General features: G+C 37.6%; 10 protein-coding genes and 1 long non-coding RNA gene across 24 annotated transcripts in view; 6 read left to right on the plus strand and 5 right to left on the minus strand.

Moving 5' to 3' along the window:
- The first annotated feature begins 10,321 nt into the window (after positions 1-10,321).
- Positions 10,322-12,114, plus strand: LOC115213179. Its single transcript, XM_029782114.1, has 2 exons — positions 10,322-10,916; positions 11,033-12,114. Exons 1-2 carry the CDS (start codon positions 10,322-10,324, stop codon positions 12,112-12,114), a joined length of 1,677 nt encoding a protein of 558 aa, XP_029637974.1.
- Positions 12,115-13,468: 1,354 nt separating this feature from the next.
- On the plus strand, positions 13,469-14,122 carry LOC115213180. The gene has a single exon (XM_029782116.1). It carries the CDS (start codon positions 13,469-13,471, stop codon positions 14,120-14,122), a length of 654 nt encoding a protein of 217 aa, XP_029637976.1.
- A 9,382-nt stretch (positions 14,123-23,504) lies between these two features.
- LOC115213016 (zinc finger protein 728-like) lies at positions 23,505-29,588 on the minus strand. The gene is made up of 2 exons (XM_029781913.2): positions 29,461-29,588; positions 23,505-26,193 (listed from the first exon to the last, which is right to left on the minus strand). The coding sequence occupies exon 2, from the start codon at positions 26,025-26,027 to the stop codon at positions 24,462-24,464; it is 1,566 nt and encodes a 521-aa protein (XP_029637773.1). The 5' UTR covers positions 26,028-26,193; positions 29,461-29,588; the 3' UTR covers positions 23,505-24,461.
- A 188-nt stretch (positions 29,589-29,776) lies between these two features.
- Positions 29,777-37,028, plus strand: LOC115213181 (beta-1,3-galactosyltransferase 1-like). Its single transcript, XM_036503482.1, has 5 exons — positions 29,777-29,894; positions 34,153-34,221; positions 35,084-36,046; positions 36,494-36,545; positions 36,944-37,028. Exons 2-5 carry the CDS (start codon positions 34,155-34,157, stop codon positions 37,026-37,028), a joined length of 1,167 nt encoding a protein of 388 aa, XP_036359375.1. The 5' UTR covers positions 29,777-29,894; positions 34,153-34,154.
- Positions 37,029-37,193: 165 nt separating this feature from the next.
- Positions 37,194-38,787, plus strand: LOC115213182. The gene is made up of 2 exons (XM_029782118.1): positions 37,194-37,895; positions 38,116-38,787. The coding sequence occupies exons 1-2, from the start codon at positions 37,194-37,196 to the stop codon at positions 38,785-38,787; spliced, it is 1,374 nt and encodes a 457-aa protein (XP_029637978.1).
- Positions 38,788-51,965: 13,178 nt separating this feature from the next.
- LOC115212973 (zinc finger protein 708-like) lies at positions 51,966-55,119 on the minus strand. Of its 2 annotated transcripts, none has more exons than XM_036503736.1 (2): positions 54,276-55,119; positions 51,966-53,567 (listed from the first exon to the last, which is right to left on the minus strand). In XM_036503736.1, exon 2 carries the CDS (start codon positions 53,384-53,386, stop codon positions 52,178-52,180), a length of 1,209 nt encoding a protein of 402 aa, XP_036359629.1. In that variant the 5' UTR covers positions 53,387-53,567; positions 54,276-55,119; the 3' UTR covers positions 51,966-52,177. The 2 variants fall into 2 exon arrangements, with proteins under 2 accessions (XP_036359629.1, XP_029637697.1); XM_029781837.2 differs by having other exon boundaries at positions 54,223-55,119.
- Positions 55,120-58,893: 3,774 nt separating this feature from the next.
- LOC118763855 lies at positions 58,894-79,277 on the plus strand. The gene is made up of 3 exons (XR_004999609.1): positions 58,894-58,926; positions 68,111-68,247; positions 79,076-79,277. It is a non-coding gene; the product is annotated as an uncharacterized LOC118763855 (long non-coding RNA).
- On the minus strand, positions 66,401-73,007 carry LOC115213183 (zinc finger protein 431-like). Of its 2 annotated transcripts, none has more exons than XM_036503752.1 (2): positions 71,880-73,007; positions 66,401-68,746 (listed from the first exon to the last, which is right to left on the minus strand). In XM_036503752.1, exon 2 carries the CDS (start codon positions 68,521-68,523, stop codon positions 67,813-67,815), a length of 711 nt encoding a protein of 236 aa, XP_036359645.1. In that variant the 5' UTR covers positions 68,524-68,746; positions 71,880-73,007; the 3' UTR covers positions 66,401-67,812. The 2 variants fall into 2 exon arrangements, with proteins under 2 accessions (XP_036359645.1, XP_036359646.1); XM_036503753.1 differs by lacking the exon at positions 71,880-73,007 and adding an exon at positions 69,822-69,869.
- A 578-nt stretch (positions 79,278-79,855) lies between the features above and the next one.
- LOC115212974 (zinc finger protein 708-like) lies at positions 79,856-88,892 on the minus strand. Of its 6 annotated transcripts, none has more exons than XM_036503747.1 (2): positions 88,633-88,892; positions 79,856-81,029 (listed from the first exon to the last, which is right to left on the minus strand). In XM_036503747.1, the coding sequence occupies exon 2, from the start codon at positions 80,853-80,855 to the stop codon at positions 80,058-80,060; it is 798 nt and encodes a 265-aa protein (XP_036359640.1). In that variant the 5' UTR covers positions 80,856-81,029; positions 88,633-88,892; the 3' UTR covers positions 79,856-80,057. The 6 variants fall into 6 exon arrangements, with proteins under 6 accessions (XP_036359640.1, XP_036359641.1, XP_029637698.1 ...); XM_036503748.1 differs by lacking the exon at positions 88,633-88,892 and adding an exon at positions 88,471-88,517; XM_029781838.2 differs by lacking the exon at positions 88,633-88,892 and adding an exon at positions 88,217-88,309.
- Positions 88,893-100,302: 11,410 nt separating this feature from the next.
- LOC115213515 (beta-1,3-galactosyltransferase 1-like) overlaps positions 100,303-144,179 on the minus strand; it is a 71,346-nt gene continuing 27,469 nt past the window's right edge. The window contains exons 1-5 of one of the 7 annotated variants that reach the window (XR_003881767.2): positions 119,962-119,972; positions 115,627-115,637; positions 106,226-106,448; positions 100,828-100,968; positions 100,303-100,652 (exon numbers count right to left, since the gene is read on the minus strand). Coding sequence is in view for 2 of the 7 variants with exons in the window: in XM_036503740.1 (XP_036359633.1) it covers positions 131,241-132,265; positions 133,126-133,192 (1,092 nt within the window). In the remaining 5 variants the exon portion in view is untranslated. Of the gene's footprint in view, positions 100,653-100,827; positions 100,969-106,089; positions 106,449-106,572; positions 106,711-115,626; positions 115,638-119,961; positions 132,266-133,125; positions 133,195-134,317; positions 134,406-136,127; positions 136,147-144,179 lie in introns of those variants that run through there. The other 6 variants (XR_004999607.1, XR_004999605.1, XM_036503740.1 and 3 more) reach the window with 6 other exon arrangements.
- Positions 113,966-120,356, plus strand: LOC115213184 (zinc finger protein 493-like). The gene is made up of 2 exons (XM_029782120.2): positions 113,966-114,018; positions 117,803-120,356. Exon 2 carries the CDS (start codon positions 117,994-117,996, stop codon positions 119,506-119,508), a length of 1,515 nt encoding a protein of 504 aa, XP_029637980.1. The 5' UTR covers positions 113,966-114,018; positions 117,803-117,993; the 3' UTR covers positions 119,509-120,356.

Consider the following 144,179-nt stretch of genomic DNA (forward strand, 5'->3'; position numbering starts at 1 on the left):
GTTGTATGTGTGTGTGAGGAAGTATGAATAAGTAATGTGTTGAGTGTATGAGCATGTATGTGTATATATAGTTTATTTTTTGTTTTTTGTTTTTTGTTTTTGGTTTTTAGGTTTTGGTTTTTGTTTCTTGCTTGTTGTTTTTTGGTTTTTGTACATTTTTAAATATGAGAACTTTTATAATAGGTTTTTATATTCAATTGTTTATAGGGTTTATTTTAGATTATTTTAGATTATATATTGATTATATATAGATTATATATAGATTATATATAGATTATATTTTTATTTTTTTACATTCTTTCATTGATAATTTTATTGTTTTAATATTTGAAATTATTTTAAATTATATTTTAAAATATTGCTATTTTTAGATCGAAAATCCACCTGAAGATTGTCGGAGCAGACATGAAACATTTGTAGTGGCGGTTTATTTAATTTATATTAAAATTTTATGTATTGATTAAGTCTTTCCTTGTTTGGTTTTAAAATAGTGGTTTTGTCTCGAATTATATTATATAATATTTTACTATAAAATTGGATTTAACCCTAAATCTGATTTTTCCCTGTAATTTTGGATTCATTCCCTAATATTTATTATTATTATTATTATATATATATATATATATATATATATATATAGGCAAGGAAAAATTATAAAAAGGCAAAATGCTAAGTAAAAGGAAAATTTTAATGAAAATGGGTGTGTAACGAACTTTGTGAGTGAATATATCTTCTCTTGTACTTTCGGGGTACAAGAAAGCAATCACTTTCCATTGCTTTTATATCCAGACTCTACCAGTCAAAGAAACACAAAGCGCAGACGTAAAAAATAGATATACTTTATTGTTTTATAGTGAGAGATCAGTGGTATATCTGATGTCCTTGGTTCTGGGCGCGCAAGGCTGAAAGTTAATCGATTGTAATATTTACAATGTTCAGCCGCCAAAAACAGAACGGGTCGAAAATGGCGTCCGGAGGAAGAAGATGATGTCTGCAACAATTCAGGTTAAAAGTCTTCGGCCAAAAGACTGCTGCTATCAAAACCGGAGAGAAAACGAATTAAACGTCTGCTTCTATGAAAAGCCTGCCGCTGTCTGTCGGACGCTAATGGTCAACGCTTTACGCTCCCTTGCCTCTTTGTTAAGGCTCACGCTCCCTTGCCTCTTTGTTAAGGCTCGCGCTCCCTTGCTAAGGCCACGTCAGCAAGGCCACGTCAGCTAAGGCCACGTCAGCAAAATTCCCTCTTTCGGACTTCGTGTATTCGCGAGAGGGCGTTACGCGCGCGCGCTGTTGTATAGGATCACTACAGGTGTATGGAAAATTTTGAAAAATTAATAATATATATATATATTAATTCAAACTGGTTTTTGTCACAACCGGTTTTCGTCAAGAATTGTAAAGTGAAAAGAAAAAAAATTTTTTTTTTATGTTTGAGGAAGGTCTTTTTTCCCCCTCCTCAAACATTTAAAAAAAATTTCCTGTTTCATTAAGTTTTTATTTCGAACCACGCCCTGCCATAGAGAATTCTCCCTCATGGCGTCTCCTCTCTCTCTCTCTTTCTCTCTCTCTCTCTCCCTCCCCATCTCCGATCTAACACACCAAATCGTCCCCCGCCCCAAACCCCCAAATCTCTCTATAAACCAGCGTTTGCTCTGTCCTTGCCTCTACTCGATTCTCACTGCTTTGCTTCGGATGATAAACTCGGATCTCAGAAATGTGCAGGTAAGATATATATTTTGACGCTAACCTTAGTTTATTACCGTTTAAGTGTTGATCTAACCCTAATATCTTCTCCGTATATTATCTATCTCTCTATCTTCTTCCTCTCTCTATTTTTTATCTCTCTCTATTGTAAACATGATGCCGCTAGCTTCCTATTTGTCCTTTTCGATACATTTTCTATATTCCTCATTTATTTCAGGGTATTTTCTTTCTCCCAAAATTCCCTGAAATGATTTCGGCATTTCTTGTTTCTTTAAGTTTTTATTTCGAACCACGTCCTGCCATAGAGAATTCGCCCTCATGGCGTGTCCTCTCTCTTTCTCTCTCTCTCTCTCCCTCCCCATCTCCGATCTAACACCCCAAATCTTCCCCACCCGAAACCCCCAAATCTCTATATAAACCAGCGTTTGCTCTGTCCTTGCCTCTACTCGATTCTCACTGATTTGCTTCGGATGATAAACTCGGATCTCAGAAATGTGCAGCTAAGATATATATTTTGACGCTAACCTTAGTTCATTACCGTTTAAGCGTTGATCTAACCCTAATATCTTCTCCCTATATTATCTATCTCTCTATCTTCTTCCTCTCTCTATTTTTTATCTCTCTGTATTGTAAACATGATACCCTGAAATATATGAGGAATATAGAAAATATATCGAAATGGACAAATAGGAAGCTAGCGGCATCATGTTTACAATACATAGAGATAAAAAATAGAGAGAGGAAGAAGATAGAGCGATAGATAATATACGGAGAAGATATTAGCGTTAGATCAACGCTTAAACGGTAATGAACTAAGGTTAGCGTCAAAATATATATCTTAGCTGCACATTTCTGAGATCCGAGTTTATCATCCGAAGCAAAGCGGTGAGAATCGAGTAGAGGCAAGGACAGAGCAAACGCTGGTTTATATAGAGATTAGGGGTTTTGGGGGGGGGGCGATTTGGTGTTTTAGATCGGAGATGGGGAGGGAGAGAAAGAGAGAGGAGATGCCACGAGGGAGAATTCTCTATGGCAGGGCGTGGTTCGAAATAAAAACTTAATGAAACAGGAAATTTTTTTTTTATGTTTGAGGAGGGGGAAAAAAAACGCTGGTTACTAAAACATAAAAAAAATTTTTTTTTTCTTTTCACTTTACAATTGTTGACGAAAACAGGTTGTGACAAAAACTGGTTTGAATTAATATATATATATTTTATTAATTTTTCAAAATTTTCCATACACCGTGACACCGACACTACTCTCGGATCACAACATAGTAGAGCTGACCATGTACGGGCCAAAAGAGAGCACGGACATGCAGCCTACAAGAAACCCTCAGAATCTTTCCAGCTTGAACTACCATAAGGCAAACTGGAAACAAATTGAGAAAGAGATCCTCAAACAAAACTGGCCTAAATGTCTCTCCTCGCCAGACATCGACGTGAAACTTCAACAATTCATGTCTGTAATGCAAGCCATATGCTACAAATGTGTCCCAGAGAGAAAGGCCACTGTACACAAGAACAAAATCCCCAGAGAGAGGAAAATTTTAATGAGACGGCGTACAGAAATTTCAAATCGCCTAAACAAACAGATTGAAAGCAGTGAAAAGTCCCGCCTAAAAATAAAACTGTTGGAAATTGAAAAATGTCTGCAACTCTCCCATGAAAAGGAAAGAGCAGACAAAGAAGCCTGGGCTATAGACAACATAAAATCTAACCCCAGAGCTTTCTACAGGTATGCCAAAGAAACAGCTACGGTGCACTGTAGAATAGGGCCACTCCTTGAAAAGGATGGCACACTTACAGGAAAACCAATGAGGGTAAGTGAAATACTGAATGAGCAATTCAAGAGTGTTTTCACTCCACCCCTTGGGCATCTCCAAATCACCAATCCAACTGACTTCTTTACCACTACAGATATAAAATCAGAGGCGGCGACGATAGATTACATCGATATAAAGGAAGATGATGTAATAAAGGCTATAGATGAAATGAAAACAGACTCAGCTACTGGCCCCGATGGATTCCCGGCAATCCTCCTAAAAGCATGTAAGAGAGTCCTAGCAAGACCACTGCAGTTCCTCTTTCAGAGCTTCCTTGCAGCTGGCAAACTTCCAAGAAAACTGAAGGAAGGTAAAATATGCCCCATTCATAAAGGAGGTAGCAGAGCGGAGGCCAAGAACTACAGACCTATCTCTCTGACCTCACACATAAGCAAGGTCATGGAACGAATAGTCAGAAGGAAACTGATCACCTTCCTTGAAGAAAATGACTTGCTGCCCGACACCCAACATGGTTTCCGACCAGGGAGAAGCTGTTTAACTCAGCTCCTATAACACTATGACTGGGTGCTGAAACGGCTGCTCAACCACTCAAATGTGGAAGTGATATATCTCGACTTTGCAAAGGCCTTTGATAAAGTCGATCATGGAATGATATGTCACAAACTGCGTGATCTCAACATAGTTGGAAAACTGGGAGAATGGCTTCATGACTTTCTGAAAGATAGAAGTCAGGTGGTAGTAGCCAATGGGGCCACTTCCATTAACACGCAAATAGTGAGCGGTGTTCTGCAGGGCACTGTTCTGGGACCACTACTGTTCATAATGGCCCTCTCAGACATGCCCTCAGCCACGCAGAGAGCCACGATCACAAGTTATGCAGATGATACAAAAGTTTCACAGGCAATACAGAACCCTGAGGACACTAAACGCCTGCAATGTGAGCTGGACAAAATATACAAGTGGGCTGAAAAGAATAGCAGGCAGTTCAATGCTGAAAAGTTTCAAGCTTTATACTATCAGTATGCAAAACTAAATGCAATACCCAATGAATACACTGGACCCGGAGGAATAGCAATCCCAGAGGCACAATCAGTGCGTGACCTGGGTATTTACATGAGTGATGACGCAACCTTTCGTGTACATGTTGCTAAATTGGCAATGAAATGTAGACGACTGGCCGGATGGATTCTCAGAACATTTAGAACAAGAGAACAAGAAACCATGATGGTCCTCTGGAGGACACTTGTCCTAAGCCACTTTGACTATTGCTCTCAGTTATGGTCACCATCCAGTGTCAAGTTGATCACAGAGCTCGAGGCGATCCAGCGTAGCTACACGAAGAAGATAGCCTCTATGCAGAATGTAAGCTACTGGGAAAGACTCAAGAGATTAAAACTATATTCCTTGGAGCGTAGGCGGGAAAGATATGCCATAATATACATCTGGAAGATCCTGGAGGGACGTGTCCCAAACTTTGGCATCGAGAGTTACACAAATGCCAGAACTGGGCGCCACTGCGTGGTGCCTAGGACTCCAAATTTGCCATCAAGATGTAGGACAAGATACTGTGATAGTCTGGACTTCCGAGGCCCACAGCTCTTCAATATCCTCTCGAAGAACCTGAGAGACCTGCATGGGGTGGATGCAGATGTCTTTAAAATGAAACTGGATCTCTTCCTGTCGGGTGTCCCAGATGAACCAACTTCACGGCAGGAGGTGCAGATGAGGGCAGCTGCATCGAACTCTCTCATGCACCAAATGGCAGTTGCTAAAAGCTTTCGTGAAGTAAAACCATGTAGCAACACCAATTGGCGGTGCCCCAGCATGGCCACAGCTCATGAGCTGAAACTAGAATCAATCAATCAATCAATCAAACCCATTTTCATTAAAATTTTCCTTCTATTTAGCATTCTGCCTTTTTATAATTTTTCGTTGCCTATCATTTCTCCACGTACGGTCAACACAACCCCATCATTTATTGATTTATATATATATATATATATATATATATATATATATATATATATATATATATATATATATATATATATATATACATGTGTATATATATATATATTTATGTATGTATGTATATATGTATGTATATATATATATATATATATATATATATATATATATATATATATATATATATAGCAATAAGAAAATGGAGGGGATCAATAGGTGGTATTCATTCATCAACTTTTAAACATTATAATATGTCAATTTATTTATTTACTAGCAGAGATACCTGGTGTTGCTTGTGTTACATGCAATTGAAGAATTAGACTTTTCTGTTATATTTTCTGTAATGAACTGGAATACTTATGATTCAAATTTCATCAAAATTGCAGATGAGGTTTCTTTCCCTCTGAACACACCCTAAAAAAATTGTAATCGTGACACATATATCGCATACTACTGATTTTTATGTGCATATTCCAAAATTCCAGTCCCGTAGAACCTGTTAAAAGGATTTTGTACCTGAAAAATGGAGGTCATGGAGCTCTAAAATGTGGGAGTTAAGGCCCCTATTGGGGGTGGGTGTCTTAATGTCAACCAGAGAAGTTGAATTTTTGAGAATCTCTTTAACTTGGGTCTTATATCTCATCATCATCATCGTTTAACATCCACTTTCCATGCTAGCATGGGTTGGACAATTTGACTTAGGACTGGTGAACCAGATGGTTGCTCCAATCTTGATCTGGCAGAGTTTGTACAGCTGGAAGCCCTTCCTAATGCCAACCACTCCAAGAGTGTAGTCGGTGCTTTTACGTGCCACCGGCACGAGGGCCAGTCAGGCAGTACTGGTAATGGCTACGCTCAAACGGTGTTTTTTTATGTGCCACCTGCACAGGAGCCCATCCAGCAGCACTGGCAACGACCTCACTCGGATGTTGTTTCACATGCCAGTAAGGCAACGCTGGTAACAATCACGCTCGAATGATGCTCTATATGTGCCACCGGCATGGAAGCCAGTTAGCCGCTCTGGCAATGATCACACTTGGATGGTGCTCTAAGCGCTCCACTAGCACGGATGCCAGTCATCAAATTTGATTTCGATTTCACTTGCCTCAACAGGTCTTCGCAGGCAGAGTTTAGTGTCCTATGAAGGAAGGGTATGCATAAGTGGGCTGGTTACACCCCTGGCATAGGCCACGAGGTTTTGGTCTCAATTGGCTTGCCGGGTCTTCTCAAGCACAGCATATTTCCAAAAGTCTCGGTCATTAGTCATTGTCTCGTTCAAAGGTTGTGCTTCACCACTTCATCCCAGGTCTTCATGGGTCTACCTCTTCCACAGGCTCCCTTAACTGCTAGGGTGTGGCAACTTTTCACACAGTTATCCTCATCCATTCTTGCCACGTGATCATACCAGTGGAGTCATCTCTCTTGCACACCACATCTGATGCTTGTTAGGTCAAACTTTTCTCTCAAGGTACTTACACTCCGTCGAGTATGCACACTGGCATTACACATCGACCGGAGCATATTGGCTTCATTCCTTGGGAGCTTGCGCATGTCCTCAGCAGTCACGGCCTATATTTCACTGCCATGTAGCATGGCTGTTTGTACACATGCATCATGCAGTCTACCTTTTACTCTGAGCGAGAGGCTCTTTGTCACCAGCAGAGGTAAGAGCTGTTTGAACTTTGATCAGGCTATTCTTATTCTAGCAGCTACACTTTCAACACACCCTACCCCACTACTGACTTGGTCACCTAGGTAACAGAAGCTATCAACTACTTCTAGTTTTTCTCCCTGGAATGTGGCGTAAGTTGTTCTCTGCACATTTTCAGTGTTTATTGCTCCTGATCATCTGCCACATACAAAAACTATCTTTCCAGTTAGCCTTCCTTTGATATTGCCACCCTTCTTATGTGTCCATATCTTACACTGGATACATCTTACAGATTTTCTGCCTATGCCTTTTCTACAGATCGAGCAGGGTCATCTACCTGAAGGGATTTGTGGTTTGCCTGCCTTCCTAGTTATTAGGACTTTGGTTTTAGCTAGGTTGACTCTAAGGCCCTTTGATTCTAATCCTTGTTTCCACACCTAAAACTTCTTCTTGAGTTCTGATAGTAACTCAGCAATTAGAGCAAGATCGTCAGCATAGAGGAGCTCCCAAGGGCATCCTGTCTTGAATTCCTCCGTTATTGCCTGGGGACTAACGACTGAACCTTGGTGGACTCCTCGTTGCCAACCCTCACCTTACTGACGGCGTCCCTGTACATGGCTTGCACAGCTCTCACTAACCATTCATCTATCCCTACTTTCCTCATTGACCACCAGATCAGGGATCGGGGGACCTGTCAAAGGCTTTCTTCATGTCAACAAATGCCAGGTACAGAGGTTTATCTTTGGCTAGGTATTTCTCCTGTAACAGTCTTACCAGAAATATAGCATCAGTGGTGCTTTTCCTTGGCACGAAACCAAACTGCATCTCATCTAAACTGACTCTCTCCCTAATTTGTTGGGCTATGACCCTCTCCGTGACCTTAATTACCTGATCCAACAGCTTAATACCTCTGTAATTATTTGTATCTAAAGCGTCACCTTTACCTTTGTAGCAGTTGACTATTATGCTACTACACCAGTCATTGGGTATGACTCCTTCATGTATCACCTGATTAACTATACGGGTGACTAGGCTATAGCCGACACTGCCAGATATTTTGAGCATCTCTGCAGTGATTCCTGATGGGCCAGGGGCTTTCCCTGTCTTCATACTCTTAATTGCTTTATCTACCAAGGTACTGTCAACATGGATAGCTGGTCCCTCTGTTGGGACGACATTCGGCAGACTCTCTTTTTCCCATTCATTTTCTTTATTCAGCAATCTTTCATAGTGGCATCTTCAAACCTCTCTCTTTGCTTCCTCATTTAGTGCAAGTGAACCATCATCCATGCGAACACATTTCTCTCCTACAACATCACGATTCTCTCTCACACACTGTCTTGCAACACGAAATACCTCAAGATTTGGTCCTCATGGTGCAGAACATTGGCAAATATTTTTTTATCTGCTTCCCCTCTGACTAAATAAACCTGCCTCCTAGCTTCTCTTTTCGCAGTCTGATACAATTCCCTGCTACCACCATTCTTTCAGTCCTTCTAAGCCTGTTTCTTTTCTCTAATAGCCCTGTCAACCACATTGTTCCACCACCAATGTTATTTTGGGTCGGGAGGAGACTTTGTACCATCCACAGCTCTGGTCAGTGGCACTCAGCAGGTTGTCCCATAGAAACCTCCAGTTGTCTTCTACATTGTGTGAAGCTATATCCCCTTCTATTTTGTCAAAGGCTTCGAGTAATATGTCTCTAAATCTCTGTCCATTTGCAGGATCTTTAAGCTTCCAGACCCTTCTCCTCCATGTTGGTCATCTTCTGGGCATCTTGAAGTCACTAACTACCAGTCTATGTTGTGAGGTACATTCTTCACCTGGAAGGTTTGGGCATTTATAAGCAGCCATCTTTCCCTTTTTCTGGTGAGGATGTAGTCAATTTGGCTAATGTGTCTGCCAGAATGGTAGGTGACTAGGTGACTGGCAGGTTTTCTGAAGTTAGTATTGCAAACAATGAGATCATTTGCATCGCACAACTCCAGCAGCCTGGTTCCCTTCTCATTGCGGGAACCAAAACCGTAGCATCCATGTACACCATGGAAGCCCCCTGTATGTTGTCCAACATGTCCATTGAAGTCACCAGCCACAAAGAGGAAGTCCCTGTCATTCGTCAACGCAGTAGTCTGCAAGAGGGTGTCATAGAATCGGTCTTTCTGTTCATCGTCCGTGATGACTCAATTAGTTCAGTCACATGGTGACAACTCCATGACAACAAAGTCTGGCTGACCAGCTACAATCTTGGTCAGAGGGAGAAATGAAGCTTACTGTTTGTAAGAATTAGCACTTCCTTCTCTAAGCTTGGATTCGAAATCAAACCCAAGAATCATTGGTCGTCAAATACCAATGCATAAAAAGGCGCGAAATCAGAATTTCTTTGTTCTGACAAAAAGTGATGGATCGTCTCCCTTCGACCTTTGGCCTGAGCCAGGTCAGGCGAAGTTTAACTGAACGACCAGTGACCTACTTTAACGATAACTCTCTTGCGATATATCTATTTTTCTGGCTATTTGAGATTTTATAAATAGAACGGAAAAATCGGTATCTAGAGAGAACCAGAGCTGACGCCTAAATGAACGCCACGCATTTCAGGAGACGACGAGAGAGAATATGCATAAAGGTGACTGTCCTGCATGATTTACTCACACACACACACACACACACACACACACCATCAAACATATTCTTCTTTAATATGTATCATGTATTATGCATTTCTTTAATATGTATTCTTTGCAAGCATTATTTAATATGCATTTTTGTACAAGCAATGTGTAGCATTGCTTACAAATTGATGTAGTGAAAATAAATCTCTAATTTATTACAAAACAACTTATGTATTTATTAATACATCCACGCATCCACTACATTTGGTGACCCCGTAAAACGAATCGCGCCTTCCCCGGAACGAACTTCATCAACCGCGTCGAAGAATTACAGTTTGCACATCACCAGCAACGAAGCAACTGAAAATTCCGACGAAAACAATGGAACTCCCGGAACAAAATCCAGCGGCCAACATCGACATGGCATTCTAAGCGGCGATCTCGTTAAAAATTCCACCATTCTGGACCCACGACCCGACATTGTGGTTTCACCATATAGAGGCACAGTTTGCCTCTCACAGAATATTGAGCGATGCGGCTCGACTTTCTCATGTTATCGGTTCTCTGTCACCAGAAATAACGAACGTAATACGTGACCTTATCATGGCACCACCCGGTTCTGTTTCATATGAAGTTTTTAAAACCACGTTAATAAACAGAACCTCAGAATCCCAACAAAAAAGACTTCACCAGCTTCTGATATCGGAAGAATTGGGTGACAAAACGCCGTCCCAGCTTCTTCGTAGAATGAAGCAGCTTCTCGGAGATGAGACGCTCCCAGAAAAAATTTTCAAGCAACTTTTTCTCCAGCGTCTGCCCTCCAATACCCAGGTTGTTCTCGCGTCTACCAGAGAAAACACATCCCTTGAAGAACTGGCGGAGCTAGCTGACAAAATAGCCGAAGTACCGCACAAATATCCAACGGTATCGACGGTGACGCCAGCCGCTCCCAGTACCAATCCTTTCCGTGCACAAACCAGTTCTTCTGAGATTTCGGATTTGCGTGCATTAATGACGCAGCAAGCTGCGCAAATACAAATCCTCACAGCCCAAATACAAGCCCTAAAGCTTAGTCCCCAGCGTCGAAGCACCAGCCGATCTCGACGAGATGGCAGACGGTCCCGAAGCCCCAGTGCTACCCGCAACTCACATGACACGTGTTGGTACCACCGAACATTCGGAACACGGGCACAAAAATGTACGGTACCGTGCTCGTTTTCCTCACCCAGTTCGGGAAACGGGAATTGAACGCGACGGAAGTTCCTGGTTCGCACCCACACAGTCACCTGTTTTTCGTTTGCGATCGTGTAACAGGCACGCGTTTCCTGGTTGACATAGGTGCGGAAGTCAGCATCATCCCAATCTCCAACACTTCTGGAAAAAGAAAAGAGACATCAGTCTGTCTTCAGGCAGTCAACCATTCACCCATTCCAACCTACGGTGAACAGTCCCTAACATTGAACATAGGACTACGCCGCACATTTCAGTGGGTATTCGTCGTCGCTAAACTGCCGACCCCTATCTTAGGAGCCGATTTCTTGCATCATTTCGGTCTCCTGGTAGACATAAAGAACAGACGACTTGTCGACACCACCACCAAGCTTACTGTGCGCGGTATAGCCGCTCGAATGGACACAGTCAGCCCAACTGTAATGCTTACGACAACGACTCGTCACAGTTCCATTCTGAATGAATATCCAGATGTCGCGCGACCAGTTTTCCATAACCAACCTATCAAACACGACGTTACCCACCACATCAAAACCAACGGTCCACCTGTTGCTGCAAGGCCCAGAAGGTTACCACCTGATCGTCTCCAGGCCGTCAAGTGGGAATTCCAGCACATGCTCGACCTCGGAATCATCCGCGTTTCCAGCAGCAACTGGTCCTCGCCGATACACTGCGTCCCAAAAAAATCATCGACCGATTGGCGGGTTTGCGGCGATTATCGATCACTGAATAAAAGCACTATCAGTGATGCCTATCCGGTGCCTTTTCTTCAGGACTTTTCGAGCTCGCTGCATGGAGCTCGCATCTTTTCAAAAATCGACCTGGTGCGAGCATACAACCAAATCCCAGTCGAACCTGCGGACATCTCAAAGACAGCAGTTACTACACCTTTCGGAATGTTTGAATTCCTGCGTATGCCTTTCGGTTTACGAAGCGCGGCACAGACATTCCAAAGGTCTATCGACATGGTGACTAGAGGTTTGCCTTTCATCTATGCCTACATAGACGACATACTCGTGGCCAGTAACTCGGACGAAGAGCATAATCAACACCTTCACCTGCTATTCGAACGTCTCCGTCAATTTGGTGTTGTTATCAACCCTACTTTGTTTGTTATCAACCCTGTTTGTTCGGAGTTGCTTCCCTTCATTTTCTCGAGCATATAGTCGATAAAAATGGAATTCGTCCCCTTCCCGAGAAAGTTAAGGCCATCGTGGATTTTCCACCACCCACATCTCTCCGCAAATTAAGGGAATATCTCGGTCTAGCGAATTTCTATCGACGGTTCGTGCACCACCTCGCTGAAATAGCGCAACCGCTCACGGATTTGCTACGTCAGCGAACCTGCAAAAATGCAGATATAGCTCTGACCGAAGATCAACTCGTTTCTTTCGCTGCCGTGAAAAAAGCGTTATCTAGCGCTACCATGTTGGTTTATCCAAAACCAGACGCCCCACGATGTTTACTCGTTGATGCATCCGATTCCGGAATCGGAGGTGTGCTACAACAGCTTCTTGACGGTATATGGCAACCGTTGTCTTTCTTTTCTAAGCGGTTAAAACCCGCGGAAACCAAATACAGCACATTCAGTCGGGAATTATTGGCGGCATACCTGGCCGTTAAGCATTTCCGTCATATGCTAGAAGGTACCAATTTTGCCATATACACCGACCACAAGCCATTAGTATACGCATTTAACACCAAGCCGGATCGCCACTCGCCAAGAGAAATCCGCCACCTCGACTTCATATCGCAGTACACGACGGATATACGTCACATCAAAGGGACGACCAACGTGGCAGCCGATGCACTTTCACGTGCGCAGATCAATGCTATCCACACCATGTCTACAATTGATCTGGCACGTATAGCAGCTGACCAGGAGAATGACGAAGAACTTCTAAAGCTCCGGGATTCATCTCTGAAATTTCAGCATGTTCCGCTACCATCATCCACAGCCCATATTTGGTGTGATATTTCCACTGGTTACCAACGCCCTTATGTACCACAGAAATATCGTCGAGAAGTTTTCTCCGCTCTACATTCTCTGTCACATCCTGGTATTCGCTCCACTCAAAAGCTAATATCGACCCGTTTTGTGTGGACCAGTATCAACAAGGATATCAGAAGGAATGGACCAAGTGCTGTGTTGCGTGCCAAAAAGCGAAAATCCACCGGCACATAAAATCACCAATCGGTTCATTTTCGCAACCCGACGCACGATTTCAGCACGTTCACATTGATATCGTTGGACCCCTGCCACCTTCGCAGAACTATTCATATTTGCTAACTTGCGTAGATAGGTTCTCGCGATGGCCCGAAGCCTGGCCCTTATCTGATATATCAGCAGAAACGGTCGCTAAAACGCTGATATCACAATGGGTTTCGCGTTTTGGCACACCCGCAACAATTACCACCGACAGAGGACGTCAGTTCGATTCCCACCTTTTCACCGAGCTGACTCGTCTCCTCGGGTGTAAACACACCCGCACTACAGCTTACCACCCTGCAGCAAATGGCATGGTCGAACGCTTTCACCGCCAACTCAAGGCATCTATCAAAGCAGCTCCAGACAGTTCTCACTGGTTGGAACATCTCCCTCTCATCCTCCTTGGAATTCGATCCACGATTAAGGAAGAACTGGGATATACTCCGGCCGAACTCGTTTATGGCACAACACTCACCTTACCTGGGCAGATGATCGAACCTGTTTCACAAAACTTCCCTGACCCACAACAATATGTGCACCGATTACGGACATCCATGTCGCAGTTATCACCTTCAGGCCCCAGACAACAGAACGTCGTTTCACGTGTCCCAAAAGATATCAACACATGGACTCATGTCTTTGTGAGGAATGATGGGATACCCTCTCAACTTCGACCACCATATTCAGGGCCTTACAAGGTCATCAAAAGAGAACCCAAGTATTTCGTCCTCGATATTGGAGGTAAACGAAATACGGTCTCGATTGATTGTTTAAAAAAAGCTTTCATCGAGGAGGACTTACATTCAGTCCCCTCTTTTCCTCAAACAGACTCGGCAACTCCAGCGAACACCACAGATTCTGCACAACCCCGACACACCAAATCAGGAAGAACAGTTCGATGGCCAGCAAGGTTTGTGCAAGTTTTTCGGGTAAGTTCTGAACTCCTAACGTATCCATATTCCTAATGAACACATAACTGCATCACCCACCCAGAGAAATCAAAGAACATTTGTGTACATAAAGAAAAAAAAACTGTCTGTATGAACTTTTACGGAACATTTCAAAATCGAACTTTGCCGATGAACATTTCTTTCATTTTTGCATGTACATATTTTTTGTTTTCTCTTCAAAATGTTTGCTTTCTCATAAATATATTTTTTTGCTAACTGTATATCCACACACATTTACAAATTTTGTTCTCATGCGTGCTATCACTCGATCTTTTTCGCCACTGAAAGACACCCTGCCTCTATTAGACCTCTAGTAGGTCGAGTAATCAATAGACGCACATCTCTTTCAACGCGCCACCATAATTCTGCCTGGGCACATATACATATTGCCCACCATATAGCACATACAAACTGTAAACCTTTCATGCATATTTTTTATCGTTCAATGTGTAAATTCTTTTTTTTCTGCATGCACAAAAAAAAAAAAAAAAAATACATTTCCAATATCGTTCGATCTCTGTGGCTTTCTCACTAGAATTAGCACTTCCTTCTCTAAGCTTGGATTCGAAATCAAACCCAAGAATCATTGGTCGTCAAATACCAATGCATAAAAAGGCGCGAAATCAGAATTTCTTTGTTCTGACAAAAAGTGATGGATCGTCTCCCTTCGACCTTTGGCCTGAGCCAGGTCAGGCGAAGTTTAACTGAACGACCAGTGACCTACTTTAACGATAACTCTCTTGCGATATATCTATTTTTCTGGCTATTTGAGATTTTATAAATAGAACGGAAAAATCGGTATCTAGAGAGAACCAGAGCTGACGCCTAAATGAACGCCACACATTTCAGGAGACGACGAGAGAGAATATGCATAAAGGTGACTGTCCTGCATGATTTACTCACACACACACACACACACACCATCAAACATCTTCTTTAATATGTATCATGTATTATGCATTTCTTTAATATGTATTCTTTGCAAGCATTATTTAATATGCATTTTTGTACAAGCAATGTGTAGCATTGCTTACAAATTGATGTAGTGAAAATAAATCTCTAATTTATTACAAAACAACTTATGTATTTATTAATACATCCACTACATGTTATCTCTAGTTCTAATTCTGTTCTCTTACAACATCATTCTAAGGTTGTCTGCAGATTACTACTAACTATTTGTTTACGCCAAACTATGTAAAGAAACATTCTACCGCATCTAACTTTCTTTGTATGCTTTTGGATATATCATAACCTGCCCATCAAGGCAAGGTAGTGTAACATAACGGTAAATAAATACTTTCTTAAAACTTCATACATTGTTCATCTTTCACATCCTACAGTATGCAACTATAACAACAAATTATTATCGTTACAACTGCTGACTCCAACATTTCATAATAATATTTACCAATCAATTTCTCCCGCTACATATATATAAACTGGAGGTAAGTAAAATGTTTGATGTTATTTATTTTTCCAATTTCCTGTTTTGATATATAATTACTCTGCAAACAATATATCCAGAATTTTCAACTCTAATGCATACATCACATAAATATAAAAACCACATACAAAATTAGAATACTGGAATAAGCAGATCTGCTTCAAGAGGACACAGCTTGAATTTTAACCCTACCTGCATAATATACATATGCATGTGTGTGTGTGTATATATATATATATATCGGCGAGCTGGCAGAAACGTTAGCACGCCGGGCGAAATGCGTAGCTGTATTTCGTCTGTCGTCACGTTCCGAGTTCAAATTCCGCCGAGGTCGACTTTGCCTTTCATCCTTTCGGGGTCGATAAATTAAGTACCAGTTACACACTGGGGTCGATATAATCGACTTAATCCGTTCGTCTGTCCTTGTTTGTCCCGTCTGTGTTTAGCCCCTTGTGGGTAGTAAAGAAATATATATATATATATATATATATATATATTGCTTCTTCCCCAAGGTATTTTGGCGCCTCTTCCTCCCATCCTCTTTAATTCTTTCTTTCTCTCTCTCTTGGTCATTGCTTCTGTTTTCGGCCCTCCTTCCCTGTGTTTGTGAAATATTTGTATCTCTGCCATAAGGCTTCCTTTCCACACATGCCAGGTGAATTCAATTTGTTCCCAGTCGAAAGACACCTGTTGCAATGTCCTGTTATTGATTTTAATGTATTTTGTATTTATCTTTGTGTAAAATCGTCTGTTTTTCTGTCCTTGTTTTCATATACATTTGATGCTTTCCTCCAAGGAATTTAATGCTCTTAGCTTAGTTTTTCCTTGGGGCTGGCCAGATTGGAGCAATCTCAAGATTAATAGCTGAAATTGCGAGGATGATCTGGTTCTTGACTGAGGATAGAAAGCTTTGAATGACCCATCCTTGTTTTTTTGTATCGTCTATCTGGATGTTTTGTTGTCCCTTTTTGTATCACCTATTTGTCCAGATGTCTTGCATTCTTGTTCCATTTTGTATTTTATACACACACACACATATGTATATACACACATATATATGTAGTGAATCTTGCAAGCATGAAGTGGATTCAATCCATCATAGCTAAATTTAAATCAACACTGCTACAGAACTTTTCCTACGATGGAACAATGGTTTTTCTCTGACAGCAGTTTTATATTTCCCAGATGCCACTAGCTAGGCCAAAATAACGGCTTCACCAATTGACCCTTTCTAACCTCTTCTACTTCCCTAAAGCTAGAATAGAGATGACAAGACCACCAACTAAATCTATTGTTCTAAATGATATATCTATCCTTCTGGATCTTAATATAAGCAAGCACATCCCAAGCAAAAATCAGTCAGTAGCTTGTTGGCAACTGAATAAGGCATTTCATGACGACTCAATTAGTAAGGAAAAGACTGCTAGAATTTAATGGTCAGAGAGAGAAAGAAAAATTTCTACCAGCAACTTCAGATAACGTCCCACACTCTCACTAGCTCAAACTCTGTTCTCTTACAACGTCATTCTATCTCTCTCAGCAATTACTACTAACAACGAAGAGAACCCAACTCAAATATTCTACAGCATCTAACTTTCGCATGCTTTTGGATTTATCAACCTGCCCGTCGAGGCAAGGTATTGTAACGTAACGGTAAATAAACATTTCCTTAAATCTTCATGCATTGGTCATCTTACACATTTTACAACTTGCCCTTTTAATAACAAACTCTTATCGTCACAACTGCTGGCTCCAACATTTCTTTATAATATTGTGTACCAAATCAAATATCTACCGTTACATATATATATAATTGTGTTGCACACACACACACACACACATATATATATATATATATATATATATATGTGTGTGTGTGTGTGTGTGTGTGTATGTATGTATACACCTAAACAAACACATGCACACATACATGTGCACACACACACACCATATTTACAGGAAATGTTGGTTCAAGTCCCATAGGTAGCTTTTAATATTTTACTATCCAAAGGCATTTTCTTAACCCAGTATTTACCCACTATTATTTATAGCTTTATATGCATTGAGACCCACCATTCCAAAAAAGAATTATTTCATGTTCTCTCAGAGTTTATGAATTCTTGTGATGTCGCCAGAGTATGAACATAGCCTTTGGACTATAAAGCACATAAAAAGATACATACATATAAAGCACATAAAAAGGTACATACATATATACGCATGACTCAGTGGTTAGTGTGTCAGGCTCACAGTCATGGGTTAGTGAGTTTGATTCTCAAAGTGGGCTGTGTGTTGTGCTCTTGAGCAAGGCACTTTATTTCACGTTGCTCCAGTTCACTCAGTTGTAGAAATTTCATCCATTTTCATCTGGCATGATTTCTATGGCTGGAAGCCCTTTCTATCACCAACACTAGAGCTGTTGTTATGTCTTTGATAAGACCCAATGATGTCTCCACACAACTGCCAATCACTTTACTGGTGTAGTGGATGTATTTCTTTGTGGTACCCGTAGAAGAGGGATGCTGCCAAGGTAAGATTAGGGTTCACGTAAAAGACACCATTGGAGCATGATCGTTACCAGCATTGCCTTACTGGCACCTGTGCCGGTGGCATGTGTATAAGATTCGAGTGAGATCGTTGCTAGCACCGCCTGACTGGCCCCATGCCAGTGGCACATAAAAGCACCCACTACACTCTCGGAGTGGTTGGCATCCTAGTTTTCCAGTATTTAGTTTTCAATGAACACTGGAAAACTAGGATGCAAACATCCCTTAAAGGATTATAGGTCCTCAGCATGATTATATATATATATATATATATATATATATATATATAGGTATGGTGATGCAAGCATGAAGAATTGTACTCAAACTAAGAGTGTATGAGTATATGTATGTTTGTATTATTATTTAGCAGAAGCAACAGAGTGACTCAAGGTCCCAGAGTCTCTTACGTTGGCACTTATCAAACTAGTTACAGGCTGAAGAATAGTGGGTTTACCTAGCTGGTGAGAATTACATTTTCCTCTGAATTGTTCTAGATTGAAATTTAAAGCATAATAATATAACAATACATACATACATGCATGCATACATATAAGTATGTATGTATTATGTATGCATGCGCGTGACTGGCTTTCACAGTTTTTTGCTTATCACATTCACTCACAAGGAATTGGTTAGTCTGGAGCTATTGTAGAAGACATTTGCCAAAGATGTCATACTGTGGGATTGAACTTACTATCTCCTGATAGTGAAGAAAACACGTCTTAACTAGTCAGTCATGCTTATATCCATGTAGATAAGCAACCAATGAGACACCACATAAACATATACACAAAGGCATGCATAGAAGCACATTAACATATATGCAAATATTGATGCGTACGTGTATATATATATATATATATATATATATATATATCTTTATATATAAAAGTGAAGTTGTGTGTCTGTCTCCTACGATTTAGATTCCTAACTACTCCCACATTTTGCGGTGCAGTTTAACCAAAACCGGGTATCTTATAGTTGTGATTCATATCGAGCCCTTCTGGGTATTAGCGCGCGTCTACAATGAGTCTACGATTTAAAAAAAAATTTACCATCATTTTTTTTCCATTTTAATGCATTTTTTCCGTTATTATATAAGGGAAGTAACTCTCTAAAAATGTCTACGATGAGTCAATGATTTAAAAAAATTTACCATCATTTTTTTCCCATTTTTAATGCATTTTTTTGCTATAACTCTCTAAAAATGCTTATATAGTTATTTCCCTTACAAACCCGAGCAACGCCCGGCGATACTGCTAGTATATATATATATATAAAAATACAGACATAAACAAATACAACCACAATGACATATACATAAAGATCGACACACATGTACATACTCAAGCAAGCACAGACATGTATGCTGACAAACTTATGGAAATATATTCACATACACATACATATATAGATGAACAAACACAGACATAAAACCCAGCCACACGAATTCAGACGTCCACATGTATAGAGATGCACAGACATATATGCATACATATGTACACAGATATACGCACATAGATAAAACGCATGCATACACATACATATAAACAGAGGTACAGGAGTAAAAGAAAGTCGCACAGACATATAAACATAGATACACATAGAGATACAAGCACACAGACAAGTATTGATTAAAATAAATACAAATATGCATATACAAACACACACAAATGAGCACAGGCATAGATATACAGTTATCCCTCGAGAAAACCCGGCAAGTCAAATGAAACCATAATCTCATGGCCTATGCCAGGAGGCATAACCAGCCCACTTATGCACACCTTTTTCTTCTTTGGACACTAAAACTCTGATTGCAAAGACCGGTTGAAGCAAGTGAAATCAATCAAAAGCAAAATGAAAATGAAAATGAAATTCAATGACTGGCATCCGTGCTAGCAGGGTGCAAAGAGCACCATATGAGCATGATCATTGACAGAGTGGGTAACCGGCTTCTGTGCCAGTGGCACTTAAAAGGCACCATTTGAGCGTGATCGTTACCAGCGTCGCCTTACTGGCACTTGTGCCCGTGCTAGTAGGGTACCAAGAGCACCATCCGAGCGTGATCGTTGCCAGAGCAGCCAAGCGGCTTCTGTGTCAGTAGCACATAAAAGGGCACCATTCGAGCATGATCGTTACCAACGTTGCCTTACTGGCACCTGTGCTGGTGGCATGTGTAAAAGGATTCGAGCGAGGTCGTTGCCAGTATCGCTTGACTGGCCCCTGTGCCAGTGGCACGTAAAAAGCACCCACTACACTCTTGGAGTGGTTGATGATAGGAAGGGCATCCAGCTGTAGAAACTGCCAAATCAAGATTGGAGCCTGGTGCAGCCATCTGGTTCGCCAGCCCTCAGTCAAAATCGTCCAACCCATACTAGCATGGAAAGCAGACGTTAAACGATGATGATCCACTATAATGTAAATTTGGAGGAACTGTGGTTGTTCATTTGTGGGTAAGAGGGAACTAATGAGGTGATAAACTTGCCCTTGAACTTTGACGTTGGTATAAATTCATGTTTAACTATCTTCTTAGATGCAGTACATGAAGTCATTTGAAATGCAGAGTTGTATTGTGTGATATTGTTCAATAAATCCTTTGGCTGGATGAAAGTGCCTTCTAGAGGATCCATAAGAGGTTGAGAAGGAGCTGGTAATGCTGGCAATCTTACCTGACCACCTCAGCAGCACATGCCTAGTGCTCAACAAATTCATTCTCACCTTATCCCAGTGTATTTTGCATTCTATTACTCTATCATTCATCTTGTACTCCTATTTGAAAGCTCTAATAGCCTTGTTAATCTTGTCTTCAGCACTTTTTCTTTGGCATAATAAAATATATTTGATATAAATTGTTAGAAATGATAACGGAACAGGGTTTGTACATATCCAACACACTCTGTAAAATGGTTGGTGTTAGGAAGGGCATCCAGCTGTAGAAACCATACTAAATCAGACGGGAGTTTGGTGCAGCCCTCCCCCACCAGCTTTAGTCACACCATCCAACCCATGCCAGTATGAACAATGAATGTTAACTGATGATGTTATGTGGGTGCAAAAAAAAAAAGCTTACAGAGAAATAACCAGTAATTACCAACCACTTTTCACTCTAACTCCTTGATGATCACTTATATGGCTTTTGTAAAGCCAGAGCTACTGCAGTCCTGTTTCCTTATGTCATGCCCCAGCAGACCAATATCCTTAACAAGCTTACTGTTAACTGTTGCATTTAATCATGTGCATTGTGAGAATCTCCTTGATAAGCTGCCTACATAACTTCTTTGTATTCATGATTGTATTTTTCCTGCCATTACACAACATTAATGAACACAGGTGAGGATAAGCTTAAAAACTGAATTGAAGATAGCAAATTTGGCCTTTTTACCAACCTTTCCTCTTCTGAGGATTGAATGCCAGAGCTGCCATATTACTGTGCTGGTGCTAGCACCTGCATTTCTAGCATCCATTTCAGCCTTCTGCCTTCCATCACACATAAGTATGGCCCTGAGACACTTAAACTTCAGCACTTGTCTCAGTCTTCACAACACTAATACTCATCCTTAACTTGTAGCACTCAGCAGTGAACAGATTCAGTGCATGCTGGAGATCACCTTCTGATAAGCTATGTTGCATCTTCTTGCCTGCAAATATCAGCCAACCAATCCTACATTCACTGATTTTGATACTACTTCCACAACAGCTGTACATGTCAATTCAGTTTATAAGAGTTATGAAAGGGAGAGGTGACAATACACACCCCTGCTGAAGTCCTACATGGAAAGGTTTTGACTCAGTACTATTTACCTGAACACAAACATTTTGGCATTCATAAAGAGATTTCACAGCAACCAGAATTAGTTCATTAATCCCAAACTCTGGCAAAATCCTCAATCACCAGTATTATTTATATCACAAAGTCAATTCTGATGTAAGTATAAGAACCTACCATCAGAGACCCTACAAAACGTCCATGGATATTGCTCGTTTTTGGTGCAAAGAACTTCAAAAGTTGCTCCAAAATTTGATAACTGAAAGAAATTTCAAATACTTGGGAAGGGAAGGACTGTTGGAACTCAGTACATCTAAACCCTTAAGCATTTAAACTGGGCATATCCTGCCCAAATATTCTACCTATTTTATGTTCAAGCCAGCTGGATCTGGCCTCTCACACAAGTCATTCTAAAACTAAACAATCATCAAAATCTCAAAGCTATGAGATAATTCATGATAAATTCAAACCATGTGAATGAATAAGCCGCATTACACTTGACAGAGTAATCTGAATGCAAAAAGGTTAATGCTGACATGCAAATAAACTTCTTTACACATTGTAAAACAATATAGAATTGTGTCAATGTTAATGTTTAAAATACCCTCACAATACTATAAATTTTACATCAGTGAAATAATTCTTTACAATTCAGTTTACCTCGATTTCTAACACTTTATAACAAATTTCACAGCTCTAGCATCTCCCTCACACAGGTCATTGTTACTTGTTTCAGTTACATTATGCCTTTCAAATATATCCAGGATATGTCCTTCCTCTAACATAGTGTTGTGCTCTCTTCAGCGGGGAGATAACAGTTTACTCAAAGTAGCTGCTCTCAGCTTCCACCACAGCCTCAAAACAGCTCCAGAACCTGGTTCATGTGTTCCTCAGTGTTCTAGAGAAGATTTTCAAACACTTCTTTGATCTTAGCTTGGTATTGCAGGTAGAGCAGTTGGTGTCTTTCTTAACTGCATCTCCCACACAGTAATCCATGGGATTACAATTAGGGAAATTAGGATGCCAGAAATTGGGGCTGAAGAAGTTGTAGAATACTCCGACCACTTTTGACTCTTTTCAGAGGCATGGCAAAGAATTGAATCCTGCTGCCACACATGGTTTTCCAGCAGCAACCCTCTCAACCATGGATTGATCATAGTCTCCAGCAGCTTCATGTAGCTGTCTGAATTGAGCTTAAGGCCCTATTCAAGGATGTGAGGATGAATTCTGGCATGTGAACACAGCCAGAAGGCCTGCTGTGACCCTTCTGCTGGCCACAGCTTTTGTAGTCTCTGTTGCAACTGTCACATCATGTCTTACATGCTTTACAGTGTTCACAGATCATTGAGCAGCAGTCATGATATCAGCATTTTGACACCCGGTGCAAATTATCATGATACAGGTAACTCTTTTCCAGTATACAAAAGGCTTCCAATCCACTATGTCAACTTTTTCTTAACAACTTTAATCTTTATAATTTCCAATGTTGTTGACTATTCACCAATACATCGAGCTGTTCTTGAACGAAAGAGACAAAAAGTTGCCAAATTTAGCCTGAATATCTTGTACAATTCACCTGAAAGAAGATACAATATAAATAGAGTACTTCCATAATATAACTTATCTTAAATGCATTTATATTTTTATAAACTTATGGTTTCATACTTTATTCCAGTATACTGTCACATTTATATGCACAGAATCATACATTTTCCCTTACAAAACTACTTTAAAATATCTTCCAATTAGTGTGTCATCATCATCACTTAATGTCCACTTCACCAGGCTTGCATGGTTCAGACAGAATTTGTTGAGGCACATTTTCTACCTTCATGACAAAACATATTAAATTAGTTTTTTCTCACAAAAGATTCTTCTAAAATATAGGTGCATCTTGTGTGAAAGTGCATCTTATATATCGAAATATATGTGAAATACTGTGTACCCTATGTAAAAATAGCAGGTACACAAAAGATGCAGTGGAACCTTAGGTGGGTTAGCAGAGAACCATAACCTGAAAAATGCTTGACATACTGGAATAGTTAGTTGTACAGGTATATGAGGATATGATGAATCACTTAAATGGTTCATTAGATGTACATGATAGTATATACCACCTGAGTGATCTAATTAGTATTGGGGAAAGGTGTAGAGAAAGCAGGTTAGCTAGAACATGAAAGAGGTAGGATATGTTCAAAGAGGTATTGGCTTTGTTAATGACAAGGGGTTTTGCCATGGATATAAAATGTAGACTATATGAAATAATTTGTGTAATACAGATACTGAATAAAAGTTGCAGAATAGAAATGAGGTATATTAGATGTATGTGAACTGGCATGAAATACTGAATACAAATTGAACTAATAGAGAAACTTGGTATCAGCCAATGTGTGCAGTGTGCCATGTGCCAATGCACTGGTCTGGGCATTTAATCATAAACAAACAAGAGAAATGGATGGAAAATTCCATATGTTTGATAGAGGAAAAATAGGAAGAAGTGGTAATATCATATATGTCTCACAGATAAGATGATTGTCAGTATGTTGTACAACAAAGTCAAGTCAGCATAGAAAACAAAGGTTAAAATAGGGCTGATTATGATGATGGTTTCTTTCTTGTATGAATTATGTAGTGCTTATTTAAGTTACATTTATGCATAAAAGTCTTATCACAGATTCCACATTTGTGTGTTTCATTACTTGTATGATTTGCATAATGTTTCTTTAAGTCTCTAATACACAAATAGGCTTTAGGACAAAGCTCACACTGAAAGGGCCTCTCTCCTGAATGAAGTAACTTATGTTTTTTCAAAGTAGAACTTTCTGAAAAAGTTTTATTACAAACTTCACAGTGGTATGGTTTCTCTCCCGTGTGGACCTTTTTATGTCTATCTCTGTTAGATTTTAATGAAAATGATTTACCACAAATGTCACAGCTATATGGTTTCTCTCCACTATGAACCACTTTATGGTTCTTCAAGTAATCATTGCACGAGAAAGATTTACCACAAGTTTCACAGATGTAAGGTTTCTCTCCAGTATGAACAGCTTTATGCCTCTTTAAATTTTGACTTCTTGCAAATACTTTCTCACAAATATCACATCGGTGTGGATTAGAAGCACAAGATTCTGCAATATGGACCAACTTATGCTTTATTAAGTCAGTATTATTCCAGAAGCTTTTACCACAAAAGTTGCAGTAGTAAGGTTTCACGCCTGTGTGAACCATTTTATGCTTAGTAAAGTCACTTTTTCTAGGGAATGATCCACCACAAATTTCACATTTATATATTTTATCTCCAGTGTGAACCAACATATGCTGCTTTAATCCACTGTTAATTGGGTAAGTTTTACCACAAATTTCACAGTGGAATGGTTTTTCTCCTGTGTGAACCATTATATGCCTTTTTAGAGTAGAACGTCTGTTAAAAGCTTTGCTGCACACATCACATGTATATGGTTTCTCTGCTGTATGAACAAGTTGATGGTCCATTAAGATACTTTTGTAGGCAAATATTTTACCACAGATGTCACAATGATATGGACTTTCCCCAGTGTGAATCATTCTGTGCTTCTTCAAGTAACAATCATTGAAGAACATTTTCCCACAAATTTCACAATAAAATGGTTTCTGTCCAGTGTGAACCATTTTATGCTTTGTTAAGTCATTTCTTCTGGAGAAGGCTTTGTCACAAAAGTCACATTTGTGTAATTTTTCCCCTGTATGAAGTACCCCGTGTTGCTTTAACACAGCCTTACTCGAGAAAGATTTACCACAAATTTCACAGCGGTATGGTCTCTCTCCTGAGTGAACCAGTAGATGGTATTTCAAAGCACCACATCGCGAGTAAGTTTTGTCACAAATACTACAGCAGAATGGTTTCTGTCCTGAGTGTGTCATTTTATGCATCTTTACTTCACACTCTCTTTTGAAATATTTACCACAAACATCACATTTATATGGTTTGTCTGCTGTATGAGCAAGCTTATGTGCCTTTAAATAACTATTATACAAGAATGCTTTACCACATACATTGCAGTGATATGGTTTTTCTCCAGAATGTTTATGCAGATTATAACGCGAAATGTTAGAAAAGTTTTTACCACAAATTTTACAATGGTAATTTTTCTTTACTGCATTAACTGTATTGTCTCCCATCATGTTGCTATGTTTTCACACACAACTTTTAGTAATAATAATTTGGTTGTAGCTTTCGAAAATATAAATTGGACATTGTAAGTTCAATATTTTGTTAAACTCTCAGAGAATGCCTTTCTTTAGTTAAGAGTCCAACTTAGCGTTTTCATATTCAAGATGGAAGCATTTCCTGAAATACAAAGAAAACAAACATTAACATGAAATCAACTATTATGATATAATAAATTTAAAACTGTACAATGACAGTATCTTTCAAGGATTCCATTTTAAAATCTAATGCTACATCATTCAAGAGTTGTTTAAACTCCCACAACTGAAAACTAAAACATAGATATGCCATAATGTTGTAGACAACATACAATTTCTAGCATACAAGAGGTAATGTTTGTTTCCATGAAATCATGTCTGGACTAGAGGAAAACATTAAAATTATTATTAGTAAACTACAAGCAAAACGCTCCCCGTCCAATGGACGGTGCTGAGTTGTCAAACATTTAAACCAAATTTTCTTAAAACAACTTGTCCGACCATCCCATAGGCCTGCCCTTTGAGAAACACCGACTTAACCTAAATTTGAGATACCAGCAAAAGACGGATTTCGATTGATGTACTTGCACGTACAAATGCATGTTCCCATGGCTTTATCGATCGCATTCTCACCTGGAATCAATATTTGTAATTTTTTCATGACTTATACACGCCCTGATACCATCGGTATCTACATATCAAATCTGAGCGCAATCGGATGCAGGATACCCAAGATCCTAGAAGACACACACACAGACAGAACGGATTTTATATAATAGATATTTCTACAAAGATCTATGAACACACTACATCATGACTGGATGCCCTTCCTAACACCAACCACTTTACAGTGTGCTGGGTGCTTTTAAAGTGCTACTGACATGGCTGTATCTCTGCAGCACAGGCATGAGTGCATTTTATGTGGCACCTATAAAGGACAAGCTTGTATGTATGGAGGACAATGATTTTACTTAGCTTAGTGTGTCTTCTCAAGTACAGCAAATTGCCACAATTTGTTCAAAGGAGAACTGGCAATAGTAACACTCTCCATATGCTGCAACTTCCATAGACGTGAGATGTAAACACACAGTGTGTATGTATTAGGACAGAATAGCTTTCATGAAGCATTGCCTTATATATATGTATGTTCTTGATTAATTTTTTTAAACCAAAACAATGCGTGTTAGAAAAATAATAGTACAAACCATCAACTTGTATTATTAATTTTTATACTTAAAAAATCATTAAACACACACAGATATATATATATATATATATATATATATATATATATATATATATATATATAGGCACAGGAGTGGCTGTGTGGTAAGTAGCTTGCTTACCAACCACATGGTCTGGGTTCAGTCCCACTGCATGGCACCTTGGGCAAGTGTCTTCAACTATAGCCTCACGCCTTGTGAGTGGATTTGGTAAACGAAAGCTGAAAGAAGCCCGTCGTGTATATATATATATATATATATATATATATATATATATATATATATATATATATGTATGTGTTTATCCCCCACCGTCGTTGGTGTGTCTACGTCTCCGTAATATAGCAGTTCGGAAAAAAGAGACCGATAGAATAAGTTCTGGGGTCGAATTGTTCGACTAAAGGCAGTACTCCAGCATGGCTGCAGTCAAATGACTGAAACAAATAAAAGAGTAAACACATACACATACATGTACGTAAATAGATAACGGTACAGTTTAAATGAAACAGTTGCATCATCAATCAAATTACTTCTGAAGAACTGCAAATGGCATGGGCTCTTTCTTTAGACCTAAAAAAAAAGTAACTGAATATCCTAAGAACTAGAGGCAAAATGCAAAGGAGACCTGCAGATCGTATTTAACATCAACAAGTTGAAAACTTTTACTTAATTGATGATAAGTGAAAGTGATGCCATTTTTATCTTTTTCTTTTACTTGTTTCAATCATCAGACTGCGGCCATGCTAGAGCAATTTTTTTAGTTGAATGAACACATTAACACCAGTTGTCAAGCGGTAAGAGTATTACAAACAAAGACATACACACACATCAACCGATGACGGGCTTCTTTCACTTTCTGCCTAACAAATCCACTCACAAGACTTTGGTCAGCCCGAGGCTATAGCAGAATACATTTGCACAAAGTGTTATGCAGTGGGACTGAACCCGGAACTATGTAGTTGGGAAGCAAGCTTTTTTTTCCATACAGTCACGTCTGTGCCTACATAAACTAAAAATGACAAAAAGAAAGAAAAGAGCTAATGAATGGTCATTGGATATTTCCATTTTCTTCCAACTACAAATCTTAATCTGAACATTTTCAAAAAATGTACTTTTCATATAGTTTTTCATGTTTATGACGAATACCACAGTTATTATGCTGGAAATTTATTAGGCGGAAGTCTTGCCAATTTATAACAAAGAAGTTAGAAACATTTAAAGTTACATATTTTTAGCCAATTTTTAGCAGTACCTTCTCGAGATTGTAATATACTCGAAGAATGTATTTGTCAATCATTTCTGCCTGGAACAATTATTTACATTGAGCGACCTGTGGCGTGCATATTCTCATATTTTTGAAATATCAGGGTACCAATTTCGCGATAGAACGCCAAACCCTAACCTTTTCAAAAGATACTGCAGAGCATAGCTCAATTTCATAACATTCCGTTAATATTTTATTTCAACATTGTTTTGTTTTATTTTGTTTTTTAAATAAAAGCCTTCCTTTTTGCTTGTTTGCTTTCATTAAATTTATTTTTCAAAAAACTTATCTAATTTTTATGGTTCCCTTTCTTCAACGATAGTCTGTTGCCATGGCAACTATGGCAGCAAACAGTTCCGACTTCGGCTTGTAAAGGACACTGGATTCACTTCATTAGCTAAAACATACTTTTCAATGCTTCTATCTTGTTAATAATGAATATCTCGAAAAACGAATGCGTTATTCACCATCAGCATGCAAAACCACATCTGTGTGGATAATTTGAAAAATCTTCAAGTGGTTGGAAGAAAACGAAAACGATCCCGGCCATCTCCAGTGTCGATGTTACGCACAATGATTCATGTCAGATAGCGGAAATCACTTGAAACGTCGACAAGGGTAACAACGAGAAAGCATATAAGCCACAGTGCGCACGCATCGGATTATCAACAAATAAAAAGAACTGGAATGACGGTAGACACGAATAGCTGAATAAAAAGTTCTGGAAGTTTAAAAAAATTATTGTTTACCATTTCCTAATCACAGACCTCCGTAATTCCTTGACACAAACTGTTTCAATAAACAGATATAACACTAAATAACGTCTCTCTTTATGCATTACATCATTGTGACATAGCAATAATAAACTTAAACTATATCTGTTAACTACCAACATAGTGACATCAGACTAAAGAGATCTTACCTCAAAAATATTTCTTCTATGTAGTATCTTTCTCATCTTAAACATCAACAACTTAAAGAAGCAACAAGGAAGCTTCTCCAGTTATTCGACTTGTTAGATATAGCAGCCAAATCTCCCTCAAATCACATCCTACTGTCTTAAAAAGAGGAAACATTGGTTAATAGTTTAATATGGCAGCTTGTGTTTATATACGAAATGTTATACTTTTATTTCTTTCCCCAAATAGATAATTTATATTTGATGGGGAAAAAATGAGATGTTCATGACAGGAATGTCTTTGATCATAGGTCAGGGCTTAGTGTTTTTAAACAACTGTAAGAACAACACATCCATCCATTATTAACCACGGTTAATTGAAAATATTTACACCCAACAACCAAGTGGTTTAATCACGATAACAACACACGTTATAGCTGCCGGAAGTAAAGACTAAAGTAAGCGATAATTACCACATGGCTAAACTAAGTAATAAACAATAACATTTTTGTCAACAATCAACATTGACATGTGAGAGAGACGAAATTTACTTTCCGTTTCAGTTTTTTTTTTGTCAGAGGGTTGGGGAGAATAGAGACTCTATGTGGTTTCTTGAAATGCTAGAAATAGAGTCAAAATCTTTTCAAATAATATTTCATCGTCTATAAAAAGCATACTTTGGAAATTAACATTTATGTGTCTGCTAGTATTGGCTTCGGCAGAGGTCTAGAACAGTACGCCCACATAAGTTGAATTTTCTCCGTTTTTCAATTTTTCTTTTACCACATACTTCGAGATGATAGCGGGAGGGGAAGCTTTTTGTGAAAAAAATTTGGTAAAATTACGATTTTCACAAAAAAAAAAAAAAAACTCGAATTTTTTGCGTGGAATCAAGTACCCTGACCTCCTAATATGCTGCAAATCCCATATTTTAGTCCGGAAGGAGGGGGGTACCCCCGCCCCCGGAATTTTCACACACAAAAAAAAAACTCTGAATTTTTGCGTGGAAGCAAGTACCCTGACCTCGTAATATGCTGTAAATCCCATATTTTGGTTCGGAAGGGTGGGCAGCCCCCACCCCCTGGAATTTTCACTAAGGAAAAATATTTTTTTTAAATTCGGATTTTTTGCGTGGAATCAAGTACTCTGACCTTCTTACCCTAATATGCTGGAAATCCCTTATTTTGGTTCGGAAAAGGGGGTGGCGAATTGGATTTTTTTTTTTTTTTTTCGTTGAATGAATTCCTGTAACATGCTAACATAACCCATCCCAACAAGGTAGAAAACCCTAATTGCGGTTCGAAAAATGGAGTGAGGTGGAAGCCTCGGAAGTTTCACCCACTCCCAACATTTTACAGAAATAAAATTTCCTGGGTGTGAATTACATGGTTCGTTATTAAATATATATAGAAAATGTGTATAATTGGTGTATTCGTGTCTGTGTGTGCGCACACAACAATTTCAATGATTTATACGAATAAACAGAAAGTACAGAAATATATGTTCTACATATCTGTTATATATGTCCTTCATTTTCGCATCCGTGAAGTTTTTGAGGATGACGGAAAAGCTATTTGATGCACCCACTAAAAGATTTGGAAATGGGGCTAATGCAAATTCACACCTCCCCTTCAGAAATGTATTTTTCTGAAAAAGTTTATTCTGACATATAAAACCTAGGACTCCAAATAAACTTTTTCAGAAAAATGCATTTTGTCTAGGTGAGGTGCAAATCTACATTAGCACCCCTGGAATTGCAATTAAGCAATTACGACAGGTCAGCAAATGTCGCGTTCTAATTTTTGTTTCTGATCTCTCTCAACACTCTCTCTGCCCTCTCTTTCTCAAAGTTTTACAGCTTCATACCAGCGTTTTAAGAAAAAATAAAAATAAAAGTTTTCCGCGTCTAAACTAATTTTTGCGTGTGTGGGGGAGAAAGATGAACGATTTAAAATAAATATATCTTAATTATAGTGTGAGAAAGTATATATATTCTGATGATAAAATATATTATCTTTCAAAAACATCCCAAATTTTTAGACTATATCGTGTATGTTTAAGAAATGGTTCATTATATATATATATACTAGCTTAAGGTGACCCGCTCTACGCGCGGATAAGAGTGTGGTTGTTATTTTCTGTTGCATCCTTTCGGCACGTAAAAAGCACCATCTGAACGTGGCCGATTGCAGCTCCGCCTTGACTGGCTTCTGTGCCGGTGGCACGTAAAAAGCACATTTTGGTTAATATAACCCGATTTCATTCGGGTCTACTCGGGTCACATTTTATAAGATGAGGAATTTTGTCCTAGAGGTCACGCCTTTCATTTGAGGAAAAAAATAGTTGCCATGCAAACCCGCCAGCACTATTAACATTGGTGTGCATATTTTCAGCACAACCGACCACATAATGCACACATATATATATATATATATATATATATATATATATATATATATATATATATATATGTGTGTGTGTGTGTGTGTGTGTGTGTGTGTGTGTGTGTGTGTGTGTACGCATTATATATACAAACATATACAAATTATATATATATATATATATGAATTGAATTAGAGATAAAACCACTATTAGGCAAATCAAACAGTGAAAAACATAAACCAAAATATAAAAATAAAAATATAATATACAAAATATATAAAATATAAAATTTAATAATTTAAATTTAAAATTAAAATTATTAATTTATATTTATAATTCTTTTAAAAAATATATATAACTATCAAAAAGTATTAAAAAGTTTAATATACATAAATACAGATATATACATTTTGTATATATACATATTTATATATAGAACACACACACACACACATATAAATTAACCCGATAAATATCTGATTCATAATATTTGTTCTCATGATTGTGTGGTGGTGGTGGTGGTGGTGATGATAATTCTGTTTATGAATGCAGAGAGACGTAGACAGAGAGAGTGTGTGAAAGCGCTGTCGAAAGCGGGGAGGGGGAGGAGGTATAGAACGCTGTTTGACGACGTTATAAAGAGAAAGTGAAGGGGAGTTAGACGCTGTGAAACGACGTTATATATAGAAAGTGATGGGAAGGGAGGAAAGAGAGTGGGTGAAGGAGGAAGACAGATACATAAAAGAATGAGAGTAGACTTGTGAAAGTCCTTTTTTTGGCCCTAGCAACGACACCTTTTAGGATAGGGATTTCTAACCTAGCCAACTCACATCCTCACCTCATTTTACAGGTCCCTGTAAATTTTGGAGTCAATCCGATGGGATCTAGTGGCCTTTAACCCGTTCTCAATGCCAAAACCAGACAAACAACTTTTCGGGTTAAAGATGGATTTCCTGACCATTGGCACCTGACCCTTCCACAAAAAGTCAAAGAGCAGGTGTACCAACTTGGCCAACCAGTGGTTGGGACAAGGGACGACGGTCAAGCGGTAATAGATGATGGATGCGATGTACGTTGTGGGTTAGAACCTTTTGTCCAGCCCACTGATGATTCTGCCAGCTCACTGCCTTAATAATAATAACAACGATAATCCTTTCTTCACTTTGTACTGAATTGCTTTGATCTTTTGTTGTTGCCGCCGCCATCGTTATCATCATCATCATTTCTTTTTGTTATTATGTACACCTTTTTCAAGTTTGGTGCATATTACTTCAATTTTCATTGCCTTTGATATCATGATGGGAATGTCATTGAAATATGTAGATGTAGCTAGTTCCATTGGAATGTCACTAAACTCATCTCATTTCTAGAGCAGAGGATCAAGAGCCAGAACATATTGAATGCAGTAAGGGTATCTTAAAGGAACTGAGGATGTAATGGAGTGATTGATTTCAAATATTTCCAATAGGTGGTCATTTATTTAACCTATGGACAGGTGCTGCTGTATTAGAAAGTGATCTTGTATCTGATAACTGTTGCATTTAAAACAACAATCATATAATGATTTTTGAGTCTACTGAAAACTTTAGATTAATCAAAGTTGATTGACAAACAACTGGAACCAGACTTATCATCAAAACTCTTTAGATTGTTTTCAGCAGTGTAGTGTGTGTTCTCAAAAGATATGCCACAAACTGCACAAGCTTGTGCTATTCTGAGTATAAAAGTGAGAACTACACATTCAGCAGATTTAAAGTCTTAGTATTACCAACAAACCCCCTTTATGTGCATCCTTGTCCAGAAGCACCATGACACCCTGGCTTACATAATTAGACATGGTTCTAATCTGCTGTCAGCTTTGCTGTACATCTGACTTACTGAAATGAAACCTGTAAGATAATCCAACCAATCTCAGTAAAATTCTTCTCATGCAACCACTGTTCATATGTTGTTATCGTACACCACTTAACCTTTTCTACTAAAAGTTGCAACAAATCTTTAATGTACACTTTACAATCTACTGTCTCCGGTCTACACTCTTCCACTAAACATTTTGACTGTTTAAAAATGCACATATCCCCCTAGAATCAGATAGTATGCACCTCTTTAGGGTATATCAAATACTGTATTGTAGTGTGCTGGCTCTGTTTCCATGTTATGACCATACTACACGGGCCCATCAAACTGCTTTTTCTTTTTATTTATGTATAAATTCATAAATTGATATGTAATATAACATGTGTCATAGACACAGCAACTTTGAATTATACATTTTAATCTTCCTAATTTCTATAATGTTTTAAAGATTTTGTTTTCTTTTATATTCTTTGACAGAAATGTACCTTAAAAAAAAGACCTTAATCACAATTTGTATTTTGCTGTTTGTATACTGGATATTTCATGGTAAGTTACTTTCTTAGCTACAACAATGGATAATTGAAATTTCTTGAATGTTAAATCCAACATTTATTTATTTAGCTAGTTATTTGTTTATTTACAACTCTGGGTGAGCAATTATCAAAACATTGTGTGGATTGGTTGAATAGGTCTTGATATACTGGAATGATGTTAAGATAGCATGGTGTTCCATAATAAAACCAATTCCAACGTTGTTCAAATAATACTTATTTTTACAGAAGTATATCACAATGTTTAAATAATTATGTAGTGGCTTGCCAGTAGTGTATTGTGGTGTGCAAATGTAGTTCTTATGCACATTAATAAGAGAGAAAAGATTGGCTTCACATGGATGTCAGGAAAAATACTCTGTTAATCATAGCTAACAATTCATTTAACCCAGGATTGGGCTATAACCAAGGAAACTTATCCATTTAAGGGCTTGCTTGAGCATTCGATGTGCATCTCTGATGTATATATTACTAAGAATTGGCTGGCTACTTATTTGTATGGCGAGAAGTGAGGATATTGTGTTCATGGTATATGCTTAGAAAAGTGCGTTGAAAACAAAGGTCGAACAGTGACCAAAAATCCTATATTCATAAATCTCTGAAATCTTCTCAAACTTCTGCACTGATTCTGGCATGCTTTCTCTTTTATAACCCCTCTACACTCGGTAACAACAAGCTGATTGGTTGGTATTCAGGGCATATCTTACTAGACATGTATGGTTTCGATTTTAGGTTTTGCTACAACTGAATACCAGTAAAACACTACAAGCTTTGAATTTGAAATTGCTTTGTGAATCATGTGGCTAGACGAAATTTTCAACAATTCTTAATGTATATACTTTACTTTTGCTTTCCAGATGCTTTTCATTCACCAAAGGATCATTCTTTGACTTATTTTAATGAAAGAAGAGAAACCTTAAAAAATACAGAGATCATTCTTCAATCACAACCAAAAGGATCAAAAGTTGATAAACGTTACTATGACAACCCGCAGCCATATGAATATGACTTTAAAAATCTCATCAATGAACCAGTTCTTTGCAGTCAATATGAAAAAGTATTCCTTCTTTATACTGTTCGTACAATTTACAGCCATTTGGATCGACGAAAAGTACTAAGAAAAATTTTCCAGGATATTCCATATGATTCTTTCTCAAAAGACATTGTTGTCAAACATGTTTTTCTTTTCGCCAATACAAATAATTATACAACTGAATCGCTCATCCGTGAGGAGAGTAGAATATACAGAGATATTATCCAGGATGATTTCCCAGAATCTTATGCTAATGTCTACTTAAAGACACTTATGGCATGGAAGTGGAGTGTGGAGTTTTGTGCCAATGTGGAATATGTTATGGTATCAAATGATGAACTTTTTGTTGACCAGATCAAACTTCTGCCATTTCTTCATTATGATTTGTCTCAAGTTGATTATGATAATCATTTTGCATTTTGTTTTTGCCTTGGCAATGGAATATCAAAGCATAACAAATACAAAAAATTCCGTGATCTCGGTCAGAAAATGTTGTATCAAGGGAAGAACTATCCTATATATTGTCATGGTGTTGGTTACATAGCACATATTAATGTAATCAACAAACTCTATCTGGCATCGTTGAAGAACAAAATGCTCATGCCAGACGATGTTTGGAATGGTGTATTGTCAGAAAAGTTAGGCATCAAACAAAATTGCCACAACCATCGAGTTTATGTATCCAAATATTTTGGTTCCATTTTGAAGTCATATTTGAAAAACCCATTCTTTGTGGCGATATGTGATCATTTTAATAGACCAGAAGCAGCAGTACCATGTCTGCAGGGTATATATAAATCAGTTTCCAAACTGAGAAACAACAGTAATGTTCATAATAGGCTTCAATAACAGAAAAATAAAGGTAACATAAAGACTTGTCCAGGTATTCTGATGTTAAATCATCATGCATTTATTAACATCATTTGTATTATTTCTATTATCATTATTATTATTAATTTTTTCAACAAATGTACTATAGCAAAGATGGTCTGAATGTTCAGTTTTAAAAACATATGGCCCCCATCTCCAGCTATTTTATATTTTAAAAATTTTGGGGTAGTTTAGTATGTCACACCTGGCAGTGCTAAATATTTGGAAACAGGAACAATTCCCCAGGTTAATGAAATGCAATTCTAACTATTTGTATTGGACTGTGGATAGCTTATAAAACATATTGTTATTCTTTTATTTACTTTTGTTATATAAAGCTCTTCATAATTCCATTCACTTTTAGTGTGGAGCCCCTCACAGACTCCTGACAAACTGGCCACCTGCTTGGTAGCAAGGTTGTGAAAGAGAGTATCTTGTTTTGTTCATCATCTTTAAATCTTAAGGTCTTGAAAATTTGTATAACATGATCATTTGTAATGTATAAATTAAGGAGATGCATTTTCCCCCAAGAACTTCGGTACTTGGCATGTAAAACACAAATCATAGAAGGGATTGACCATGTCAACAGCTTGGCATATGAGATCTTGCCAATAAAAGGTAAAATTCTTCAGCCAGTAACTTGTTATTAGGCCTAGGTCTGGAGATTTCTTCTTTCCCATTTTTTCTAGAACAGCTTTCAATATTTCACCAACTATTTCATAATGTTTTTGCTAAACATGCTGGCAGTAGTCCAGCATGAGTTCTTTTAGTCATACAGTTTGTTCACTGATTTCCTCAATTGTTTTCCATACAGATCTTCAGTAGTCCTCAGCTTCTGGTTCGATGAAAATGACAAGGAGATCCAGGAATTACTAGCAAGGAAGAGGGCAGCACATTAGGCCCACCTCACACAACCAGCCTGTCCTGTAAAGAAAACTACCTTTCAACGCACATGCAGCACCCTACAGCGAAAACTCAGAGAAATGCAGAACGAGTGGTGGAACCACCTGGCATGGAGAACCTCAGAGACTATAGAGGCTTTTATGAGGCTCTGAAAGCAGTGTATGGCCCCACCTACCAGAGTCCCCCTGCACAGTTCAGATGGACAGGACCTCCCCGATAACACCTCCATCCTCGCTCGCTGGTCTGAGCACTTCCAAAGCCTCTTCAGTGCTAACCGTACCATACAGGACGCTGCCATCCTTCGCATTCCTCAACTTCCACTCAAAGAGGAGCTCAACAAACCACCCACCCTCGAAGAAACGATTGAAGCCATAGGAAAACTCAAGAGTCACAAAGCAGCAGGAGTTGACGACGTCCCACCAAAAATCTGGAAGAATGGAGGTCCAATGCTCCATGATTTTCTTGTCTGCTGCTGGGAGCAGAGCAAGCTGCCACAGGATCTTCGCGACACCGTCATCATAACCCTGTACAAGAACAAGGGTGAAAAGTCTGACTGCTTCAACTACTGGGGAATCACCCTACTCTCCATTGCTGGCAAAGTACTTGCCAGGATCCTGCTCAATAGGCTAGTATCAACCATCGCTGAAGAAAACCTCCCCAAGAGCCAGTGTGGCCTCAGAGCCAACAGAGGCACAACGGATATGGTGTTCGTCCTCTGCCAACTCCAGGAAAAATGCCAAGAACAAAACAGGGGACTCTGTGCTGCTTTTGTCGACCTCACAAAAGCATTTGACACAGTGAGCAGAACAGAACTATGGCTCATCCTGGAACGACCTGGCTGTCCCACCAAGTTTCTACAGATGGTGATCTAGCTGCACGTGAATCAGTGTGGTCAGATAAGACTCAATGGTGACCTGTTGGAGCCCTTCCCCATCTCCAACGGCATGAAGCAGGGTTGTGTCCTAGCACCAACTCTTTTCAGCATCTTCTTCAGCATGATGATCAAGCATGCAACTGAAGAAATGGAGGATGAGGATGGGGTGTGTTAGGTATCGTCTGGATAGCAGCCTTTTCAATCTATAGTGCCTCCAAGCCCACACCAAGACCCAGGAGAGGCTGATCCAAGACCTTCTCTTCATAGACGACGCTGTCCTTGTTGCCCATACAGAGCGAGCTCTGCAGCGCATCACGTCCTGTCTTGCAGATGCCTCACGGCTCTTTGGCCTGGCAGTCAGCCTCAAGAAGACGGAGGTACTTCACCAACCTACACCCCAAGAGGATTACCACCCACCCCACATCACTATATGTGGTACCAAACTGAAATCAACTCAGCAGTTTACATACCTGGGCTGCATCATCTCATTCGATGCAAGGATCGACAAAGAAATTGAAAATAGACTCTCTAAGGCAAATAGGTCCTTTGGGAGATTGTACAAACGTGTTTGGCACAATAATAACTTGAAGAACAAAACAAAGATCAGTGTCTACAGGGCCGTTGTTCTCACCACTCTTCTCTATGGTTCAGAGACCTGGATCACTTACCGCAGTTACATCCGTCTCCTCGAGCGCTTCCACCAACGATGTCTCCGCACCATCCTCAACATTCACTGGAGTGATTTCATCACAAACATTGAAGTCTTGGAGCGGGCCGAGATCCCCAGCATTGAAGCCATGCTACTGAAGTCCCACCTCCGATGGGCAGGGCATGTCTCCAGAATGCCCTGTTTGGCGAACTCTCCATCGGCCACCGTGTGAAAGGAGCTCTGAGGAAGCGCTACAAAGACTGCCTCAAGAAGTCTCTAACAGCATGTCATATTAACGACCAATGCTGGTCAGACTTGGCTGCGGACCTTGATGTCTGGTGCCACACGATCTTCAATGCAGTCAACAAGTTTGAGGAACAAAGAAGAGACACACTTAAAGACAAGAGATGCAGGAGGAAGGCGCGAGCTGCCTCTGACACCACACAGGATGTTACCTTCTTCTGTGGACACTGCTCACGGACCTGCCTTTCCCATATCGGACTTGTCAGTCATGAGCGTGCATGCACGCAATGTGGACAGCCTTCCTGATCTTCGTTCGCTAAGCCAAGCCATTATATATATATATATACACACACACACATCCGGTGGCAAGAAAAAAGCACCAACTGATCGTGGCCAATGCCAGCCTCCCCTGGCCAGCCTCCACTGGCCAGCCTCCACTGCCAGATCAGACTGGAGCCTGGTGCAGCCTCCTGGCTTCCTAGACCCCGATCAAACCGTCCAACACATGCTAGCATGGAAAACGAGCATTAAACGATGATGAAGATGATGTGATGATGATGAGGATAATGATATATATATATAATTATAAATATTTATAGGCACAGGAGTGGCTGTGTGGTAAACAGCTTGCTTACCAACCACATGGTTCGGGTTTGTTCCTTGGGCAAGTGTCTTCTACTATAGCCTCGGGCTGGCCAAAGCCTTGTGAGTGGATTTGGTAGATGGAAGCTGAAAGCAGCCCGTCGTATATATGTATATGTGTATGTGTCTGTATATGTTTGTGTGTCTGCGTTTGTACTCCCCACCATCGCTTGACAATCGATGGTGGTGTGTTTACGTCCCTGTAACTTAGCAGTTCGGCAAAAGAGAATGGTAGAATAAGTACTAGGCTTCCAAAGAATAAGTTCTGGGGTCGTTTTGCTCGACTAAAGACGGTGCTCCAGCATGGCCACAGTCAAATGACTGAAACAAGTAAAAGAGTCCAGTATAACTAAAATAAGGTGACAAGAATGTAAACAAAAATGGTAAACAATTAAAAAAAAACAGGGCATCCAGCCGTAGAAACACTGCCAGATCTGACTGGGCCTGACGAAGCCTTCCAGCTTCACAGACCCCAGTTGACCCGTCCAACCCATGCTAGCATGGAAAGCGGATGCTAAGCGATGATGATGATGATGATGATGATGTATGTAAAGATGAAAGTTTTTGAAAAACTGAAAGCTTCTTTGTAAGGTGGACTTTTTTTTCTCTTCCAGTGAAGAATATATTGCATGATACTAGGGTGTGAACCTGCAATGCTGGGTGATAGCAAGACATAGGTTGCTAAACCAGAAAGAAATGAAATGAGTATGCCCGACTGGATGTATAATGTTGGTGAGCTAAAAGATAAACTGGATACAAGAGGAATCAGATGGAGTGTGCAAGAAATAATTAAGCTGCATTGGTATGGGCATGTGATGTGCATGGAGGATGACAACTAAATAAAGAAGTGCAAAACAATCAAGTAGATGGAAACTGTGGAAGGAGGAAACCTAGGAATACATGGGGCAAAGTGGTGTAAACTGACTTTACGATGCTGAACCTAACAAACAAGATAAAAAAAAGACTACGATGATTTATGACAAACAGCAAAATGTATGTTGAAATGGTAGCAGCATTGGAAGCTAGGATACATAATAAATCTACTGTTTGGTATTTCATTATTGGCCACAAGGGGCTAAACATAGAGGGGGAAAACAAGGACAGACAAAGGGATTAAGTCAATGACATCGACCCCAGTGCATAACTGGTACTTAATTTATCGACCCCAAAAGGATGAAAGGCAAAGTCGGAATTTGAACTCAGAACGTGAAGACAGATGAAATACCTAGTGTGCTAACGTTTCTGCCAGCTTGTCACCTTATATCTACTGTTTGTATCCGATTCACCCCATCATTATCTTTCTGTACTGTCAACTATCAACTCCTCTTCTCAAAGCTATTCATTTTTCTCAGCCATCATTTTCTTACCATCACTCATTTCTATTATTGGCCCTCACTTGATCTCTCTTTCTCTCCAGCAAATGTAGTCGCCATCACAGTCTCTCTTCCATTACTTCCTACCATTGCTGTCTCTTTTTTCCATTACTCCCTCTTTTACCGTCCTCTCACCTCAAAAATACAATTTCTCCTATCATATTCTTACCCCAAATTCATCTTCTGTAATTATTCTTTCTTCTCACCCTCTTGGTCATGTTGTCATACAGAGGCAAATGTATGTTAAAGTGTTTTTCGTCTTGCAGAGTACCAAGTAATCTCACAAGTGCACTGGCCAAGTCTCAATGACTCCTTTAGCATTTATACAAGGTGTTCGGCCTAAATTTGACAGTTTGCATTAAAAAAAGAAACAAAATAACCCATTCAAAAATAAAAATCATCATCATCATCATCATCGTTTAATGTCTGCTAGCATGGGTTGGACGATTTTGACTGAGGGTTGGCAAACCAGATGGCTGCACCAGGCTCCAATCTTGATCTGGCAGAGTTTCTACAGCTGGATGCCCTTCCTAACGCCAACCACTCCGAGAGTGTAGTGGGTGCTTTTTATGTGCCACCAGCATGGGGGCCAGTCAGGCAGTACTGGCAATGACCTCGCTCGAATCTTTTTACACGTGCCACCAGCACAGGTGCCAGTGTGCCACAATCAAAAAATATCAACTCAGTTACAGCTGGGAGATACTAGTTTACACAAAATAGCTGCCATCAGTTTCCACAACCTCAAGATAGCTTGGAACTGGAACATGTATACTTCATTGTATCCCTAGGAAGATCTTCAAACACTTTCTTGAGTTTAGCCACTGATTTGGCCTTGGTGGTGCAGGCAGAGTGTATGCTGTCTTTTTCAACCATGCTTCATACATAGTATCCATGGGATTACAATCAGGGGAGTTAGGGGCCAGAAATTGAGGCTGGTGAAGTCACAGAATTTCTCTGACAATTACTTCTGACTATTTCTGGAGGTATGGCAAAGAGTCGAATCCTTCTGCCACACATATGGCCTTCCAGCAGTAACCCTTTCCAGTCAAGGTTTGACCACAGTCTCCAGCAGCTTAACAAAGTCATCTGAATTGAGCTTAAGGCCTGTTCACAGGATGGCAAACTTCTGAAGTGGTGGCTTTAAAGATTTGAAAGAATGTCTTTTATGGATGGTTTGTGTTAATTACACATATTCATTTACTACGTTTTATATATATATATATATATATCATCAACATTTAACATCCGTCTGTTTAAAAGATAATGATTATGATTATACATATATATATAAAATAGTAAATGAATATATATATATGTGTATATATATATATATATATATGCACACACACACACATATATATATATATATATATATATATACACACATATATAAATATATATATATATACACACACACACATATATATATATACTAGCAGAATTGCCCGGCGTTGCTCGGGGCTGAATTGCTTGAAAGTACTGTTAATGATTGCACTGAATTATGATGATTATTCAGGTAAATATTGATATAAGTTTACGCTGGGAGATAAGGACTTAACGATCAAACGTGTGCCATTGCATTGTTTTGGGGGAACCAAATTTCTGATGAGCATTATAGGGGCACCGACTTTAAGTTTGAGAATGTGTGGTGTTAGTCCGGGGTGCTCAAAGGAATTGAGTACCTCTATTGGATAGTTGATGACGTCCTGTGGGTCAGGAGTTGTATTGATAGACTGATATACATAGACTTCCCCAGGAATGAGTTTTAGCATTTCATCATTAATATGGTGAACAGTTTTATTCCTCGGGGCCAGTATAGCCTTTTGGCCAATCCAATCCATATTCTGATAATTAGCTTGTAGATCTTGGAACACTGCATCTCTGAGATCAGAAGGCGTCTTAACAATGGTACAAATGGAATCGATGGCAATATTACCATTTTCATCCCCTGGTATTTTGCCTTCGCCAAGTGCAAGGAGGGTGTGAGGAAATGCTGCTGATGTGATATTACGTCGCATATGAGCACGCATATTGGTGTGAAGTTTGAGAGTTACTTCCCTTTATTAAAAAAATATGCATTAAAATGGGAGAAAATGATGGTAAATTATTTGTAAAATCGTAGACTCATCGTAGACGCACGCTAATACCCAGAAGGGCTCGATATGAATCACGACTATAAGATACTCGGTTTTTGTTAAACTGCATCGCAAAATGTGGGAGTAGTTAGGAATCTAAATCGGAGTAGACAGACACACAACCTTTCTTTTATATATAAAGATTTTCGTCCGTCCTAAAAAACTTTGTGCGGAGCGAATTGTTACCTCTATGGAAATATATACACACACATTATACATACATGTGTGTATAGATGAATATATAAATACATTTAAATATCTATATACACTTTTGGGCGATCTTTCTGCTACTTGGATATACTTTAGATCTTATATTCGTCCAATTCGTCCTAAATAACTTTGTATGGAGTGAATGGTTACCTCTATGGAAATATATACACACACATTATACATACATGTGTGTGTCTATATACAGTTTTGGGCGACTGCTACTTAGAGATAACTTTAGATGTTATTTTCGTCCTAAAAAAACTTTGTGCAGAGTGAATGGTTACCTGTATGGAAATATGTACACACCCATTATACATACATGTGTGTATAGATGAATATATAAATACATTTAAATATCTATATACACTTTTGGGCGATCTTTCTGCTACTTGAATATACTTTAGATCTTATATTCATCCTAAAAAACTTTCCTGTCACACACTCACACACACGCACCCTCACACACACACACACACTCACACACATACACTCACACACACGCACACACACACACGTTAGCTTACAATTTTATTTATATATTTGCGTGTCTATGTGTGTAAAGAGGAAGTGGGAATGCAGAGTGAAAGAGCTTTCACTTTAATCGTTGCACACTTGCAAAGAGAAAGGAGGAGAAATTAGGGTGATAGCGTCAGTGAAGCAGATCGCACACGCACACATTTCAGGATTGGCTCACACACCAAACCACTTTCGATATTGTATATCGACTCCTGGCATAGTCATTTGCATCTTACCACTGATGGTTTGATTCGAGTAAAATTTTCCAACAGGTACTTCATTAACAACCGTGGGTCCTAAATAGATGAGCATGGATCTGGGGACACGTTTCATAGTGCCTAAGTCAAGGAGGAACTTGCTTGTCGAAACAGTAACACCAGTAGTTCCTGCAAATGATAACTCGCCATTTGGCTGGATATCATGCTCCAAACAATACAGCTCCCAGTACGTGTCACCAATCTGGACTTCGGCCTGTCCAGTGTGGGTATTGATGTATTTTGTCATTATTATAGCACCGCTTGTCTGTCTTTTGAAAGAGTAAAAACATATCTACATACACAAACTCACACACACATATATATATCTATACATACACATAAACATATAGACAAAGATAAATTTATAATGTAGCCGTATACTTCTACACATTACTTATTCATACTCCCACACACACATATATATATATACACATATATATATATACATATATATATATATACATATATATATATATACATATATATATATATATATACATATATATATATATACATATATATATATATACATATATATATACATATATATATACATATATATATATATATATATATATATATATATATATATATATATATATATATATATACATATATATATATATACATGTATATATATATATATATATATATACATATATATATATATACAAGAATAATCAATATCAAGCGGACAGAATAAACAGACTCATAGATATGTCGATATCCGATGGATGTACTTGGTACAGACATAATTGTATCTATTATTATTATTATTATTATTATTATTATTAATATTAATAGTAATTTTTATTGACTTTTACAGGTTTATAATTTTATGAACTGAAATGTGGTTTTTTATTATTTTTCATGTATAGGTCTGATTTTAATTTAAATGTGAGTGTGCATATATTTTCCTGTGTGTTAGTTTTTAGAAATATTAGCTCAATATGTAGAATAACTGTGCTTATTAATATATATTGATATATATTTTGTTTTATTTTGTTTATCCTGTATTATTGTATTAATGAATATATATATATGTGTGTAGTATTATGGTGTCTATGCACACGTTTTTATATTTTACATTTTTATATTTATATGTATATGGAAAAAAAATTTTTTCACAATTATAATTTATTAAATTCTCTGAAGAGGCCGTGGGGCATCCTTGTTAATGTCTCATTTATACCTGCCTTATATGGCTTATAGGTTAAATGAGGCTTGCTTGCCCTTATTGCCGAAACAGCTGTCAGATATGATATAATTACATATTATATTTTATATTTCTATTTCCTTGTCTAATTATATTTACAATATATTTTGTATAATGCCTTTACTGTTATGTAATGGTGTAATAAAGTATTGATTGGGTATCATCTGATGGTTGATGTTTGATTGATTTAAGTATGTTTCTCCATTTTCTAATTTTGTAGTATATATATATATATATATATATATATATATAGGGAAAGTTTACGAAAAAAACAAAAGACGAAGACAGGTGGTGTACAAAACAAACAGATATATTAGTATAACGCTCAGGAATAGAAAAAGTCTTTTACGTTTCGAGCCTACGCACTTCTACAGAAAGGGACACAGAAAAAACAAGGAGAGAAAAAAAATGTGCATAGTGGCTAACGATCTATCATACACATATGTACATATATATATATCTATATATATAAAGCTGAAGTTGTCTGTGTGTGTGTGTGTGTGTGGCAGGTTTGGTAGCCTTCAACTAACACTATCTCCTCCGAGACCCTGCGGCGCAAGTTGACCAAAATTGAGAGTATAATAGAAGAAGGCTTGCTCTTCATTCCGTAGACGAAAAAATTCAAATCGGACCATATTAAGACCAAAAATTATTTACATAAAAAATGTGCTTTTTTTCTATGAAAATCCCAATTTTTTACGATTTTTTGACTGCTGTGCCGCCATTTTTCAGTGTATTTCAACCAGAAAAATGATTACTTAAAGTGAATAACAAGCTACATAATACAAAAATTTTACTTTTCAAAAATTCCAATTCTAAAGGGTAGAAAAGAATTTTTTTCTCCATAATGTTAATAGAAGGAATATTAACCAACAATACCAACAATTGAAGTCGGCATTACACATTTGCAGCACATTCAGAGCAAACTCAAGCACACTATACTTTTATTCATAGATTGAAACTATGTCAAAACTTTGTTAACGCGATATCAAAGTCTGCTGTTTTAAGCGCAACTAAAAAAACAAACCCGAGCAACGCCGGGCTATACTGCTAGTATATTGTTATAATCAGTGTAAATGAGAACATAATGAAGGGAGATAACTTAGAATGTTTTCTGACTGAAGCTTCAAAATCTGGTTGAGGGGAGATAAGTGGTTTGTGATGAGAGTTGAAATGACGTTGCCCAGACAACTGTTCTCTTTTTAACGGATTGGCGTTGATAGTAAAGAAAGAGAGCTGCATACGGATCGGACCGTTTACAACATATCTTTGAACAATCAAATTCTGGACATTAAATTCTTTGGATATAAATTTATTTGCAAATGGATCGCTTAATTATCGAATGTATCTTTTAATTGACTTCATCATCATCATCATCATTTAGCGTCCGTTTTCCATGCTAGCATGGGTTGGACGGTTTAACTAGGGTCTGTGAAGCCGGAAGGCTTCATCAGGCCCAGTCAGATTTGGCAGTGTTTCTATGGCTGGATGCCCTTCCTAACGCCAACCACTCCGTGAGTGTAGTGGGTGCTTTTTACGTGCCACCTGCACAGGTGCCAGACAGAGCTGGCAAACGGCCACGAACGGATGGTGTTTTTACGTGCCACCGGCACGGGGGCCAGGCGATGCTGGCAATGGACACGAACGGATGGTGCTTTTACGTGCTACCGGCACGGGGGCCAGGCGAGGCTAAAATAAATTTTTGTTACATAATTTCATCCTTTCACTGATTTTACAATTTTGTTGTTGCGTTCAGAAGTTCGCCCCTTTTTATAACTAAGAATTTGTCTGATCGTAACAAACTGGGGGCTCGTCTGGGAACTAATCTCCTCATAAAACTTTACTATTCACTTCTGAACTGATTGATTTGAGTTTAAAAATAAAAAAAATTTCCGAGAATTTTTCAAAAGTTATACACAAAATTTCCACTGCTGAAATATATATATTACCTGTATACTTTTGTATCAACAATTAAAATTCTTATTGTGAAATCAGTTTGAAAAATTTATTGAATTTCCCAGCGTGGAGCAATTAAGGATTTTTAAAATATCAGAATTGTTGTTATTGGCCAAACATTACTATTTGGATGAGGTTAAGTCAACTATGAAAAAGAAAGAGATTTTCAAAGTTGTTTTGGAACATTTGGTTGATGAAGAAATTTTCGAAGAGTCGGCTTTGTTATTGTTAAAATCAGAGAAAACCGAAGAGTTTGAGTTGAAGAAGTAAGAATTAGAATTTCAAAAAGAAATAAAGGAAATGGAAAATCCAAAAAAGAATTAAAATTAAAAGAAGTGGAGTTACAGAGTAGAAAGTTGGACACTCCTCGTGATCAGAAAGATTTTGATGTAGCTAAAGATATTAGACTTGTGCCCCCATTTAGTGAAAAAGATGTTGATAAAATTTTCCTTCATTTTGAAAAGGAAGCAATAAATTTGAGATGGCCTGTGGAGCATTGGACAATGTTAATACAAAGTGTTTTAAAAGGCAGGGCTCAGAAAGTCTATTCGGTTTTATTGAATGAAGCAAGTTTGAATTATGAAGTGGTCAAACAGGCTATTCTAAAAGCTTATGAACTGGTCCCTGAAGCATATAGACAAAAATTTAGACAGTCCAAGAAAAGAAGTAAGGATACTTAAGTAGAATTTGCTAGAAAGAAGGAAAATTTGTTTGATAGGTGTCAAAAGAAGTTGGGGAAGATTTTCACAAATCGAGGCAACTAATATTATTAGAGGATTTCAAATAGTGTGTGCATGTTGATATTAGGACTTATTTGGAAGAGCAGAGAGTAGAACAGTTACAAGAGGCAGCTAGTTTAGCAGATGATTATTCTATTACTCATAAACGTGAGTTCAAGCTGTATGGTTATTATACTCAGGATAATTTCGAGTTAAGTCAGACAAGTAAGTCAATTTATTCAGCTAAGTCAGGTTCGAATCCTAACAAGTCCAATGGTTCAGAGTTAAAAAAGTCAACCAGTCCATTTGTTTCTAAATCTGATTCAAATTTTCATTCAAAAATTATTTGTAGATATTGTAGAAAGTCAGGCCATTTGATTTCTGAGTGTAAAAAGCTCAATTCAAAAAATCAGTCACACATGCTTTTGTGAATGTCAGGTCTCAGCTTATTTCCGTCATTATTAACACTGAGGTGCAGTTTGTTTCAGTTCAGTCACCAAAGTCTGCTGTTTTTGTTGATGAGAGGTACTTGCCTTTTACTTCAAAAGGTTTTATCTCACTTGAGGGTAATAAGTCCACATTACGACCCATTACTATTTTGAGGGACAGGTGCACTCCAGTCTTTATTGTTCGAAGGTACTCTTCCTTCCTCAGAAGTGTTGTCTGCTAAATCTGATGTTTTATTAGAGGGTATTAATGGAATTTCAGGTGCACCTCTACATTTTGTTGATTTGCAGTCAGATTTTGTGTCTGGTTTGATGAAAGTTGGCGTTAAGACTTGCTTATTGGAAATGATTTAGCAGGATCCAAGGTTTTGTCTGATCCACATGTTAGCATTGAGCCAAGCACTTCTGAGAGCACTGAATCCCTTCAGGAAATAATTCCTGGTATTTTTCCCTCATGTGCTGTGACTCATTCTATGGCTAACTCGATTTCACAAGAGATTTCCAAAAATATCTCAAAAGAGATTCCAGATAATATCTCAAAAGAGATTTCGGATAACAACACCTCGAAAGAGAATTTTAATGAGAATGATAGTTATGATCTTGCTGGATCTTTTATGGATCATTCTCTACAGGAGAATGTACTTTTGTTCTGAGCAGTGCAGCTCAGTTTTCAGGGCTTGACCCTGTACTCACTCGTTCACAGCTCATTTCATCTCAGGGTGACGATCCTGAAATTCAAACATTGGCTCGCCGAGCACTTCCCAACAATGAGGCTGTTAAGGTTCCTGTTTGTTATTACAACCAAGATGGTGTTTTGATGAGAAAATGGAGACTGCCAGAAGTTTCTGCAGAGGATGAATGGAAAGTATTTCATCAAATTGCTGTTCCTCAAGTTTGCTCGTTTCTATCTCTCTTTCTTATTACCATATTTTTGGCTTTCTGTCCCCAAACAAAACTTCCCAGTCCGTTCAATCCAATGAACGGGAATGTGAAACTCTGAGTATCAGCTTTTGTTATATTTCTGCTGCTTTTAAATACATACATAATATAAATAATACATACATATATATATATATATATATATATATATATATATATATATATATATATATGCATATATACATATGTATATGTACATACTTACATCTACATGTATATATATATATATATGCATATGTGGGCACAGGACATCAGGAAATGTGTACAACAAAAAAATACGAAGCATGAGTACATAGAACATGAACTATTCTTTCGAACAACAAAAAGCACAAATGGAAAACAAAACAAACAGTATAAAGAACGACCCTTCATCAGTTGTTGGTTGTTTTTCTACTCTCGTATTTCGAACATTTAACAACAATATATGCTTTCGATAAAATAGTTGCTCCTGCAAAGCAAATTAAATAAAATTTGGAATTTTGCAGAGGGTCAAAATTGGTAATACAAACAAGACAGTGAAAACAAACAAGAAGGGCTGCTAAACCTAAATGAGATTGAGGTGGCAAATGCGTAAATCAAGCTTGGACAAACAAGAACACATTTTCCTTGTTCAAGCTACAATGGAGAGAAAGAAGGAAAGATGGTTGATGGACACGTAGGAGCCACGTGAGCAAGGGAGGAGTGAGGGAGAGAAAGTGACAGAGTAATAGGATAGAATAGTGGGAGAAGAGATGGTAAAAGAATAAGAGAGAGAAAAACGAAAGAGTAAAAAGATCATATAGAGTGTGCATCAGAATTATTAAGATAAAACTTACTTGGAAGAGGATGTGTGGCGTTCAATCATATAATAATATATATAATATATGCTAGCAGTATAACCCGGCTTTGCCCAGGATTAAGTTAGGATTATTAAGCTAATCAAGTTCTTTATTTCAAACCAAACTAAGTAACATCGACATCAAATTTGGGCAGAATCCGTTGAAATTGGTTTATATATATATATATATATATATATATATATATATGGGCAACACACACGTACTATGTACACCTACTGCATATATGTTTTTGGGATGCATACATGTGTGTGTGTTGCCCGTATATCAACAAAACACTTTCTTCCTCGAAGGAAAAAAAGCAACAAAAGTCTTAACAAAAACTTACTCGTCGCTAGAAGGGGACTTAACTCCTGTTTGCAAACAATGGTGATTTCTCTAACTTGAAAATGGTTAAAAGTTTTGGTTGAAAATTAATTTTTACTGCTATTCGCTGGTGCCTCTGGGAAAAATAAGTTGACGAAAATACAGCTAGGATCATAACGAATGTCCTCCTAAAATTGGAGCGACATGAGTGCTAATTTGTGGACGTGCATAAATTACATTCACGTACACACACACATCCTGCCTTTTATATATACAGATATGTATATGCATATATACCTACGTATATGTACATACTTACATCTATATATATGTATACATACATATATGTATATATATATATATGTACATATATGTATACATATATATATATATATACATATATATATATACACATATAACATATACACACACATATATGTTGGTGCGTTTGTCTCTGTAACTTAGTGGTTCAGCAAAAGAAACTGATAGAATAAGTTCTAAGCTTACAAACAGTAAGTCCTGGGGTCGATTTATTCAACTAAAGGTAGTGCTTCAGCATGGTCACAGTCAAATGACTGAAACAAGTAACAGTAAAGATATATATACATATATATATAAATATAAATACACACACAAACTTTTTCAGTTCCCACAAATCAAATCCACTCTCAAGGCTTTGGATTAAAGTAGGAAACACTTACCCAATGCGCTGTGCAGTGGGACTGAGCCCAAAATTACATGGCTGCTGACTTAACCACACAGTCATATATGTATGTATAAATACATACAGAGAAACCGAGAAGAGGAAGCTATGAAAACAGCTGTCCTTACTAATTTTCAGGTAGTTTCCCTTTCTGTAGCTGAATTCTAAGACAAGTATTCACCTGGTTCAATATTGTTTAATATTGATAAATTGTTCCAATAACTAAGTGGTGAGAGCTTGTTGGAGAGTTAATGCTGTTGTTTGACTTATGGCATATAGTAGTTAGCTGTTCCTTAGCCCCAAGTCAGCTCTAGTCCAGCAGACCTATGCCTTAAAAGTAATCAGATACTGTTTAGCCCCAGGTCAATCTTCATCAAGAAGCAAGCCATGTAAGACATGACTCACAATCAGATGAACCATACAACTAAAAGAAATTTAGGATAACTTTTCACTGGCATACCATTCAAAAAGTTTTGAAAGCTTCAGTTTGCCAATTGATCAGTGTAGACATTGCAAACAGGCTATTGTATACCACAGAAAATGCAGGGTTACAAGAATCTACTTATAAATAGCAATTTAATAAAGAATTACATTTTTGGTTAGAATATGCTTGAAAAGTGCCATATAGTAACCCTACCCTCAAGCCAAGTCAGTCTGCCATTTCTCTTCCCTTACCAATTCATACTCTCAATACGTAAGGTGAAATATAACATGCTAAATTGTGTAGTTTTGTCTTTTAATACAGATAGAAGTAGAACACCACAAACATAAGTGGACTGAATTAATGAACTGGATTCATGTTTCTGGATCATTTCTCCATATTGCAACATCAAATTCTATTAGCGCTGACTCTAATCGTCCCTATTTTCAAAATTAATAAAGTAAACACTAAACATTACTCTGATAAATTTGAATATCTCTCCTCTACAAATAGGTAAACTTACCTGTGCCAATCACAAAAAATTACTGTTAAAAATATGACAATACTTTCACACATTTTCTTTGGTCTTAAATTTTATTAAAAAAATCCCTTCATTATTCTCTCCATTCCATCCAATTCACTGCTACACTGAAAATCTTACATTTCATATATATATTTCACCATAATTCTCATTGTGATATCATTTATTTAATGTGAATAGCAGAGTGTCTATTTAAGTTACTTTTACATGAGAATGCTTTACCACAAATTACACAAGGGAATGGTTTCTCTCCTGTATGAACCAATTTATGTTTTTTCAAGGTAGAACTTTGTGCAAATGCTTTTCCACAAACATCACAAGGGAATGGTCTTTCTCCAGTATGAACCATTTCATGCTTTAGGAAGTCACAATTATACAAGAATGTTTTGCCACAAAACTCACATTGATATGGTTTCTCTTCTAAATGTGACAGACTATGCTTGCTTAAACTATCACTAGATGAAAACGTTTTACCACAAATTTCACAATGATGTGCTTCCTCTCCTGTATGAACTGTTTTATGTATCACAACAAATTCTTTCCTTGAGAATGTTTTATCACAGATATCACACTGATAAACCTTCTGTTCTGTATGTAATATTTCATGCTTCTTTAAGCTTTTATTACACGAAAATATTTTAGCACAAATTTCACAATGGTAGATTTTTGGTTTTTTGTGAATTTTTTTATGATTTCTAAAGTCAATATTAGATGAGAATGATTCACCACAAACATCACATTGAGATGGTTTCTCTGTATGAGTGAGGGCATGCTTCCTCAAGTTACCTTTTAACGAAAATGTTTTACCACAAACCTCACAATAAAATGGTTTTTCTCCGGTATGAACTAATTCATGTGTTTTTAAGTGACCACTGCGTGAGAATGCTCGACCACAAATATCACACTGGTATGGTTTCTCCCCCGTGTGGATTAATACATGTTTTGTTAAAGCACTATTAGACGAGAATGCTTTGGCACAGATTTCACACTGGTATGGACGTTCCCCTGTATGAGTCATCTTATGACTCCTTAGATTACAACTCAGGGAGAAGGCTTTACCACAAATATCACACTGGTAAGGTTTCTCCCCCGTATGAATCATTTCGTGCCTCTTTAAGTGACCACTCAATAAAAAAGCTTTACCACAAATCTCACATTGGTGTGGTTTTTCACCTGTGTGTATTAATTTATGCTTCCATAAATTATAGTTCTGTGAAAATGCTTTACCACAAATATCACAGTGGAAAGGCTTCTCATCTGCATGAATCATTTTATGCCTCTTTAAACTACTATTAGCTGAGAATGTTTTCCCACATATTTCACAATTATATGATCGTTTGTTTTTGTGGACCATTTCTTCTTCTTCTTCCATACTTTGAAATTCACAGAAGTATAATATTAAGCAATATTCTCCAGCTTATATAATCAAAACATCAATTTCATTCAAAAGTGCATGTTTACATATATCCTCAAAGAAACAAAGAACTTAACAGTTGATTCATTATTCCAGAAACACTTGTTTTTGATGTTTTTCTTCTTTTCGAAAATATTTCCTGAAATACAACAAAATCAACATGTGGTTAAGGATAAAACTTCAAGGAATATAACATGAGGCATTCACAACGAAACATGTTCCTTATCATCATCTAGAGATATCGATATTAAAACAAAACTCTACAGCATGACGAGCGTATTTCATCACTGTAACTAAAAAACAAGATATGAAACTCATTTTGAACTAGAAGGAAAATATGAACATATTATCAGCAACAGAGTATTCAGAGTTTCCACATTTCAAACGATATCACCATAAAAGGGTGGCTACTGTGTTGTACACAATTTCAACGTCTACGTTTCTGAAGAAACACAGATCACAATATTCCTCCGACAGAACTCAATAAATTGATGCATCACTGAACAATGTCTATGTTAACGCATCACTGAATTATACAAGCCAACAGTAAAACACATGCTATCTACCAACATTTTAATCTATAGCAACTGTCAAACAAAACCAGCCAACGAAGGAGCTTTTATGTGGTCAGCTGGCCTGCTAAAAATATAAACCTGACCTTCCTCAAATAAAACCAGATGTCTTAAAAAGAGAAAGACACATTGAATAATGTAGTTCGGGTACACTATTTCTGAAAAAAATTAATGGTCAGGACAAGCATGAAGCTATATAACAAGAGACAAAAGAGATCTTACCTCAACATATTAGTTTCTATTTCTGAAGCCTAAACAATAAAACAACAACATACCCCATCTTTATACGTCTTAAATACCCAATATTTGCTGCTATCACACATGTACTTATATTTCAAGAAGATGTTTGAAATAACGAAGCAATAGAAACATGAAGTCCGAATATAGAAATGTTATGGACGACCGGAAGTAGAGAACAAACTAACCGATAAAAAAATTTAAAAACAATGAGAATTATAGCATATTTCGCTTTCTAGCCAGGGAAATACTCAACTGAGTACCATATTGGCCGATGAGCACTTTTCTTAAAGTGGTAAAATGCGATTTAACGAAGATTCAGTTGCTATTTCCAGCAGAGTGAACGGCCATGTAGATGCTTCCTTTTGTGACAAAACGACTCTGTATCTTTTATCTTTTGCGTTTTTTGATCATTGGAGTGCGACCACGCTGAGCCATTGCTTCGAAGGGTTTCCGTCAAATTGATCCCAGTCCTCATTTTATTAAAGCCCGATACTTATTCTACCAATCTTACATGCCGAACCGTTTTCACGGGAACGTAAACAAATCAACACCGGTTGTCAAGCGGTGCTGGTAGAGAACAAACACCAAAACACGCACACATAATGATTCTTTGATGCATCGAAAGACATTTATTTCGCACTGTACGAATAACAACCGACGCACTTTGACTCCAAAATAGTACAATCCAATAGAATCCTTTAAAGGGACAGACAGATTAGACAGTTGACTGGCATGATCTCATTCGTTTATAACTCACAGAACTATTTCCCAAACACACACATAAACATAATAGTAAATGAATTTTCCATCTATTTCAACGATGAGTATTCCTTAATATTTATCAACTCAAAATAGCTGATTATTCCATACACGCACGTACGCGTAAGTGTGTGTGTGTATATATATATATTACGGAGATGCACTTGCATAGCGAGTGACTTGATCTGAGATCGTGTTCTGGAACGAAAATAATTGCAACGTGGAAGGTGTTTATAAGCCATTTAAAAAACACTCAAAACCATTAAATGGCTTATAAACACCTTCCACGCTGCAATTATTTATATATATATATAGATAGATAGATAGATTATCCGGGGTCTCCGTGTGCATCGCGAAACCATGGATCTGCTCTAAAAGTTCCTATGAGAGGTGCAGGCTAGAACAAGAGCTTTTTCATGGGAAACCAGCTGTTACCAAGAGATACGAGTTGGTCTTCTACATGCTACAGAAATGTTTGGAGTTACTCCCCTTGTTGTCGTCTTCAGTCTTACCTTTTTTATGCTACCTCGAGATTTGGTTTTAAAGAAACATTAGCTTCATAAATTATGGTTTCTGCATTGCAAGGTTTATTCACTGAACATGCATTGGGTGTTAATTTTTTTTTATTGGTATAGCTAAAAGATTTTATGAAAGTTATTAGTTAAAATTGGCTGAGTGATCGGGATGGCGGGGAAGGGTATCTTTTCAAGTCGGCGTAAAAGCGAGACAGAGAGAGCGCGATTGGATCGGGGAAGTTCTTTTGAAGTTGGCCTTCCGTCTGTGCACGCGCGCGTGCGTGTGTGTCTGTGAATGCTATAATTTTGTTCCTGCTGCTAACTTTTTCTTTCTCTCGGTTTATTATTTTTTTGTTTGTTGGCGATTTAATGATCAGATTCATTGATACGTTTTTATTAATTTTTTTTTTTCGTTTATATAATTTGTTTTGAAATGTATTATATAAATACAGGCCCGTAATTCAATTCTTGATAGTATGAATCAGGAAGCCTTTGGTTACAGAGACGTTTGGAACTTAAAATCATTCATTTTATTTTCGTTTTGCACACACACGCCTGTACACACAAACACACGCACGCCTGTACACACAAACACACGGACAGAATTTTGCACACACACACACGCACGCCTGTACACACAAACACACGGACAGAATTTTGCACACACACAAACACCGACTCACAAGCACATCAATTCTTCTGATTCACGCCAACTTCAAAAGAACTTCCCTCATACACTCGCGCTCTCTCTGTCTCTTTCGCTTTCACGCCGACTTCAAAAGATCCCATCCCCCCCAACCCCATATGTAAAAAAATAAAATCATTTTACGGAGATCGACGATCATCTTCACAAAAGTAAATAAACACACGTAGTTTGTAACTAGCAGTCATGTGTTCTTGTAACGAAAGATCGCCACATTTATATATATGGGCATTATATAAAGAATGTCTTTACATGTAATCTTGCAGGCCACCCTTACAAGGAAGCTCCATAATGTCTGCTTCCTTCTGTCTGACCCCGCCACTTTCCGAAATATTCTCCCACCAGCTTGACATGTATTTGCAGCCTGCAAACCTACAAGTCTAGAGTTCCATCGGTCAAACTGAATAGTCTGCTTAATCTCGATCATATTTTTTTCTTCTGTCCCTTCATCCACCACACTTTCCAAATTGGTGGTCTTGTACCTTCAAGGACATCTATCACATTAAATGCCAATATAAAGAGAGGAGACTAATCGATTCACAGCATATCTACTGGACACGCAATGCAATAACTATAGATTCTCCAAAACGCGTTACACATAACTTCAACTCCTCTAACCATTCATAGCATTAACTTTCTATCTTTAGAGTTCTTCAGTGTCATACAAATATTGTCTTCCAGTTAGGAATGACATTTCCTCTACATCCAAATCGTCTACTTCCCTGCATAATACTGTACATCATCATTCTATGTCTGTTTTCAAATTGGCAAGTGGTGAATGGTTCATCATGGTCCAACTCAGTTGTTATTCACAGTCACTGCCTTCCTAAATGATTTGGAGGACTGCATCACACTCAGACGTTTCTGTTGAGACCTGATTTCTATGGTTGGATGCTCTTCCTAACACCAACCATTTAACCTAACATACTAAATGCATTTTATTGTTGCATTCGCACTGGTAAGGTTGCCTTGTAACTTGCTAGACAAAGGAACCCCAACTATCTCTGAACGGAAAATTACATAGACTGAGCTTAAGGCAAGATACTTGGAGAAGTTAAGGTATTGTAGTATTGGATTCGATCCAGCGTTTTACCACATAGAAACCCCAGTTCAGTCATGTGCATAACCGAGATGTTATTCAATGAATGACCATTGGTTACGTGATAGTTCGGTGGTCTGATTAGGACTTTCCGTGAGCGAGGCCTACAAATACAACCAAACTGAGCACCAAAAATTCAGTGTCTCGGGTTGGATTGGTGTACAGTCTCCTAATAGTTGTTTTCACAGTTGCATATTCAACTGGGCATGATCGAAGAAGACATACCACGGCACCTGAATAATGTATTTGATATGTAAAAATTAGCCTAAATGTTGAGTCTCTAACAAAGACTTTCTGTGCATGTCTAAATGTTTCCATTAAGAGTAGAGTATGAACACCTTTCCTATTAAAGTAACAAGTAAATTATTTCCCAATACACAAAGAGGCCTTCCCTGTTGCAGTATGATGGGAGGAACAAATTAATTAAGAAGTGAGTAGTACAAGAGACAATGCTAGTGCAGAATGAGAGAAGGGAAACAGTGGTGCTAGGAGTTAGTAAGAGATCATTGTAAGAATGTTTGGGTGTGTTGAGTAAAAGGGATCCAATACTACCCTTGAATGTTTTGGATGGATATGAACGGGTGGGTATGTGAAAGATACACAACAGAAAGAAAATTGAATGATAGTAAGAATATAAAGAACTCTGGCGATAGGCTCAATGAATCAATGAAAGAGAAACTGGAAGATGTCTTAGAGATGGGGAATAGGAAGAATACAGTCTGTTTGATTTTCTTTATCTAAAGTTTCAGAAGTTCGATATTGATAGAACTTGGCCGTCCAGACGGAGGGAAAGCTGTAAAAGAAAACCCTCCCGATGGCCAAACCATCGTTAACATATTCATACACTTAAAGCTTCATTTCCATACAGAACGAATATTTCTTATCCCTTCTATTGCTGAAGGGCTTCTTTTGAATTCATAAAGCATGCAGTGTCTGATGTCTAATCGCATTTCAACGGGTAAAATCGTTACATATTTAACCACTACGGCATACATATATACGCACACATACACGATCAATACATACATACAAATATGTAGACAGGCAGATAAATGGATAGGTAGATAATGAATAAACTCTCATGTACACACACACATACGTATCAGATTTGGAACGATAAAGAATTTTGAAGTAAATGTTTGTTAAATATTACAAATATAATTATGATGTCAGCGATAGTTGCGTACATAATAACGATGATGCTGTTAGCCATAGTTATGACCACGGTCTGGATTGATTTCGCTGTGCCTCTCCAGGACACCTCTGATCTATCTGGCTGTCAGATTTATAACAGACGAACATACAGACGCGATCAACTAATCGCTTGAAACACATATTTCTCTACGTCGAATTTTGAGTGACAGACCAGCATTCTGATCGCTTTCAAACCAGTGAAATACCTCCTCTGTTTTGTGGTACCCATTGTTTCTCCAGCTTCTATGCACACATAAGAATATTTGAAGATTTTGCTGCCGCCAAATCTGACTGGTCGAGCGACCGCGTGGAAGCTCCTGGACGATGTTGTTGATGATGATAGTTATAGTGTTGATGATAATGATGTTGATAAGGAGAAAAAAGAGGAGAAGGAGGAAGGGCATAGTTATTATCAAGTAAGTATTGCTGATGTTAATTATGACCACAATGTTGATGATGACTATAATCATCGTTGTGATTAGGATTATAATTATGATTTGTTGTTTCTGTTGATGATGATGATAATGTTGAGCGAAGCAGTCTTCTGTAGTGAGAGAAGTCCGAAACGTGGTCCTTTGCTATTCGTAAGACCCTCAAAAGAGAAAGCAGGTCAACCCCCGACACCGAGAGCATCAACGGATAGATGAATGCGCATCCAGGCTCAGCGGTTGCGTAGGAAATCGGGGACAAGAAACAGGAAGAAAGAGTGAGAGAAAGTTGGAGTGAAAGAGTACAACAGGGAACTTTAGGTGTTTTCACTCAATAAACACACACAACGCCCGGTCTGGGAATCGAAACCGTGATCCTCCGACCGCGAGTCCGCTGCTCTAAGTATTGGGCCATTGCGCCTCCACAGTTGTTGCTGTTGTTGATGATGATGTTGACATGACAACGAGAAGAGTGATTATGAGACGAAGCGAAACCGACGATGACATGTGGTCTTAAAAGTAATCTTAAAATGCTTAATTCTCCTATAGTATTCACCTTTTATTTGCAAAAATCTTATCAAAACGGTGTACATCTATTCTCATTTAACACGAGGATTTAGTTTAAAAAACTAACAAATAAACAAAAATGTAAATGGAACGAATGATAAATTAATTGACACTAAACTCGCGGCCCACAGCAGCGAAGTTTCCACTCATATTTTCTTGACCATCTCTTTTCCTGTAGAGAATAGATCCATCTGCCTGCGTCCTTTGTTAGCATCAGGCGCCTTCGTATTTTCTAGTTCACTGATGGGTGTTATATAAATCTTTATAAAAATTACGCAGCCTCGTAAACAAGTCATGTAAACACAATCGATAATTAGAGCATTTTGGGTAACTGAGCATTGCGGGTGGTTGTCGGGGCACGCTTTAGTGGACCAAGCAGAATCTTCGGTTGATCGCTACTCGTATTATCACAGATCAGTCCGTAATAAGATTAACATGGTTCACAATTAAGTACATTGTCTTGCATTTATCGAAGAGGAGATTATGATTCTGAAAAAAAATCTTCGTAAATTTTTTTTTCTAAATATGCCTAAAAATACGGACATTATGATTCGGACAAAAATTTCGAAACATTTCTGTAGTTACGGTTAGAGTTAGGGTTGGAGTTGGGAAAAAAATTCAAAATTGAAAAATTGGGGGAGGGGGATTTAACAATGCCGATTTTTGGCAATTTTCCGGCAACTTGCTATCCTAAAACGGGGGGGTTTTGACAAAAAAAAAATGTTTAATTAACAAATTTTGGGAGAAAATAGTGGGGAGGGGGGCGGAAGTCTTTCCAAGAATGTAATGCATAAGCCTATGTCACAAGACATAATCGTTTTCCAAATGTCATTATTTTCTCTATGGTTATTCAGCAAAGTATTTCCTTTTTAGCCCAGTGATTACACTAGAGCAATCAGGGGCAAAGTGCAGCCTGTAGGACTTTCTGAATGGCCTGCCTAATTTGATGAGAAAAATAATGTTTATCGAAATTACCCGCTTCTCAAAAAAGTTTACCCATGCCTGCTCTAGATTTATATTTTTTTACGCTTACATCAAAATATTCTCAAATCACATCTTAATATACATTATACTGCACTAAAAAGTAACTTGTTCTCAGCTAGAACACCTTAATCTGTTCAATTATGACTTACCAGGCATTAAACATCACAAAAATTATTTCATAAATTGTTGTTTAACCCCAGATCAGCTTTTATCAAGAAGACTGTGAGCAAAGGCATTCCAGCTATTACCATCCCAACTTTTGCCTGTATGAAAGGAACCCTGGTCTGCATTATCTAACATGTCCCTTTTAAAGATAGTGGGATGATTTGAAGGAGATTATTTTATCAGACTGAATAACCACTAGTCTCTCTTGTTGACTGATGTTTTATTAAGTCAGTCAAAAGAAGAAAGACAGTGTTCATGATCTACATCAATAAGTTCCACCTGCTACCCTCTGAAAAACATAGATACTAAAAACTATAATTTCTTTCTCATTGCCAATTTCAATCTCAGCCAAACTATCACCATCTTTGTGGCTATCAAATCACACAACTCCTGACTACACCACCTGCTACCACCCTTTCTTTCCAATTTCTGTGATAGTCAACTAGTTTCATCAAGTTTTGTTTTATGTAAACTATCCCTAATAGCATATGTACTTCACTTCTGGACCAGAAACAGCTACGTATGTGACTGAAAGTATCTCCCTTTAACATCCCACGTACAACCAAAACCTGTCGCCTCATGATCCCACAAGTGGTTCACTCTGAGCAGCACTTCATTTGTTAAAAATAAAAACAACCTATATGGCTTGGAGAAAATCATCCCCACGCCTACTCAACACTGCAAGCTCATTATCAGAACAATGAAGAATGCCTCAGTGTATCAGCCTGCAAGCTTACAAACTATAGTCAATCCTTTTTGGTCCCTTACCAAAAAGAATCTCTCCCAATTCAATGGAATCTACCTTTTATTCATTTCGCTACCATGTTTCTGTAAGTAGGAATTCCTATAGAAGCTTTTACATTTGCTGCATACTTGATTTCACACTCTAGATAATTCTCCAGCAAAACTATCCTTTTCCACTCCACCAGACTCACCATTATGCACAAACATACAAGGTGCAAAGTACCACAGATCACTTTAAACCAACAGAGCTACAATCCTCATAATGTCCCTTTCATTATCTTAAGTAACATATCCCAAAGAGGATAAAGACTAACCTTTATCTTCACTAAACTTTTTAATCTCTCTCTCTCTCTCCCAATATATCTTGTTCTTTGACATGTTCTGTTCCCAAGAAGGGCAACCCATCTAACTCTGGCAACTATCATCCTATTACACTTCAAAAGTCTCAAAGCTGCTGAGGACAGCCTTTAACAACAATCTTATTCATCACCTTGACTCCGTCTACCATCTTAATGACCACCAGTTTGGCCTCATAAACACATCTTCTCTTGTATGTCTGCTAGAGATCTACTATTACGTCACACACTTATCGGCTTTCGCTCTTGAAAACCTTGAAATTTGGTGAAAACAGTGTTGTTGCCCTCAACATCAGCTAAGTTTGCTATTAACTCAAACAATGCCCACTGTTCATTCCTCTCTGACCTTCCACATTCAGGTATTATCTATATGCAACCTAGACACTGTACACCAAATCTGCACAGACTCCAACAACAGAGACCTTGAATTTTGTTTTTGGATTTGGTTTGCAAGATTCTTTATGTGAGTTCATGTGTTGAAGCATATTCTATTGTGCCTGGGGAGAGTTATTTTCTTTTTGTGCCTTATAATATAACACACTCACCAGTAAAATTTCCACTTTTTTTTCTTATTTTTATTTTCCTAAAATTTTCGTTGCATCTTGCAACCTCTTCAATAGTTTTGACTATTGACTAAGAGTCAAAACTATTGAAAAGGTTGCAAGACGCAACAAAAATTTTAGGAAAATAAAAATAGGAAAAAAAGTGGAAATTTTATTGGTGAGTTATATTATAAGGCACAAAAAGAAAATGACTCTCCCCAGACACAACAGAGACCTTGAAATTATCCCCCAAAGGAGTCATATCAATATTCTCCTTCAACTGTATAAAAACACAATCACACATATCAAGAATTTATCATCACATCCACCAACTAGAACTTTCAAGGTCACTACATATGCTAGGTTTTACCATCACTGAGAATCTCTACAGCCACTCATCAACAGGCTCTAACACTAATTTCTGGCCTACAGACATGTTGCTTCCTTTCCCCCTCTGTGCATTTCTACTACTACTGCTACTACTATAATAGCTTCTGCTCCTTGGAAATTACATGGTCTTGTACCACATCCAAACACATATTCCTGACTCATTCATCTCTTATAACCCATTGTGTGTCCAACCTACAGGTCCAAAACTAATCAACGTCCAGGTTTTCCTTTCCAGAACATCATCTTTCCGGAATTCCCACTCTACAAAATTTTTTCCTCTAATTATCAATTTGCACCTACTCTAAAAAAATATTAACTGTGTTAATCTCATTAGTTTTGGAGGGTCTGCGTCAGGCACTACCCCTTCCTTCAAATGAAATCAATAAAAAAAAAAAGAAAAGATTTTCAGAGGCTGATGCTCAGCTTGGCTATGTGGTAAGAAGTTTGCTTCTCAACCAAAGTCCCACTGTGTGGCGCCTTAGGCAAGTGTCTTCTACTATAGCCTCGGGTCAACCAAAGCCTTGTGAGTGGATTTGGTAGACAGAAACTGAAAGGAGCCTGTAATATATCCTCATCATCATCATCGTTTAGCATCTGCTTTCCATGCTAGCATGGGTTTTATATATATATATATATATATAGGGAGAGTTTACGAAAAAAAAAACAAAAGACGATATATATATGTTTGTACCCACACCATCACTTGATAACTGATGTTGGTGTGTTTACATCCCCCGTAACTTAGCGGTTCGGCAAAAAAGGACAGACAGAATAAGTATTAGGCTTACAAAGAATAAGTCCTGGGGTTGATTGCTTTAACTAAAGGCGGTGCTCCAGCATGGCAGCAGTCAAATGACTGAAACAAATAAAAGAATAGGTTCATGGCTACTGGAAAAGAGACACAAGAATGATTTTCTGATGGTTGCCAGGATTTACAAAGTGCATATTGCAGGATCTAGGATCAGTAGAAGTCATGTGATGAGTAGTGATGTCCAGCAGGGCCTGATTAAGGGAACTGAAACAACAATGTGATGGAGATTAATTTTATATTAAAATTAGATAAATTTTAATCTTCCGGGCATGGCTGTGTGGTTAGGGAGCTTGCTTCCTATCTACATGGTTTCAGGTTCAGTCCCACTGCGTGGCACTTTGGGTAGGTGTCTTCCGCTATAGCCCCGAGCTGACCGAAGCTTTGTGATTGAATTCGGCAGGCGGAAGTTACTGCCGTGTGTGTATATGTGCATGTAGGTGCTTGTGCCTCTCCGAAAGAGAGAGAGGGGTAAAGAACAATTTATCAAATAAACATTTTCAGGATAAAAATTAGAAAGCACCAAGGAGGTCAGTAAATGATTTTAGGGATTAAAGTCTTTAAAGGAAATACTGATTTATTAATTCATTTTATAAAAAAATATCACAGAAAAGAGAATGTGAAAGACAAAGATGAGTTCTGTTATTGAATTAAGCTATATACGAAGTCGGTTCAAAATAAACCAAACTTTTAAACCAATAGGTACAGTGTCCTTATAACTACAGTACTTTATATGGCTGACCTTGACCTTCAATCTAATATGTTTCTTTTTTACCCACAAGGGGCTAAACATAGAGGGGACAAACAAGGACAGATAAACGGATTAAGTCGATTACAACGACCCCAGTGTGTAACTGGTACTTAGATTTATCGACCCCAAAAGGATGAAAGGCAAAGTCGACAATCTCATAATAGTCACATCATGCCTTGTCAGTTACATGTGACACAATGAACATGTTTAGCACACCTGGACATTTGCCATAGGTCAAACAATGAAAGATTTGGAAGAGCAGCCTGTTTGTGTGAAATTCTGTTTTAAATACAAGCCAAATAAGTACAGATTTTTCTCATGTTATAATGGGCCTATAACGAAATTATTTCAGCCATACACAATGATACCAGCACTTCAAATTAGGAAGAACCATAGAAGACAATCCTAAACCTGGATGGCCTTCTATGACAACAGATGATGATTGCATTTCAAAAGTGTATGCTGTGATTAATAAAAATTGTCACCTAACTAACTGTATAATTTTTCTAAGTAGGCATCTTTAATAGCTTATGTCATATGATTTTAAAAGAAAAATTGAAGATGCATTATAATGTCATAAAACTTGAGCAGCATCTACAAAAAAAGAGAACTAAATCACAGTATGTCAGAATTTGTATGATTGTTTAGATGCTGATGGAAACTTTCTGAAAAATTTCATAACAAGCAATGAAATGTGCATGTACAGCTACATAATGTTGAAAGAAAAAGTCATCATAGTGGGTTGGATTGTCATTGCTACAACCAAAATAAGTTCATCAGAGTCGCTCAAATGTGTGATGTTAATTGCCCTTTATAATTGGAAAAGAGTCGTTCATCATGAATTTGTTCTACATAGACAATTAATACCTCTGAAAATTCATTCCAAAAATAGAAAAAAAAGTATTGGAAATGGTGTATAAAAAGTGAAGGAAAAAAAAATTAAATTGTTAGAAAAGCAATATATTATTTTCTAAACTCAGTTTCTTTTTGTATCTAATGAACATCAGCTAACAACTATCCTGAATAAAGTTAATAAATTTTAACAAAACAGATAAAACAGAATCCCACATATCTTTACAAACAGATGATAGTCTCAATGTGGTTGGTTGACCTGCTGAGAAAAACAGCCCTTAAATAACACCTTATTGTTTGGTTAATACTAGGTACATTATGCTTTAAAAAAAAAAAGATTAATCACAAATATTCTTTTACTATACGTCTGCTTAATTGAGGAATTCTTGCAGTTCAAAATATAGAATTCAGAATGTGGTGTTCAGTTCATGAAGCATATATCACCAAGAACCACATAACTGTTCATTATAAAATGATGAAAGTAATCACCATTATAGTTTGTGAGTATTAGATATAGAATTTGATTGACTAGAGTGAATACTTCAACCAGTCGTTATGACATTATTGCAATATACTGTTACAGGAATAGCCAATATGAAGTTGTTTTGTCTAAAATTGGCCCAGATTAAGTAAACCTATAATCAAAAGCATTCCAGCCGTGACCATTTCATATCATCTTTCAGACACCTTATGTGTCTTTCTTTGTTTAAGACAGTAGAGTGTAACAAGAGGGAGTTTATTTCAGAACGATGAGCAACAGTGTATATATGAAAAAACATGAAAACAAAACTGTTATATCCCTTGTTAACTTATTATTTATTCTAACTTTAGTCAACAATCAGGAGTATTTTTCAAAAATGTGTTCGTGAAATAACTGAGAATTTATATAGTATGCAAACAAAAAACAATATACGGAATCTCTAACTACTTTCTGGAATGTTTTACATCAAGTTGCTATGATGCTAAACTAAGTAGAGAAAACTTTCAATAAGACACCAGATGATAGCAGGCAACTTTAACTGACATTGAACCAGACCTGCAGAGCAACAAAATTATCATCTATTTAATATAGCTACTGTTGATTACAAAAGTTAATTTTACTAATCTGCATGCAGCTTGATGTATTGCACCATAAAGAGAAAAATATACTGGCATGGATAAATTGCACTCATCGTTGTAGTATACAAACTACTGAATCTGTGACATTTGTATACGTCTAGAGTAAATGTCATATGCTTTGATATTATACATGAACTATACTACTTTATCATGTAAATATGTCAGAAAATACAAGATTCTTTTCACTATAAAATGTTGTCTCCTCTTCAGGATTCAATATGCAAACAAATAGCATAAAAATGGATCTGTAAACAACTGAAGAACCATTGGGGGGTGGGATTAGCGTTTGATTAGTAGTAACTCTGAAATTCACAGTACTAGCTAATTCCCCTACAGTTCATTATTTTGAGGTAGCAAGACACATGGCTACATTTTTAATTACACATCATTGGAACTTGGCAGCAAAAACGCAGCCAAATACCAACATAGCACTTAGTGCTTGATCAATATGTCTATGGCTAATTAAATATCTAAAACATCACAAAACTTGACAAATATTGGTATTACTTGTCCATTGCATAGTAGTGGATGAGTGTGTTGAATTTAGGAAATAGACTTCTGAGTTCAATGCCAGACCAAACACATATAATACATATATGTAGAGGCACATGGTCAAGTGATTAGGGTGTTGTACTCATGACTGTAAGACTGTGGTTTTGATTTCTGGACCAGGTGATTCATTTCACATTGTTCCAGTCCACTCAGTTGGTGAAAATGAGTAACCCTGCTATTGACTGATGCCCTGTCCAGAGTGGGGAATATATACTCCACAGAATCAGGAAACCAGTCTTGTGTGTCTATGGCTCAAGAAGGACCTTTAATCCTTTATGGGAGCAGAGAATAAGGCACCAGAGAGGAAATGGAAACTTCAATAGATCAAGGTGTTGTTAATCATATCAATCCCACTAACTTTTATAATCTTATACTTATTTTATCAATATCTGTTTATCCAATATACAAGTTTAAAACTTTTGTTGCGAAGGGGCACAACTTGACACGCTGTTCCACATAGACAACTTTTCCAAAGTGACGAACAGTAGCATTGAACCCAAAACTATGTGGATATGAAGTAAATTTCTTAAACAAATATGCCTGAGCCTTATATGTATGTAATTAATATATGTGGAAATATGAAAATGCAACAAGATTAGTTGTAACAAGTATAGGGAGCCAGAACAGCAAATTGGAATTTGGTATATAAACCAGGGCTTAGAGTTAAACTTAACCAAAATAGAGAACAGAAATGCTTGAAAGTATGTTTTTTTGGAAACCTGCCAATCCACATGAGTATTAAAATAATGAATATGCACATGAAGATGACATTTGCATGACATAAGTCTTTTTGGAGAAGTTGTTGGCAACATCATCATCATCATCATCAAACAATTTACTTTCAAACCAAATTATGCTGACTTAAACCCTCTATGTCCAAATGATAGGTCACAAATATTGCAGATGTAGGGTCTAATTTTAGTGTGTATGATTTCATTCAGCTTTAATAGCACTTATTCACATTTATTGTGTTTCAGTTGTATGAAATATTTCATATCTGGTTAAACTTTTATGAGTTGTGAACACTTTATCACAAATATTACATCACAATGCTGGCTCCACAGAATGTTTCAATTTATGTTTATTGAGCTTCTCCTTACGTGAAAATGCTTTGTTGCATGTTTCACATTTGTATTGTTTCTTAATTGTATGAGATATTTCATGTCTAGTTAAACTAGCACGTGTTGAAAATGTTTTATCACAAATAGGACATTGGAACGCTGGCTCTGTAGAGTGTGTCAGTTTATGTTCATTTAACTTATCTTTTCGTGAAAATGACTTTTCACAAATTTCACATTGATATGGTTTTTCTCCAGTATGTACCAATTTATGTCTTGTTAAGTGATTCTTTTCAGTAAAAGTCCACCCACATATATTACACTGGAATGGTTTCACTCCCAAGTGACTAAGCATATGATTTTCAAAGCGGCTCTTACGTAAAAATGCCTTTCCACAAATCTCACAAGAAGCAGCATTTCTGTAAGTATGAAGTATTTTATGTCTGTCTAGACTAGATCTTGAGAATTCTTTACCACAGAAATTACAACTGTACAATTTATCTCCCGTGTGAATTAGTTTGTGTCTATTCAAGTGACTATTAGTTGAAAATGCTGTTCCACAAATTTCACAATTATATGGTCTCTCCCCAGTGTGAACCACTTTATGTCTTGTTACATGATGTTTCCTTGAGAATGCTTTACCACAGATTTCACAGATGTGTGAGTGTCTTTTTGTAACAAACTGTTTGTTTTCCATCAATCTGGTACTTTTTTTACAGAAATTTTAACATTTACAATACTGTGACATTGATATTTATGTTGCAGAAATAAAGTTATCCAATAAACAAATATCCAAAAATTTTCACTCAAATAGCAATGCCGATATTTTCTTCAATGGACCAGGGAAACTTCACAGTAAGTACACAGTTGAATAATCTTGGCTTCTTTTTAAAATTCTCTTTTCAAGATACAAAGCTGTCCTGAAATACAACAAAACTGATATTAAACTATAATATAACTTATTGACAAAGGATGGTCTTTCTATTTGTTACTCTTCATATATCTGATGGGAAAAAAATTGGTCTCTCACTTCTTCCCTGAAATAATAACAAAAACTGTTTGATAGGTATTTGCTATCTCAAGAGGGGCAAATACAAAAACTATGGCTACAAACACCAAGGACTCAAACTTCAAGACAAACCATCAATGTCAAATTCAGATAATATGACATCGAAGGAACAGTCTGTCTCTTATTTTCATTTAGCATAACAGAGAGTCACTTGAACAATAGAAAGGGAAATGTCTATCTGCTCCTCCAGATGATTTCTTACACTAGTCTGATCCACCAGATTACTTAAGTCCAGTTTTTACTCCAGATAGTTAGAAAGTCGATATACTGCAGGATCTGAACCCAAAATTGATAGCCTTCCCCCAGCCCACCACCTTAAAGATGACACCTCCTTATGAACAAGAGATGCTGGCCTTCAGCTCATGGTATGTCCTCCACAGTTCATAAATGTTTTCTTCCAAGAATATTCTTCAACACTACATACAGCCCTTGTTGTTTGATACTAACTTGTTTGGTTTCCTTACAAGTAATGATGATATTTGAGGTAAAGACTTATATAAGTGTCTTGGCAGTTCAGGTCAGTATAAGTGATCCTCTAAAGGAACAGATGGAGGTTTCCCTGTTTTACTAGCGACTACCACTAACACTAAGCGATGATGGAAAGAGAGGAAAGATGGACCACTTCTTTGATGTCTTATTTGCTGAGATGTTGGAGACAGAAGGGTACCTGAAGTGCCTCAACATACAACTCACTTGAAAGTGTTCATATCATCAGTCTTATATCACTTTTCCTCAGAATTCATACTGTAAATCCTCGAGTATAGTCTGCCCTTGAGTATAATACGCAGGACATTTTTAGGGGACTGTACCTCTGAAAAACCTAAACCTTGTGTATAATATACACCCCTTCTCTAACTTGAGTCAAGGAGGTCTATATAACGTCCTTGGTTTGTAAAAATGTATACGGTAACGTCCTTTATTATTACCTTCTTCCCTTCTTTATCTTTGGTATCTCTTTAATTTCATCTTTATTTCTTCTCCATAACCTGGCATTGCTCTCATCAACATCAAATTTTCTTCCGGCGGCCCTATTACCATGCTCTTCAGCATATGATATAACTTCAAGTTTAAACATAGCTGGATCTATGAGGCATTTTATGGCATGTAAAGTATAAAATGTTTTATTAGAGATTAATGTACAGGTTCAAGTCTTGCTTATAAAAAACCCTAGTAAAGACCCACAGTAGTTCAAACATTTAATACTGGTATTTAATTAAGTATCTATTGTTTGCCACGGTAATGATGCAAACTGCCAATACAAACAGCAGGATGAACTATTTAGCGCAAAACTATTAAGCACAATTCATGCATAATTAGGCCAGCAGTATCTAGTCGAACAAACACTTCCGTGTATGCATAATACAATAATGGTGATGTTCTTAACTGTTATATGGGAATGTAAATATGTTTGCAAATTGTTTTTGTTACATGTTATTCTGTGTTCTGAATACTTTTATTTTAATAAATGTTGCTTACTGCAAGTTATGGATGATTCTTTTAAGACATCATTGCTTTCAGGCTTAGCTTAAGGTATTTTCGCGCCCAACATCACAAAATGCATCTGAATAAACATTGCCAGACAACAAATAGAGACTTGGACATTGCTTAGAAAATATTTTTCATTTTTAACCTCGTATATAGTACGCACTAGGGATTTGACCTTAAAATTTTGGGGAAAAAATGCGGATTATACTCCAGGATTTACAGTACTCATTCAGCTTGGTATTGGTATCAAACTTGTGTATGAAGCAGCTGTCAATACCACGGATACATTCATGGGAACTCCTTTCGAGGTTTTAAGGGTGTTCTCAAACTTCAATGAATAAACGTTTTTAATTCAGTCAGGTGTGGTGACATTTCCAGCTCAGTAAAAGAGAACATTCTAGAATTCAAGCATATCGGGAGCTCTCTGTACCCACCTCAATTTGTTTCCTCATAACTTTCTGAAAAATAGACATTTTTTTGATAAAATTTTCTACAAATATATTTCAGATAATACTGTAGATTACGATTATGTCGGAATTTGCCTTTGTTTCTTCATACGTTTTGATGAGGTGCATGAATTATTCACTCCCAATTTTTTTTTTTTTTTCATATCCAAATTCCGATATAATCCGAAGCTACACTATCTGAAACGTATTTGTTGAAGATTTTATTTTAAAATATCCATTTTTCATAAAGTTATGAAGAAACAAAATCGGCAGAGAAGAGCACACACATGTAATAATGCCGGGAGTTGAATCTATCCCTCCTGACTAGAGAGAAAAAAAAAATCAGTTTACTTTTCACAGTGCCACTAAATTAATTGTCTGTTTATAAGAAACACACTGGTAATGTTTACATCACATTTCAATTTTTTTTTCCAAAGAACCGTTATGTAGTACACTATTGGGCGGAGTTTTGGACAAGCTTACCCACGTAACTTGGAAGCTCCGCCCACTATTAATTCATGTTGCTGGAGTTTCCCTGACACATGAATTCAGTGAACCTATATTGGTGGTTGCTCGAACTGCTAGAAAAAGCAAATAAATCTCCCTCAATCAAACACTACCATCGTTAAAAAAATGAGACACATAATTCTACATAGCTTACATCCGAGAACGGATAATTTGAACAGTGACATATATCATAGCAGTAGTTCTCAGATGTTATTACTTTACATCTCACGTACCCAATACATGAGAAAGAGATTGATGACTTATCCAAGGCACAACAGTTTGCCTTAGGAAATATCTGCAAACTCTTCTTTCTACATTTAATGCATTTTTGTTCACGTTATTTACAAATGCAATTGCATAACATTTGATGGATCCGACTAAAAAGAATTGAAAGACTGAATATGCCGGATAATTCTAGATTTACCGAGACTATTGAAAAAAAAATGAAATCTGTTTGGTTACAGTTAGAACTCTTTTGATCATAGGAAGACAGGATCAGGGATTAAACACTAATAGTCTACATTTAACACTTTAGATAAAAGTTACCTTCATCTTCCATTCGTATCTTGAATGCTTTGTCGGAATATGTTGAACTTTTTTATATGCAATTCTGTCCGACATTCAGTTCAACTCCTAGTTGTAAGATCTTTAGTGGGAGGGGGTCGTACTCAATTGTATTCTACAGGTCCGAAGTTGTTGTTTTAGTTACTTTTCTCCATGTTCCATTGTAAAGTTAATCTCCGTTTCATATATATAAATATAGTGTTGTTGTTTAGTTAAACAGCAACACACTCCGCAAAGCCATCTTTCTGTGTATCTATATCTGTTGCTATTTGTATACCCTACACTTCACAATACTCTATAGACAATCAGCACGTGGTTCAGCCAGCATATTACCGGAAGTAAAGGCCTAACTAACGGATATACAAGATATTCGCAAAGTGGAAGAGAAGAAATGTAACATTTTAGGCTGTACCGTTGGTTGGGTTGAGATTAAATATCTACTGACAGTGCTGAATAAATAGTTTGGAAGTAATGAATGAGATGGGGTGTTGCTAGTGAGGCCAGCGATCAAATGGATGGGACGTAAGCAACAGGAACATTGGTAAAATTTGAAAACCGCACTGGAGGAAGATAACAAAGAAAGAAGGAATATAAGCAGGGAAGAGGAAGCATAGTTACTGTTGCTTCTCAGCTGGTAATTGAGAATAGGGTAGACGGAGGAAAGGTTTAAGAGGGCAACGTCAAGATAATGTACGAGAGGCCCCTTAATACTGGTGCGAGAGTAAGTGCTAAGAGAAAAAAATGAATCTTTTCTGTTTGCGAGTGAAGGTTGAGCATTCATGTGAGGTAAACTACGCAGAGAAATGATTCATGGAATGGCTTAGTAATTTGAAGTGACACGTTGCATGTTAAGAGAATGATTGGTTGTTCCAGGCGTCAAAAGGTTCATATAGAGGATCATATCGAGTACCCGAGAGCTGACAGGTGAAAAATAGTAGCTATCAATTAGTAATATTGATCCATGTGGAATTAGATAATGTATTTACATTTCGAACAAAGACCTTTATAAGATAAAAAAACAAAATTAATGAGAAAGCAATGACTAAAAGGAATGGAAACTTGTAGGTATCAGTATCCTCGTTTTTACGGTACTAAATTCAAATTAGTCTTTTAATGGTGCTTTTACGGTCGTTTATAGTAATAAATGATTCGACGTGGCAAGACTTGCTTTTGTACCTTCCACCACCGCAAACACTTATTTATTTATTTTCGGCTACGTAGAATACGAATCTGCAAAAAAATTGGCAAAAATCGGCATTTTGAAATTACACCTCCCCACCCCACTAAATTCTTCATTTAAAATTTTTTTTTAGAATTTTTTTTTATTTCAAAATATGTAGAAAAAATACAGAGATCATGATTCTGAAAAAAATTTCCAAAAATTTTCAACTTAGGGTTAGGGTTACGGAAAAAAAGTGAATGAAGAAACCGGAGAGGAGGGAGTAAGGGGGATTTCAAATTTCTGATTTTTGGCAATTTTCCAGAATCTCCGTATCCGAAAACATGGGTTTTTGGCAAAAAAATTTTTTTTTAAATTACAATAATTTGCGAAAAAAATAGGAGGTAGGGCGGGGGGAAGTCTTTCCCTGGTCGTTAGCGCGTGTTAAAATAAATCTGTCCACTCTAACGAGATGTTGAATATAGCTGGTCTACGTCAAGACGTTCGAGCAATTTAGAGTGTAGTCTCGAATTTTATGTTGTGTTAAATGGTGCGCAGAATGACGATGCCCCAGCATGGCCACAGTAATTGGACTGAAACATATAAAAGAATAATTCACAACAGTTGTGCATGAGAACGAAACGCAGTGGATTCAGTTCTGTAAAATCTATCCCTTACAATTCGTTTTTACTAGCTCGTATTTGTTACAATCACTGATGATCATGCAGTGTTGGTGCCGATACATTTGACGAGCTTTTTGTGACCATTTCATATCAATATCCAGTTCATCCTTTTCTCTTTCGAATAAATTGTGTATTTTGATACACTTTTAGAACATATTTGAAGTTTTAGTGTTTTTAAAGTAATTTTAACCGCCGCTTTTTCGAGTTAAATTTAGGATCGTAAAGACGAGGATACCTTAGGTATCTTGTACAGGATAGTGAAGATACGACGGTAAGCAACTATCAGTCTTGAAAGTGGAGTGTTATGAATAGCGTAGGTAAGGTGCTTGAGTGAGGGTCAATGAGAGTTGTCTTTTCTTACATATGTATATTACAGTAAGCAATTGACTAATAAAATATATTGGTAGCTCCCGCCTAGGGAACTAAGCGAAACAGAAAGCATGTTGTTTGAATGAATTCTGTATTCGGATCTTTTCGGTTTGAACGGCAGTTTTTTAAAATAATTTCCACGTAACTAAACACTTTTAAACTTCGTATACTGGTAGAATATGTTTATAAAACATCTTTTTCTCTTGGCTTTATTGAGAAAATTCTTTTGTTTGTAAGATATTTGTTTTCTTTTCTTCAATTTCTGCAATTTCAACCAATCAATGACGTCTATTGAGGTAAAAAACATTCTGTGCCGTATGAATATGTCCCTCGTTTAAGAAACAGATTGGGTTTATTTACATTTGTGAAGAAAAAAAGATACCCTTCCCCCCACCCCTAACCCTAAAACAGATTGAAATGCAATAGATCGATACTAGGGTCATAATTATGGGTGACAATTTCATATGACACCGCTAGAAAAAACTGCCGTTCAAACCGAAAAGATCCCTGTATTCTTACGGTAAAGCTATAATTTGGCCTCAGAAATTTGATTCAAACACATGCCCACATTTGTCAATGTGATGTGACTGCTGTTCCCATCTTGCGTACTAAACAGAACTGAAGAGTTTAGTATGCTGTTTAATGACGTTTATGAACGACAACATTTACAAATTCAGTAATGTTTCACAAATGTATTATAAGGAATTGAAAACTGTCGGTTAATTGAGAGTATCTTAGTAATTACTCTTTTACTTGTTTCAGGCATTTGACTGCGGCCATGCTGGAGCACCGCCTTTAGTCGAGCAAATCGACCCCGGGACTTATTCTATCAGTCTCTTTTGCTGAACCGCTAAGTTACGGGGACGTAAACACACCAGCATCGGTTGTCAAGCAATGCTAGGGGGACAAACACAGACTCACAAACATGCACATACATACATATATATATACATATATACGACAGGCTTCTTTCAGTTTCCGTCTACCAAATCCACTCACAAGGCATTGGTTGGCCTGAGGCTATAGCAGAAGACACTTGCCCAAGATGCCACGCAGTGGAACTGAACCCAGAACCATGTGGTTGGTAAGCAAGCTACTTACCACACAGCCACTCCTGCGCCTACTAGAAAAAAATTTCCCCAGAGTTTTTAGATTCGTTAAAAAAAAAGCTAGTGTGATAATTTCAGTAAGGTCGGTAGATTAGAAATTTTAGACAGAATAATGTAGCTTTAGCCTTTAAAGCTAACTAGTGAACGAAATATGTTTTGGTATTATTTGAACTCCAAAGTGAAATATTTGTGGCTACGTGGAACAAAGTTTACTTCCCAACCACATGATTCCGAGATCAGTCCTACTATAGCCCCACTCCGACAAAAATCATATGAGTTGATTTCTTCAGCGAAAACAGAAAGAAAGCCCGTAATGCGTGTGGGTGTGTATATATATATAAGACAAAAGGGTACGTGCTCTGCTTGTGTCGGTGGCACGTAAAAAGCACCATCCGAATCGTGGCCGAAGCCAGTGCCGCCTCGACTGGCTTCCGTGCAGGTGGCATGTAAAATGCACCAATCCGACCGTGGCCGATGCCAGCCTCGCCTGGCACCAGTGCAGGTGGCACGTAAAATGCACCCACTACACTCACGGAGTGGTTGGCGTTAGGAAGGGCATCCAGCTGTAGAAACATTGCCAGATAAGATCGGAGCCTGGTGCAGCCTTCTGGCTTCCCAGATCCCCGGTCGAACGGACGTTAAACGATGATGATGATGATGATATATATATATACCAAAAGAGAAGATGGAGATAAGATTAATAAAAATTTAGGACTTGTCAAAGTATTAATGAATTTCTTAAGACAGATTTTTTATGGGTGGATACTCTTCCTATTGCCAACTCTCAACTGTTTCCAAGCAAAGTAGTCTTGCTTCCAGGTTAAACTTGCTTTAAAAGGAGACTGGAAATGAACAACATTATTTGTGTCATGATGGTATGATGGTGTGTGTTTACAACCTTTGTGCAATGTTAAGGCAAAGATACACAAACATACATATGTATATACATCATCATCACTTAACGTCTGTTTTCCATACTTGCATGGGTTGGACGGTTCGACTGGTGTCTGGGAAGCCAGGAGGCTGCACCAGACTCCATTCTGATCTGGCAGTGTTTTTACAGCTGGATGCCCTTCCTAATGCTGTGAGTGTAGTGGGTGCTCTTTATGTGCCACTGGCACAGGGGCCAGAGGAGGCTGGCAAACGGCCACAATCGGTTGGTGCTTTTTACGTGTCACTGACACGGACCCCAGTCAGGCAGCACCAGAATCAGCTACGTTTGGATGGTGCTTTTTACATGCCACTGGCATGGGTATCATAACTACAATTTCCATTTGATTTTTATTTTGATGTTGATGTTGACGTATTTGACTCAATAGGTCTCCTCAAGAACAGCAGGTCACCTTACGATCCAAGGTTAGCACAGCAGGCCATGAACTCACTTCATTTGTTGGGTCTTCACAGTCACAGCATTTCTCCAGAGATCTCGGTCTTTTGTCATAGCCTCTGTGAGGACCAACATTCGAAGGTCATGCTTGACCACCTCATCATACCAATGCAAACGTCTCTCCTGCACGCCACATCTGATGCTTCTTATGTCCAACATTTCTCTCAGGGCACTTACACTGTCGTGCATGCACACTGACATTACACATTGAGCGGATCATGCTAGCTTCATTTCTTTCGAGCCTATGCATGTCTTCTGCAGTCACGGCCCATGTTTCACTGCTGTGAAGCATGGCAGTTCGCACACATGCATCGTACAGTCTACTTTTCACTCTGAGCAAGAGACCCTTTGTCACCAGTAGGGGAAGAAGCTTTCTAAACTTTGCCCAAGCTATTATTATTCTAGTGGTAACACTCTCTGAGCATCCACCCTCACTACTAACTTGGTCACCTAGGTAGCAGAAACTATCAACTACTTCTTGTTCCTTCCCCTGGACTGTAATGGAATCTGTGGTGTCTATTGCCCCTGTACATCTGCCGCACTATACTCATTGCCAATCCTAACCTTACTAACGGCCTCTCTGCAAAGGGCCTGTACAGCCCTTATTAAACATTCGTCAATCTCCAGATTCTGCATCGCCCACCAGATAAGGGATCAGGGGACCTTGTCAAAGGCTTTCTCCAAGTCCACAAAAGCTAAGTATAGGGGTTATCTTTAGCTAGGTATTTCTCCTGCAGTTGTCAAACCAGGAATATGGCATCAGTGGTGCTTCTACCCAGCACAAAACCGAACTGCATCTCATCTAAGCAGACTCTCTCCCTGATGAGATGGGCTATGACCCTCTCCCTGACCTTCATCACCTGATCCAGCACTTTGATACCCCTGTAGTTATTTCTAACTAGAGTATCACCTTTACCCTCGTAGCAGTTGACTATGGTGCTGCTACACCAGTCGTTGGGTATGACTCCATCATGAGCTATCTGGTTTACAATGCGGGTGACTAGGCAATAGCCCACACCACCAGATGTTTTAAGCATCTCAGCATTGATTCCTGGCTTCATACCCTTAATTGCTTTATCTACTAGGGAGCTGTCTATTTGGATAGCTGGTCCTTCTACTGGGTCAACATTTAGCAGGCTTTCCTCCTCTCATTCATTCTCCACGTTCATCAGTCTTTCATAATAGCTTCTCCAAGCCTCATTTATGTACACACACACACATAAATCAAAATGTACAGTATTATATATCCATTACAGCGAATCTTACCAATCAGTTTTACATAAGGGGTTCAATGAAGTGTTAGGTTACAGTCCAATTATGTAACCCTGCACTCTTCAGAGACGACAGTTATGGAATGAAATTAGATACATCCTGTTTGTGGTTGCTGTGAAAAAAATGATGAAACAAATTGAGCATGGTATTATCCCTTGGTATCAAAAATACATTGTATATGTGTGTGTGTGTGTGTGTGTGTGTGTGTGTATATATATATATATATATATATATATATATACATACACACACACACACACACAATTACTTAGAGCCTAGAGTAACATTAACTGTATAACCTCCAAGAAGGACTCCTGAAGCACTAAGGGAGCTATAGTGCAAGTATTAAGTAACCATAGAGTCAAATGCTATTAGATACAAATCTGAAGAACCAGCTGGCTGACTTTATATGGCTAGGAAAATAGTACAATGTGCATGAGTTTAATTATATATACATGCACATGCAGATACAAATGTATGTATGTGTGCATACAGAGAGAGAGAGAGAGAGTCCTCTAAAAATCTATTAGTCAGAAAAATATGAACTCATATATTTGTTGATAGCATGGGTGTATTAATCAAAGTGTACAGTATTATATATCCATTACAGCTGATCCTACCAATTGGTTTCACACAGGGTATTAAACCAGATGTTAGATAACAGTGTTGGATACACAAAAAAGAGGGTAGCAAACTAGCAACACTGAACTTTCTGATAGGCAGATTTGTTTTCTACAGACTTTTTCACAATAAAATCGATTCCTGGAGTATTCCTAGCTGTGATGGTACATTTGTTAGAAGATTTGAAAGGTGTGTTTGTGATCATGGACAATATACTGCTGTTCTCTGAATCAAAGAATAAACATTAAAAGTGTTTACCAGCTATTTTATAATGCTGTAGAAGTCTAAAACTGAGCTCAAGGAAACCTCAGTTATGTAATGAGCAAGTAGGATATGTAAAATAACCAAAGAAGGAGTTAAACCAGATTCAGATAAAATATTTACTATCCATGCTTTACAATTATCTCCTACCCCCAGTAGATTTTAATGACACAAAGTGTAGATACCACAGTTATGTAGTTTATTTTCAATGTGCATGAGTCCACACTGTTTAAGTTGCTCTTTCAAAGAACATAACTTACCACATATTTCACAATTTTTCTTTCTATTTTCTTTTCTTTTTTTTTTTTGTTTTTCAGCTGTATATTTCGTGTCTAGGAGAGCAGTAACTTTGAATAAAAACTGAAGCAGTGTGAAGAACACTTTAGTCAAGGCCAACAATTACTATCGTGCTGGTGCAAGTCCATACTGTAAAGTGGTTGGTGATTGGAAGATCATCCAGCTTGTAAAAGAAGTACTAAAATCATGAAATATTCCAATAAAGTTTAACTGCATATGCAATACTAATACTTAACCATGATGGTGCTGCACACAATAGAGGAGTGGTTAGGCAGAAACACTTAATCAAGGCAGCGAGCTGGCAGAAACGTTAGAATGCCGGGCAAAATACTTAGCGGTATTTCGTCTGCCATTATGTTCTGAGTTCAAATTCCGCCAAGGTCGACTTTGCCTTTCATCCTTTCAGGTTCGATAAATTAAGTACCAGTTACGCACTGGGGTCAATATAATCGACTTAATCCGTTTGTCTGTCCTTGTTTGTCCTCTCTGTGTTTAGCCCCTTGTGGGTAGTAAAAAATAGGTATTTTGTCTGCCGTTACATTCTGAGTTCAAATTCCGCCAAATGTTTAAATCTCATATAATGAGTGAAAATGATGGTTAATTGTACAAGGTGTCTGTGGTATAAATAAATGATGAGACAACAAACATTAAAATGAATATAAACATTGTCACACAAAAGCTGATGCAGGACAGATATTGCACATATGTTGATATATTAAACTAATGTTTACAAGACAAATCATACATGCATTGACAAACCAAAACAAAAATGTCTAAAATTTACTGAAACAACTTTTAAATGATTGCATAACAGCTTTAAACAAGTCTTTATTAAACAGAAACTGCTCCAGGTTACTTTGCAAAGAACAGAGATTATTTTTCCCAATATATTTCACCACACATTTCACACTTTTTTTTATCTTTGTGAACTTGTGTTTTCCATAAATAACCTCAGAAGAAAGCATAGTTCCTTAAACATTCCTATTAATACTAACTCCATATTTAGTTACATGACTTATTATGTCTAGTCACATGACATTTTCTTGAAAATGACTTACCACAGTTTTCACAGTTAAAAGGTCTCTCTCCAGTATGAACCATTACATGGATGCTTAAATTATAATTGGAAGAAAATGCCTTATCACATATTTCACACTGGAAAGGTTTCTCTCCTGTGTGAACAACATTGTGTCTTGTTACATGACATCTTCTTGAGAAGGCTTTACCACAAATTTCACAGTTAAATGGTTTTTCTCCCGTATGTACAGTCATATGTTTGTTTAAGTTATAATTAGATGAGAATGATTTACTACAAATTTCACACTGAAATGGACTGTCTCCAGAATGAAGCATTTTATGCATTTTGAAGTTACTACCAGACATAAATGATTTACCACAAATTTCACAATTAAATGGTCTTTCACCTGTGTGAACCATTACATGCTTTGTTAAGTTACTATTAGATGTACAGGTCTTGCCACAAATTTCACACTGATGGGGACTCATACCAGCATGAGTCATTATATGGTTCTTTAAGTTACTACTAAATGAGAATGTCTTACCACAGATTTTACATTGGTATGGCCTTTCTCCTGTATGAACTGTTCTATGTCTCCTTAAGCTACTATTACAGGAGAAAGCTTTTCTACAAATTCCACAGTGGTACGGCTTCTCTCCTGTATGAGTTCGTAAATGTTCACTTAATTGCCAACTTCTTTTGAACTGTTTATCACAGATTTCACAATGAAATGATTTCTTTTCCCTCTGAACCATTTTGCTTTCCATCAGACTATGACACATTCACACTAATTGACCACAGAATAGTATGGTATTCATTTTGTGTTTGAAAATTGAGAAAATAAAATTTCATATCTTTTATAATGAATCAGCTGAAATCCTCTACATTGGTATTTTAACAAATACATTTCTATGATGTCATCTTTCATTAGCAATCCACTAAGGTGAAAACATTTCCTGAAATACAACAAAAGTGAATATTAACATAGTATTAATAATGGGTGGGGTTTGTACAAAGTCACACACCAGTGGCAGTAACTATGTCATATTTAAGTGTGTTTGTTTGTGTGCATTTATGTGTATGTGTGTGTGTGTATATATATATATATATATATATATATATATATATGTATATCATCATCATTTAACGTTCGCTTTCCATGCTGGCATGGGTTGGACGATTTGAATGAGGACTGACAAACCAGATGGCTGCACCAGACTCCAATCTGATCTGGCAGAGTTATATATATGTATATATATATATATATATATATATATATATATATACATACATGGATATATATATATATATATATATATATATATATATATACATGTATATACATACATGGATATAAAATAATAATGAAATTATTGTATGCAGTGCTCAGGTGCACCACAACTTGTCAGAAAGTGCATATAAAGTACATGCAGTAATGTAGAAATGTCTGGAAAGCGAACAATGTATGAGTCAGATACATGCTTGTGTGTGTATGGAGGGGAGAAAATCAAGTGTAGTGTTGGCGAATCTCAGGAAGCATGGAAGTTTTGAAGGATGCAGTGCTCCGACAACTAACAACCGATGCCAGCAGTTTGTTCCATGCTTCAGCAACTCTCAGCGTGAAAAAATGTTTCCTGAAGTCATGGGAGCTGTGCTGTTTTCTTACTTTGTAAATATGTCCACGGGTGTTAGATGGGTGGAGTTTGAAGAGGTGCTCAGAGTTATTGTTTGTGCGATGGTTGATAATCTTATGGGTGTCTGCCAAGTCAGCTGCCAGACGTCGGAGTTTCAATGTGTCCATGCCCAGGGAAGTAAGGCGTTCAGAATATGGCAAATGCCTGATGGAGGGTATTCTTATATATATATACATGTATATACATACATACATATATATATATATATATACACTCTTTTACTTGTTTCAGTCATTTGACTGCGGCCATGCTGGAGCACCGCCTTTAGTCGAGTAAATCGACCCCAGGATTAGTCTTTGTAAGCCTAGTACTTATTCTATCGGCCTCTTTTGCCGAACTGCTAAGTTATGGGGACATAAACACACCAGCATCGGTTGTCAAGCGATGTTGGGAGGCAAACACAGACACATATATATGCATATACATATATACGACAGGCTTCTTTCAGTTTCTGTCTACCAAATCCACTCACAAGGCTTTGGTCGGCCCGAGGCTATAGAAGATACTTGCCCAAGGTGCCATGCAGTGGGACTGAACCCAGATTCATGTGGTTGGTAAGCAAGCTACTTACCACACAGCCACTCCTGCTATATATATATCATCATCATCATCGTTTAACATCTGCTTTCCATGCTGGCATGGGTTGGACGGTTTGACTGGGGACTGGTGAGCCAGATGGTTGCACCAGGATCCAATCTGATCTGGCAGAGTTTCTACAGGTGGATGCTCTTCCTAATGGCAACTACTCTGAGAGTGTAGTGGGTGCTTTTACATGCCACCGGCACGAGGGCCAGTCAGGAGGTACTGGCAACGCTCAAAAGGGTGTTTTTACATGTCATCTGCACAAGAGCCAGTCCAGCGGCACTGGCAACTCCCTCGCTCGAATGTTGTTTTTCACATATCACCGGCACAAGTGCCACTAAGGCGACACTGGTAATGATCACGCTCAAATGGGGCTTATGTGTCACTGGCACGGGGACCAGTCAGCAGCCCTGGCAATGATCACACTCAAATGGTGCTCTTAGAGCTCCACTAGCATGGATGCCAGACATGTGGTGCCGTCATCGAATTTGATTTCGAATTTACTTGCATCAACAGATCTTTGCAAGCAGAGTTTAGTGTCCAATGAAGGAAATGTATGCATAAGTGGGCTGGTTACACTGGTATCAGCCATGGGTTATGGTCCCACTTGCCTTGCCGGGCCTTCTCAAGCACAGCATATTTCCAAAGGTCTTGGTCACTAGTCATTGCCTCAGTGAGGCCTAATGTTCGAAGGTCATGCTTCACCACCTCATCCCGGGTCTTCCTGGGTCTAACTCTTCTACAGTTTCCCTCAACTGCTAGGGTTTAACAGTTTTTCACACGTCTATCCTCATCCATTCGCACCACATGACCATACCAGCAGAGTCATCTCTCTTGCACATCACATCTGATGCTTCTTAGGTCAAACTTTTCTCTCAAGGCACTAACACTCTGTTAAGTATGCACACTGACATTATACATCCAGCGGAGTATACTGGCTTCATTCCTTGCAAGCTTACGCATATCCTCAGCAGTCACGGCCCATGTTTTACTGCCATATAGCATGGCTGCTCATACACATGCATCATACAGTCTACCTTTTACTCTGAGCAAGAGGCCCTTTGTCACCAGCAGAGGTAAGAGCTTTCCAAACTTCGCCCAGGTTATTCTTATTCTAGCAGCTACACCTTCAGAGCACCCGCCCCTGCTACTGACTTGGTCACCTAGGTAACGGAGGCTATCAACTACTTCTAGTTTTTCTCTCTGGAATGTGGCAGAAGTTGTTCTTTGCACATTTTCAGTGTTTATTGCTACTGAGCATCTGCCACATACAAAAATTATCTTTCCAGTTAGCCTTCCTTTGATATTGCTGCACCTCTTATGTGTCCATAGCTTACACTGGATACATCTTATAGAGTTTCTACGTATGCCTTCTCTACAGATCAAGCAGGGCCATCTACTTGAAGAGATTTGTGCATTGTCTGTCTTCCTACTTATTAGGACTTTGGTTTTAGCTAGGTTGACTCTAAGGCCCTTCGATTCTAATCCTTGCTTCCACACCTGAAACTTCTCCTCTAGTTCTGATAGTGACTCTGCAATTAGAGCAAGTCATCAGCCTAGAGGAGCTCCCAGGGTCATCCTGTCTTGAATTCCTCTGTTATTGCCTGGAGGACTATGATAAATAGAAGGGGGCTGAGGACTGAATCTTGGTGGACCCCTACCTCTACCCGGAATTCTTCACAGTACTCGTTGCCAACCCTCACCTTACTGACAGCATCCCTATACATGGCTTGCACAGCTCTCACTAACCATTCTTCTATCCCTAGTTTCCTCATTGACCACCAGATAAGGGATCGGGGAACCCTGTCAAAGGCTTTCTCCATGTCAACAAAAGCCAGATATATATATATATATATATATATATATATATATATATATATATATATATATGCATATATATGTATGTGTGTGTATTTGGACTACTGGCCCAATATATATAACAATGATGATAGATGTGTATTTGGTCAATAGTCCACAAGTCAGAAAAAGCATACTCTAAAAGAAAATTTGAGCTATTATACTTTTATATTGTCAAGTAGTATATTTAGTATATTCCTGTATGTATAGTATAAAAAAGATATGTAAATATAAATGCATTTTATTGTTTTATGGCCACTAGGAATAACTGCTTTAACAGTCCTAACATTTGTCTTGAAAAATATACCAGAGCAGTCATTATAAAGCTGGCAGAAGTTTATGCTGAGGAATCCACTAAATATTTATAACATACACTCGCTCAGAGGTATTAGCTTCAAAATGTAACGAAAAAGTATCTAGGGGATCTTACAGTCAACTTAGCCTTTCATTCTTCTCTTTGAGGAATTATCTTAAGGACACCACTTGTTAGCTAGCCAATCTTCAATAAAAGCTAAAGAAAAGCAATACTTTAGGTCAAATCAAACTGCATACAGATCAGAACTTTATTAATCTGACATTACAAGTCTGCATATAACAGCTTTTACGTTTTTTTTGGTGCACTAACATCATTTGCCAGACTAATCACCATGCATTATCTAGCTATATATTATATTATATGCTTCCTAGGACTATAAAATATAGTATCAGTTGAGGACTGAAGTCAATTTCATAGTCTTATAAATCATCATTGTCGTTTTACATCTGCTTTCCTTACTGAAGTGGTCATTTCTTCTTTCTCAGATAGACCCAAGGACCACATTTCACTCATAAGTTTCATTTTGAGCTTGGTTTCTACAGCTGAATGACCTTCCAAGCAATAACCACCTTACAGAGTGTGATTGGTGCATCTTATTTGTGGCACTAGCACTGGAGATAATATGTCTGTGACAAGCCTAAAAAGTAATCACAACCCTATGCTTAACAAGATGTATAGAGTGCACTCTTATGTGAATGGAATTATAATAGAAGTTTTTGTATGGTTTATTTTAAATGATAACATTTTTCTTTTTTTACATCCATGCTTCTCTTCACAAAGAAATAATAGATTTAAATCTCAGAGAATTATAGATTTAACCTTTTAGCATTTAGATAATTCTATCAAATGTAATGTTTATTTATTCACATTGTTTTAAATTAATTGTGAATTATTTGATAGCTTTGCAATTCCAATGATTGTTTAATTTTTAGGATGACACTGAGATTCGCGTGAGATGATGGCTGTGACCAGTTTGAACATAAAAACAGGTAGAATATTTAAGCCAAATATGGTCGATTAAAAATACTAAAGGGTTAAACCCATGTTTTTTTTTTTATCAAGAAGCACTTATAGAAGTGGTAAACAAAAACATTTCAACTGAAATTCTGATTAATGCAAAATTCATTCAGCATTCTAGCCTTTTAGTAAATAGTTTTTTCATCACTGATAATTTCAGATCTGGCAATTGTCTATCTTCTTTGCTTATTTGCCAACATAAAATGCTTTAGTACCCTTAACCAATTATTTTATTTTAATTTTTTATAATTATCAGATTAAAAAATGAGGGGAGGAATGACTGATTTTCAGGACCATCATGACTGGGAGAAAGAAGTTATCTGAGGGTTTGGCTCAAATGCTTGTAATAGGTTAGACTCTGCTAAAGATACCCATGGACCAGGTAACAGTTAAAACAGGAAGGGCCAAGTAGTTATGTTAAAACAGATGACTGAGAAAATATGCAACAGTTTACAGGAAAAATTTATTAAATTACAGTGCGTGATTTCAAACTTTAAAATAAATTTTTGAAAATGTGTATTCGTGTGTGCGTGCACGTTTGCTCCAGGCAAACCCTGAATAAGTAGACATAAAAGGTATTCTAGCTATGACTATCCTCTCTCTCTCTCTCTTTTTTCAAGACAGTAGGGTAGATGTGGGTGTGGCTGTGTAGTAAGAAGCTTGCTTCCCAACCACATGGGTTTGGGTTCAGTCCCACTGCATGTCACCTCGGGCAAGTGTCTTCTATAACCTTGGGCCGATTAAAGCCTTGTGAGTGGATTTGCTAGACGGAAACTAAAAGAAGCCCATCGTATGTGTATGTCTCACCACCGCTTGACAACCGATGCTGGTATGTTTACGTCCCCATAACTTAGCGGTTCGGCAAAAGAAACCGATAGAATAAATACCAGGTTTTTCAAAAAGTACTGGGGTCGATTTGTCCAACTGAAACCCTTCATGAGGTGCTCCAGCATGACCGTAGTCAAATGAGTGAAACAAGTAAAAGAATAGAATTTGTATGCTATTTGGTGGGCTTTTCTACCAGCTCGAGCGACCACGCAGAAGCTTCCTAGTTGTGTATAATTTGTGAAATAGTACTCAAGAGATCATAAGTAATGAGTCAGCATAGACTTTATTTACAGCCAATGAGATGAACACCTCATTATTTCAGGCCTGAAATAACCCTAATAAAGGAAAATGACAAGAGCAAAACATTTTCCTAAATGTAACTTTGAGGCATGATACATGTGAACAGTAAAACCCGAAAAAACTAGTCATGTTCTACGGTAGTAAACAGGTAATTCAAAACTTCACAATGAGGAATTTTGCCCTGAGGAGACGATAAAAACCAAACGTTTTGGACAGGACCTTTCGTCAGACAGAGAACGATATATGACAAAAGGGGATCTCATTCATTCACAATGAAATTCCACAAACAGACTACAGTTTGGGCCAAGGTGCTGGACAGTTATTTTAGAACACTAAATAATTTATTTCTTTATTGTCCACAGTGGGCTAAACATAGAGGGGACAAACAAGGACAGACAAAGGGATTAAGTCGATTACATCGACCCAGTGTGTAACTGGTATTTATTTAATCGACCCCGAAAGGATGAAAGGCAAAGTCGACCTCGGCGGAATTTGAACTCAGAACGTAACGGCAGACGAAATACTGTTAAGCATTTCGCCCGGTGCCGGTTGCTTTAAGTCTATTTGGGATATCATTTATATCGTTAGATGATTATATTTATAGTATTTCGGGCGAGACTAAATTTACTGACGGATTTGCATAAAATTAGCGAACAAAGTTGTTCGAAGAGTTGACGTAAAAAAAGGGCAAATAATTAATAAAAATAAAGAACTAGGAGCAAGTTTACCGGAATGGTGTAAAGCCACCAGGAGCACATGTCACACAACACAATACGTTTTAGTTTATTTCTGCAACTAACACACTATTAAAACACAAATTAACGAAGACAGTATAATATAAACCAGCAACACATCAGTGAAACAAGATATCAACGGTAAAATGTTACGTGTAAACATCAACTGTCCAAAGCTATCTTACCTCAACACAACCGCTCTTTAAACATCCTACACACTCCCTTCAATATACTCCTTAAAAGTCCCTTGCCTATTGATAAACCACTATACATACATATACACACACACATACACCCACCTCTGACTTCAAAACTTGTCGCATCTGGGACGAGTACAGCTGTCGACTGGATCTATAACGAAGATGATACCGCCAACTGAACTCTCAAAGGAAGGTGAGGCTTGTTTTTACTGTACGGTGGCAGTATTGAAAGAGTATGTGCGGAGAACTAGAATGGAAGGTTTCGTGACAGGGTCCTTCGTTTCTGGGCCCGGTTTATTAACTTACTCCAGATACCGTCTGAATAGCAAGATCTGGTTGGAGAGGAAGACCCTGCCACAGAGAGAGTATGAGAAACGTTGGAAGGATGTGATGAGAAAGGTGGCTGTCTGTAACCCAGCTTAATGAAAGGGGGAAAAAAAATAGTTGCTGGGCCTTTCAGGCTGCCGGGTAAGAGTTTTAACTTGTTTATATATTTCATTAAAAAAAAAAAAAGGATACATTAAAAGTTCAAGTTAATCGATTATATCATCAAAATTTTTAACACTCATAACATTTTTGTAATTGTTTTTGACCCGTAGTGTCCCATCTACGTACCGATTTTATAATCGTAATAAAGAATTCGTCTTCTCTGGCTTCGAAACATCAACCTCGGGAGAGGAAGTGTTACGGCTGAGAGGAAGTCCAGACCAAACTAACCAAGACTCAAACATCTAGAGAGAGAGAGAATTTGTGTATCGGTATGTGTGTCCTCTCTCTATCCCTTTCCCTCTATTAGCGGAAGAGAGAAAGATATTCAGACTCCAAAAAGGGATTGAGAGGAAATACAAGAATTTCATTTACATACTTACTCTCCAAACATTGCTACTCCTTGTTCTCACCTATAAATGTAATTAGACCACAATTCCTGTACAATTCTTTTTAGTGTCTAATCTTTTGTGATGTTCATTTGTTTTAAATGTTATTTAAATTTAACTGTGCATAAGAATAGAATATAAGAATAAACAACGTACATTAGAAGATTTTTGAGTTTTTTCTTCAAATGATTTGGTTTGGAGGAAGGTTATGCTCATAAGTTTTGGAGTCCCTCTAAGTCCGATGCATGAATGATATGTTGGGAAGGAATTCCATTGAAGTGATGTCCTGGAAAAGAATGGTTGAGCGTAGTGGTCAGAGTGGTTTCTAAGGCGTGGACGCAATATGAGGGATAAGACGAGAAAGGATGAGTTAGCAGGGCTTGAGTAGTGGCCTGAAACCCATCAACTCCGTGTAGCAAAGACATCTAGCAGTTATAAAAGGCAGAGTGAGGAGATATCGTATCTGTGAAACAAAAATTGGAATGTGATGCTGTGCATCAGGTGGTGATTTTTGGAAACAGTAATTTCGCCTTCAACAAATTGCTTCTTTTGATAGGATAATTTTATTTTGTTTTATCTATTTTGTTGTATATCTTAAGAAAGACTTCTTACAGCCCCAGCAAACAAAATGGAGAAGATGTTGCTTGGGAGGGTGGTGAGGGAGATGCACTGGAACAATCACTCTGGTTCACGGGGAGCTCACACTTGTGGACAGATATCTCCACCCCGATAGCAATGAGCAGGGATATGGTGTAGGAGCCAAGAATGCCAGAGATCTCCACTGCTACAAGCTCAACCATAAACCTGTCAATACTTCAACAGTTTGCTTTTTGTGGTACCTTAATTTTGATACAGTGATTTCACATCAATCTGTTGGAAAGCTTTTTTTTTAATGCAAAATTAAATTATTGAGAGAAATGTGGTATTACAAATCCAACCCATTCTAGAAGTAAATAAACATCATAATTTAATGATTGCTTTCCATGCTGGCATGGGCTGGTCAGTAAAACAAGCTGGCAAGCCAGAGAACTGCACCAATGTCTGCTTTGGCATGGTTTCTAAGGCTTGATAGCCTTCCTAACACAAACTAGTTTACAGAGTGTACAGGATGCTTTTTACATGGTACCAGCATCAGCGAAGTCACCAAGTAACTTGCAAAGCAAGACCCCTCAGCTGAGGGAGAGTAGTATTGAGAGAGGAAGTTTTGTGTGTCAGGCGATGAGGTGAGAGTATGATAGAGGGACAGGAAGAGGTGTTTTACAGTAAACAAGATACACACAGCCCCAGCTGGAAAAAAAAGGTGAGAGAAGATACTAAAGAAAATATGTTGGAACATAGCCTCAAATTACAGGAATGTATATATATAGGAGCACTCTGTCGGTTACGATCAGAGCACTCCGTCTGATACAATCAATGGAACAGCCTGCTCATGAAATTAACATGCAAGTGACTGAACAATCCACAGACACACGTACCCCTAACGTAGTTCTCAGGGAGAGTGTGACAAGGCCGGCCCCTTTGAAATACAGGTACAACTCATTCGGAAAAGATTTTTACCCGCTAAATTCGGAAAAGATTCTTACCCACAAAATTTCCTTATAATCGTAATGTATGCCATTTGAAAGGTATTATATAAAATTGCATATAAAAAAAAAAGTATTTTCCTAAAAGTTATGAGGGAAAAACTTGGATCTTGTGAATTTTCCAAAGTCCTCTCCCAGCCCCACTCCCGTTGGTTTCCACCATCGCTTGACACCAATGTTGGTCTGTTTATGTCCCCGAAACTTACTGGTTCAGCAAAAGAGACTGATTGAATAAGTACTAGGCTTACAAAGAATAAGTTCTGATGACTGAAACATGTAAAAGAGTACTACTTCAATTTTCACGGTGCTCCATGATTTCAGGACCCATTCACACACCTGAGCAATTCTTTTCTACTCTAGGTACAAGGCCTGAAATTTTTGGGGAGGGTGCCAGTCGATTAGATCGACCCCAGTATGCAACTGGTACTTAATTTACCTGAAAGGATGAAAGGCAAAGTCGACCTCAGCAGAATTTGAATTCAGAACACACCTGAGCAAGAAAAACATTTACAGAAATGAACTTGCGCAATGTTGTAATAATGAATCAAGGGGTTTAGTCATTACCACCAAAATTAATTTCCCTTGTATTTTCTCTCTTTTTTAGTATTCAATTAAAAGTGAGAATATGTTATTACCAACTACATTAAAACTTTAGTAACTTGATCGATCTGTCATTGAGCCAGGATTTTAATTTCATTTGATACACACTTTGCTATCATTTATATGGAGAGTTGCAAGCGTGGTATATAAAGACAACTTATTTTAATAGAAATTTTATGAGTACATTTCCGTAAATGTTTTTCCTGTCATACCCCTGCCCCACACACACATGCACATATACGTAGGTGGATACATATGGATTAAGTCCCATTTTGGAAGTATGTTAAAGTTTTTATTAGTTTGGAATGAAAAACAAACATAGGTACTGAGCCAGTGACTAAACTTGTAGTATTTTGTTGGGATTTATCCAGTGAATTGACAGCAAGGTAATTGCTGCTATCAGAATAATTTACCTTTAAAGCAAAAAAAAAAGAAGCAAAACCAACATATACAACAGGTATGTAAAATATATTTTGTGTACTTCTTTTACTGTTCAAGCACAAAGATTCTCCGGACATTTAGCTGTTATTTTTAGCACATCAAGTTTTGTGGTGAGGGCTTCACATGCTGTGGTCCTTTTGCAGTTTCACTATAAATCTAAGAATGAGGAAACGGACTAAACAGCCATTCATTTTCACTTTTAGACAGTGGGACAGGGTGTGGATCAATTTTGGAGTTTTTCATAAAAAAATTTGAATTAAAATCTGTTTATCCACCCATCCCCACATTCTTAATATCCATATTTTTCCATGTAGATTGAAAAAACAAATTTCGAAAAAAGTTAAAAATTAAAAATTTGGGAGGGAGGGGGAATTAAAAAGCTTTACAATGTGGTTTTTTGCATATTCAGAATCACCATCATCAAAAACCACATTTTCTCCATTATGTGTATTAACTTGTGCTTACATAAAAAAACATTATCAGAAATTTTTCTGTCACAAAGTGTTATATTTTTCTAAATGTGAACCAATATATGTCCAATTAATCAACTTTCACTCAGAATGGCTTAATACAAATTTCAAAATAGAATATTTTCTCATCTTTAAGAATTACTGAGTGAACTTTGTGTTTTTATTCTGTAAGAATATTCTAAGTCAAAAATCATTGATAGCCAACCAAAAATGTAATAATTTGCATTATTACCAGTACTGTTGTAATAATGACCAAATTATTTAACTTGTAAATAGTCCAGTCCACCAAGCTGTAAAGAGATACTACTGACTCAATGTCCATCATAAGTAACATTAGCATTGTAAAACTGATAAGTGTTAATGGCTTGCAGCATTGAATCTAATTCAGTCAATTAGATTGAATCGAATTTAGTTGTTTTTATAATCTATGGTGTACGTTTGTATGTCTGCCAGTTAGGTTACACACACAAGGTGTGTTAAAAAGTTATCTGACTTTTTTTCCTGTCCTGCCAAAACTAATACCACATGGACAAAATCCTTTGGGTAGAAGGTGACACTGCCCTTCCTGCACATGCATGACAATTTTAGCAGGAGTAGGCTGGATCAGTTCCCAGTTGTTACACCTAGACATATAATGTGCACTCATCAGATTTTCGTTTTCACACAAGATGACAATGCATTGGGCAGAGATATTGCATTAAGTTTTGTCAAAACTCCGGAATACTCAAGATCAAACCATCCAGAAAACTCATCAGGCCTTTGATGATGCCATGAGCAAAACTCAGATCAAGGAGTGATACAACTGCTTCAAATATGGCTGCACCTTAGTGGGGAGCAAGACATGCTCAGACTGGCCATCTACAAACCAAGACGGGGAACCAATTAAGGTTTGGCAAATAGTCATGAAAAACCATCACATAACAACCCAGGAAATTGCTCACAAAGTCAGAATAAGCACAGGATCAGTGCATTCCATTTCAATGGAGGATTTGTGCATACAGTGTCATCAAAATTCATCTTCAAGTGCTGGTAGAGCAGCAGAAGTAACTCCACATGGAAATCACTCAGAACATGCTGGACAGTGCAAACCAGCCCAGACTTCATGAAGGCCATCATCACTGGTGATGGGACATGGGTTTATGGTTACAATCCAGAAACCAATTCCAGTCCTTTCAATGGAAGCATTCATCATCACTAAGGCCCAAATAAGCACGATAGGTTTATAGCTATGTGAAGGTAATGTTAACCTGTGTCTTTGATTCCCGTGTATCATGAATATGCACTACAAGATCAAAGAGGTTAGACATCACCTTTGTGATGCTGTGTGCTGAAAGCAAGCAGACGTAGGTGGCTAAGAATTGGCAACTTCACCATGACAATGTGCTTGGTCATTCTGGCCACATAATCTAAGCTTTCTTGGTCAAGAATAACACACCATTTGCTCAACAGATTCCCTACTTGGTACTACGTGACTTCTGGCTCTTCCCCAAAGTGAATATCATGCTAAAAGGGAAGTAATTTGAGTTCATCACCATCATTTAACGTCCACTTTCCATGCTAGCATGGGTTGAACGACTTTGACTGAGGGCTGACGAACCAGATGGCTGCACCAGGCTCCAATCTTGATCTGGCAGAGTTTCTACAGCTGGATGCCCTTCCTAACGTCAACCACTCTGAGAGTGTAGCGGGTGCTTTTTACGTGCCACTGGCATGGGCGCCAGTCAGGCGGTACTGGCAACGACCTCACTTGAATCTTTTTTACACGTGTCAGTGAAGCGACGTTGGTAACGATCATGCTTGAATGGTGCCCTTTTACATGCCACAGGCACGGAAGCCAGTCGGCTTCTCTGGCAACGATCACGCTCGGACTAGTATTCTACTAGCACATGCACGGGTGCCAGTAAGGCGATGCTGAAAAGGAAATTATGAAAGCGACAGTGGAGTTACATAGCATCCCAAAGGTGTTACCACCAGTAGCAGAACCACTGGGAGAAGTGTATGAACTCTCCAAGGGGAGTATTTTGAAGATGATTAAATAAAATTTGTGAAATGAACAACATTGTTTTTTTGTTATGCCCAAAGGTCAGAAACTTTTTGAATGCACCTCATATTTGAATGTGTATAATGGATACATACATATGGAAAAGTGAACATTAAATGACAATAATACACATATATGGATGTATATAATGAGGGTATATATACATATATATTACTGTTGACATGAGATGATAATTAAGGAGAAATAGATAAAGAACTATATACTGATGTGAGATAATATTTATTTATGCATGTATTTAACAAGGATAGTTGTTATTCCACTTTAACCAATAAAATGAATTTTCTGCCATATCAAGTGTCAATCCAATCAAGTAATCATTTCTTCTGTAAATTACAATTTATTATTTTCATTTGTTTTGTGATTCTGAGTGGTCTGTTCACATAAAATTCTTTTTACATCAGCCAGATGGTATTCTCCAGATTGTTGTTGATGCTTCCACCATGTGTATCTGTGGTATGACTTGTGAAGACTATATCCAGGACATAAAAGACTTAATATACAGTATATCTTGTATATCATAAATTTAGCTCTTGATGCTTTCATGTGCCAGGCCAGTCCTGATTCAGCCAACCAAATATAGAACTCTGAAATCTTTTAATATATCAGTGATGAATTTGAACAATTGTTGATTCAGTTAGGAATATTATTCTGAAGAATACAATATGATCCGTATTAAATCTTAGATCATGGGTTCTTTTGAGATGTCATCTTCATACATGATTTTACATGCTGGTATGGTTCGGATGAATCTGTTTTAGCACAGCATCTCATCATTTCCTTTGTGAGGTTCAGCATCTTGAGATTAACTATCGCCACTTCAACTGGCTCCTTCCATGGGGATTGCTTGATACTTCTTCATCTGCCATCTTTCATACACCTCACATGTACATACCAGTGCAGTCTTTTCTCTCTTGCACACAAAAACTGATTTTTCTAATGCTCATTTTCTCTCTCACTTGTGTTTCATTTCTTGTACACACTGACATTACATAGCCACAGGAGAATACTAGCTTCATTTCTTTCCAGCTGGCATACCACACACAAACATCATACAACATACCCAAAGAAACTTATCAACAGAGGTAATACTTCCCTAAACTTTTTCCACCTGTTCCTAACTCTGGCTATGTTTTTACACCTACTCCCACTCTCCACTGTTCATTTGGTCACCTAAGTAAAAACAACTGTTAACTAATTTTAAGGAGCCTTCTGGATAATTAAAGAACTAAATTTCCTGGGTATTGTTATTGTTAACTACTGAGCATCTGTTGCTTTTCATCGGTCAGTTTGTCTGAAATCCCACTGCACTCATCGTTTATATAAGATGTATTCTGTATAGTTTGGTGGTTCAGTGACACAAGAGTGTCAGCCTAAAGTTTAGTTATTGCTAAGTTGTTACAGTAATTATGACAACAATTGAATGTCTGTATCTACACAATGTCCATAGTTAAGATACTAAAGTCTTCTTGTTAGCTAAAATTACCTCCCTGATCATAATTACAAATTAGTCCTATAATAAATATATCATACTTTAGATATCATAACAAAATATTTACAATCCATGTGTCAAGTATCAATTAATAAAAACTGTTTTTTCTAATACAAAGGTTATATATTTTACACTAATTATCAAAAATGGAAGCTTTAATTTTCCAACTATATTTCTAAAATGAACAACTCTTAAGAAGACAGTAAATTTCAGTTTATTCTGAGAGTCTTAGACATTTGATTGCCATTCCTTCATATTTATTTCTTCTGTTACTAAGGATTAAAAAAAAACCCCAGAAAAACTGCTCCTTCTCCTGAAGAAAGTTGATACTAACACCTGAAACTTTATAAATTGTATATTTCACAAGTAAATATTAAACATGCTATATTGAATTGAAATCATCAAAAAAGTTCAACCTGTATACAACATTAATTCTTCAGTCTGCTTAAAATGAGCTCAACATGCAAATTCCAGGGAAAGTTATTTGGTAGTTTCCCAAATATCTAGAATCATCTACAACAATGGTTTACCCTGTATATATGTGAGGTTCTTTTCTCATTTCTGCATCTAATCAAGTCTGAAGAAACAGACTTCATGGTAAAGCAGATTTATGTTAGTCAATTTTCAAAACAATAAAAACACACTGAAAGCCAGTGAAGGAAACACAATTCTTGTCATATCATTTATAATGTTACTGCTAGTTGTGTTAAACCAACACTTCTCTAGATTTTTGCTTATAAGTGAATTTTCTGTAGATGGTAAAAGTCAGCAGTGTTGAGAAAGAGAGTGAGATTTATTTGCAAATGTCTTCATAGAAAGAAAGAATAAAATGATAACATTTTAATTTCAAAGTTTCATTACAGAAAGAATGTTTCTGAATGTGGGAAATTGTTACAAATGTAGTATTTGTGGGAAAATGTTTACTACAAAATGTAACTTATCTGTTCATAGGTGCACTCATACATGGAGAAAGCCATACCACTGTGAAAAAATATGTAGGAAAACATTTTCTCAGTTTGGTAATTTAACAAGGCATAAACGTATTCACACTAAGGAAAAATAATACAAGTGTGATTATTGTAGGGAAAGCTGTTTCTAATATGAGTCATTTTCGAAGTGAGAAACCATACCACTGTGAAATATGTGGAAAATCATTTACTAAAAATGATCCTTTAACGGAACACAAACGTACTCACATTGTGGAGAAATCAGATTACCATAAAATGTGTGAAACAGTTTTCAATTAAGGGGTATTGGGGTAAAATGACACCTGTGAAATTTGTTGAGGAATTTTTGTCACAATTCGGTCACTTATGTCCCTTCTGCTGGATAAAAATAATAGTTGTGATATTGTGGGAAATCATTTACTGATTGTAGTTATATAACTACTCGTAAATGTAAATTTTATAATGAAGTTTCATTTGAAATATTGCCATTTATGTAAACATAAGTTTTTGTTACACAGAAATAAAACTAAACACTGTGACAATTGAATGTTAAAAATTCAAGTGTAAAAAATGACCTGTGGAATCTGTGGTAAATCAATTTCTGAGACTAATTACTTCTTAGGTAATGCAGATGTGTAACAAGTTATGAATACTGTCATACAAAGCTGTTTTACTACTACTATTTTTGTTGTTCATCCTTGAATATATTAATTCTTAGATGCTATCGTTGCTGTCATTCTAACTACCAAATGAGATCTAAATTCCTAGTCAAAATTTAACAGAATACTTCTTTAATAAAATATGAACCAAACCCTTCTATATGCTACCCATGTCTACTGATTACTCCTCAGCTTTTATGAGAAATTTTTCAACCATTTTACCATTTACTACTAAAAGTAATATTTCAATAAATATTATATTGACAAATATAAACATTTAGCATTTAAACTAGACATATCTGGCATAATTATTATCCCCCATTTTATGTTCAAACCAGCCAGATCTGGCCTCTCACATCTACCTTACAATGTCATTCTAAAAATAAACAATCACATCGTCAAAGTCTTGAAGCTACAAGATAATGCATGATCAAATCAAAACAGTACGAATAAGCCTTACATTTAGAAGAGTAATCTGAATGCTAAAGGGTTAAAATATAAGAGCTGGTATATTTCTATGAAGGTCTACTTGTATTAGACTTATAGTTAGGTGTTACACTTTGTGGGAAAGTATGGTGGGTCACTACCATATCCTCCAATTACAAACGACACAGTTAGCAATGAGTGGACTTCATCAATATTTTAATCAATGCACATAATGTAATATGCATTCCATATCCCCATCTTAATAAAATGCAGCGACCTGCGTTCCCTGTGAAAAAGGTTTAAAATTAGAATGGTTCTATTTGGCAATGGTGCAACATCAACTATGAATTTTACACTTTTCTTTAGTTGCTGTAATGAACATTTTAGCCTGCTCCACTTCTATGTAACTTTTCTTTCAGTAATATTTCCTAAAATTAATTTCTGTACCATATGAGAAGTGTGTGCTCTAGTACAGCCATGATCATGACAGTTGAACTAAAGAACAATATCTAAATCAGTGGTTCTCAACCATTTTCTACCTATGGACACTCATCATCATCATCGTCGTTTAGCGTCCGTTTTCCATGCTAGCATGGGTTGGACGGTTCTACTGGGGTCTGTGAAGCCAGAAGGCTTCATCAGGCCCAGTCAAATCTGGCAGTGTTTAACCATTTGAAATTAAATATCATTAGGAATTGTATTAAAAAATTATAAAACTATTTTGTGTATTATAGAAGTATAACCAATTTTATTGCAGATAAATTTTAATAACAAAATCTTATATGGACCCCAGTTGAGAACCACTGATCTAAATTCTGTGCACTTACAATAAAATACCAGAGTGAATTTGTCTGAGTCTCGTTTGTGTTCACTAGCTGCACAATTCTTTACTAATACTGAACTACATAATTCCAGTTTGGTTTAACCCTTTCGTTACTGTATTTATTTTGAGATGCTGTGCAGGTGGCACGTAAAAAACACCCACTACACTCGCGGAGTGGTTGGCGTTAGGAAGGGCATCCAGCCGTAGAAACACTGCCAAATCTGACTGGGCCTGATGAAGCCTTCCGGCTTCACAGACCCCAGTTAAACCGTCCAACCCATGCTAGCATGGAAAACGGACGCTAAAATGATGATGATGATGATGATGATGCTCTGTGTTTCTTTCAATTACTTTTAAATATAACAAAGAATTTAGTAAAATAACTTAGTTATCGTTAAGCTAGTGTTAGGAACATAAATTGTGACTAAGGTTTGGTGGAAGATTTTAATTCAAAACTTATGAAAACAAGACATTTGTACTCAGAGCCAGAGCCGGTTTCAGCCGGGTTGGTAATGAATGGGTTAATCTCTTCACTGACACACATCATATAATTTACACTCATACACATGTATTACACAATGTCTGTATTTGTATCTTTACAATTTTGATGAACCTATTTCTATTTCTAATGTCTGTGAAGCCTGCTTCTCAACTAATGTGCTTTCATGTCATGTTCAGTCCTATTGGACAACAGTTTGGCAAATTCCTTCAACGATAGCATCAAGTTGACCAAAGCCATGTGAGTGAATTTGGCAAATGGAAACTGAAAGAAACCCATTGTTTGTATGTATGTATATGTGTTGTTGGAGGGAGTGGCTTCTTTGTCTTAATATTGCATGACAGTTGTAAACAAGCATCACTGTCATAAAGCAATGCTGCTCATTTCCAATCTTCAATGAAAAACATGTCTGGCCTTGTGAAAAATATTACCATGTTTGGCAATGGAAAGGGCATTCAGCTATAGAAAATCTGCAGCAACAAATTCAGTCTGACCTATATATATATATAAAACTTAATCAAGGGGAAAGACAGTGTCCATAACTATTTAAAGTGCTCCTGAGAGTGATAGAAGAGAGGATAATATTCTCAAATCAGAAACCTGGCCTGAATGCTTGCAACAGAGTGGACTCTGCTAAAGGCATCCATGAGCTAAGTGGTGGTGTTAATCAGGATGACAGATTAAACCAAACTATCAAGTAGGCTACAGCAGCATTTGAACTTTAAATATGAAAAGCTAGAACAAATATTGCAAGGTCCAATGTTCGAATAATTCTGTCAATCCACTACCTAAACTAGTACTCTATTTATTGATCCTGGAAAGAACAGTAAAGTTGACCATGGCAAGCTTTGAAATCAGAATGCAAGAAACTTAAATAAATACTACAATGTATCCAGCTCAATGCTTTAATGACTCTGCTAGGATTCTGTTCGTTTTTTTTTTTTTTACATGTTTTCCCTTGTTAGCAGTGTTAAAGAGCATTGTTTTACAGTCAGATACTCTTCCTGACACTAGCCCTTACTTGTTTCTCAACTAAAGGATTTCTCATTTGACACACCTTAGAAGATATGATGCAATCAGTTGATCTACTGACAGGGGAAGTACCAAGAGAATACCATGCAAACAACAACTTTCAACCAAGCAAAAGGCAAATGTAAACAAACACACAAACAAGAAAGTACAGACACATGTACGTGTATATACAAGTTTCTTTTTCAGTTCCCACCTACAAAATCTCCTTGCAGGGCTTTGGGCAGCTTGAGGCTATAGTAAAAGACACTTGTCCAAGTGTTACATAGTGATACTGAATCCACAACCATGTGGTTGGGATACAAATTTCTTTAACACAGCCATGAATATACACACACACATATATATATATATATAAGAATGAATGTTTTTATATATAATGAACGTGAAATACAGGAAGGGATGAACACGGAACACAGACAAATCATTCGAAGCCTTCAATCTTCAGTCAGACACCGTGTCATCACCATCAACATTTAATGTCTGCCTTCCATGCTAACATGGGCTGGATGGTTTGACATGAGCAGGTAAGCCAGAGGACTGCACCAAGTTCCACTGTCTAATTTGGCTTGGAAATACTGTATAGAAAATAGTAACTTCTGCTATCTCTTTAATCTGAACTTGGGTTTCTTAATTACTGATTACTCTAAATAAACAGTGTTGTTCAAGAACAATTCTTTTTAATAAGTAGCCATTGCCATACATTCCTCAGCCACGAGAACTCTCCACTGACAACAATGACCCATTCTCATCCAGGATTCATTGTCCACTCATATCACGTAACTATATAGTCATCTCTCATATACATCAGCTGCTGATGCCTTTAATACTTACATTGCATTACATTCCTTCAAACATATCATACAAACTGTTTTGCACTTTAAAAAAAAATATATACCCATAGGAAAAAGATGAGTACCCATGACATTTGCAGGTCTTCTTGAACCAGTGACACTGATGCAGTCCATGCTCAATGCCAGCATGTTTTAGTTGATACCTTCAGGAAATCATAGGCAAGGAGAGAATTCTAGAGACTTGCAGTTCTAAGGTGGAAGGACTGAGGTTTAGAGTAGAATCTGGTGAGGTAGATTGACCTGTGTAGAGAGTGTATACAGCTTGTCAATTCAGAGTTGTGGAAACTGTTGTAGCTATAATAAAGACAGAGAGAGTGTGTTGGAGTAAATAATTTAACAATGTAGGAATATATTTATATAAGAAATACGAACAAGCTTTCTTCAATTATAAAGTCCACAAATCTTAGTACATAAAAAATAAGAACCATCTAAGAAAGTATCATTAGTTATAGTGTGTAAACAGACTCACCATGCTGTAATGTCCATATTGTCTTTATGACTATGCTCCAGTGTCTCTTGCCTCTTCTAGTAAACCATTATAGATATGGACATACAAATTTATCACCAATAGTTTCACAAACATTCTGTTAACAGAGCAGTGTAAGCCATGCTGTATAAATGATAAAACAATACAATATATTGAATTATATAACAATACAGATTTAAGTATAAGAATCATAATCTTTACCCCTCCTTGAAACAAAAAGGCTTAACCACATGTGAAATGAAGAATACTTCTAATTAAATTTTCACCAATGAATTATTTCATGTTAATATCAACATTGGCTTTATAGTGTATTACTATCATTATTAACAATATTCATATTTGATTTCAATGGAAATAAAATCAGTTATTTCCTGCTAACCACCATACTTCATTGTTATATTTACCTAACTGGAAACTAAAGATACTAGCTAGGATACACTATTTTGTTAACAATATTGTTTGCTGGCATATCTATTAAGCTTGACATCAAAAACAAGGTATAGGTCATTCAATTAATTTTCTACCAATAGAAACTAGATAGTAACTGAGATCAGGATGGTCAAATGCTAAAAATTTATACTGATTTACATAAAGCAGTCTGATTGAACAACCAAAACGGGCCATGATGAAATTGTGCAACCTTTTTCAAAATATCTACCTAGCTGGAGATTGGAGGCTATGTTACTCCATGAGTAACTGTATGTGCCAAATGATACTGGACACATGGTTGTCAGAACATGTGATGGAATAATGAACCATAGGCAACAGTGATCATCTTTTCATATGTACCACAATCAGACTTGATAGATGAGCAAAAGAATTGTTTCTGTACAGTTTCATTGCAGAATACCTCAATAACAGAAATGATGACTTCTTTGTTATTGACGGGTAGCCTCAGGTCAGCCTTGAACAAACAGTCCACAGATACCAGACTAGTTGGCTGAACAAGGCATGAACCACAAATATATCTTATCAATTTATTCCATGTCTTCATCTATCCAAAGAAATGACCATACTGCACATGCTCCAAAGACCATACTGCACGTATTGGTATGCAGTGAGTAATCACAAGAAGTGCACTATGAGAGTGTGGACATTTTGCATCCACTCTAGTCAAGGTGTACTCACTCAGAAAGCGACATTTACTGTTCCTCTGCACTTACTATTGGTTATATACATTGCAGTACTGTATTGAGTCAGTGAGGCTAATGATGTTGCAGCTCTTTCTGTGTGTGTGTTTTTTTATATTTGTCTGGACTCAGTGGGAGAAACAGTGTTTTAGAATGTTATTGTAATGGTACTCTAAGTCTTATATATGCATTTGAGTCTCTGAACATAATTTTTTTTCATTTAATAGACTAATAGTTCAAGATTCCTGTTGCAACAGTGCTATTTGTAGATTCAGGTGGTTTTTCACTTTTAATACTTATATTAGTGTATAAAGAGGTGCTGAAAAGATCCTGGCTTTAAGTGTATCAAGAAAGGCCTAGTTGCAGGCCCAACCTTCTGAATTCTTTTAAAGAGCTTAGGAAAACTGAAGGACTGTTGCAGTAAGTGTGTGAATTTGAGAGGGGAATATTTTAAATAAAATCAGAACTAACTGATCCTCCTGTATTTTCTTTTACCCAAAGCCAGGAACTTTTCAGCACCCCCTTGTAGGTGGTCTCTGTAAATCTGTTAATCATGCAAAGTGAGCTGTTTTGGGTTACCTGTAATCTTTTGTGATTTGTTGTGGAGTGAATAGGACCTCAGGCAGGACTAGCATAGTCTTCGTTGGAAATAATGTAATGTTTGTACATCAGTTATTTTTTTTTTTATTTCTCAAATGTAATATCTGTGATTGCTCAATATCCATGTATTATTTTGCTTTCTTTACAATATCTTTATTGTCTGCTGTGAATATAGTAGAAGAGTTGTATGTAACTCCTAGTATTTTTGTCTTGTGCATGTGTGTGTATAGTATATTCATGGCTTCCTGACAATAATTTGCAACCAGTCCACTACAAAAGTATGTCTGGACAGTTTGTTGTTTGATAGATTAGGTGATTATTACCCTACTTAGAAACGAGAGGGATAAGACAGGCTTATAGACATAGAAACTCTGCCCCAATGTACTCTTGTCTGACCCATATAAGCATGGAAACAATATGATGATGATAACAACATACAGTTAAATTATAACAATAAATGATATTACAGAATACTTTGAGACTGAAGAAAAACATCAGTTAACTGCTACATATGTAAAATTACACTGTCTAGTGAAGAAGACAATAATATTACAAACAATCAGAAATATTTTCTATGATAGATGAATACAAGAATAACATAAGAACTGAAAGATAATACAACTTCTGTGATAAAACCCTCCAAGACTTCTTTCCCACTGTGCTCCACCCTTGCTTCTCTTTCTTTTGCTGTGCTTTCTGCCATGTCTACACCCGTTTATCCTTTTTTTTTCAATGACTCTCTCCCTACAGCCTCTCAGTCTTCATCACATTTGTTTTTTTCTCATTCATGATCCCATCCATCCAACTTCTTATTTCTTTATTACCCACAAGGGGCTAAACATAGACAAACAAGGACAGACAAAGGGATTAAGTCGATTACATCGACCTCAGTGCATGACTGGTACTTAATTTATCGACCCCGAAAGAATGAAAGGCAAAGTCGAACTCGGCGGAATTTGAACTCAGAACGTGACAGCAGACAAAATACCACTAAGCATTTAGCTCGGCGTGCTAATGATTCTGCCAGTTCGCCACCCAACTTCTTGCCCATATTCACTCTTATGTAAGTTTCCCTTACTTACCCTACCTCATCACTCTTTTTCACTAACCCCTTTCCTGTTACTCTCCACTACCATGCTATCACAATAAAATTTTGTTTCTTCTATTAAACTAAACCCTTTCTCAACACCTTGCCTGAAAATTTCATTCTCTCTCTCTCAAGTATTCATGGAGGCTCTTTAGTCTTGCAAGTTACAGGGCAACTTAACTGGTGCAAATACCAGAAAAAGAGCACCCTACATTCTATGAAGGGGTTGGTGTTAGGAAGGGGGTCAAGCCATAGACAGTATGCCAAGACTAAGACACTGGAGCAAATTGTGGGCCCTCAATTCATCAGATCTTGTCAAACCATCAAACGCATGACAGCATGGAAAAAAGAAGTCTGATGATGATGATGGTATGTGTGTGGCTAATATGCCCACTTTCCAATCACATGGTTTGGGGTTCAGGCCCACTGTATAGCAACTTCAACAAGCGTCTTCTGCTATAGACCTAGGCTAACCAAAGACTTGTAAGTGGATTTGATTGAAGGAAACAGAGAAGCATATCATATACATACATATAAGATGTGAGTTTCCTTGACATTGAGCAATAGTTGCATATAAGCGTCAGCCATATAAGTGGTGTCATTTGTTTGCAAACTTCCTCGCAAAGAAACAAGCGTTAGCAACGGGAAGGGTATCTGGCCATAGAAAATTAGCCTCAACAAATTTCCGTTTGACTCATGCAAACATGGAAAAGCAGGCATTAAAACAATGATATCTCTATCACAAAAAATAATCAGAAAACCATCCAGAGAGTAGTGCTTCTACTAACATATAGAATTATATGCCATAATCAGGATGTGTTTCTCTATAATATGGAAAATTGATTAGTATTTATTAAATTGATATAAATACATAAATTTTAACAACTTATTTGTGAACCCTTTAATCTGTATTCCATATATATATATATATATATTGTTGCTTATTTTGATTATAATCACCCCATTTGATTTATATGGATAATACCATACCAAATTCTGGTGGCTTTAACTTAAGTACCATATTCATCTGAATATATATATATATATACATTTCCAAAAGTCTCCTTCAGTCTGAACTCCAAATAGATTATTCATTAGTGGTATAATTTTCGGTTTTCCCTTATTTCACTGTTTCTATATGTACATTTTTTTTTATCATACCCATTCTCTATTCTGCCAGGTATGAGAGGGGTAGAAACCTAACTACCGCCTGTTAACAAAACCACCAATTTCAGGGAAATGGCTAAGTTGATTATACTGACCCCAGTGCTCAATTGGTAACTTATTTTATCAACCCTGCTAAGCATTTTGTTCAGTGCAGTAACGATTCTGCCAGCTGGTAACTTTCACAAATAAGTATATATTGAAAATCAACTTAACACAAAACAGAACTCCTGTATATGGACCAAAATATATCCTAACTGTAACAATCATTAGAAATCTTCATTTCAATTAAAAAAGAAATAAATATTTATTTCCCACTTTACCGACTATAATGTATAACATAACAAAAATAAATACAATGTTTTGACACCTTTACTTGTTCGAAAGTTATTTGCAAGGTATTCTCTTGGCATTTCTCCATTCAATATGTCACCCATATGCTTCGTATCTCCGCTGTCGAATAAGAAATCCTTTACTTGAAAAACAAGTAAGGCAAAGAAAGGTGATCAATTCCTGATCGCTGCCTATTATACCGAGTGGTATCTTTAATGCTTCGGTATATAAAGCATCATAATTATGCCTATACTATAATATAATGGAGTTTAATCAATGCATTAGGTAGGTACTATTATTGCACAACGCATATCCCACTGATTTACGTTTCTTTATATACCGAAGTACTTCTTGACACTTCTTGTCCGTATAACTTAACAGGTGACACATTTCCAACGTTAAAACCAATCTTTACTAAAGGCAAAATCTAACACAAGCCAAACACCTCCACTTGTTCCTTATTAATGATCCCTGGCAAAAGCAAGTCGTCCATTTATATTAACCCAAGTTTTCTCAGAAAGCTGTTATTGCTAAAATAGCATTTATGTGATGTAAAGAAAATCCAAGTGTTGGATTTTGTTGGTGGTTAACTCTGATGCATTTGACCAAAGGCTTTGTAGTGATATTCATCCTGTCTTTTGAGTTTTTCTTTAGACATAATACATCTAGAACATTATAGCGTACTCTTTTCTTTTAAACCAAGTTAGCAGTGGAGGGAGATTTGGCTGTTATTTCTAGTAAATCGAGCTGCAACGTAGAGGTTACGTCTTCACCTTACGTTGGATTTTTTGTTAACATAGGTACTGTCTCTTGAGCTGTTAAAAAGTACACAAGCAAGAAGTCTTCATATTTTAGTCTTGAAATGTAACTAGATCAATAGGGCTTGTACAGTTGTGTGATGCATTATAACATTTAATTGATATAGCTTACAGTGATAACATGCATACCTATGAATTCATAAAATCAAAGATTCAATATTCATCTTTTTTTTTCTCAGCAGATGTCTGCATTTGCAGTTCATCCATGCTACAAAAAGAATTACCATTTTTGCAGTTGACAGACTTACTATGTCAAAACGTCCTCGTCTTGTTCGTTAAGCATTTCATTTCAAAGAAGTACTTTCTTTTTTTCTTCTTCTTCATTTTGAGTTCTCACCTTTGCCTTTGTTAAACGTTATTCCAACGCCGTTATCTCAACGTAATGTGGAGAACATTACGGTTAAATATAATTACCTCTGATGCTATCATTAAGTTTCGAGCACCATGGACATACATACAGAGCTATCATCGCTGATAGTTTCGTACTTATTCAGTTAACAGACCGGTGTAACTAATGTTGGGAAAAACGATATAATATAATATATTAATCTACGTTTAATTATAAACAGGTATACAAGAAATCTCAAAGCTTTACCATTAGGGAAAGAATCGTCGCCGACGTCAACTTAGACTTTAATTCTTTCAAAATCTATGAAATAAAATACCAACGTAATACTAGGATCACTGCCCCTCCCCTCAAATTTTTTGGCCTTGTGTTTAAATTAAGAAACAATCAATTTTAAATTGCATACTGAATAAAATGAAGAGAAATTGATATTTCTTTTCGTAATGTATGTATGCATTTGAGTGTGTATAATTTTTCCGCACGCATACATGTTAAGGGAGATAACTCATGTCAGACAACGGCGTAGAAGAAGCTAAAAAATGTCTTGATATACTGAAGGAATGACGTACGCAACTCCAACCACCACATAAAAAAAAAATTGAAATTTATTTTTTATTTGTATTTTTACTTTACTATTTTTTTTTTACAGAATCGTAATCACCGTTATTTAAAAGATAGAGCTCAAGAAATTTTCCAGAGATAAAATGTTATCGCTGGTGCTTATTTTGCAATTTTACTGACTTTCCATCGATACATATTATTTTTGTTGTTCCTTTCCTCTGATCTTTTGCTTTTAGTTTGTTACGGACCATTTAGAGTTTTGCATTCATGATCGCGGTTTCGATTCCCAAATAGAGTGCTGCTTTATGTTCTTGAACAAAATATTTTATTTCACGACGCTCGGCGATCACTGCGACAGCTGACATGTACACACCGTGCACCTGTTCAGGTAACGTCGATGGAGGGAGTTAGTTTATCTACAGCACAAACATCTGATCACTATAAACAAATATTCTGTATAGTATCCAGTCGCTGGTCTTCTTTTTCGTAGTAGGCGCGTCTCCCTAGTGCATAAAAGTGCAAACAGTGTGGTGCTACTAAGGAAATTGGCATGCAGGGCTTTAAGCACATCTTTAATCTAGGCTAGCACCTACCACCTCTGCATGAGATTTCAGCATTAGATCTCGACTTACGTCTGTCTAAGCAGATGTACTTCTTCATGTCTTCAACTTCATCGTTTCCTACCTCTGTTCGGTCTTGTGCTACGTTTTCACATTGCACATATATTATTTTCATGCGGTTTATTTTGAATCCTACTGTGAACTTTTTGTGTTCTTCTATCAGCATGGTCTGCGGCAGCTGATTCAAAGTTTCTGCTATGACCATAATGACATCTGTTACATAAGTAATGTCGTCATTATGACTTTCTATCCATGGTTTAAAATTTATTGTTAAGTAATTTCAAAATTTTTTAAACTTTTCTCCTTGAGATTGTGTAAGTGATTGCCTATCAGGTTCACTTTGATTTAGGTCTTTAAAATGTCGTGTCTATCTTGTTTTGCCTTCTGTTTTAAGACATTCGCCTTTTGCAAGCACCTTCCACAGTTACTTCCCTATCTCGAGAGTTACTTGACTATACAGTCCTTCGATCATTTCTTGCAGCAGTACCTTCTGTGATTTTTTGCCTGGCTTCAACCCTGTAACGCGAATCCTAACCGAGATTCAATCTATTAATCTTTCTATTCGTCAATAGGAAACTTCGGCTAGTTCCTTAATTTTAAATAACATGGGGGTACCACATCTTGCTTTTGTACGTTTCAACCAATAGAAAAAGTTCAGCCCAACCTTTTGTAACCTCTATCTTATAATTCATCGGCTTGGTAACTCAAGTTAGCTGTGGACCAGTGCCTCACCATGCACTTTGGGAGGAAACACCCAGCTTTTACATAATCCCCTCGCAACACCAATCTTAAGAAGTCTGTTAGTGAACGTGACCTGGGTATCATTGTAAACAACGATCTGCGTTGGACAAAGCACATCTCTAATATTGTCAAGAAGGCTGAGGGTGTCTTAGCATCACTCGGTAAGACCTTTGTCAGCTGCTCTCAGTTATCTATTTAAAGTTGTGTTTAACTATGGTACGTTCACACATTTTGCATCACGAGCGTGGAACCTTTATCTTGCTCATCATATCAATCGCCTGGAAACTGTTCAGAAACGTACAACTAAACGAATACCCGCCGCTTGGCATCTACCGTACTCTGAACGCTTTGCTTCCCTGAGCATGGACACATTAAAGCATCGTTATCTGGTCACTCTCTCAGCAGATACCCACAAGATTATCCACCATCTTTCCAACAACCTTATGTGCCTTTTTGAATTCCATATGTCAGACACTCGTGGATTTGCTTACAAACTCAAAAAACAACACAACTTCTACGACTTTCGGAAACATTTTTTCACGCTCAGAATTAACCTTCAAAGCTTATGCTTCCTGAAATTCGCCAACAGTACACCTGATGCCTCCCCACTCTTTTTGTTTTTTAGTTGTAGTGCACCTGAGCACTGTATACGACAATTTTTATAATAATAATAATAATAATAATAATAATAATAAGATATAGCAGGCAGAAAAAGTCATTTTAGACAGTTGCGCCCAACCTTCCAACTGACAACACCTGCGATCAAATGTTTGTTCATGGCCTTACGCCGAAGGCCAATTTCCTAACAACAATAGTCATAACATCAACATGACCACAACAGTAGCAGCTATGAGATAGTAAATAACTACTAATTGGCTACCTGTCAGACGCGTAAATATTCTTTTCTACTCTATGCACAAGTCCCTATATTATGGGGGAGGGGACCAGTCGATTAAATCGACCTCAGTATTCAACTGGTACTTAATTTATCGACCCCGAAAAGATGAAAGGCAAAGTCGACCATGGCGGAATTTGAACTCAGAACGTAATGACAGACGAAATACCTACTTCTTTACTGCCCACGAGGGGCTAAACATAGAGAGGACACACAAGGACAGACAAACGGATTAAGTCGATTACATCGACCCCAGTGCGTAACTGGTACTTAATTTATCGACCCCGAAAGGATGAAAGGCAAAGTCGACCTCGGCGGAATTTGAACTCAGAACGTAATGGCAGACGAAATACCGCTAAGCCCGGCGCGCTAACGTTTCTTGTTTTTTCATTGCCCACTAGGGGCCAACGTAGAGGGGACAACACAATCCGATTTTGAGGTCAGATACAAACAAATGGTATAACATTAAGGTGATATTAAAAATTCGATACAAAATGTAAATACGAATGATAAACACAACAAAAGACAAAACAGATGGAGTGATGGTTAAGCTCCTGATCCCACGAGCCCCAATTCACCACTGATACCGGTGGTAGACCTTCATCATATTCACGTGGTTAGAGTCATGCACAACATTTGTACCACATACTTCCATCTATTATTAAACATTTTCTCTGACAGGCATCTTCTCTCCAGCCTCACTTTTCTTTTCAAATGAAAAGCGAAATATCTTTGTAGATCGAGACCAGAGATGAAGCCGTCTGTCATTACTCCTTTCATTCTCGTCTTCCATACCGTCTCTTTCGCGATTGCAACTACTAATGGAAGACAATTCTTACCTTCTTTCGTCAGGAAATCAGGTAGGTCCATTTTTAAAATTGACTCAGTGGATAGCTGTACTCTTCCTGTACCAGACAACAGATATTTCGCATAAGCTCGCACCTCCGACACCCCCGATTTTGAACAATAGCATGCAGGACGGTTTCCCGTTCTTGTCCGCATCCTGGACAGATCGGTGTGTCGCCCCGACCGTGTCTTGCGAGCTTATCCCGAACGGGAAAGGCTCCTCGGTAACATTGTCAGGTTAAAGACTTTTGAAAATTATCCAGTGTCTTCGGCCCGAATGTACGTTGGAACAGACTGTCTAGTTGATTATCCTCGAGACCCAGGGTTGCTCCCAAGGTATCGTCAGATTTAGATTCTACCAAACCACAATAGAAAAATGCGGTTGAACCACCGCTGCTGGCATTGTCCGAGCGATGGAATAGCAGGAATGCCTTACGACTTTCCGAACGCTGTGTATCCAATATAGATCTTCGATAGCACCAGGTTTCCCGTGGTGCTAGTGAACGTGGGAAACATCCGTTTCATCAGCAGAAACCACACCCGTTTACCATCCAGGAGGAGCCAAAGATGCCTCAACGCCAATGCATGTCTTCGCATCGACAACCATGGCATCCCTAGTCCTCCTTTTAACGGCTTTTGACAGCAGATAGAACGTCTCACAAGTGGTTTCGAGCCCTTCCACAAAAAGCGAAAGAGCTGTCTTTCCAACTTGGTCAACCACGAATCTGGGCAAGGCACGACAGTTAGGTGGTAAGTAATGACCGATGCGATGAACACATTGGCCACCTCCGCCCTCCCTTTCAGGGATAGCCACCGCCTAGACCAGGTCTTGGCTATGTGGTGAGCTGTGTTTCAGATGTGAGGCACAAGGCCAGCAATCTTAGAGGTGGGTAGATCAAGTCGATTACATCGACCGTAGTCCTCAACTGGTATTTACTTTACAGGCCGAAAGCCGACCTCGACAGAATCTGAACTCAAATATTGGGCAACGTTTCGGTTGTCGTAGCACAAGTTTCCGTCGATTTCCGTAAAAAATGTAAACACTGAATCGACCATACATACATACATACATACATACATACATACATACATACATACATACATACATACATACACACACACATACATAGATACACATACACACACATACATGCAGACATACATATACACATACACCGAGTAAAAAATTTCAGTTATCTCTCTCTTTCACACATTACTCTCTCTGTCTCTTCGCACACACTAACAGAAGCACTTCACTTACACAACATACTGTCTGTCTCCCACACCCCATCAAACACACACACACACACATGTACATCAATGCTTCCCCTGGACGGTAACTTCAAAAGAACTTCCCTCGTCATACAATCGCTTTCTCTTAGTCTCTTTCGCTCTCATTACTTATGTAAAAAAATAAAAGTCTTTTACGGAAATCGACGGAAACTTGTGCTACGACAAGCGAAACATCGCCAAATATTGATAATGACAATATTAAACCTTTTAATAGTGAACGGCTTTCCTTCGCTAGCCTACGAAGTATCAGTGTGAGGAGACGACAACTCGCCGTCTTTTTCAGCCTAACCTTTTTATCTATGTCATGAAGGAAGGTTTTAGGATGAATGATGTCTTGTACCGCTACTGAAGTATTGCCCAGTTAATTTCTCACCATTCTTTTTAAATACGATATCCAAACAAAGCGGAGAGCTGGCAAACTCGTCTGCATGCCGGGCAAAATGCTAAGCGGCATTTCGTCCGTCTTTATGCTCTGAGTTCAAATTCTACCGAGGTCGACTTCACCTTTCAGACTTTGGAGATCGATAAAAATAAGTATAATATTAAAACAAAAATAGGATCTCTTTCCTACCTCTTAAAATCACTGGATATAATATATATCCAGATTGAAGAATATATTTGAAAAACTGAAGCATTTTCCCTTTGCAATTTTTGGCGCCGAAATGAGTTTCATTTTTGTGTGGGGAGGAGAGAGAGAGAGAGAGAGAGAGAGAGAGAGGGAGTTAGTTTTTCATATTCTGCATTCTGGGATTATTATATATATAATATCCAGTGATTTTAAGAGGTAAGAAAGATATTTTTGTTTTAATATTATACTTCTACATCGTTTCACACATACATGCAAAAACTCTTAACATTTTTTTAGATGAATTTATCGTTTGTTATCTCTCCACACACTTCGTTACCACTGACTTCTATAACCTCTGCATTTCCACTTATTCATTTCAAGTTCTTTGAATTTTCAATCTAATGTAATCCACACTCTCTCGAAAACGTATTTCTGCAAAATGTTATCTAAAATTATGGGTAAAGAAAGAAATAGCAAAAAGTATTTGAAAATGGGTCTGGGATGAAAATTCCGAGGGTTTCACCCTGCCTCACCTGTTTTCTGGACCCCAAAAAGGGTTTTGTAGCACATTAGGAGGTCACCGGAATTCGTCCAACGCAAAAAAAAAAAAAAAAATAGAATTCCAATGATTCCGGGATAAGGGTGAAGTCCAGTTTCCCACCCCCTTCTTTTTAAAAACAAAAACAAGGGGTTTGCAGCATATTAGGAGGTCAGGGTACTTAATTCCATGCAAAAAATCCGAATTATTGTTTTTGTTCGTGAAAATCGTGCGGGTAAAAAGTTCAATGGGGGTGGGGGTGAAATTTCCAAGGCATTCACCTCACTCCACCCCGTTTTCCGGACCCCAAAAAGGCGTTTTGTAGCATATTGCCAATTGGTACTATTTAAGAAGAGTGGTCCCGGTGCGCGCACTCGCGTATCAGCGCTAACTAGTCGTGACTAGTCGAGCCTTACTTTGTGTTTTTGTTTTATTTACTTTGTGTAAAAAAAGTTATTTTGTGCTTTATTTACTTTGCTAGGTGGTCGTTGTAGGATCGACTAGTCACGACTAGCTAGCGCAGCACCGGGACCACTCTTAAGTAGTACCCCGGAATTCATTCGACGAAAAAAAAATTCCGGCGATCTTTCGTTACCAAAATTTATAATGATTCCGCTTTTTTGGGGGGGCGGGGGGGAGGGTCCGCTCCCCCTTCCCCCCCACTTTTTCCGAACAATAATAAAGGGTTGCAGCATATTAAGAGGCCAGGGTACTTGATTCCACGCAAAAATTCCGAGGATGTCTTTTTTCTTTAAGTGAAAATCGTGTGGGTGAAAGGATCAAAATTTACCAAAAAAATCTAAATGTGGGGTCCATTCATTCGACTTTAAAGCGGTGCCCCAGCATGGGCTGCAATCTAATGACTGAAACAAGTTAAAGATAAAAGATATAACTCTCTATTTTATAACGCTATATTTCTGTAAATTTCTAAATATCTATATATATAAAACTGTAGTTGTGTGAGTGTCTGTCCCCTTCGATTTAGATTCCTAACTCCTCCCACATTTTGCGGTGCAGTTTAACCAAATTCGGGTATCTTATAGTCGTGATTAATATCGAGCCCGTCTGGCTATTAGCGCGCGTCTGGCTATTAGCGCGCGACTACGATGAGTCTACGATTTTAAAAATAATATAACATCATTTTTTATTCCATTTTAATGCATAATTTTTCGTGTGTCGATGGCGGCGGTGTTGGCGTCCACGCTCAAACACCTGCACCTGTGTTTGCTTCTCCCCCTTCTTCCCTCCCTCGTGAAGCTGTGGGGAAGGGAGTGTAAGCAAATCAACGTCGTAAAGCGTTGTCAAGGAGACCAGCGTTCTTTTAGAACAACGACCTCATGGCTTGAAGACACCAAAACAGAAATGGCTAAGAAAGCCCGAATTGGCATCTATAAGGGAAGTAACTCTCTAAAAATGCTTATATAGTTATTTCCCTTACAAACCCGAGCAACGCCGGGCGATACTGCTAGTACCTAATAAATTAACTGCCTATCTTTCTGTCTGCCACTGCTGATTGTTTACAAAATTATTATTACTTAGTTTAGCCATGAGCCTATAAACATCGCTTATTTCAGCCTCTACTTCCGGCTACCCATGCCATGCCGTGTTGACTGTTGATCCTATTCGTAGAAGTGTACGTATTTTTTCTAGTTATTTTAGTAGAACGTGGCTAAACAACAGAAATATGGTTGTTTGGCCTGTGGTTAAAGACGTTCCAGTCATGGCAATCTTGTCTTTGTCCACAGCATAGTTGAGAAATATAAACTAATAGCTAACGTTTCCTTATATTTTGTCTACTAGAGGTGTGATTTAAGTATGATTTCGCTGTTATTTCTAGCAGTCTCGATAAGTGTGACTCTTCGTAAGGGATGCGTTAGTTTAGAGAAAGAAAGCATGGAAGAAACTGTTGATATAAGATGTCTTCGGATTGATTTAACATAACTACTGTATTGGTAGTTTACGTGTGTATTTTTACTGTTGTTTATGTTTCAGTGATGTGTTGTATGGAGACGTTTGTGAAGATAGTAGCCATACATATATACAAGTATATTCGGTACTATTTAAGAAGAGTGTTCCCGGTGCGCGCACTCGCGCATCCGCGCTATCTAGTCGGTCCTTACTTTGTGTTTTATTTACTTTGTTTAAAATTTTTTTTTTACTTTGTGGAAAAAAATTATTTTGTGTTTTATATACTTCGCTAGGTGGTCATTGTAGGATGGACTAGTCACGACTAGCTAGTGCGGATACGCGAGTGCGCGCACCGGGACCACTCTTCTTAAAAAATACTAGTATATTCCAGGGATCCAAGTGTAGGAAGTCAGTAAACTTCAAGCAATTAGGCGGCTAGTGTAGGGGACAAAAAGTTAACAGTATATGATAAAATATGTGGCATTCTTTCGATATAACTCGATGGACCAAAACATTTCAGTTCGGCTCTTTCCATGACTGTTGTCAACTGTCAGTTCACGAAAGGGGAGGAGGAGAAAGCTAATGGGTTGTACGTGCGTGCGTGCTTGTTCTTGTGTGTGTGTATGTGCTTGTTCCTCTATCTGTGTGTACGTGCTTGTTTGTCTGTGTGTGTGCGCCTGCCCTGTTTTTATGTATTTATGTATTGTGGACTATAGATGTAACGAAATTATACCAACAATACTCTCTTTACTCTTTTACTTGTTTCAGTCATTTGACTGCGGCCATGCTGGAGCACCACCTTTAGTCGAGCAAATCGACCCCAGGACTTATTCTTTGTAAGCCTAGTACTTATTCTATCGTTCTCTTTTACCGAACCGCTAAGTTACGGGGACGTAAACACACCAGCATCGGTTGTCAAGCGATGTTGGGGCAACAAACTCAGACACTCAAACATATACACGCACATACGTACACATATATATATATATATATATATATATATATATATATATATATATATATATATATATACATACACGCACACACACATTCCTTCCTGTTTCTGGCCTGCCGTCCTGACTCGCTACTGCTGCTTGCCACTAGCCTTCGCCCACCATATACACACATACACACACACGCACACACACACCCTTGTCATCTCACACACCGTTGTTTACCATTCCTTCTTTGATTCCGCTCGCCTGTTTTTGAAAACCTGCTCCCTCTTGTTGACCACTTCTGCCTTTTCAGTATGTGACCTCGTGAAGACCACTTGCATTTTTTTCCCTCTGTCCTCCCACCTCGGGATCTTTCTTTCTCCTATGTTTCCGACGAAGAGCTCCGCTCGAAACGTCATACCCTCCTTCTTCCCTTCTTTCCTAAGCACCCAATAATACTTTATTTGTTCCACATCCTCGCGTTGTTGTCTTTTTGTTTTCTTGTTTGGATTAACTTTATATATATATACATATATATATACGATGGGCTTCTTTCGGTTTCCGTCTACCAAATCCACTTACAAGACTTTGGTCAGCCTGAGGCTATAGTAGAAGACACTTGCCAAGGACTGAACCTGGAACCATGTAGTTCGTAAGCAAACTACTTACCACACAGTCACTCCTCTGCCTATATGTCGTATTTTAAATTTGAAGAAAAAAACCCTTTTTCTTCAAGTATAAAATGCGACATTACTGGCATAATTTCATTATATTTATAGTCCACAACACAAATGCATAAAAACAGGACAGGCACCACACACACAGACAAGAACAAGCACGTACACACAGAGGAACAAGCACGCACACACGTACAACCCATTAGCTTTCTTCTCCTCCCCTTTCGTGAACTGACAGTTGACAACAGTCATGGAAAGAGCCGAACTGAAATGTTTTGGTCCATCGAGTTATATCGAAAGAATGCCAAATATGTTTATTAACATCGTAAGTTACACGCTTTTTACCATGTAGAAGTTAAATGAAATTTCAATAAGCTGACTGTCTCCATACAACTCACGGTTTAGCAACTAATGCCGCTGAGAATGCGAATAAAAATGCAAAACATAGGGAGTGGAACGGAGAATACAGACTACAATTGTTTCATAACTAACTGAAACAATTGTTGTTTGTATTCTACCTATTCCATTCCATGTTTTTTTAGATGGATGCATGCAGACAAACATATCAGTAGCATTTTAGGTCTCCGGGCAAGTCAACGCAATGAGCCCTATTATATTTATTTATTGACAGCAAGCCACAACATACATAAATGAAAATTAGGTACCTAGATTTTTGAGGTCACCGAGTAACTGCCCGGTATGCCCAAACCTTTCGACAGCACTGTATATATATATATGTATACATTGATGTAAATATATATGTTTGTGCACGTGTACATAGAAACCTCTAACACATACACACAAAAAAAATAGGATAAGAACTCAATACAGGTTAACTGTAGAGTAAGAATTTGATTGAGTTAATTGAACAGTTCTTTGCTGAATGGTTTCATCCCAATAGGGAATCTTCAGAAGGAGATTTAACACTGGAAAGTGGGATATGTTAGTGTTCAGGGATGGCGAGTACATTTTCCTAATGGAGTAAGATACATAACAGAAATATTGAATTAGTGCAAAATACTTGATGGTACTTTATTCTGTCAACCTCCATCCGTAAAAAACAAGGGAGGTTATTAATCTCAGTGGAATTTGATCTCAGGACACAAAAGGACTTACTTAACTCATTTGCCACAAAGCATTTTGTCTGAAGCTCTAACGATTCTGTCAATCTCTGCAAGGAATGGCAGAATACCGACCACTGCAGGTTTTCCAAAATTGGTGAGATTAATGTCCAGTTTTAACATCTGCAGGTAAAAAATGAGGGTAGCAGAACCTGCAATAGAATGAACGCCTATGAAAGTGTTAGATTTACCATGGATTTGGATATGTAGTCATGTTTTGGACACTTCAGTATATTTGTCTTATTTGTAAGGTTTGGTTTGCTGGTGTGACACAATACACATAACAGGGGTGAGTAATCTCTAGGTTGCTCTCATACCATTTATTGGTACACTTATCTACAGATTTCATGCACATCATCATCGTTTAACGTCCGCTTTCCATGCTAGCATGGGTTGGACGATTTTGACTGAGGGCTGGCGAACCAGATGGCTGCACCAGGCTCCAATCTTGATTTGGCAGAGTTTCTACAGCTGGATGCCCTTCCTAACGCCAACCACTCCGAGAGTGTAGTGGGTGCTTTTTACGTGCCACCGGCACGGGGGCCAGTCAGGCGGTACTGATACATTTAGAAATATCCTATATTATGTACAACATGGTGCCATCTATATTATAGTGCTCATCTGTGGAAGTTCATAAGTTTCTTGAGTGATGTATCAATAGATTTTTAAATTGCTATCCTTGAAAGATACTGTCATGCTATTAATATTTAGTTGTACATTTCTTTGATTCTTATTGTCAGCTTCATGTTAATGTTGGTTTTCTTGTATTTCAGGAAATGTTTCCATCTTGAAAACTGTATTTCTAAATGAAGATGTTATTATTGAACTTTGTTAATTAAAATGAATACTTTGAGATTTTAAGAGCATAGAGAACTTATATCGTCAGATTAATATTTTGGGAACTACAAACTACTATCATATTGTCATTTAAAAAAATAGTATGATGTGAAAATATACCAGCAAGATGGAAGACAACACAGTTGATGCAGTAGAGACAAAATACCACTGTAAAATTTGTGATAAAAAGTTCTTATACATTTCACATTTCAGTATGCACAAACAGTCTCATACCAGAGAGAAACCATATCACTGCAATATATGTAGTAAAACATTTATATCTAATACTTATTTAAAGTCACATAAACTTGTTCATACTGTAGAGAAACCATACAAATGTGATGTTTGTGGTAAAACTTTCAAAAGAAATCCTAACTTAAAGAAACATAAAATTATTCACACAGGAAAGAAACCATTCCGCTGTGAAATTTGTGGTAAATTTTTCTCAACTAATGCTGTATTAAAGCAACATATAGTGCTTCATACAGGAGAAAAATTATACAAATGTGATTTTTGTGATAAAGAATTTGCAAGAAGAAATGACCTAACAAAGCACAAGATGATTCATACTGGACAGAAACCATTTCACTGTGAAATTTGTGGTAAAACTTTTTTCAATGATTGTTACTTAAAGAAGCATAGAATTATTCACACAGGAGAAAGCCCATATCATTGTGACATCTGTGGTAAAATATTTGCTTACAAAAGTATCTTAAAGGACCATCAGCTTGTTCATACTGTTGAGAAAGCGTACACTTGTAACGTTTGCGGTAAAGCTTTTAACAGAACTTCTCACTTAAAGAGACATAAAATGATTCATACAGGGGAGAAACCATTCCACTGTGAAATTTGTGGAAAAACTTTCTCAACAAACAGTGAATTAAAACAACACATGTTTGTTCATACTGGAGATAAAATTTACAAATGTGAAATTTGTGACAAAGCATTTTCAAGAAAAACTGGCTTAACTAAGCATGAAATGGTTCACACAGGCGTGAAACCCTTCTACTGTAATTTTTGTGGTAAAAGCTTCTGGAATAATGCTGACTTAATAAAGCATAAGATACTCCATACAGGAGTGACTTACGCTTCCAAAGCACACAGCTGTAATATTTGTGGTAAAGTATTTGCTTGTGGTCGAAATTTAAAGAGGCATAAAGTCCTTCATACAGGAGAAAAACTTTACTCCTGCAAAACCTGTGGCAAATCATTTTCATGTAGTGATTACTTAAAGTGCCATGAACTGGTCCATACTGGTGAAAAACCACACATTTGTGATATATGTGGAAAAACATTTTCATTAAAATCTAATAAAGAAAGGCATAAAAAAGTTCACACTGGAGACAAACCATACCACTGTGACATTTGTGATAAAACTTTCTCAGAACGTTCTAATTTGAAAAGCCATAAATTAGTTCATTCAGGAGAGAGACCCTGCTACTGTGAGGTTTGTGGTAAAACTTATTTGTGTGTTAGAGAGTTAAAGAAACATTATGTAATTCATACAAATGACAAAACACACAAATGTGAAATCTGTGGTAAAACATTTTGGTATAAAAGTAACTTAAATCAACATTACATTGTTCACACAGGAAAGAAATCACTATCGACATCATCATCATCACTATCATCTCTGACTTAACATTTGCTTTCTCTCTGTATTAGCACTCATCTTTTGTCATGTCGTCTGTGGGACCCAACATTTGACATTATCAGTGTTAACATAGAATTTTCTCAACCAGCACTCTTGGTTGATTCGTATCACATGCCCAGACCAGAGCAGTGGATCTCCTGCATACATTGGCAAAGTCCCAGTTTCTGTTCAATTTTTTTACTCAGTCTTTCACTTAAATTAACATTGTGTATCAAAAATACCTCATTTTTATTCTGCAGATTTTCTGTATTCAGCACTTGTGCCCCACTACCATACATCCTAATACTCTCCGCACGTTCTTCATACAGTCTACCTCTTACATTCATTGGAAAAAGCCTATGTCATTAACAGAACTAACAGGTACCTGTCTCTTCATGTTCTAGCCACTGTTTTCTTTACAAACTTCCCCAATGCTAATTAGATCATCCAGGTTATAGAAACTCTGAACTACATTACACTATTTGTATAATTCATAGATTTCATTTACCCCTGCTGCTATCTTTTCCTCAGCATATGCAGGTGGCACGTAAAAAGCACCCACTACACTCACAGTGGTTGGCGTTAGGAAGGGCATCTAGCTGTAGAAACATTGCCAGATAAGACTGGAGCCTGGTGCAGCCTTCTGGCTTCCCAGATCCCCGGTCGAACCGTCCAACCCATGCTAGCATGGAGAACGGACGTTAAACGATGATGATGATGATGCTACAGTTGATGTCCTAGTTCTCTGTTAAGCTATTTGTGACCAGCATTGCCTTACTGGCACCTGTGCCGTTGGCATGTGTAAAAAAATTCGAGTGAGGTTGTTGCCAGTACTGCCTGACTGGCCCCCATGCCGGTGGCACGTAAAAGCACCCACTACACTCTCGGAGTGGTTGGCGTTAGGAAGGGCATCCAGCTGTTGAAACTCTGCCAGATCAAGACTGGAGCCTGATGCAGCCATCTGGTTCGCCAGCCCACAGTCAAAACCGTCCAACCCATGCTAGCATGGAAAGCAGACGTTAAACGACGACGACAAATAGCTTAATAGAGAACTAGGACATCAACTAGGAGAACTTAGATGTTTGTAGCAGAGATGAAGCTACATTTAACATGTAAAAGCTTACCTATCTAGGAACATGTACTTCAACATACAACTGTCATAGAATAGAAGAGATTTTTTTCTCACTTGATAATGTTTCTAGTGCCTGTTACAATAAATACATACCATCCACTAGAGGGTTGTGGTCTCTTACCTCTCCTCCCTCACAAAGTGGTAAAAAGAAAAGTACTAGAATCTAGTAAAGTATCAATTTGTTGCTTAGTCATCAACTGATGTTAGCTTTTTCAAGTCCATTTCAATGCTGTACCCTTATTATGGAGATTGTTGCTATCTTTGACTAACATGCTGGTCAAAAAAAGTCCAAATTTTTTGCTGCTATAACTAGTATTCTCTGCTGTCACAGTAGGTTGGAGTCAGCACAAAAAGTAACATCATCTATAGGTTAATTTGTTTATCTAGCTAAGGGAACTGGGCACTAGTTTTGCAAGAGCTTATAGAGAATAAACTTTGGTGGTTGCCTTTTCTAAATTCTGTGCGGAGTTCTCAAGGAATCTTTATTAAACATGGTTAAAGGAGATCCCAAAAATAAGAAAAAATCTGTAATGATTTTACAGCTTGAAAATTATGGTGCCTGGAGAGACTTTTGAGTTATATTCAATATTGTCACTTTGTATTTAACCTCAAGTTTTCAAGTACAAACCATCGTTTCACTGGTAACATGTAATTACTTTGTTCTGGTATCATCAAGTAGTTTACAAGACTTTGAGCATTTAGAAAACTTTTTACATCCATAGACCAGGCATAAAACCAAATGTAATGTAGCTGATAGCCTTCAAGATTCAATACATGTTGACTGAAAATAGTTGCTGTTCATAAATACTACATATAGTAATATACAACCAAACATCTGTGATGTCAGCCTGAGGAAGGTGTGCTACTCTAAAAGAGAAGTTTAATTTTCATGCCTATAGTTACTTTAGAACATTCTTGAATAGGTTTAGGAAGACCCTAAAATTCAGCTCTCTCAAGAGGTACTTTTCTCTTGGCAACTTGAAGCTATGTCATTATGGTCATAGCAGAAACTTTGAATCAGCTGCCGCAGACCATGCTGACAGAAGAGGACACAAAAAGTTCAAAGTAGGATTCAAAATAAACTGCATGAAAATTAGTTGAGGTGTGTATGTGCACACACACACATGTTGACCAGTGGTATATAAAATAAGTGAACTAGCTTGTCCTCCATAGTTCAGTGAACAGAGTAAGCAAGAGTTCTGCTAACAATATAGTTGTAGACACGGTGTTGGTCTGGAAGCAGTTGTGGCTCCACCTCATTGAGGAATTGGGCAAGAGACGCTTTGTCATAAGATGTTTCTTGCAAGACTGCAGGAGAAAGTGTGTTGTATACTGACCAGGGTATAGCTGGCAAACCGTATGTCGGCAAATCAGTACCACCAAGGGAAATAACCCTGTCCTCAAGGTCAAGCAGTGCTCTATTGTAAATTTCATCACTGGTGCCATCCAGTTCAAGATAATGCAATATTGCCTGATGTCTGTAGTCTTCTGAGAGAACATCTTGGAACTTCAGCCACAATGAGTTTGGATCATCCGCCTCACACATCTGTAGTAACACTGCAAACAGTGCACGTAGACGGCTAGGGAATTGCAAACGAGAAGCTTCTGATTATGTGCAAATCCACTGTGAGCCATTTTCAAGCAGACTATGTTTGAAACATGTCTCCCTGTATGTGATGCAAAGATGACCATTGAATGTCCGAAGATCTTCGAATGACTGCAATCCCATTACTTTGTGAAGCAGCAAATGGAGGTAATAGCATTCGTGGTAATTCGGGTGTACTGTATAAACTTGTCCAAGACAACTGTTGAACTTAATCCTGGGATGCCCATCAACAGGCTGGCCTGCCTTTCTGTGAACCCATCTTTTTCCTGGACAATGTGTAGTAGGAGAACACTTGAGGGTAGAGCAGCGTTTGAGTGAAAGGATCGTCCTGACATTATTTTGAAAAATGCAGTTAGGGTGGTTTCACGTGACTCTTCCACCAATTGAGTGACAGTTTCATTGGTAAAGCAAATCCTTTGGCCATTTTCAAGGTGGACTGCAAGCTGCTCAATAAGAAGGTGCCTTTGATGTATAGGGAAGCCGAAAAGTCACCAACAGGCCTTGTTGCTGCTAATGTAACAACTGACTTGGTATTGTGTTATCTCATCCCGACTTTTCTCCTGTTGGAGACCGAACATTGCAGCATCTGAACCTTTATTAACATACTTGCATGTATATTTGACATTTAACAGAATTGCAGAATTCCACATTGATATGTGCATTGAAAATCTTAGACAACTATTGTTTTCTTTTCAATTGTGGCCCACGAATACATTTGAAGTTTTCTATCTTCAGTCAAGAACCAGATTATCCTTGCAATTTCAGCTGATTATTCTTGAGATTGCTCCAATCTGGCCAGCCCCATATATATATGTATATACATATACAGATGAAACGAAAATGTGCTAAGAGAAGTAACTCAGGATAGCATGTATCTGAAGATGAATAAGTTTATATCAAATAACATACAAGAACACATGCACATAAGCATACAGTACGTATTACGTGTGCGTGTGTGTCTGTGTGTGTGAAGGCACATGGCCAAGTGGTTAAGGAGTTGGACTTATGATTGCGAGATCGTGGTTTCAATTTCTAGACCGGGTGGTGCATTGTGTTAAGCAAAACACATTTCTTTTGCTCATCTTTTGGATCAAACCACTTCATCTCACATTGCAATGCGATATGTATGCATGCATGTATGTACACATCTCAAGGCTGTGAGGTGGCCGAATCATTAGCATGCCTGGCAAAATGCTTAGTGGCAATTCATCCTTCTTGATGTTCTGAGTTCAAAATCCACCAAAGTCGACTTTGCCCTTCATCCTTCGGGGTCGATAAAATAAGTCCCAGTTGAACACTAGGGTCGATATAATCGGCTTTACTTTCTTCACACAACTTGCTGGCCTTGTGCCAAAATTTGAAATCAATATTTACACATCTCTGACGACTGGGCATTAAGTGTTGAGTATGCAGTGTAATTTTACATTATGTAGCTAATAATCACTGTATACTAATGAAACGTACGTAAAATGGTGTAATTAGAAATCGTACTGACAATCTCTTGTGTTCTGTTTTCTGTTTTAAATATACCATGTGGAACACTCAAACCCAGAGATTTAAATTTACAACACACAAACGGAAATCCTATTGGAACTTTTGGTACTGGTCATTTGTCAAGCTATTTGAGTTTTAAATTGCACTTTGCAGACATATTAATACAAGCATGTATTTATATGTTCCTCCTCCTCCTCCTCATTATTATTTTGGTTTGGCTCAGGTTCGGTCTTATTCCTGGTAGGACTTATGTGAATAGCGGGTTACTACCTGTAACTTTAGGTATCGACAATTTTTCAGCAGTCTTTCAAGTGGTTTGAACCCTCCTGATAATCCTTGCTGTCTCTAAGAGTCAAACTTTCTGTAGGAGCCCTACCGGGCATTCTATTTCAATCTCCATTTGTTTATATCTTTCCTTATTGTTCCCAACGCAATAATTATTATAGGCACGACCTTTACTGCTCGCATGTTCCAAATTCTTATTTCAAATTTTAAGGGATTGTATTTTCTTTGTTTTGTTTTTTGTCCTCTTTCTTTGCAATCCTGGAATCCAACAGACATGAGGAGTCAACAAGGAAGCAACTTTTCTTTTCCTTATCTATAATTGTTATGTCCGGTGTATTACTTCTCTAAACTTCTTGTCCGTTTGAATAGGAAAGTCCCAATTATTATTATTATTATTATTATTATCATCATCATTCTATGTTTGACTTTTGCTTTATATTTGTACAAGTTGGCTTCAAGTCTCACCCAGAGACCTCAAGAGACAACAGATTGGAAGTTCGTGATGTTGTTATGCTTAGTGTGCCATATATTTGGTTTTGTATTTAGTGTTGTACTAGTGAATGTCAAAAAAAAAAAAAGCGATAAGTATGTTTGTTTTAAAACTTGAGATTACATAGAAAGTATTTTGCGTAGGATATGAGCAGTTCCCATGAGCACTATCTTTTGAATTTCTGCCATTTTGGGGTTTCCTGGTATCTGAGTTAGGTAGCGATCAGCCCCTTTTGCTATCATTCCCAGGGCACATATGACAACAGGTATTGTTTTAGTCTTCAGGTTCCACATTTTGCTGATTTCTATTTCAAGATCTTTATATTTGCTCAGTTTTTGGTAGGTCTTGACAGATACGTTTATATCGATTGGGACAGTCATATCAATGAGGAGGCATGTTCTTTGTTTGAAGTCTTTCAATATGATGTCTGGCCTATTTGCATCTATCTGTCTGTCAGTTTGAATGGGGAAGTTCCAGAGGAGTGAGATGTGGTCATTTGTGTTCCCACCAGTTTTTTTTCATGGGGCAAATCCAGGTTTTTGCAGATTACCCAGTGAATATATTGTGCAGCTCTATCATGCCTGTTGAGATACTCTGTAGGCATTAGAAGACTGCACTTGGAGACAACATGATCAATGGTTTCATTTTGTTGTTGACATACACGACATGTTGGGCTACTGCTATTCTTTAATATGTTGGCCTGGTAGTTTCTTGTTGGTAGGCATTGATCTTGAGCTGCTATGAGAAACCCTTCTGTTTCAGATTTTAAGCCAGAGGCCATTAGCCATTGATGGGTCAGGGCTTTGTCAACATCTGCATTATTCACTCTCTTTGGTATTTGTCATAGAGAGGTTTTTCTTGTCATTTATCATTCAGAATATCTAAGGCAGCAGTTTTAGCACGGGTTTTCATGCGTTTAGCTTTTTCTGTGCTTGTTTCTTGTATGTCTAATTCCGAAATTTGTTGTATTCGGAATTTACTTTGAATGCCTATTTCCACTCCTAGACTGATCATACATGTTTCTCTATCTATCTAACTATTTTATCTGATTTCTATCTATTTTGTCTGATTTGTTCATTTCTCCTCTCGTCTATGATCGACCTTCGTGTATGCCATCTTGAAACCTGTTTCCTTTTAATACACTTCCGCCTTCTCCAAAAATCCCTCTTCCGGACAACTTTTTACTTAAAAGGCAACCCACAACATGTGCTCTCTCTCTCTCATTCATCTACCAGCTATATAATCCCATGCACAGATAAGTTTGAATGCCTATTTCCACTCCTAGACTGATCATACATGTTTCTCTATCTATCTAACTATTTTATCTGATTTCTATCTATTTTGTCTGATTTGTTCATTTCTCCTCTCGTCTATGATCGACCTTCGTGTATCGCGGTGCACCCGCCCTGCCCACCACCACCACCACCAATACCGGATATCTCTATTTTGCTCCATCTATACCGGATGTCGCTTCTCCCACCACCATTATAGGTGTCTACTCTTCGAACCCCCCTCTTCAATACGCTATCTCACCATGCATTACCCCTCTCTTGATATCCTATGTTCTACTTGCCTACAACCTGTCATCATTTCTCTGAACCACCCCTCCCCACTGGTGCTCCCCTATATTCCTGCACCACCCCCCACATAAAAAGCACCATCCGAACGTGGCCGATGCCAGACCCCTCTGGCACCTGTGCAGGTGGCACGTAAAAAGCACCCACTACACTCGCGGAGTGGTTGGCGTTAGGAAGGGCATCCAGCTGTAGAAACACTGCCAGACCAGACTGGAGCCTGGGGCAGTCCCTAGCTCCCCAGACCCCGGTCGAAACCGTCCAACCCGTGCTAGCGCGGAAAACGGACGTTAAACGATGATGATGATGATGATTCCTTTGCCTGTTTGTTACTGAGTATGATGCTTTCTTGTTTTCATGTTTTGAGACAAGTTTTAACATCCAGTCCTCAGAGTTTTTCAGGTAGGTGTCTAGGCCAATTGTAGCAATCTTCATTGTTATTGCCAGTTGTAAAAGTCCATGGCCTCCCTCTTTTCTTGGCAGATAAAGTCGTTCTATATCTGCATTAGGGTGGTGCATTCTATGCATTGTCAACAGTTTTCTTATTTTTCTGTCGAGCTGACATATTTCAGTAATTGACCAGTTAACGATATTGAAACTGTAAGTCACGACTGGTATGGCTAATGCATTGATCGCTTCGATCCTGTTTCTTGCATTCAGCTCTGTCTTGAGTATTGCTCTCACTCTTCGATAGCATTCTCTCCTGATCCTTTCCTTCATCTCTGAATGCCTTATTCCGTCCCCTTCAATTACCCCTAGGTACTTGTATCTCTCCGCTGGGTCTAATTCTTTTATGACATTTTGCTGGTCAAGGTTCACGTTAGATGTTTCTGTCATTTTTCCTTTGATAAAGGTAGCTTTTGCACATTTATCGAAGCCAAATTGCATTCTGATGTCATCACTGAATTGTTTAACAATCACTAGTAAGCCCTTAAGTTGATGGTCATTTTTTGCAAAGAGCTTTAAATCATCCATGTAAATGAGATGATTTATATTTTTATCAAACATTTTATATCCGTACTGTGCGGTCATTGAGCAATTTTGAGAGAGGTAATTATTATTATTATTATTATTATCATCATCATCATCATCATCATCATCATCATTATTGAGTGAGAGAGCAGTGCATGCCATCAAAGTGACATTGGGGTTCAAATATACAAAGCCCAGTGTACCCATCATGACTACCCTTCTGATAAGGGTACACCAGGCACATGCCTCACAACCACATATGCATGACATGGTGATCTCATATCAAGATAAACAGCGCATGACCTTGCAGGTGGGGACCAGTTAGATTTTCTTCAGGTTGAGTAGCCCAAATGGTCCCTGAATAAGGGTTGTTTAAAGGTGTTGAACAAATACCCATGTTTCCGGAGATGAATTATCCAAACCCCAAAGAATTCTTCTCAGCACATGGCTATGATGCTCCTCCACTACTTCTGCTCGTGATCAGAGATGCACATATTGTCAGCCACTAAGGGACATGCTCAACTGGTTAAATCAAACAACTGACAAGCAAATCTGTGGTATTGAGCAGAATATTTGCTGTAGCCCATCTTTTATGCCAAGACAAAACAATGTACATGATAACACTTCTAATCAGTTAAGATCAGAAAACCTTAAGAGCCACTGCCTGGTACTGTATCAGGGCATTTATTATTATTATTATTATTGTTGTTGTTGTTGCTGTTGCTGTTGTTGTTGTTGTTGTTGTTGTTGTTGAGGAGTGAGAGAGCAGTGCATGCCATCAAAGTGACACTGGGGTAAAATATACGAAGCCCAGTATACCAATCATGACTAACCGTCTGATAATGGTATACTAGGCACACGCATCGCAACCACATGTGTGACATGGGGATCTCATATCTAGATAAACAGCAGATGCCCTTGCAGTTAAAATTTTCTTCTGGTCGAGTAGCCCATTCTGCTCTGAATAAGGATTGTTTAAGGATGTTGAACGAACCACCCATGTTTTGACAGGTGAATTATCCAAACGTTTAAGAATTCCTTTCAACACACAGCTATGACGCTCCCCCACTACTTCTGCTCATGATCAGAGATGCACATATCCTCAGCTACTAAGAGACATGGTTAAGGTAAAACAACTGACAAGCAAATCTGTGGTATTGAGCAGAATATTTGCTGTAGCCTATCTTTTATACTAAGACAAAACAATGTACATGATAACACTTCCAATCAGTTAAGATCAGCAGCCATGAGAGTCACTGCCTGGTACTGCATTTGGGCTTATTATTATTATTATTATTATTATTATTATTATTATTATTATTATTATTGTTATTATTATTATTATTATTATTATTATTATTATTATTATTATTATTATTATTATTATTATTATTGTTGTTGTTATTGTTATTATTATTATTATTATTATTATTATTTATTATTATTATTATTATTTATTGTTGTTGTTGTTATTGTTATTATTATTATTATTATTATTATTATTATTATTATTATTATTTAGGCGGTGAGCTGGCAGAATCGTTAGCATGCCGGGAAAAATGTTTAGAGATATTTCGCCCGCCGCTGAGTTCAAATTCCACCGAGGTTGATAAATTAAGCACCAATGAAACACTGGGGTCAATGTAACCGATTAGTCCCCTCCCCCAGAATTTCAGGCTTTGTACTTATAGTAGAAATTATTATTATTAGGCGGTGAGCTGGCAGAAATGTTAGCACGCTGGGTGGAATGCTTTGCGGTATTTCGTCTGTTATGTTCTGAGTTCAAATTCTGCTGAGGTCGACTTTGCCTTTCATCCTTTCATGGTTGATTAAATAAGTACCAGTTATGCATTGGGGTCGATATAATCGACTTAATCCATTTGTCTGTCCTTGTTTGTCCTCTCTGTGTTTAGCCCCTTGTGGTAGGTATTTCGTCTGTCTTTACATTCTGAGTTCAAATTCCACCGAGATCGACTTTACCTTCCAACCATTTGGGATCCATAAATTAAGTACCAGTGAAACACTTGGGTCGATATAATCGACTAGTCCCTTCCCCACCAAATTTCAAACCTTGTGCCCTTCATAGAAAGGATTATTATTATCATTATGGCGCTGAACTGGCAGACTCTTTAGCGAACTGGCAGAATCTTTACGTTCTGAGTTTAATTCCGCCGAGGTCGATTTGGCCTTTTGTTCTTTCGATGTCGATAAAATAAGTAGTCAAGAACTGGGGTCGACACAACCTGAGTGGTCCCTTCTCTAATATTCCTATGATAAAAAGATTATCATCATTTTTATCTCCCCTTTACAGTTTAGTGCGTCTTCCTTTGCATTTCTCTGTCCTCTCCTTTCTAACCTTTTTTCTGTACTCACCTGGTTAATACACTGGTGACTTGTACTAAATTATGAAGCATCTTTTCCTTGAAGTTTCTTTCTTCTAGAAAATTAGTTTTCCTTGCTAGCTAGCTTCCTTCAAGACAATTGTTAAACCTCTAATTATAAATACTTATCATTGAATTAATAACTTTTTCTCTTTTCTTATTTATTATAATCCAATATAATTTGGGTCCACTCACTGTTTTTCTGTTTTTGTTAAGAAGTAGTTATCATCTTTAAACTATTCATTTAAAGTTTCTTCCCATCCTTCTTTGTACAACTTATTTCTTTATCCCTGTACGTATCCATAGATTTCGGGAGTGGCTGTGTGGTAAGTAGCTTGCTTACCAACCACATGGTTCCAGGTTCATTCCCACTGCATGGCATCTTGGACAAGTGTCTTCTTCTATAGCCTCGGGCCGACCAAAGCCTTGTGAGTGGATTTGTTAGACAGAAACTAAAAGAAGCCCATCATATATATGTGTATCAAATAAAAAAGAGTGAAAAAACTACAGAAGGCTTGTGTTATAAGGTTAAAGAATATATTTAAGTCGTTATGTTAGAAAAAATGTTATAAAATTTTGTGTATAGTAACATAGTTTTTGGAGAAATAACCGGCTTCGTATTTTCTTTTCAAATTTCTCAAATTTCTTTACCTGCATCATGTTATGTCTTCAGTGAATCACCCAGTTTTAAATGAATTTTATTTAACTATATCAAGCAATCAGACGCCAATAAATGCAAGTAGCGTAAACATTCAACTTTTGGTGATGTCAGTGGATAATGAAAGAATAAAAAATAAACATATGAATTCTACGTTATGATAATTAGAAACACAGAGATTCTACATCACAACAATTAGCAAACTATGTATTAAATATGCTAAATATTTTTAGAAAAATCATGCATATTATATCATATATGAAAAGCAATTATAATTAAGAAAAGAAATATTTAAATATTTTCCTAAATTTGTGACAACATTTCATTGTAAAATTACCATTATAATTTAATAATATTAGTTTAGAAGTAATTATGTAAGGCAAAGATCACATTTAGAATTTCCAATAGTGTACAATAGTGTATAAGTAATAATGGATCACTTTAAATCATGCTTGATATTCCTTTACCAAAATTTGTAGAATTACCTCTTCTTCTATATTTAAATGAATGAGAATGATGAGAATCTAGATTTCTAAAATGTAGCAGAGGAAACTATGTAATAATACATATGATCTCCTGTTATTTCCTTATATTGATACACTATATTTTTCCTGAAACATTGAAAGCAAATATAGAAAACAAATTATGTGTAGTACTTGAAATCAGTTACTTGGCAGGTGTCAACATAATGTTAAAAGTTAGTGTAAACAAGAATATCTATATTGAACTTATGGAAAATTTGCAGGTACTCCACCCAAGCTATAATTTTTGTCAATAATTACTAGAGCACTTGACTACATGATGAAATGTCTCACTACCGATCTTAAAAAGTTGGGGTTAAAAAAAGCACAGAAAGAAAATGCATAATCAGAAGATTACTCAGAAAATTACTGCTACAAAGTTACTATCAAAATATGTAAAACATTCATGAAGTTCAGCATGAAATAAGATTCACATATACAATGCCATCATTGCCTGCTCCCATGTGTATATGTGCACACACACACACACACATATATATATATATATATATATATATATATATATATATATGTGTGTGTGTGTGTGTGTGTGTATGATATTAATAAATGCATAATGGTTTAACATCTGAATACCTGGACAAGTCTTTATGTTACCTTTATTTTTCTGTTATTGAAGCCTATTATGAACATTACTGTTGTTTCTCAGTTTGGAAACTGATTTATATATACCCTGCAGACATGGTACTGCTGCTTCTGGTCTATTATCATGATCACATACCGCCACAAGGAATGGGTTTTTCCAATATGACTTCAAAATGGAACCAAAATATTTGGATGCTTGAACTCGATGGTTTTGGCAATTTTGTTTGATGCCTAACTTTTCTGACAATACACCATTCCAAACATCATCTGGCATGAGCATTTTGTTCTTCAACGATGCCAGATAGAGTTTGTTGATTACATTAATATGTGCTATGTAACCAACACCATGACAATATATAGGATAGTTCTCCCCTTGATACAACATTTTCTCACCGAGTTTACGGAATTTTTTTAGTTTGTTATGCATTAATTCTCTTCCACCAAAACAATAACAAAATGCAAATTTATTATCATAATCAGCTTGAGACAGATCATAGTGAAGAAATGGCAGAAGTTTGATCTGGTCAACAAAAAGTTCATCGTTTAATACCATAACATATTCCACATTGGCACAAAACTCCACACTCCACTTCCATGCCATAAGTGTCTTTAAGTAGACATTACCATAAGATTCTGGGAAATCATCCTGGATAATATCTCTGTATATTCTACTCTCCTCACGGATGAGCGATTCAGTTGTATAATTATTTGTATTGGCGAAAAGAAAAACATGTTTGACAACAATGTCTTTTGAGAAAGAATCATATGGAATATCCTGGAAAATTTTTCTTAGTACTTTTCGTCGATCCAAATGGCTGTAAATTGTACGAACAGTATAAAGAAGGAATACTTTTTCATATTGACTGCAAAGAACTGGTTCATTGATGAGATTTTTAAAGTCATATTCATATGGCTGCGGGTTGTCATAGTAACGTTTATCAACTTTTGATCCTTTTGGTTGTGATTGAAGAATGATCTCTGTATTTTTTAAGGTTTCTCTTCTTTCATTAAAATAAGTCAAAGAATGATCCTTTGGTGAATGAAAAGCATCTGGAAAGCAAAAGTAAAGTATATACATTAAGAATTGTTGAAAATTTCGTCTAGCCACATGATTCACAAAGCAATTTCAAATTCAAAGCTTGTAGTGTTTTACTGGTATTCAGTTGTAGCAAAACCTAAAATCGAAACCATACATGTCTAGTAAGATATGCCCTGAATACCAACCAATCAGCTTGTTGTTACCGAGTGTAGAGGGGTTATAAAAGAGAAAGCATGCCAGAATCAGTGCAGAAGTTTGAGAAGATTTCAGAGATTTATGAATATAGGATTTTTGGTCACTGTTCGACCTTTGTTTTCAACGCACTTTTCTAAGCATATACCATGAACACAATATCCTCACTTCTCACCATACAAATAAGTAGCCAGCCAATTCTTAGTAATATATACATCAGAGATGCACATCGAATGCTCAAGCAAGCCCTTAAATGGATGTTTCCTTGGTTATAGCCCAATCCTGGGTTAAATGAATTGTTAGCTATGATTAACAGAGTATTTTTCCTGACATCCATGTGAAGCCAATCTTTTCTCTCTTATTAATGTGCATAAGAACTACATTTGCACACCACAATACACTACTGGCAAGCCACTACATAATTATTTAAACATTGTGATATACTTCTGTAAAAATAAGTATTATTTGAACAACAGTGGAATTGGTTTTATTATGGGACACCATGCTGTCTTAACATCATTCCAATATATCAAGACCTATTCAACCAATCCACACAATGTTTTGATAATTGCTCACCCAGAGTTGTAAATAAACAAATAACTAGCTAAATAAATAAATGTTGGATTTAACATTCAAGAAATTTCAATTATCCATTGTTGTAGCTAAGAAAGTAACTTACCATGAAATATCCAGTATACATACAGCAAAATACAAATTGTGATTAAGGTCTTTTTTTTAAGGTACATTTCTGTCAAAGAATATAAAAGAAAATCTTTAAAACAATATAGAAATTAGGAAGATTAAAATGTAAAATTTAAAGTTGCTTTGTCTATGACACATGTTATATTACATATCAATTTATGAATTTATACATAAATAAAAAGCAGTTTGATGGGCCCGTGTAGTATGGTCATAACATGGAAACAGAGCTAACATGCTACAATACAGTATTTGATATACCCTAAAGAGGTGCATACTATCTGATTCTAGGGGGATATGTACATTTTCAAACAGTCAAGATGTTTAGTGGAAGAGTGTAGACCGGAGACAGTAGATTGTAAAATGTACTTTAAATATTTGTTGCAACTTTTAGTAGAAAAGGTTAAGTGGTGTACGATAACAACATATGAACAGTGGTTGCATGAGAAGAATTTTACTGAGATTGGTTGGATTATCTTACAGGTTTCATTTCAGTAAGTCAGATGTACAGCAAAGCTGACAGCAGATTAGAACCATGTCTAATTATGTAAGCCAGGGTGTCATGGTGCTTCTGGACAAGGATGCACATAAAGGGGGTTTGTTGGTAATACTAAGACTTTAAATCTGCTGAATGTGTAGTTCTCACTTTTATACTCAGAATAGCACAAGCTTGTGCAGTTTGTGGCATATCTTTTGAGAACACACACTAGACTGCTGAAAACAATCTAAAGAGTTTTGATGATAAGTCTGGTTCCAGTTGTTTGTCAATCAACTTTGATTAATCTAAAGTTTTCAGTAGACTCAAAAATCATTATATGATTGTTGTTTTAAACGCAGCAGTTATCAGATACAAGATCACTTTCTAATACAGCAGCACCTGTCCATAGGTTAAATAAATGACCACCTATTGGAAATATTTGAAATCAATCACTCCATTACATCCTCAGTTCCTTTAAGATACCCCTTACTGCATTCAATATGTTCTGGCTCTTGATCCTCTGCTCTAGAAATGAGATGAGTTTAGTGACATTCCAATGGAACTAGCTACATCTACATATGTCAATGACATTCCCATCATGTTATCAAAGGCAATGGAAATTGAAGTAATATGCACCAAACTTGAAAAAGGTGTACATAATAACAAAAAGAAATTAGTGGATTTCAAACTGTACCTGTAGTGAAGGTTCAATGAAACTCATTCAAAGAAACTGTTTCAGCTCAGACCTTTGGACTATGAACTTTCTGATTTTGGTTTCAAATCTGAATCAGAAAAGCAAGACATAGGTGACAAATATTTACATTGCTTCGGTGGTGGACTCGGCATTGGCAGCTGTAGTTTGTACCAAGGAATATTTGATTAGAATGGAAAATCTGCTCTTTCTTGCAGGAGGAGCAAAATTCCTGGTTTAGAGTTTCAACTCCTGCCAACACTATGCAAAGCATTGGGATGTTGTGGCTGTTACAAGAGAAATCTATAAAGGCTGCAATAACTGCAGAAATTTGAATAGTTGTAGATATCTTGTTGGACATATCTTTCAGCAACTCAACAGTTGATTACCCTGCAATCCTATGTCTAGCTTAGACAAAGAAAAGGCATTAGGCATTTAGGATCTGGAATATTTCCAAGTACTCACACCTTCTACAAGTTGAAAAATGGGGTCAAATAATGTTAGCTCTTACAAAATATAGGAAATTTAGTGGCGACCATGAGCAACATTGTCTTTGAGAATAATCTGGATGACTATGAGGATACCATGTCATACAACACTCTTTTTCAGGGGACTTTCATTTCTGGGGTTAAGGACAGATTCCACATTTTCTTACTTAGCAATGCCATATTACTAGTTAAGAAAATACTTTTCAGGCATGACAGTGACATTAACTGAGTCTGCCTCAGATTAGTAAAGAACAACAAAACCTAAATATCAACCACTTAGTGTCCAAGGATTACTGACATGCAGGGATTTGTTTAACTGCTCAAGTTAAGGGAGAAGGAAGGAAAGCGACAAAGGGAAAGAAGTGTTTTTGCTAAAGCTAGTACAATATAAATGGAATGCAAACGTGACTGAAATGTGTTAAGAGAAAATGAAAAATGTTAAGAAAATGTTTCTGAACTCTCTCAACACTCTCACTCTCTTAAAGTTTTACAGCTTCATACTTAAAACAAAAAGAAAAATCTTCCGCGCTCTAAATAATTTGTGTGTGGGGGTGGTGGGGAGAAAGATGAACGATTTAAAATAAATATATCTTTGTTGTTTGAGAAAGTATATATATTCTGATGATAAAATATATTATCTTTCAAAAACATCCTAAATTTATAGACTATAACGTGTATGTTTAAGAAATGGTTCATTATTAAATATATATATATATTGGCGTTAGGAAGGGCATCAAGCTGTAGAAACACTGCCAGATAAGACTGCAGCCTGGTGCAGCCTCCTGGCTTCCCAGACCCCGTTCGAACCATCCAACCCATGCTAACATGGAAAACGGATGTTAAACGACATTGATGATGATGATGATGATATATATATATATAACAAAGTGAAGGTATAAGGTACTGTACGAGTGGAAATATATATGAAAGAAGGTTTGAAAATGCAATTTTAAAGATGTTTATTCACTTGACCGGTTTCACTTTTTTAGAAAAAGATTGTCAAAAGAAAAAATGTAAAGCTTTGTATAAGCTTTGTTGTGTTAAGTACTGGTTGTCACAAAAGTATTAAAATACATATATACATTTTTTGATAATAATAATAAAATGTTAAAAACAGTTTACAAGAAAGTATTTAAGAAAATACTCAACAAAAAGTATTAGGTGTTCAATAAAAATCATGTTTGTTTGGTAGTATCTATATACATACACAGAAAAAGTATTAGGAGTTCAATAAAACTCAAGTTTGTTTGGTAGTATATATATATACACACACACAGAGAAGGAGATATATTTAAGAGTATACAAAGAATTTGAGAGAAACCAACCTGTTTTCCTAGCATTTTTTATTTTGTGTGTAACTAAGGATTGTTTGCTATTTTAAGGGAGGTTGGTTGGGGTGGGGGAAGGAGGAGCAATGTGGAATTAAAAGGATTTTTTGGTTTCTAGGCTAGTCTGTCATGGTTCAGTGGTTTTGGGGACTGTGAGTGTGTGTGTCTCTGTGCACTTCTCTATGTATGTGTGTGTATAGACATGTGTTTGTGTGTGTGGGCCGCTTTTGATTGGTTCCAGAGTTTATTGTGGTGTGTGTAAATGGGTCTGTATATGTTTTATAATTGGTAGGATGGTGTGTGTATATGTGTGCACGTTTATGTGTATGTCTGTCTGAGTATGTTTGTGTTCTAGTTGTCCTTGTGGTGTGTGTGTGAGCAGCTATACGTGTGTGTGAGGGTGCATATGTATGTGTGCGTCTGTGTGTGTGCATGTGTATGCTTGTATTTTTGTGTTGGTGGGGATGTTATGTGTGTGTATGTGAGTGTGTGTGTTGTGTCTGTCTGAGTATGTTTGTGTTTTAATTGTTCTTGTGGTGTGTGTGTGAGCAACCATATATGTGTGTGAGGGTGCATATGTATGTGTGTGTGTCGGTATGTGTGTGTAAGTGTGTTGTATTAGGGGTTTATCTGGGTGGTGTGTATGTGTGTGCATGTGCGTTTTGTGTATGTTGGTACTGAGTATGTGTTTGTGTGTGTGTGTGTATATATGTGGGTATGGTTTATGTAGTTTCCGGGTGTGTGTATGTGCTGCATTTGTGAGTGATTTGTTTTGTTTGTATTGTTAGTGCAGTGTGTGTTTATACGTGTGTGAGTCTGTCTTGTATTTGTCAGGGAGGTGTGTGTCAGTGTGTGTGTGCATGCTTGTGTGTATGTGTGTTTGTTGTAATTGTATTGTGTGTATATGTGTATGATTTTTTTTACTGGGGTACTCTGCTATATATATATATATATATATATATATATATATATATAGTGGATCTTGATAGTGGATCTTGCATGCATGAAGTGGATTTTAAATTAACACTGCAACAAAACTTTTCCCACAGTGGAACAATGGTTTTTCTCTGACAGCAGTTTTACATTTTCCAGATGCCTTCAGCTAGGCCGAAATAATGTCTTCACCACTTGACCCTTTCTAACCTCTTCTACTTCACCAAAAGATAGAATAGAGAGAGATAACAAGATCACCAACTAATCTATTGTTCTCAATAATATATCTATCCTTCTGGATACTTATAAAAGTAAGCACATTCCAAGCAAAAATCAGTTAGTCACAGTCGGTGATGACTCAACAGTCTGGCTGACCAGTTAGAACACTGGTCAGAGGGAGAAATGAAGTTTACTGTCAGCAACTGTGAGACAACGTCCCACACCCTACAACTCTCACTAGCTCTAATTCTGTTCTCTTACATCATCATTCCATCTCTCTCTCTATTTACTACTAAACAATGAAGAGGACACAAACACAAACTTTACTTCGCATGCTTTTGGATTTATCATAACCTGCCCATCGAAGCAAGTTATTTGTAACGTAACGGTAAATAAATACTTTCTTAAAACTTCAGGCATTGTTCATCTTTCATATCTTACAACATGCAATTATAACAACAAATTTTTATCATCACAACTGCTGACTCCGACATTTCATAATAATGTTTACTAATCAATCTTACCCGTTACAGTTGGTAACTACACCAAAATAAAATCTCTCCCGCTACACACACACACACACACACACATACACACACACACACACACACATACACACACACACACACACACACACATACACACACACACATATATATATATCAGAGAATGAGACATCGCTTATTTGCCTTCCCCTGCCTCCACCCACACAAAAATTAGGTTGGACGCGAAAGAGTTTTGTTTTTGTTTTTTCGTAAAACACTGGACAAGCTTAAAGTGTGTTTTGTTTTTCGTGAAACACTGAACTAGCTTAAAGTGTGTTTTGTTGAGAATTGATCCATTTTTTTGACAGCAAAGAGGTAAGTCAATTTTTACCTGTCTACATACATACATACATACATACACATACACGCTATTGGAAAGACTTCCTCCCAAATTTTTTATTGCCAAAAAACCCCCGTTATCGGATACGAAAATTCCTGAAAATTGCCAAAAATTGGCATCTTGAAATTTGCCTCTCCATTTTTTCATTTTTGACATTTTTCCCTATCCCTAAAACCCTAACCCTAACTTTAAAACCCTAAACCTAACCCTCAAACCCTAGCAGATTCGTATTCTCCGTAGCCGAAAACGGGAGTTTGTGTTGAAAAAAAAATAAAAGTTGGTGTTTTGGGGGGTACAAAAGGAAGTCTTGCCCATGCTATTGTATATATGTATATGTATATATATATATATATATATATATATATATATATATATATATATATATACCAAATATACACAATATTATATATTGCTGTGAATAGTTCAGCTGGTACAGTACTTCTTGACCTACTTTGCTTGGGGTGGAGACTGAAAGTCTACAATACAAAGTTATGGTCCTTTGTTTTAGAAAGAGTAATGAGCCTTTAGGGGACCTTTGGCCTTGTGCCGGTCAGGGAAAGTTCGTTGTAGACACCCCTTAAATAAGCCATTCAGTTTGTGAGTGGGAGAGACAGTCGGCATTTGGAAATCAGGGCGGACAGTCAGGATTTGGGATTCAGGGCAAGCAGTTGGCAGTTTGGATTAGGCAGTCGGCATTTGGGATTGTACAGCGAGTTAGTAATGGTTTGTTCTGCTGTGACAGAGAGAGATATACAGAGGATTAGGCAGCTAATGGAGATGGAATACAATGTGAGGCATTGGCTGATGTACGGTATGTGTTAATTGTGTTGATATGTGAATTATGTAAAGAGACTATAACGAACTGTTACAGAAGTGAGTAAAGGACTTGTTAATGTGTTGATCGATCGGGCCTGGTCAATCGTCGTCGCTCGACTTGTTGGGATCCCGGGTTCGAGTTTGAGCGACGGCAGGTGGGATTCCGTAGCAAGCTTTCCAGGGGGGTCTCGTAACAATATATTTAATAACGAACCATGTAATTCACAGCCTGGAAATTTTATTTCTGTAAAATGTTGGGAGTGGGTAAAATTTCCGAGGCTTCTACCTCACCCCACTCCGTTTTTCGGACCGCAAAAAGGGTTTTGTCACATATTAGGATGTCACAGGAATTCATTCAACGAAAAAAAAAAAAATTCCAATGATTCCGAGACGGGGGGTCTCTCCCTTTCGTCCCCTCTTTTCTGAACCAAAATAAGGGATTTGCGTGGAGTCAAGTACCCTGACCTCCTAATATGCTGCAAATCCCATATTTTGGTTCGGAAGTGGGAGTGAGCGAAGACGGTCAGACTATTTAATTCCACGCCAAAAAATCCGATTTTTTTCTTTTCCATAGTGAAAATTCCGGGACGAGGGAATTTCCGAACCAAAATAAATGATTTGCAGCATATTAGATCAGAGTAATTGATTCCACGCAAAAAATCCGAATGTTTTTCCTTAGTGAAAATTCCGGTGGGGACCCCCACTTCGCTCAGCCCCACTTCCGAACCAAAATATGGGATTTGCAGCATATTAGGAGGTCAGGGTACTTGACTCCACGCAAAAAATCCGAGTTTTTTTTTCTTAGTGAAAATCGTGCGGGTGTTACTCTGAAAATTTACCCCACGGGGTAGACACACTACTGGTTGTTGTTGATTTCTCGCGCTGTCGGCTGTACTTCGGTAATTTGTGCGCGCGACGTGGCTGCTATTTCTAGCGGTGTGGTCGTTTTTTTCGGTGGCGTCCTTGCCTTTTCTGCTGCGTTTCCCTTGAAAGTTTCTTTTTTCTTACAATTCGACTTTATGTAGCCTTTCTCGCTACATTTATAGCACCTCGGCTTTCGCCCCTCGACTACCACCATCAGGCTGGTATCTTCTACAATTATAATTGAGGTGGGCTTTTCTTCTAAATCGGTGGGGTTTGCATGGATGACCAGCTCTAAGGCCTGTCCAATCCAGTTCATGTGGTGGTATCTCTTCGTGTGTAGAATGGTAATTTTTCCTCTCTGCCCATGAGGATAGCGGCTATCAGCCAGGCCACATCTATTTCGGGTGCTATATCACTAACTCTGACTTTTGAAATTCTCCTTCCTAAGTAAGTAGGCAGGAGAACTACCTCTTCCGACTTTAATGTCGTTGTTGAATGTTCCCTGGCTTTTTCTTCGCTAGGGAAACGCACCTCTACAGTGCCGAAGCGACTACCCTTCGCTATATAACTTGTTTGTTGCCATATCGACCTCAAGCATTTCTCTGTGGTTTCCCTCGTCACGAAGTCAATTTTTCTATTTTTGACGCGGTAAGTCTTATGTAGCAGTGTTTTTCTCTTCGCCGTGTTGATTAATTCACTGGGAGGGAGCAACTTCACATTTTCACCTTCCTTTTGTAAACTTTGATACTTTTTAAAAATCGTCCTTGTTTATTTGAATATTTTCACAGGAGCGAGTTGCTGCACTCGCAAAATTAACTTCAGACTTTTCCGCTTGTGTATCCTCGCTAGACATTTTCTCGTCTGCCTTTGTAGCGACGCCTCTATATCTTTACCGCTCTCCTCCCTCATGCTCCACCCTATGCCTTGAAACAAATTCTCGATGTTTTCCTCTGACGCCGAAAAAATTGTTGATAGAATCATGCTTTTCGCTATTTCCCCATTGAAATAAGGGGGAAAGGGCAGCAAAATTCTGCTGTAACAGCAGAAAAGAAGTGGTCTCGGTAAATTTTCATAATCTTAAGCACAAAAACAATCTTTCACAGTGGAGCAAAGAGCAATACGACCGAAAAACAATTCCAGTATGTGGCAAAGCAACGGGTAGGGAGAGAGAGAGAGGTGAAAACTTCGTTGTAGACTATCTGACACTTACTGTCTGTCTGTCTGCCTCTCTCTTTAGGCTAAAAATGCGCAGACATGCACTCAGGCTTAGGCACCTCTGGCTTTACCTGAACGGTGAGCAGGTGTGGTCTCCGTTCGTCAAGCTGTTATTGCCACAGTTCACATCGTTTACCAAACTGAACCCATGGATCAAGTGTAGACCGAGGTTGGGCGTGTGGCATGTAGAGTGCCATCAGGCACTTGTGCTTCTCTCCCAGTCGGGCAACGCCGGTGGCGGGGGTACTACCTCGTTCTTCTATAGAGGGTTAGTAGAGTTTAAGTGTGACGACGTCCTGGGAGAAACCCTAGGCTTCGACGAAGATCAACTGGCCAGCCTGTTCCAGAGAACATTCGGTCCGGGGCCTATGGATAATTACCAAAAGTCCCTGGCCTGGCAATGTTACAGAGGAGCTTTACCGGTTCGAGATAAGCTCTTTAGACATGGGTGTGCACCTTCGTCGGTTTGTGCAAGATGTGAGAGGGACAGTGAAACTCCTGCACGCGATTGTGCAATGCCCCAAGGTGACTGAACTCTGGGCTTATGTTGAACACCTGCTGTCGCATTCGAGAAGAGTACAACTGTCGAGCGAATCTGTAATTAAGATTGTTCCGCCCACCTCCCCGAATAGGGAGGATTGAGCCAGTTTTCTCTCGGTAGTTGCTATGGCGAAAGAAGTAGTATGGAAGACGAGAGTGAAAGGAATTGCAACAGTCATGTTTATCTCCAGTCTCGAGCTAATCGACTTTTTCGTTTTCCACATGAAACGGAAAATAAGGCCTGAGAAGATATACCTGTCGCAAAGTGTGTTTCGTAAAAGATGGAAGTATATAGCGAGTATGTTGCGAGTGAAAGAACCTGTTTAATCGAGAACGTAAAAAAAGGAGAAAGCAAAGTCTTCCGTGTGAGTATGTGGTTTGTGGGGTCAACCGCGTCCTCTGCTTCATTTTTTGTTAACCACTCATTCTCATTTAATTGTATATATTTTAATTGTTTATTCATACATTTCGTCTCATTCGATACCCTGACCCCAACGTTTGTTTTGTCTGTCCCGGTATTGTCCCTTCTTTTTAGGCATGTGTTTGTGTATGTGTGCGCATGTATATGTATGTTTGTATGTATATGATTGTGCCCTGTATCTCTCTTGGCATACCAGCAAACCATAAAATCGCACCAGTCAGATCACTACTTCTATGCCCATTATATATGTATGTATGTATGTATGTATGTATGTATGTATGTATGTATGTATGTATGTATGTATGTATGTATGTATGTTGGTGCGTTTGTGTCTCTGTATTATAGCTGTTCAGCAGAAGAGACTGATAGAATAAGCACCAGGCTTACAGGGAATAAGTCCAGGGGTCAAGGTCTTCGACTAAAGGGTGGGTCCAGCTAGTATATATTATTTTGTTTGAGTAGAGCCATTCTGTTTTGATGCCTTGTTCATTAACATACTCGCCGGTTCAATTTCCACTCATTTACTTATTTTTTCTTAAATTTTCGTTGCTTCTTACAAACTTTTTCAGTAGTCGTTGACTCTGTCCGTTATTGGAGCTGTCCCGGGCACAAAAACAAAAAAAAAAAAAAAAGAAATACGTACAAAAATACGGAGTTTATGATTTCCTCTTTGTGTGTGTGTGTTCTTTATAATCGTTTAGAACAAGTAATTTTACACCAATTACACTATTTTTTAATTTTTTTCCGGCCCGGGTCAAACACCATAGTTTAAAGGCCATGGACTGAAGATGTGAATTTTCCGAGTCCTCTCCCCCACCCCCCTTTCGCGAGCGCGCATTTTTTTTTTGTCATATTCGTTTAGAGCAAGTTGTTTTACACCTATTACACTATTTTTTTTTGTTTTTGTGCCTGGGTCAGCTCCTCAGACGCTTTCGGAAATTCACGATGTGAATTTTCCGAAGCCTCTCCCCACCCCCCTTTCGGGCGCGCATTATTTTTTTCATATTCGTTTAGAGGAAGTTGTTTTACACCTATTACACTATTTGTTTTTGTTTTTTATGACCGGGTGTAACGCTTTAGTTTAACCATGTATTCGGCATATTCATGTTTGAGTGTATCTATGTGTATGGGTTCGTGTGTCTATGTATGAATTGTTTCTCCATATATGTCCTTGTGTGTGTGTGAAGTATGCGTATGTGTATATGGCCATGTGTTTCAGTCTTCTTTTGTTTATGCATGTGTGTATGTGTGTGTGTGCTTGTCCGTATTACGTATGTACCTATCTATCTACTTATCTATCTGTTTACTTATATACCCATTTACCTACTTAGACACACACACACACACCTCTACATAACAGCCTACAACAAATCTACCCGTGTATATATTAACTGTGGGCATTGGGGTTTCACTACCTAGTTAGTTCTGGGGATGTTTCATTTATGAGGACGTACTCGTGTATTTGTCTGAGTGTATTTGTCCTTCGGGTATTTGGATAACATGTATATGTCAAGTTGAACCAATGTATCTCCATGTTTGTCTTTGACATGTTGGTAGAGTATGGGGGACTGTTTTTTTGTCGTCATATTGTCTGAAATATTTATTTAGTTTCTCTGCAATGCTTCTAGATGTTTTACCAACGTATGTCATGTTCTTGTCTTTACAAGCACCCTCTATGCATCTTACGCTGTAGACTACATTTCTAGATATAAAATTATTGCCAGGATTAATCTTACATACCATGCAGTTATCATTGGTGCATTTGGTATTCTCAAAGGTGTATGTCCTGCATAACTGGGATCTGATGGAGCTCCTTGACTTTCCAACGATCTTAATGTTGAGTTTGACCTCCTTCAGAGCTTTCCTAAATCTTCGAGTTAGTTCTCCATGGGCTCTTTGATGTGTTCACCCTATTTGCTTCAAGTATGTATGTATGTATGTAAGTATGTAAGTATGTATGTATGTATGTATGTATGTATGGTCACTTTCGAGTGCTACTGGTAACATGTAACCCAGTACAACCTGTTGCATGGTCGGGTCGTCGGCGACTAAACCGGTAACCCCACCAAGCTTGCTTGGTGAGGAGGGTGTTTATTGGACACTTTGCGGGATGAAAAACAAAACCCGTCAAAGGGCGGAGGAACTCTTGAGAGTCA

Source organism: Octopus sinensis, linkage group LG6 (genome assembly GCF_006345805.1).
Source record: "Octopus sinensis linkage group LG6, ASM634580v1, whole genome shotgun sequence".
In the NCBI taxonomy this organism is placed as follows: domain Eukaryota; kingdom Metazoa; phylum Mollusca; class Cephalopoda; order Octopoda; family Octopodidae; genus Octopus; species Octopus sinensis.

Coding starts and splice junctions, on each gene's coding strand:
- LOC115213179 (XM_029782114.1), top strand. CDS start 10,322: ATGGCACCACCCGGTTCTGTTTCATATGAAGTTTTTAAAACCACGTTA. Junction 10,917..11,032: donor CGGAACACGGGCACAAAAAT/GTACGGTACCGT, acceptor ATCGTGTAACAG/GCACGCGTTTCCTGGTTGAC.
- LOC115213180 (XM_029782116.1), top strand. CDS start 13,469: ATGGTCGAACGCTTTCACCGCCAACTCAAGGCATCTATCAAAGCAGCT.
- LOC115213016 (XM_029781913.2), bottom strand. CDS start 26,027: ATGATGGGAGACAATACAGTTAATGCAGTAAAGAAAAATTACCATTGT.
- LOC115213181 (XM_036503482.1), top strand. CDS start 34,155: ATGTACCTTAAAAAAAAGACCTTAATCACAATTTGTATTTTGCTGTTT. Junction 36,047..36,493: donor AGCAGTACCATGTCTGCAGG/GTATATATAAAT, acceptor ATTCACTTTTAG/TGTGGAGCCCCTCACAGACT. Junction 36,546..36,943: donor GCCACCTGCTTGGTAGCAAG/GTTGTGAAAGAG, acceptor TTTTCCATACAG/ATCTTCAGTAGTCCTCAGCT.
- LOC115213182 (XM_029782118.1), top strand. CDS start 37,194: ATGGCCCCACCTACCAGAGTCCCCCTGCACAGTTCAGATGGACAGGAC. Junction 37,896..38,115: donor CCACCAAGTTTCTACAGATG/GTGATCTAGCTG, acceptor TTCAATCTATAG/TGCCTCCAAGCCCACACCAA.
- LOC115212973 (XM_036503736.1), bottom strand. CDS start 53,386: ATGGAAGAAGAAGAAGAAATGGTCCACAAAAACAAACGATCATATAAT.
- LOC115213183 (XM_036503752.1), bottom strand. CDS start 68,523: ATGGAAAACAAACAGTTTGTTACAAAAAGACACTCACACATCTGTGAA.
- LOC115212974 (XM_036503747.1), bottom strand. CDS start 80,855: ATGTGTCATAGTCTGATGGAAAGCAAAATGGTTCAGAGGGAAAAGAAA.
- LOC115213184 (XM_029782120.2), top strand. CDS start 117,994: ATGGAAGACAACACAGTTGATGCAGTAGAGACAAAATACCACTGTAAA.